This window comes from Dasypus novemcinctus, chromosome 13 (genome assembly GCF_030445035.2).
Source record: "Dasypus novemcinctus isolate mDasNov1 chromosome 13, mDasNov1.1.hap2, whole genome shotgun sequence".
Lineage (NCBI taxonomy): Eukaryota > Metazoa > Chordata > Mammalia > Cingulata > Dasypodidae > Dasypus > Dasypus novemcinctus.
The window spans coordinates 37,777,830-37,922,008 of NC_080685.1; the positions used below are offsets into that span (position 1 = coordinate 37,777,830).

Below are 144,179 nucleotides of genomic sequence, written 5' to 3' on the forward strand. Positions count from 1 at the left end.
TTAGAGGAGCAATGTTCCTCATATGGGGTAGAAGAATGGAATTTGAAATCTTGAACAGAGATAAGGCAGGAACTGATGTGGAGGTGGGTAAGTAGACAGAATACCCTTTGTCATTTCTTATCATGTTGAAGGTTTGTGAGAAGACTCTGTGTGTTCAGGAGAATGTAATTTGATAATAATATTACCAAATTACCAACAACAATGAAGTCTAACATTTATTGAGCTCTTTTTATGTGCTAGGCACTATGATGCTAAAGGCTTCACGTGCAGTCTTAATTAATTCTCAAAAAAACCCATGGTATATTCACTTATTTATTAAAAAATATTTTCTGAATATTTGCTATATGCTACTATTGTGCTGGGTGCTAGGGATACAGTGATAAACAAAACAATCGTGGTCTCTATCCCCCAAAAGCTTACAGTATAATGGCAGAAATAGATATTATACAAATACGCAAAAATAAATATTTAAAACACATGGAAGGTGTGACGGAATGATAGGGGGAGCCGCTTGAGACCAGTGCTCGGGGAAGGTTTCGCTTAGGTGATGTTTAGAGTGAGACCCGAAGAACGTGGAGGAACCAGCCAGGTAGAGGAAGGACCTTGAGGCAAGTGTGAACAGCTCCAGCACAGAGAACTCTTCTTTAGGAGAGGAGCTGAAAGTAGAGCAAGGAGGCTAGGTACAGAGAGTGGGGAGAGAGTGATGCCTGGTGAGACTGGAAATGAGCCACACCAGGCTGGACCATGGAGACTGGATTTAATTTTGCGTGCAATGGGAAATCTTGAAGGGTTTTAAGCAGGCAGGTGTAGGATTTGATTTGCATAAAAACTATTACTCTGGTTGTCTTGTGGAGAATGGGTTAGAGGGAGACAAGAGCAAAGTGGAGAAAGCAGTTTGGAAGATATTGCAGTTTTCCAGGTTAGAGATGGTGATGGTTGGATGTAGCATAGTGGATGAGGAGTTGGAGAGAAGTGGATAGGTCCAAGGTATATTTTAGAGGTAGAATCCGAAGCACCTGGTCATAGAGAAGCTGGAGTCAGGAATGACTTAGGCTCCTGGTTTGAACGATCTGACCGAGAAATTACACCCTTCTCCTTCTTCAGTTGAGAATACCAAAGCCCTGAGGGGTTAGGTAATTTGTCCCAGGACACAGGTGAAGTAAATGGTGTATGATGACATGAGCCTGGGTCTGTCCAAGTCCAGAGACTACACATGTAACTGACACACTGTACTGTCTTCCATCGTGCTGCTTTCTAAAAGAAGAGAAGTCTTTGTCTTTTGAATTATAATTCCTTAGACAACCATAACTCCGTTTGCTTGGTTACCAAAGAGGAAGTCAATATGTAGTTGTGTTATTTGAAGCACATTTTTGTCCTGGCACATATTGGAAATTTTAATTTGGATAACGCACTGGAAATGATGTTATTTCTTAGGCGTTTGAATTAGATTGGCAAATTCAAGTCAGTAGGACTGGAAGTAATAATCCCAGATATCCATATTCTGTTGCCATGCAGAAAACCAAGCTTCCTGCTTTTTGGTCTCTTTTGTGGATCAGGAGATGTGTCATTCCTGAATTCCTTTAAGGAGTTTTAGCAGCTCAGATGATGTTGTCAAGGGCAGTTGCCCTGGAAGAAACGGGGTTCCTCTAAAGAGATAAAAAGGAAAATGAAGTAGGTTAATAGAGACTGGAACATGAGCTTCAGAAAGAGGTCTCTAGAGCACTAACAGGCCAAAAGTAGAGGTACTGATAGCATTAAGGCAGGATTCAATTAAAAACAAATAGGGGGGAATGGATGTAGCTCAGGGTTTGAGCACCTGCTTCCCAAGTATGAGGTCCTGGGTTCAATCCTCAGTACCTCCTTAAAAAAACAACAACAACATTAAAAACCCAGATAGGTTGGAAACTTGTTGTGCATTATGAGATAATTTCTTTGATATGTTTTGATGATGTCCTGAGACTTTGTTTCTTGCTGCTATTTGTGCATGTAGTATGGTCCTTTTACTGTTACTTTACATGCAAAGATCTAGTGAGAGAAGTAAGAATATAAGAACATGGGGCAATTATGGGCTTACCTCTTTGGGCTGCTGAACAGTGAAGTAAATTGTGGCTGAATCATTCTTTTTCTTTGAGATTTCAGTTTTCTGTAAAAATAATTATGTCCATTTGGTTCACAGAGAGAGAGACAAAGAGATACTCATGCATAGATATATTCTTGAGGAAGGCAGTATAACAAAAGAAGGAAGACATCAAAGTTTTTGGGGAGGAAAGCCAGGGAGTATTTAACGAGAGGATTCAGAATCCAAGCGCCATGAGCTCTCAGACCAGAGAAGGTTTCAAGGCACTTCCTGAGCTCCAAACAGAAATGAAACACTCCAGCAAACCAGTGGGGCCTGAGGACCAGCGAGGACCAAAAGGGCAGCCTTGGAGGTGTGTGTGTGTGAAGGGAAGGAAGCGTTCTTGTCCTGCATCCAACTGTGTTCTCCTTCCACTTTAAAGAACTAACTTTAGGACAGATGGTTACTGTATTATAGTTTTTGCTTCAGATGTTTTCTAGCAATAACTAGAGGAGATTACTTGCTCTGCTTCTTCCCTGAAATTCCATCTCCCTGGTCACTATGTCATTGGTCTCCCCAAGCTTGGGGAATTATGAGAATAGGCACATCTGGCCTCAGGAATGGGTCTGCCTGCAATATGCAGTGTAGTGACACTTTTACATTAATGAAACAATACTTACGAGTATTATCAAGACCTCCCAAACTCTCTGAAATACAATGTTTTTTTTTTGCTAAAGAAAAGGTTAACAAATTTGCTGGAGTTTGGTTTCTTGTTTTGTTTGGGATGATTCATTTTGTCTTCAAGAGAAAATCGGAAATGTAATAGAAACATTTGAACAAGTGAGATGAGCCTTTCTGGTTTCTTCTCTTCAAGGGGCCTCCTTTGCAAATATCAGGGGCAGGCAGCATGAGGGAGATCTACTTGGGAATCCTGGAGTTCTAGCTAGACCATTGCTTCCATCAGTTGGATAATACTACGTTTTCTTGGCCTATTTTTCAGAACCTGGTTTCCCAGGATGTAGAGTGCTATTTAGAAATGTGCCACCCACAGGTGCTTTATTTTGGGGTGGTGGGGAATTGCTGCTGCATGGCAGAGGAGTACTTAATGCTTGATGGGGCGATCCTGTTAGTCACTAGAAGGGAGCGGAGGATTGGGGGTTACTCATGGCTTTGGTATCCTCTACTGTGGAGAGGCTGCAAGTTTTTGCCATTAGTCTGATTCTGGGCTTTCCTACTTCTCTTACATTCAAAAGAAGCCCCTGATACAGAACTATGTCCCTAACTCCCAAACTCCATTCAGCAAGTATTTACTGAACATCATGCTAATATATAGGGGAGGAGAGGAGGACATAACTTGCATTTTTAGGCTGTTTGCAATTGAGCTGAAGGGATAAGTCTTACTGATGCACCGAACGTTAGAGAACAGTGTAAAGCAGGGTTTAAGGAAACATCCCATTAAGGGTGAAAGCAGTGGAGGGCTAGGATGGTCCCACTTAGAACTTGGCAGCTCCGGCAGCCTTCTCCTCCCCTCACTGGTTTATGTCATATGGATGAGTCAGACGACTGTGGAGATAAGTTTGTAAATAATGACTGGAAAAAGCCAAAAGAACTCACCTTGTTTGGGTGATTGATCTGAGCGTACACGGTGTTCCCTGGAGACGCTGAAGCACACTCTATGGTCCCTGTGGGCTCTGCTGTTAACACGGGAAGGCACAGTCAGTGGCAGAAGGACTCTGGACTGCTCCCCCAGGGCATTGCTGGCAGGAAGTTGTTTGCGGCATTGCCCTTCCATAAGGTTCATTCAATTTTGAGTCTTTGGAGTTACTGGTTGAATCGGAACCTTCTCAGGTATGTGGCCTGGTTCTGAGCTTACCTCTTGGGGGCTAGTCTCAAGGTACCCTTCAGAGTCTTCCTTAGGCTTCATTTGTGGATCAGAACACTCCAGGGATGAAAGAGCACTGCCTACACAACAGCTAGAGGCATCTTATTGTCTAATATACTGGGGCCAGATTATTTCACATATATGAGCTTTTTATACTTTCCAAAGGTCCTTGAAGGTAGATTTGACTATTACACATTTTAAAGATGAGAAATGTGTGGCTCAGAAAGTCTTGTGCAAAGTTACATAGGAAGTAATCAGACAGGAACATGAATGTATGTCTTCTGACTCCAAATTTCATGTCCTTTCCTCTGACATTGACACTATCTTTCACTCATGGAATCAGAATCAAAGCCAACCTGATCTCAGGGCCTGTGTTTGTATCTCTATACCATATTTTTCTTTTGACTGTATCCAGTGCCCAAACCCTGGCTGAACAGTAGTGATGGAGTCAGGCAGTTTGGTTTGGGAACTTTGATGCCCTGTCCTTGCTGGAAGGTAATGGATAGGCATGAGCCCTTTACTGCACTTAGTTTCTCCATCAAGAGGGTGGGGGAAAAAAAAAGAGGGTAGAGATTGACCCTGCTTCTGCTTGGAGAAACTGTGTGGGTGACTGGTTTGCATCCTTGAGAGCCTTGTAGGTCTCACAAGGGATAGACATGCATAGCTATACATCATCTCCCCTAGCACTATGTAGTCTGCCTGAGTAATGACACTCTGAACCCCTCCTCTCTCACTATCCAGCCCGCTGGCCAGCCCCCTTCCTCTTCCATTCAGTTCCACCCATATGTTTTATGATTGGGGGTTAAGAGTCTGGAAGCTCACCAGGATACTGGGTTGGCTGAGTAGAGAAACGAAAGACACCTGGAAAATAAAATCAGGAGACTGACATCTGTGATCACAATTGCGGAAGGCCTTCCACCTCCAATCCAATGGATGTCTCGGTAGAGGATGTGGTGAGAGGGACCTGGAAAGGAAGGGCAGCCAGGCCCTGAGGCTGGGTCCAGATATCCCCATAGCACACCTCCAACAGGATATTAGCAGGTGTATGCTCATATCCCAGGGGTCATTCCAGGGGAATAGCCAAGGCAGAGTTTGCGTTCTTTCTCCCTTCACCTGTCCTCCACAAGAGATCCTTGGGATCAAAGGCCCCAGACTGTGAATCCCTGGAACCTTGAAGAGAAGTAAGAATAAAGAAAACCTGCCTATTCTTTTCTTCCAAAGAGGCCACCACACACAGATGACTATACATATCACAGGAACCACAATCATAATCCACATGGTAGCCAGGTATTGATTTTCCTCTTTCAAAGAACCTGAAAGGAGAAAAAAGTGGCATTTGAGGCACATCGAGATGAGGCCCAGAGTGTCTTTGCAAAGCCTCTGCAGAGCCTCTTTGGAGGTTGAGTGGGTTCATCTACACCCTGGGGCTCTGGGGCTCTGGGCAGGCTTTCTGGGCAATGGGAGTCCTGTGTGGCAGACAGTACAAGTGAGGCCTGAAACAGTCAAGGGAAGAAAGCAATTCTGCTTTCCCAAGGCCTTTGCGCCTGAGCTCTGAGAAGGCGGGATGGGGAGGGGTTGGGAGAAGGAAAAGAGAGGAAGCCTCTGGGGACAGTGAGCGGCTTCCTCCCACTGGGCCACTGTTTTGGGCATCACATAGGCATGATGCCACACCCTGCAGCTGCTCTGAAAGAAGCCAGATGCATACTGTTACCTTTGCAGTACCCCTGGGTAGAGACGGAGATGGATAAATTGCTGACAGGATTCTCAGCCATGCAGGTGTAGTTCTGTTCACCGGGATTCTTAGAGTTCAAGGAGATGGTGATGTTTAGTTCCCCGGATGATGATGTTTGTTTTCCTAAGTGATGCCATGTGAAGGAGACAGAGTCATTTGGATTCTCCACAGAACAGGTCAGGTGGATCTCACAGGTCCTGTTCTCAGATAGTACATAATGACTGTCAACTTGTAAGTTCCTCAGTCGTCCTGTATGTAGACAAAAAACCTGGATTAAGGGCAAATGACTTTTCTCAGCCTCTTGTGAAAAATATCCTTCACCTCAACATTGCTGTATTCTGCCTAACACTCTGCTGCGTGCTATGGTCTTTATACTCTGTAAATAACTCTGCTTGTCTTGTCTAATTAATAGGTGCAATCTCTGGGGTGACTAAATGACGAGGGATATCAGTGTGAGACAGAATAGTCAGTGGCAGAAGTGAGAAGGGAGAAATTGGGGTTGCCACTAACTAGTTGGGTAATTTTGGGCTTGTCACTTTACCTTTCTGGCCTCAGTTTTCTTAGATTAGTTTCCCTGGTTCTAAGTGAAGAAACTGAGAGGACACGTAGACAGTTCAGAGGAGCAAAGAAGTACAATATATTCAGACATTTCAAAAGACCTGTGCTGCAGAAATTTCTCTGAGCAGAGACCAGAAAATATTGCCTGGTTGGATATCAGTAGCTATGAACCAACGGGGACATGAAAGCAAACAGAAAAGGCCTCTGGTCCAGCTTTGGCCTGAGGGTTGATGTATAGGTGATCCAACAAAGAACAGAATGACTGTCTGCTTAGAAGGGTCTGAGTAATGCTTTAAATCTGTTAACTGTGTAGAAGGAGTAGAACACATGTAGTTATACCTTGCAAGAATGGAGCTTTCATATAATGGAAAGAATGTTGGATTTAGAGTCAGTAAGATCTGGGTTAGAATCATAGCTTTGCCATTTACTGGTTTTGTTACCATGGACAGACTCTTAATGTCTCCCAGCTTTAGTTTCCTCATCTGTAAAACTGGGCAATAATACCTACTTAGGTAATTATGAGACTAAATAAGACAATGAGATGATAAATATTTGGCATCCATGTCATCTCTTCCTCATCCCATGTTCATGGCTGACCTCAAAAATCTATTATGGGGACTTCAGGGAAGATGGCAGACTAGGAAGACATGGGTCTCTCTCCTCTCCCAGAAAAATAGCTAAAGGACAGGTAGAAATGGACTGCAAAAAAAATGTTCTAAGGTTTAGAACACCAGGGAAGGCTGGATGACACGCAGAAGAGAGAGAGAATAAGGAAAAGAAACACAAAGGCAAAACTGTGAATTAAAGCTGCACCTGTAGCTGCCATTGTCCTCCCCCAATCTATAGACAATTTTGAATTCCCACGCCTTAGGGCCATTAGCTATAGACAAAGGAGCTGGAAGGACCCATCTACCCAGGAAATGGGAGAGAGATGGACACAGCCTGAGGCTGACAGCTTTTGACCACATATTTGGCCTGCTGTGTTCCATGAGCCCTTCCAGACTGGGTGAGGCCATGCCATTGTTTGCCTTGGGAGCCACATGGGACTAAAGAGATCTGACCCTCTCAGTCACCTCTCTACTGCCTGGGACTGGTTGTTGAGGACACAGAGGGGAGTGGAATTATTTCCCCCCTGGGAAAAAGGAGGGGACAGCCAGCAAATGTTGTAGAATAATCTCTGAGAAAGTTTGAATTACGAGGCTCTTAGCATCCCTATAGGATCATCTATCACATTGATCCAGTCTAAGTTGCAGCAAACACACTCCAAACAGGCTTTGAACTGAGCAGGCAGTGGAAGAGGGTCATCGGCTGGCCAACCAAGGGGGTGCATGTGAGGAAACTAAAAGTAAATAAATGAGAGACTTCTTTCTGGCCTTTACAGCCTCCTTCCCCAAGGCCCTTGAAAGCTGGTTTGCAAGGTCTGCATTACTGGATCCAGGCCCAGATTTGAATGACTAACATGGACAGTCCTAAAGACTTCAAACAGGTTGAACCAAGAATCAAAGAACTGCAGTAGCACACAGCCTTCTGCCACTAAATCCCTACAAAATGAGAGAAATTGAATATTTGAGTAAACTCGCCATCATAATCCGATGCCTAGACATCAGCAAAAAATTATAAGCCATACTAAGGAAATGGAAGAAATGGCCTAAGCAAAGGAAGATATCAAAACCCTTGATGAGACTCAGGATTTGAGACAACTGATCAACATGAGTTATACAAATTTCCAAAATCAAATTAATGAGTTGAAAGGCAATATGGCTAAAGAGATAAAGAACATCATGAAGATATAGGAAAGCAGTCGTGGTTAAACTGATAGAGCTAAGGCCTACCATATGGAGGGTCCAGTGTTCAACACCCAGGGCCTCCTGACCTGTGTGGTGAGCTGGCCCATGCGTAGTGCTGCTGTGCTTAAGGAGTGCCATGCCACACAGGGTTGTCCCCCGCCTAGGGGTGCCTCACGTGAGCAGAGTGTGCCCTGCATGAAAACAGCACAGCCCGCCCAGGAGCGGCACCACACACATGGAAAACTGATGCAGCAAGATGACACAACAACAACAAAAAAAGTGACACAGTTTCCTGGTGCAACATGACAAGAATGCAAGCAGACACAGAAGAACACACAGTGAATGGACACAGAGAGCAGACAACAGAGGGGAAGGGGAGAGAAATAAATAAAGTAAATAACTCTTAAAAAAAAAAAAAGAAGATACAGAGGAAGCATAAAGAAGAATTTGAAAACCTGAATAGAAAAGTAATAGAACTCATGGAAATGAAAGACACAATACATAATAGGTGAGATTAAAAAAAAACCAAACATTAGAGGCATAGAACAGCAGACTCAAAATGATAGAAGAAAGCATAAGAGATACAGACTATAGAACAGCTAAAATTGAAGAGAGAGAAGAACAGAGAGAAAAGAATGGAAAAAATTGAGTAGGGGTTCAGGGAGTTGAAAGATAATATGAAATGCAATAAGATGCATATCATGGGAGTTCCAGAAGGAGAAGAGAAGGGAAAAGGAGCAGAAAGAATAGTTGAGGAAATAACAGCTAAAAATTTCCCAACTCTCATGAAAGCAATGAATTTACATGTCCAAGAAGTACAGAGTACCCCAATTAGAATAAATCCAAATAGACCTACTCCAAGACACATACCACTCAGAATGTCAGATGTCAAAGATAAAGACAAAAATTCTGAGAGAAGCAAAGGAGAAGCAAACCATCACATACATGGGATGTTCAGTAAGACTTAGTGAAGATATCTTATCAGAAACCATGGAGGTGAGAAGACATTGGTTTGATACCATTTGGAACTGAAAGAGAAAACTTGTCAGCCAAGAATTCTTTATCCAGCATAACTGTCCTTCAAATATGAAGGTGAGTTTAAAATATTCACAAACAAACAGACACTAAGAGAGTTTGTAAAAAAGAATCCACCTTTGCAGGTTAATATTAAAGGGGGCCTTACAGCCTGAAAGAAAAGACAGGAGAGATTTGGAGGAGAGTATAAAAGGCAAGACTAACAAGAAGGAAAACCAAAAGAAGAAAAAGATAGATTAAAATAAGGCACAACATATGAAAACCAAAGAATAAAATGGTGGAAGTAAATAATGCATTTTTACAGAATATCATAGAATGTGAATGAATTAAACCCTCCAGTCAAAGAATATAGGCTGATAGATTGGATAAAAAAAAAAAAACATGAGCCATCCCTATGCTGCCTACAAAAGAGTTCTTACACCCAAAAACACAAACCAGCTGAAAGTGAAAGGATGGAAAAAGATATTCCACACAGACTACAACAAAAAATGATACTAATATTGGACAAAACAGACTTTAAATGCAAAGAAGTTATAAGGGATACATAATGCCATCATATATTACTAAAAGCGACAATCCCCAGGAAGAAATAACAGCCACAAATATCTATGCACCTAACCAGGGTGTCCCAAAATACATGAGGCAAACTCTGGCAAAACTGAAGGGTGAAATAGACATCTTTACAATAATAGATGGAGACATCAACACACCACTCACATCTTATATAGAACAGCTAGACAGAAGATCAACAAGAAAACAGAACTTCAACAATATGATAAGCAGGCTAGATCTAAGAGACATAAACCCACTATTGCACCCAAAGTCAGTGGGTTATACATACTTCTCAAGTGCTCATGGACCTTTCTTCAGGATAGACCACATTCAGGTCACACAGCAGATCTCAATAAATATAAAAATATTGAAATTATACAAAGCGTCTGTTCAGATCATAATGAAATCAATAATAGACAGGAAAGTGGAAAATTCGCAAAAGAGTGGAGGCTGAACAAGACACTCCTAAACAATCAGTTGGTCAAAGAAGAAATTATAAGTGAAATTAGTAAATATATTGAAATGAATGAAAATTAGAACACATTTTATCAAAACTCATGGGATACAGCGAAGACACTGATGAGAGGGAAATTTATAGCCTGAAATGCCTATATAAAAAAGAAGAACTAAAATCAAAGATCTAACTGAATAGCTGGAGAAACTAGAAAAAAAAAAAACCAGCAAACTATTCCTAAAACAAACAGAAAGAAAAAAAAATAAAGATTAGAGCAGAAATAAGTGAAATAAAGAACAAAAAACAATAGAGAAAATTAAAAAAAAAACCCAAAAACTGTTTCTTTGAGAAGATCATTAAAATTGACAAATTCTTAGCTATACTAACAAAGAAAAAAAGAGAGAAGATGCAAATAAATAAAATCAGAAATGAAAGGAGGGAAGTTACAACTGACTCCACAAAAATAAAAAGTATCATAAGAGGATATTATGAGAAACTGTATGCCAACAAACTAGACAACCTAGATGAAATGGACAAATTCCTAGAAATGCTTGAACAACCTACACTGATGCTATAAGAAATACAAGAACTCAAGCCAGTCGTATTTAAAGAGATTGAATTAGTCATCAAAAATATTCCAGTAAAGAAAAGTCCAGGATCAGATGGCTTCACAGATGAATTCCACTAAGAATTTTGAGAAGAATTAACACCAATCCTGCTTAAAGTCTTCCAGAATATTGAAGAGGAGGGAAAATTATCCAACACATTTTATGAAGCCAACAACACCCTAACACCAAAACCAGATAAAGATACTACCAAAAAAAGAAAAAAGAAAATTACAGACCAATCTCTCTAATGAACATAGATGTAAAAATTCTCAAAAAATACTTGCAAAAACAATCCAAAAGCTTATCAAAAGACTCACACATCACGAACAAGTGGAAATTATTCCTGGTATGCAAGGGTAGTTCAACACAAGAAAATCAATTAATGTAATACACCATATTAACAAATTGAAGGGAAAAAAACACACATGAAGATCTTGACAGATGCAGAAAAGGCATTTGACAAAATCCAGCATCCTTTCTTGATAAAAACACTTTGAAAGGTAAGAATAGTAGGAAAATTCCTCAATATAATAAAGGGCATACATGAAAAAACCCACAGCCAATATCCTACTGATGGGGAAAGGTAAAACGTTTTCCCTCTAAGATCAAGAACAAGACAAGAATGCCCACTGTCACCACTGTTATTCAACATTGTGCTAGAAGTTCTAGCTAGAGCAGTTAGACAAGAAACAATAAAAATAAAAGGCATCCAAATAGGAAAAGAAGACATAAAATCTTCACTATTTGTAGATCATATGATCTTATATTTAGAAAATGGTGAAATGTCTACAACAAAGCTACTCGAACTAATAAATGAATTCAGCAAAGTGGCAGGATACAAGATCATCACACAAAAATCAGTAATGTTTCTGTACACTAATATTGGACCACCTGAGGAGAAAATCAGGGGAAAAATTCCATTTACAAAAGCAACAATAAGACTCAAATACCTAGGAATCAACTTAACCAAAGATGTACAGGCCCTATATTCAGAAAACTACAAAACAATGCTTAAAGATATCAAAGAAGACCTAAACAAATGGAAAGACATTCCATGTTCATGGATTGGATGACTAAATATCATGAAGATGTCACTTCTACCCAAACTGATTTATAGATTCAATGCAATACCAATGAAAATCCCAACAGCCTACTTTCCAGGAATAGAAAAGGCAATTACCAAATTTATTTGGAAGGGAAAATGCACCCAAATAGCCAAAAGCATTTTAAAAAAGAAGAGCAAAGTGTGAGGAATTTCACTGCCTGACCTTGAAACATACTACAAAGCTACAGTGGTCAAAACAGCATGGTGGAAGATGGCATTGGATCAGGTGAGCAAGGCTCATCTCTCCCACAAAAACAGCAGAGAAAGGCCAAAAGCTGCAAGGTACCTGCAGACCAGGACAAAGTTTTACAACTCCCAGGAGGGTGAGGGACAGAGAGACAAAGAGGCTGAAACTACAAGCCTGGGTTACTATGCCCCTGCAGCAACTGGAAGGGATCCCCAACCCCACCCCCAAGATATTAAGCAGTGATAAAACCCCTGGCTCATTGCAGCTGACTGAGGGGGGAGTGGATGTCTTCCTCTCTGTTAGCTGTTACAAGGGAAAAAGGAGGGGAAGTCAGGGCGGTGTTTCTTCAGTGAATTCAACCAATGGAGCCTGCTTTAAATCTCAGCTCTGGCCAGACCAAAACAAAGAAAAACATAGAGAGGTACACCTTTGTGGGCAAGTGCACCAATGGGTGCCATTTGCTGGCCAGTCTGGAAATTGCATGGACCAAAACTGTACTTGGGTCTCTCTGTTCTCTATCTTCTAAGAGAAAACATGTGCCCCATTAGTGAGTCCCTGGCACAATTTTGAATAATTTAAGCTGGGCAATTTTAAAGAATTGGGATAAGTTGAACAAAATACCAAAGAAGAGCTGTGAAAAATAATAACGATAGGCAAGAGAGAGAAATTGGCCATCAGAGTAAATTCACCAATATGTTCAAATGCCTAGACATCAATAAAAAATTACAAGCCATACTAGGAAATAGGAAGAGATGGCTCAGCCAAAGGAACAAACCAAGTATCCTGAAGAGATACAGGATTTAAGTCAATCAATGATAATCAAACAGCAATCCTAAATCAACTTAAAGAACTGAGAGAAAATATGACTAAAGAGATAAAGGATATTCAGAAGACACTGGGTGAGCATAAAGAACAATTCGAAAGTCTGCAAAGACAAGTAACAGACCTTATGGAATGAAAGACATGATGGATGAGATTAAAAATGCATCAGAGGGAAGTGGATGTGGCTCAACCAGTTGGGCACCTGCCTACCACATGCGAGGTCCTGGGTTTGGATCTTGGTGCTTTCTAAAGAAGATGAGCAGATGCTGCATCCACCATAATGAGCTAGATGCCACACTTGCTGCAAGAAGCAGATGCCAAAAGCAAGCAGATGCTGCAGCCCATGGTGAGTGGATATGGGAGGTCCTGGGTTCAGGTCCAGGTGCCTCCTGGAGAAGGCAAACAAGCAGTGAGTAGACAGATGAGAGAACCATCTGCGGGGAGGGGGATGTAAAAAATAGATTAGAGGTACATAAGAGCATATTTGAATTGATCAAAGACAGAATTAGTGATTTTGAAGACAGAACATCTGAACTGGAAAAGACAGAAGAAGAGAAAGAGAAGAGAGTGGAAAAATGGAACAGGGTCTCAGGGAATTAAATGACTACATAAAATGCAAAGACATGCATTATTAGTGTCCCAGGAGAACAAGAAAATGGACAAGGGGCAGAAAGAATATTTGAGGAAATAATGACTGAAAACTTTCCAACACTTATGAAAGACATAAATATCAATATCCAAGGACAATGAGCCCCAAACAGAATAAATTCAAATAGACCTACCCCAAGATACCTACTATTCAGAATGACAAATATCAGAGATAAAGAGAAGATTCTGAAAGGAGCAAGAGAGAAGCAAAGCTTCTCATACAAGGAAATGTCAATAAGATTAAGTGCTGACCTCTCATCAGAAACTGAGGAGAAAAGAAAGTAGCATGATGTATTTAAGGTACTGAAAGAGAAAAACTGCCAGCCAAGAATTCTGTATCCAGCAAAGTTGTCCTTCAAAAATGAAGGGGAGTTCAAAGTCTTCACAGGCAAACAAAAACTGACAGAATATGTAACCAAAAGACCAGAATTACAAAAGATAATAAAGGAAGTTCTGCAGCCTTCAAGGAAAAAATAAGGACTAGAGACATGGAGTAGAGTGTAGAAATGAAGATTAGTAGAAAGCATAAATTAAAGAATAAAAGGATAGACAATAGTACAATTTGACAACAGAAAGCCAAAGGTCAAAATGGATGAAGTAAGCAATGCCTTTACAGTAATACTATTGAATGTTAATGGCTTGAACTCCCCAATCAAAAGACATAGACTGATAGAGTGGATAAAAAAAAATATGAGCCATCTATATGTTGTCTGCAAAAGGCTGACCTCAGATGCAAGGATACAACCAGGTTTAAAGTGAAAGGTTGGAAAAACATACTCCATGAAATAGTAACCAAAAGAGAACTGAAGTAGCAATATTAATGTCAGACAAAATAGATTTTAAATTCAAAACTGTTATAAGGGGAGAAGAATGTCATTATATATTAGTAAAAGGGGCAATTGAGCAAGAAGAAATAACTATACTAAATATTTGTGCACCTAACCTCAGTGCTCTAAGATACATGAAGTACACACTGGCAAAGCTAAAGGGAGAAATAGATGTCTCTACAATAATAGTTGAAGACTTTAACACATCACTGTCAGTATTGGGTAGAACATCTGGATAGAGGATAAATAAAGAAATAGAAAATTTGAATAATATGATAAGTGAACTCAACCTAACAGATGTCTATAGATTATTGCACCCCAACACAGCAGGATATACATTCTTTTCAAGTGCTCATGGCTCCTTCTCTAAGATAGACCATATGTTGGGTCCCAAGACAAGTCTCAATAAATTTAAAAAGATTGAAATTATTCAAAATACTTTCTCTGTTCATAACAGAAAGAAGCTGGAAATCAATAATGGACAGAAAATTCATAAATATATGGCGATTAAACAACATACTGTTGTTTTTTTTTTCAGTTTATATCTATGGTATATTTTTTTTCTTAATTTATTTTTTAAAATTTTTTCTTTTTCTCTCTTTCTTTTTTAAAATGTTACATTAAAAAAAATGAGGTCCCCATATATCCCCCACCCCCTTCACCCCACTCCTCCCATATTAACGACCTGTTCCATAATCAAAAATAACATACTCTTAAATAATCAGTGAGTCAAAGAAGAAATTGCAGGAGAATTCAGCAAATATCTTGAGATAAATGAAATAAATGACAGAGAACAAAAAACCAATAGCAAGAATCAACAAAACCAAAAGTTGGTTCTTTGAGAAGATCAACAAAATCAACAAATCCTTAGCTAGACTGACAAAGAAAAAAAGAGAGAAGACACAAATATTAATAAATAAAATCAGAAATGAGAGGGAGGGACATTACTACTGACCCCGCAGAAATAAGAGCAGCCATAAGAGGATACTATGAACAACTCTATGCCAAAAGACTAGAAAATGTAGATGAGATGGACAAATTCCTAGAAACACACGAATCACCTACACTGACCCTAGAAGAAATAGAAGACCTCGACAAACCAATAACAAGCAAAGAGATTGAAGCAGTCATCAAAAACCTCCCAAAGATGAAAAGCCTAGTACAAGATGGCTTCACTGGTCAATTTTACCAATCGTTCAAAGTTGATCTAATACCAATCTTGCTCAAGCTCTTCCAAAAAATTGAACAGAAGAGAATGCTACCAAACTCATTCTATGAAGCCAACATCACCTTAATACCAAAACCAGATGAAGATACTTAAAAAAAAGAAATTTACAGACCAATATCTCTAATGAATATAGATATATAAACCTTCAACAAAATACTTGCAAAAAGAATCCAAAAGCACAATAAAAGAATTATACACCACAATCAAGTGGGTTTTATCTCAGGAATGAAATAGCTAAAAATGTCTTTAACAAGAACAAAGTTTGAAGACTCTCACTTCCTAACTTTAAAGCGTACTACTTAGCTACATTGACCAGTGGAACCAAATAGAGAATTCAGAAATCGACCCTTACATCTACAGTCAAGTGGGTTTTGACAAGGCTGTTAAGCCCACTCAGCTGGGCCAGAACAGTCTATTCAATAAATGGTGCTGGGAGAACTAGATAGCCACATCCAAGAGAAAGAAAGAAGACCCCTATCCCACACCTTATACAAAAATTAACTCAAAATGGATCAAGGATCTAAATATAAAAATAACCACCACAAAACTCCTAGAACAAAATGTAGGAAAACATCTTCCAGATCTTGTGATAGGTGGTAGTTTCTTAAACCTTACACCAAAAGCACAAGCAACAAAAGAAAAATTAGATAAATGGGACCTTCTCAAAATTCAACACTTTTCACCTCAAAGAACTTTGTCAAAAGGGTGAAAATGCAGCTGACTCAAAGGGAGAAAATATTTGGAAATCACATATCTGATAAGGGTTTAATATCTATGCTATATAAGGAGATCATACAACTCAACAATAAAAAGGCAAACTATCTGATTAAAAAATTGGCAAAAGACTTGAAAAGACAACTATCCAAAGAAGAAATACAAAAGGCGAAAAACACATGAAAGAATGTTCAACATCACTAGCTATTAGGGAAACGCAAATCAAAACTTCAATGAGATATCATTTTACACCTATAAGAATGGCCACTATTAAAAAGACAGAAAACTACAAGGGTTGGAGAGGATGTGGAGATAAGAATTTTTATTCACTGTTGGTAGAAATGTAGACTGGTACAATCACTTTGGAGGACTATTTGGCAGTTCCTAAAGAAGTGGAATAGATTTGCCACATGACCCGGCAATACCACTGCTAGGTATATACCCTAAAGAACTGAGAGCAGTGACATGAACAGACATCTGCCCACCAATGTTCATAGTGGCATTGTTCAGAATTGCCAAAAAATGGAAGCAACCGAGGAGTCCATTAACAGGTGAATTGATAAACTATGGTGTATATACATGATGGATTATGCAGCTGTAAGCAGAAATGAAGTCTTGAAGCATATGACAAAATGAATGAACCTGGAAGACATTATGCTGAGTGAAGCAAGCCAGACATAAAAGGACAAATACTGTATGATTGTTCTAATACGAACTAAATATATTGTGTAATCTCACGGGGTTAATATCCATAGTATGGGTCACCAGAAAAGAGAATGAGGTTAGAGAATGGAAAGATGAGTTTTAACTTGCGTAGAATTGGTAAAAAAGAATGTGTGTTAATCTTTGGAAATGGATAGGAAAAGTGAAAGCACAACATAAAGTTTGTAACTAGCAGGGCTATTATATGGATATGACAATGGTTGAAAGGGAAGGTCTAAAGTCATGTATATTATTAAAAGGAAAGCTAAAAAATGTAACATGGGACTGTATAGGATAGTAAAACCTCATGTGAAATATGAATATGGGTAATATTGTATACATAAGACTTTTTCTTTGAAACTTAACAAATGTATGATAATATTACAAGATGTTAATATCAGATGTGGGAACCTCTTGTATTTTTTAATGTAACAATTTTTGTGATCTATGTATCTTCAAAAAAAACAATAAAAAAAGACTTCAAATACAAAATACTACATGTTGTATGATTCCGTTTATAGAAAATGAAAGTATAAATCAATTTATAAAGATAAAATTAGATGAGTGGTTCTGTAGGGTTGGGGAAGGATAGAGGGATTGAGAGGTGACTGCTAAGGGGTGTGGAGTTTTTCTTTTTGGAGTAATGAAATTGTTCTAAAATTTTTGTGATGATGAATGCACAACATTGTGATTATACTAAAAGTCATTGAGTATACACTTTGTATAGATTGTATGGTGTGTGAATATATCTCAATAAATTAGAAGGTGGCTTTACTTTCAAAATATATCCAGAATCCAACCACATCACCTCCATTACTACCACACTGGTCCAAACCACCATCATCTGTTGCTTGGATTTTTGCAATTGCCTTTTAATTGGTGCTTTGGCTCCCACCCTTGTCCCTTACAGTCTATTCTCAGTAGAGCAGCCAGAGGGATCCTTTAAAAGTAGAAGTCAAATCATATTACTTCTCTACAAAGTCCTCTGGTGGCTCTCAATGTCATTGAGAGTAGAAGTTGAAGTCCTTATGATGGCTCTCAGCACCTTCCATGATTTGGTCCCCTATTTCCTCTCTGGATTATCCAGGTGGGCCTTAAGTCCAATGACAAGTGTGCTTATAAGAGAAAGGCAGGACAGATAGAGGAGAAGTCACAAAGAAGAGGAGGAGACAATATGACCATAGAGAAGACATGGAGTGATGTGCCCAAAGAACGCCAAAGAATGTGCACAGACTAGAAGTTAGAAGAGGCAAGATTCTTCCCTAGGTCCTCCAGAGGGAGTGAAGCCCTGCTGATACTTTGATTTCAGGCTACTGGCTTCCTGATCAGTGAGAGAGTAAGTTTCTCTTGTTTTAAGCCACCAGAGTGATTATGCCTCAATTTGCTTTCACCCTCCTATTCAGAGCATTCCCAGATTTGGTCTCTTTCTCATTACATTTACCTGCTGTGTCCTATTCTTTCAGAAACATGACTTTAACTAATCTAACATGGTAAACCTGCCAATTATTCAGGGAATCCTAAAGGTTAACATATAACCTATTTGTGGAGACATTTTTAACATATTTTGGGGGGTACCATGTCTTAACCCAAGGAACTCTGAGTGAATTTTAAACCCCATAAGTTCTCTAGCTAATAAGAATTACAGAATCTCAGGGGCTTTTAAAGTGATCTAGTCTGATTACCAATTTAATGTTTGAGTCGCATGTGAAATGTCCCTGCTAAGTGCTCTTCTGAGGTTATTCATGACATCTCCAAACAATACTGATTGCTAGAAAGATTTTTTTCCTGATATTTGTTCATAAATGGTCCCATTATAGCTTCTATAATTTTATGTGAGGATATTTTTATCCTCTAACTTTGGAGACGCAGTTTGGACTACTGATCAACATAAGCTATCTGGGGAAAATATTGTTAGAAATTAAATAACTCTTGACAGAAAAGACTTTTTCTATTTATTGGCTTATGCTTACAGAGTACTTTCTAAGTTTTGGTACACTGACCACTCCATCACGTCAGACTAGCCTTTGTATAGAGTGAAGTATTGTAGCAGCGTAGTTACATGCGAAACCTCTGAAGACAGAGTTCATGGGTTCAAGTCCTAGCTCTACCACTTACTACCTTTGTGACTGTAAGGAAGTTACTTAGCTTCTCTATGCCTTAGGGGTAAGGATAGTATCTACTTCATGGACCTTTCTTGAGGAATAAATGAGCAGATATATGCAATGAACATAGTACCATATATTTTACTTCCATTACTTCTGCTACATTTTAGGTAGAAAGGGACTCTTTTATTGGGTGAGGGGAAGGGAGGTGATTCTGGGCTAGGAATCTCAAGACTTAGGTTTTAACTCAGCTCTGTCACTAACTGGCTGTGCAATGACATTGAGTTGCTTTTCTGCTGGGCTTTAATCTGACTTCAAATGCCATATTCTTTACCACTAGGATATAGTGCATACTTGCAGTCACATTGGATTGAAATACCCAATTTTTTTAGTCCATTCATTATTCATCATTAAACCCTACACTTGGACTCACTGAAGATCTTCAGAGTGTAATAAGATATAGTACTTGAGGTCTCTGAGTTTATCTGGCCACCATAAGATCCTATATCGGTCATCTTCAGGTTGGTGAGCTGCAAGGAGTAGGACTGGGTGAAGTAAATTCGCCCTCTTCGTTCAGGATTCGTCACCTCTATTAGTGGACTTCCTGTTTCACTTGGCTTTATGAAGGCGAGAGATGTTCCATTGTAAAGCCATGTGATGGACTTGACCTCTCCTGCAGGAGACTTCAGGGGAAGCGTTACTGACTCCCCCAGAATCCCGTTCACCATCAATGGGGTTGAACTGCTTTGTGAACCTGCATTCCCTGAAAACACAAAAGGGTAACTGTATTAGTCAGCCAAAGAGGTGCTCATGCAAAGTACCAGAAATCTGTTGGTTTTTATAAAGGGTATTTTTCTGGGGTAAAAGTTTACAGTTACAAAGCCCTAAAGAGTCCAGCTCAAGGTGCTAGAAGAGGTACTTTCTCACCCAAATCAGTTGTCCCGTGTTGAAGTAAGATGGCATGCCTTGTTTCCCCTTTTTCCTTCCTTTTAAGGCTCCATGGACCCAGCTTCTACTGATCTCAGCTGCAGGCTGGCATGGGGTTTCTTTCTTTTCAGGCTTCCCCAGGTCAGCTGCTCTGTTTTCTTCAGCTACAAACTATCAGGCAAACGGCTCATTTCTCTTCCCAGGGTTGCAGGATCAGTTCTCTTCTCTGCCATGTCAACGGAGCTCTCTTTCTTCCTGTGCCTTTTTCTGTGTCTCCTTTTCTTTTTTTAAGATTTATTTTACTTATTTGTCTCCCCCTCCCCCCCCAACCCCCGTTGTCTGCTCTCTGTGTCCATTTGCTGTGTGTTCTTCTGTGTCTGCTTGCATTCTTGTCATGCAGCACTGGGAAACTGTGTTGCTTTTTCGTTGGGTCATCTTGCTGTGTCAGCTCTCTGTGTGTGCAGTGCCACTCCTGGGTGGAATGTACTTTTTTCGTATGGGGAGGCTCTCCTTGCGGGGTGCACTCCTTGTGTGTGGGGCACCCCTATGCAGGGATATCCCTGCATGGCACTCCTTGCACACGGCAGCACTGCACATGGGCCAGCTCTCCACATGGGTCAGGAGGCCCTGGGTTTGAAGCCTGGACCTCCCATGTGGTAGGCAGATGCTCTATCAGTTGAGCCACAACTGCTTCCCCTGTGTGTCTTCTGTCGGAGTCTTGTTCGGTGACCCGAGGTATCGGGAATGAAAGACAAAGAAAGATTGGGTTCAGGGGATCTGAGAGCATTGATTTCTCAAGCTCATCAGACAACTTTATTGAGTCGAGGGGCTAGTATATATACCCCTAACATATGTGACATTCAGCACACAATCAAGTTACCTATTACCCTTACCTCATACTATATTAACTAGTGATTGATGAAAACCCAACAAACTTTACTGGAACTATTATTATGAAAATCAGTAACTATACTCATAAATCCTGTTACCCGGGTTGTTCTGTTCTAGGTATTGTTCTGCCTGCAGGTGTGCTGACCCAGCCAAGATTGTGCTCCGCACCAATAATCATAAGGGACAGCTTGACTCACTGGTCAAAGAAGTAACTTGCTTCCATGGAAACAACATGCCTTTGTATCCCACATCTTCTTGAGTGAATGTCTGTTTATATAGCCCACCAAGGAGGTGGGGACTTAAACTGAGTTACACCCTACTGACTTGGTCGAATCAAAGCCCTACTTTTAATATAGAGATCTTAACAAAGACATCTCAGCTGAATCTGATACAATCAAAGTGTATCCGAGGAACAGATCAGTTTACAAACATAATCAATATATATTTTTAATTCATAAATAATATAAAACAGCTACAGTAACTGCTACGGTCCCCCTGCCAACATCCTGCCCCCCTCCCCCCCGGATCTTCCCATGTCCCCCACACTTTGCTAGTTTATTAGAGCCCTCTGATACTGAAATCCAGAGATAAGATAGCAAGGGAAAGAGATAGGAAAAGTTTTGAAATGGATAATCACAGAAGTACCATCCCCAATAACATGTCTGGCACTTTTGGTTAATGGGCTGTTCTTCCAGATGATCCTGGCTCAGTTTACTTTCCCATACTGGTGGTTACTCCTAGGTTATCGGTCATACTATCTGATCCTAGCCTCCAAGTTCTTTGGGCATGAAATGGAGGGAAACAGGGAACTACTTCAACTCCCAAAACTGCACAAACTCCAAAAAACTGCAAATCTTTGCTGGTGAAGTATAATTAAAGCCTAATACATACTGATTATCTTCTGTGGGTGCAACATATTAGAGAACTAATAACAGGGATTTACAGAATGCACATCTCTCTACTTTAAATTATTTTATTTGCTGCTAACAACAATCCTGCAAGGTAGGAATGGTAGATAAGATTATCTTCAGTTATAGATAAGAAACAGAGACACAGAGAGGTTAACTAATTTTTTCAGGGTCACACAGCTAAAAAGTAGCAGAGTCAGAATTCAAACTCATATATTCTGATTCCAAGTACTTTGTGCTTTTTTCATGATACAAGAAGATATCTTTTCTGCTTTCAAAGAGATTATAGTCTGGTTGCTGAGACAAAACTGAAACATATAAAACAAAGAAATATAATTGCAAAGTAACATATAATGGCTACATTCTTGTGAGCCAATCTCGGAGCCAACAAACTTTGAACAAAAAAGTGAAATGGTCACAATGATTTTTACAGATGCTTTCTTAGCATCCTTTGCCAAATTCTTAGCACTTGTCACATTGTGTTGTAGCATTCTTGTTAATTGACTGTCTAATTAACCATGCTTTAATCATCCTTCTCTCTCAGCGCTGTGCCTGAAATATAGTAGCAACTCTGGAAATGTTTGTGTGAATCAATGGATAAATAACCATGACCTCATCTTTCTCAAGATCTCATTTCTTGGGAAAGGAGTTGGGTAGGGTAAGAAAGTCGGCTTGCACTTCCTCTCTCTTTCCTTATGGGCATTGGATTTCAGGCATGTGAATGCTGCCATCATCAAATTCCCCTCTGTATTACATCTTTCCCATCAGCATTTTAACATGTTGTTATTTGTTATCTTGATGCCTCTTTTCTCTCAAAACCAAATGGGTGACTATCACCAGCAAAATGTTTAGTGAAAAAAATTCTAGATACAAAAAGAATACAACTGTATAATTCCCTTTGTTTAAGCTAAAAACAGGCAAAACTAATCTACGTTATTAAAAGTCAGGATGGGGCTTACCCCTGAGGAAGAGGAAGGGGTAGTGAGTAGAGAGGGGAAGAGGGGGAATTCTGGGTTTCTGGTAATGTTTTATTTCTTGGCCTATGCTTGACTCACAGATATATTCATTTTATGATAATTAATTGAGCTGACAGTTTTCTATTTGTATGTTATTGTTTAGGAAAAGTTAAAACAATGACAACAAAAAGCAAAACAAAACAAAATCATTACAATGACCTCCAAGGACCATTTTAATTGCTTTGAACTCTTCCCTGTTGCTCTTCCCCGAGTTCACTTTGCTCCAAAGCCATTCCTTAACAGGCCAGAGCTTTTGCACTTGGAAGTTTCTCTGCCTGGAATGTGTTTCTCCCGGGTATCCATGTGACTCATTCCTTCCTCTCCTTAAGGTCTTTAACACAAACCTTCCCTCTCAGGGACATCTTCTGTGACCACTCCTTCTTCATCACCAATCTCCACCCCAGGCCCCCAGCTACCACTGGATTTATTTTTCTTCATAGTACTTACCATCTAGCATGCTTTGTAATTCACATTCTTATTTATTCTCTCTCCCCTCTACTAGGAGGTAAGGGATTTTGTCTGTTGTTCACTTTTTTTTAAAGAATTTATTTTATCTATCCACCCCCCACCCTCATTGTTTGCAGTCACTGTCTGATCACTGTATCACCCGAGCCAACCCAGCTCCCTGGTCCTTGTGTCTCTTATTGTCTCTAATTCCCATGTCTCTTTTGTTGTGCCATCTTGTTGTGTCAGCTTGCTGCACCTGCCCACCATGCCAGCTTGCCTTCTCCAGGAGGAACTGGGAACTGAACCCTGGACCTCCCATGTAGTAGGCAGAAGCCCAATTGCTTGAGCCACATTTGCTTCCCAATTTTGTGAACACTCCTGAATTGTGCCTGGCACGTCATAGGCATCCAATGAATAGTTGCTGAAAGAATTGACACGTCTCCATCTCTTGTCCTGGAGGTATCCGCCCAGGATGCTAAGGCTAGATTCCTCTTTGTGAGGAGTCTGGGCATAACCTGTGGCTCAAGGACTCCTGAGGAACTGTTTCTCCCTTGCCAGTGCACTCCTTTAAGAAACATTGCTTTTATAGATTACAATTATTAGTTTATTTAATAAGTCATTTATTTTACTATTTTTATGCTAATTCAGTTTTATGCTAATTCAGTGAGTAAAACCTAAGCAATCTTGCCATTCAGACAATATTTATTACATCCCTTTGATGTAAAAGTTTTTGGGCCTTTGAGACTGGGAATACAAATAAGAATAAGACATTATTGAGCCTCTGATTCATCATCTGGTGGAGGATCAAGACAGGAAATGAGCTGGTGTGTTATGGTAAGTTAGGTGCTAACCCAGGCAAGGGGCTCACATCCTCCTTGCCTTTGCATCACGATCGCACCCTGTGCACTCTATATCAGTTACTTTTTTCTCTTTCTTTTGAGATGGTTTTCCTCTCTTTTCCATAATCTTGAAGACAGAGATTAAGTTTATTGTCTCTCTATTCCTAGCACCTAGCATGATTTCTAGTTCAACAAGTGTTGAATTAATAAAGGTCTGTTCAAAGGTCTGTGGGACCCAAGAGTGGGTCTGATTAAAGGAGGAATCAGGGGTAGTCAGGGAAGGCTTCACAGAGAAGACAACAAAGAAATTTTAGTTTTCATTCAAAAATTTTCCTTCAAATTAATTGAATGAAAACTAAAGTTTCTTTGTTGTCTTCTCTGTGACAAAGAAATTCTAGTTTTCATTCAAAAATTTTCCTTCAAATTAATTGAATGAAAACTAGAATTTCTTTGTTCCTCAATTATTTGTAATTCCTCCAGAATGCCCAGCTCTTCCTTTGTACCACTGTTTCCACAGCCTGAAGTGTCTTTTCCTACATTTTCTACCTGGTGAGCTCTTACTTGTCCTTCAAAGCTGAATTTAAATATCTGATTTTCTCAGTTTATATTTGTGAGGGTTTTGGTTGGGTACAGGGGGAAGAGAAAGGAGTTTATGGTAGAGGATGGGGAGAATGAACAGAGGATAGAAGGGATGGTAGGAATTGTTCCTTGAAGGTATGTGCTCCTTCAGGGAGCAGGAAGACAACAACAACAGGATTTCAGCCACTAAAAATAGGGAAAGTAAAGATCAGAAGCTACTGAAATGGGACCAAGATGGTGGCATAAGACATTTCAGTATGCCATTCCCCCGTAGAATCTTTGAACAACCAGCAAAAACTGGCAGAATGATCTTCCTCAAAATCCCAGAAAAACAATTAAATGGTTGTAAAGATTAGGCCAGGGCTGACCAAGAAAACACAGCTTTAAAAATGGTAGCAGGAAAAAAACTAGGTAGCAGGAACATGTAGCATCCTTTCTGGCCCTCTGCCAATCCCACCCATGTTTAGTGTGGAGCCAGCCCATGCTCATGTTGTAGGTCACTGGCCCAGATCTAGAGGGAGAAGAATAACCCCTATGCACATACTAGGATGCCTGTATGTCAAAGCCAATTTATGATGCAGCATCCTGAAAAAGTGGACTAGCAAACATGACCCAAGCTTGTCCTCTCAGAAATTGCCCTGCAGGCAGAAGCAGTTTGCAGACAGCTAATGCAATGTAAGAAACAATAGGAAGGAAGAGGATGTGGCTCAAATGATAGAGCTTCTACCTACCATATGGGAGGACCTGGGTTCGATCCCTGGGGTCTCCTGGTGAAAAAGAAGAGAAAGTGTGCCCCGTGTGGTGAGCCAGTGCCTGCGTGAATGCCTGCACGGTAAGCCAGTGAACAGCAAGTGCTGCATGGTGAGCTAGTGCCTGTGCAAGTGCCTGTGAGGTGACCCAGCGTCCATACAAGTGAGTCATGCAGCAAGATGATGATATAACAAAAGAGAGACAAGGGGATAGTCAAGGTGATGCACAACAGAAACCAGGAACTATGGTGGCACAACTGACAGGGAAACTCTCTCCACATCAAAAGTCTCTAGGATCAAATCCTGGTGAATCCTAGAGGAGAGAAAATGAGAAGACAACACAGACAGCAAAAAACAGCAGTGTGGGAGGGGAAGTGGGAAAAATAAAATTTAAAAAATCTTAAAAAAAAAAAACAGGCGTAGAAAACTCTTTTGGTGCCATTCCTGCATTAATGCAACTTTAGCTCAATAAACTTGCTCTGCACCTCTTTAAAAAAACCAATGAAGTCAAACCAGTCTGAGGCAAAGGATTACCTGCTTTAAGTCATACAATAAAGCACCCAGAGGGGGTAAATTTTATTCTATAGGGAATAGAGGGAGCCTTTGAATTCTTCTAAACAGAGGAACTCCAAAGGCAATTAATGCAAGCTAAGGACAAGACAGGAACTCAGAAAAGACTGAGAGGACCTAGAACGTCACATTCACCTCAAGCTGACTTCTTGATAGGAGGGCTAAACTCTGAAAGGGAGTACCAACCATGGCAGGACCAATTTGCAAAGACTGTGGAAGTTTTGTTTGTTTGTTTTTTGGTTTTTGTTTTTGCCTGTTTGTTTTTGTTAGCCCCTGGCACTCAAGGAAATCTGTTGTCATATCACTATCTGGATGCCAATGTAAGGAACAGACAGCTCAGGGATGAAATCCTATAGTTAACACAGTGGGATTTTAAACTTTAAAATATTAAAATGTACAGTGTACAACAAAAGGTTGTAAGACAAACAAATAAACAGGAAATGATGGCCCATCCAAAGGAATAAGATTAAAATTCAGAAATCATCAACAAAGAAGACCAGATTTTGGACATACAGGACAAAGACTTAAAAAAAAAGGGGGGGGGGAAACAGACTTGGCCCAATGGATAGGGTGTCTGCCTACCACATGGGAGGTCCACGGTTCAAATCCCAGGCCTCCTTGACCCGTGTGGAGCTGGCCCATGCACAGTGCTGATGCACGCAAGGAGTGCCGTGCCACGCAGGGTTGTCCCCTGCTATGGGAGCCCCACACGCAAGGAGTGCACCCCTTAAGGAGAGCCACCCAGTGCGAAAGAAAGTGCAGCCTGCCCAAGAATGGTGCCACACACAAGGAGAGCTGACACAACAAGATGACGCAACTAAAAGAAACACAGATTCCCAGTACCACTGATAAGGATAGAAGAACACGCAGTGAATGGACACAGAAAGCAGACAACTTGGGGAGAAGGGGAGAGAAATAAATAAAAAATAATCTTAAAAAAAATCCTCATTATGCTCAAAGACATAAAGGAAAACACAAGGAAGAACTAAAGGATATGAATAAAATAATAAATGAACAATATGAGAATTTCAATAAGGAGACAGAAATTTTCAAAAGGAACCAAATAGAAACACTAGATTGAGAGTTGGAATAAATAAACCTTAGAGGGTTCCAAGAGCATATTGGATCTGGCAGAAGAAAGAATCATTGAACTTGAAAACAAGACAATTGAAACGGTTCAAGCTGAGGAGCTGAACGAATAAAGAATTTTGAAAAAGTGAAGAATGTAAAGGACACCATCAAGTGTACCAATATACCCATTATGGGATTCCCGGGGTGGGGGTGGGGGCATGGAGAGAAACGGGCAGAAGGAATAGTCAAAGAAATAATGGCAGAAAACTTTCCAAGTATAACTAAAGATGTGGATATGTGCATTCAAGAAGCACAATGAACCCCAATAGGATAACTGGAATTGAACCATGCCCAGAAACATAACAGTCAAACTATTGAATGCCAAAGGCAAGGAGAGAGTTCTGAGAGCTTCAAGAGAAAAGCCACGTGTTATGTACAAGGGAGTCCCAATTAGATTAAGTGCCAATTTCTAATCCTTGTTGTCATGGATGCCACAAGGCAATGGGACAAAATATTCAGAAGTTGGAACAAAAAAAATTGCCAACAAGAGTTTTATACCAAGTGAGACTATCTTTCAAAAATGAGGAAGATATTAAGACATTTTCTGATAAACAAAAGTTGAGGGAGTCCGTCACCACTTGACCTGCCCTACAAGCAATGATAAAGTGAGTTCTTCTATCTGAAAAGAAAGGACATTAGATAGTAGATTGAAGTGACATAAAGCATTGAAAAACTCTGGAAAATGTAATCCAGTGGATAATTATAGATGCCAGTACTATTGCATTGCATTTTTTGGCATGTAACTCCACCTTTACATATTTTAAAATGTAAATGAATGAAATTCATGATAAAACTGTGTTTTGGGACTTACAATGTATAAAGATATAATTTGTAACAAGTACAACAAAAAGGTGAGGGGGCAGAAGAGTTTTGGAACAGTGAATGAGTATACTATTGAAGTTAAGTTGCTATCAATTCAAATGTGATTGTTATTGATTTAGGATGTTAAATTTTAGCCCAAGATAACCACAAAGAAAGTATATGAAAAATGTATACAGAGAGATGGGAAAGGACTCCAAATGGTACAATATTGAAAAATAAAACAAATATGAAAGTAGGCATTAATGAAGAATTGAGGAAATAAACATGTAAGACTTTAAAAGACCAAATAGAAAAATGCCAGAAGAAAGTTATGCATTATCAGTAGTTTTTTAGACATAAATGTATTAAACTCTCCAGTCAAAAGTCAGAGATTGGCAGAATAGATTAAAAAGAAAAACAACACAAAACTATATGCTGTATATAAAAGATTTACCTTCAAGTCAAAGAAACAAGTAGATTGGAAGTGAAAGGATGGAAAAAATATATACTATGAAAATAGTAACCAAAAGAGATCTGGACTGATTTATTGGACTTACCACACTCAGCTAAGATGGAGTTGAAGAAGGACAATCACCACACCATGGAGCCTAGAGTGATTACAACTGAAAATGGGAGGATGGCAGCCAGCATCCATGTGGAATCTGAGTCTCCTCTTGACATAGAGGTGCAATGGACACAACCAATCCAATGTCCACATAGAAGAGGTGGCATTGGATTGGGAAAAGTGGACATGGTGGATGATGGGTATGGGGAAGGGCAGGAAGAGATGAGAGGTGGGGGCGTATTTGGGACGTGGAGCTGCCCTGGATGGCGCCTTGGGGGTGATCACCGGACATCGTGGATCCTCACAGGGCCCACTGGATGGAATGGAGGAGAGTATGGGCCATGATGTGGACCATTGTCTATGAGGTGCAGAGGTGCCCAAAGATGTACTTACCAAATCCAATGGATGTGTCATGATGATGGGAACGAGTGTTGTTGGGGGGGGGAGAGGGGGGGGTGGGGGGGGTGGGGTTGAATGGGACCTCACATATATATTTTTAATGTAATATTATTACAAAGTCAATAAAAAAAACAAAAAAAACAAAAGAGATCTGGAACAGCTATACTAATATCAGATAAAATAGACTTCAAGTCAAAAACTTTTATAAGGGACAAAGAAGGTCATTATATATTGATAAGGGGGGTCAATTCAATGAGTCATAACAATTGTAAATATATATATGCACCTAATAGCAGAGCCCCCAATATATGAAGCATATATTGACAGATTTGAATAGAGAAATAGATGATTTTTCAGTAATAGCAGGAGACTTCAAAACACCACATTCATTAATGGACCAAACATTAAACAGAAAATCAGTAAGGAAATAGAACATATGAAAGACACTACAAAACAGCTAGACCTAATAGATATATATAGAACATTTACTCAACAGCAACAGAATACACATTCTTCTTGAGTGCACATGGGTCATTCTCCAGGATAGACAATATGTAATGCCACAGAACAAGTCTCAATAAATTAAAAAAAAAAAAAAGAAATAATACTATGTATCTTCTCTGACTACAATGAAATGAAGATAGAAATCAATAACAGAAATGGAAAATTCACAAATATGTGGAAATTAAAGAACATACTCTTAAAAATCCAATGGGTCAAAGAAGAAATCATAAGGAAATTAGAAGCTATTTTGGGGTAAATGAAAATGAAAGCACAGCATAACAGAACTTATGGGATGGAGCAAACACAGTACTGAGAAGGAATTTGAAGCTTTAAAGGCTTACATTAAAAAAGAATGCCTCAAATCAAGAGAAAGAATCTCACAACTGGAGGATCTTAAAAAGAAGAGCAAACTATAATCAAAACAAGCAGAAGAGGGAAGCAGATTTGGCTCAATGGATAGAGCATCTGCCTACCACATGGGATGTCCAGGGTTCAAACCCAGGGCCTCCTGATCTGTGTGGTGACCTGGCCCATGAGCAGTTCTGATGTGTGCAAGGAGTACTGTGCCACGTAGGGGTGCCCCCATGTAGGGGAGCCCCACGTGCAAGGAGCACGCCCTGTAAGGAGAGCTGCTCAGCGTGAAAAAAGTGCAGCCTGCCCAGGAGTGGTGCTACACACATGGAGAACTGATAGAGCAAGATGATGCAACAGATTCCCAGTTCCACTGACAAGAATACAAGCGGACACAGAAGAGCAGACAGCGAATGGACACAGAGAGCAGACAACTGGGGGGGCGGGGGGGGGGGGGAGAAAAAAACTAAAAAAAAAAAACAACCCAACAAAAACAAGCAGAAAGAAGGAAATTAAGATTAGAGTGGTAATAAATGAAATAGAGAATAAGAAATCAATGGAAAGATCAATGCAACCAAAAGCTAGTTCTTTGAAAATATTAACAAAATTAAAAAATTTAGCTAGACTGATAAAAAAGAATGAAAATAACTAAAATAAAAAATGAAAGAGTATATTACTAATGATCCCAGAAAAAAATGATTATGAGGATATTATGAACAACTGTAGATCAAGACATTTGATAACCTAGATGAAATGGATAGATTCCTAGAAACATACTAACTGCCTACATTGACTCTAGAAGAAACAGAAGTTCTCAATAGAACCATAACTAGGAAAGAGATTGACTCAGTCATCAAAAACGTCCCAATAGGGGAGTGGATGTGGCTCAACCAGTTGGGCTCCTGCCTAGCATATGTGAGGTCCTGGGTTCGGGTATCTGTGCCTTCTGGAGAAGGTGAACAAACAATGAATAGACAGATGAAAGAACCATTTGGGGGTGGGGGATAAATAATATAAACAAACAAACAAACAAAGTAAATAAACCAATCTTTTAAAAAACCCCAAAAAACAAAAAACAAAAAACAAACATCTCCCAACAAAGAAAAATCTAGGACCAGATGGGTTCACAGAGGAATTTTATCAGATATTCTAAGAAGAATTGGCACCAATCCTGCTAAACTCCAAAAAACTGAAGAGGAAGGAATACTCCCTCACTTATTCTATGAGGCTAATATCACCTTTATACCAAAGCCACATAAAAATACAAGAAAGGAAATTACAGACCATTATCCTTATGAATATAGATGTGAAAATTCTCAAATAAATATTAGCAAACTGAATCAGACAGTACATTAACATAATTATATACCACAATTAAGTGGCATTTATTGCAGGAATGCAGAGAAACAGGAAAATCAATTAATGTAATATACCCTATTAATAGAATGAAGGAAGAAATACACACTATCATCTCAATTGATGTAGAAATGGCAATTAACAAAATACAGCACTCCTTCTTGATAAAAACACTTAGAAAACTAAGACTAGAAGCACATTTCCTCAACATGCTGGAGGGCATATATGAAAACCCACAGTTGACATTGTACTCAGTAGTGAAAGATGAAAAGTTTTCCCTCAAATAGCAGGTAGAAGACAAGGATGCCCTCTGTCACTACTGTTATTCAACATGGCATTGGAAGTTTTAGCCTGAGCCATTAGGCAAGAAAAACATAAAAAGAAAGTTGGAAAGGAAGAAATAAAACTTTCTCTATTTGCAGATGACTGATCCTATTTATAGAATACCCTGAAAACTACAATGAAGCTATTAGAGTTAATAAACAAATTCAGCAAAGTTACAGATACATGACTATGCAAAAATTGATAGTGTTTCTATACACTAGTAATGACCAATCTGAAGAGGAAGTCAAGGAAAAAATCGATTTACAATAACAATTAAACGAATAAAATATCTAGGAATAAATTTAACCAAGGATGTAAAGGACTTATACATGGAAAACTACAAAACATAGACAAAAAAAATCAAACAAGATTTAAATAAAAGAAGGGACATTCCAAGTTTATGGGTTTGAAGACTAAATATTAAGATATCAACTCTACTCAGAACAATTTACAGATTCATGAAATCCCAATCAAAAATCCAGCAGCCTTCTTTGCAGAAATGGAAAAGACAATCACTAAGTGTATGTGGAAGGGTAAGGAACTCCAAATGGCCAAAATTATCTTGAAAAAAAAAAAAGAACAAAGTTGGAGGACTCACCCTTCCTGTGTTTAAAACTTGCAAAGCTACAGGTATAAAACAGCTTTTACTGAACCTGGGCCCCACCCAGATCAAGATGGCAGAGTGAGCTGTATCAGGGCTCTGTCCTCCCACAGAACCTTTGAAATACAGGCAAGAGTTGACAGAAACAGAGACTTTTTTCTCAGGGTTTTGGAAAAATGTTTAAAGGATGCAGTGACAGAGTGAACACTGAATCAACCAAAGTGCTTCTTGAAAGCAGTAGGATCTCATGGTACCCTGGCTGGCCCCTTCCCCACCCCTCAGACTGGTACAGAGCCAGTCTGGGATCCCAGTGTGGATTCCTGATTCCAGCTCTAGAGAGAGCTGTTGCCTTGTATGAATGCTGGGAACATACATGTTGCCCCAATCTGTGTTTGGTGGTCAGAGGGATTTGTCATCCCATAACTTGTCCTGCATATAGTAGGTATCTTGGAGCGCTCCCCTACAGAGTAGAACTGTGGGAAGCAGTCAAATTGTATTGCCTGGGGTAAGGGAATTTTGGTCGTAGGACATACAGTGCCCAGAATCATTAGGAAACTGTTTTCCAAGGGAACAGGGGGACATTTGTAACCATGTTGGGGAATTTCTAGGACCACACATGAACCCTCCTAGACAACAATCATGGGCAGAACGGATCAGGGAGGCTTTGGTCTGGAGCTCTTTTCTTACAGCCCATTTTATGGATAAGCCCTGAAAGAGAGCAGTTGCACAGATCAATCCACCAAGACCAGGGAAGGTATTTCTTTTTTTTTCCCTTCCCTTCCCTTCCCTTCCCTTCCCTTCCCTTCCCTTCCCTTCCCTTCCCTTCCCTTCCCTTCCCTTCCCTTCCCTTCCCTTCCCTTCCCTTCCCTTCCCTTCCCTTCCCTTCCCTTCCCTTCCCTTCCCTTCCCTTCCCTTCCCTTCCCTTCCCTTCCCTTCCCTTCCCTCTCTTGTCTTGGCATTCAAGGAAAACTCAGTCATAACATTAGCTGGGTGAAAGTGTATGGAACAGATGCGGCAGAGTCAAAATTGCAGTGATATGACATTAAAATATCAAAATGCCCAGGTTTCAATAAAAGTTTACCAAACATACAAAACAACAGGAAGTGATGACCCAGGCAAAGGAGAAGACTAAAGTATTAGAAACCATCAATGAAGAAGACCAGACCTGGGATATACCAGACAAAGATTAAAAAAAAAAATGGTTCTAAATATGCTCAAAGAGCTAATGGAAAACATGGACAAAGAACTTAAGAAAATCAGAAAAACAATAAATGAATACAAACAGAATATCAATAGAAAAATGGAAGTTATGAAAAGGAACCAAATAGAGCCAATGTCCAAAGTAATAGAATTAAAAATTCCCTGGAGGTATTCAACAGCATATCGGAGCTGTCAGAAGAAAGAATCAGTATCTTGAAGATAAGACAATTGAAACCATTCACTCTAAGGAGCAGGAAAAAGGAAGAATGAAGAAAAGAGAACAGAGCCTGAGGAACCTGTGGGACATCATCAAGCTACCAATATCTGCAATGTGGAGATATTGCACATTATGGAGTCCCAGAAGAGAAGAAAGAGTGAAGGGGACAGAGAGAATAAGCAAAGAAATAATGGCTGAGAACTTCCCAACTTTAAAGAAAGACATGCGTACACACATTTAATATGCTCAACAAACTCCAAACAGGAGAAACCCAAACAGACCCATGTTGTGACATAATCAGACTGTCAAATGTCAAAGATAAGGACAGAATTCTGAAAGTCACAAGAGAGGAGCAATGTGCCACATACAAGGGAACCTTAGTAAGATTAAGTGCGGATTTCTCATCAGAAACCATGGAGGTGAGAAGGCAGTGGGAAGATACATTTAAAGTCCTGAATGCAAAAATATGCCAAACAACAATTCTATATCTGGCAAAAATGTCTTTCAAAAATGAGGAAGAGATGAAGACATTCCCAGGTTAACAAAAGTTGAGAGAGTTCATCACCACTAGAATGGTCCTACAAGGGATACTAAAGCAAGTTCTGCGTGTGAAAGCAAAAGACAATACATAAAAGATTGAAGCTTCATGAAATTGTAGCTGGTGAGGGTAAGGACTTGGATAAAAATAAATATAAATGTACAATTGTACTTTTGGTTTGTAACTTCAGTTTTTACTTCCTACAGGATGCAAAAGGCAAATTCAAGAAATGTAATGCTATATTAGAGGTTTGGAAATCAATGTAAATTTCTTATTGTTGCAAATTTTTAAATCAATTTTATTGATACATATTAAAAAAACATGCAATCCATTCAAAGTGTACAATTAATGGTAATTGATATAATCACATAGTTGTGTATTCATCACTTCAATCATTATTAGAGCATTTTCATTATTCCAATAATAATAATAACAATTAAAAAAACAATCCAGAAAAGCTCTACTCCTTAGTAATCACCTGTCAATAGGACAATGCTTCCCCTGCTGTACATAGCTGCTATTCTATTTCTGTCTTTCTAATTTATTTATATTTATACTTCACTATAGATGGAGTCAAACAATAAAAAGATGTAATTTTTTCTTTTTCTTTTAGGAGGTACCAGGGATTGAATCTGGGACCTTGTACATAGGAGGCAGGTGCTCAACCACTGAGCTACATCCATTCCCCAAACACGTAATTTTTTCTTATTTCTCCCCCCTCCCTGCCCCTGTTGTCTGCTCTCTGTGTCCATTCATTGTGTGTTCTTCTGTGTCTATTGTATTCTCATTAGGCAGCTCCAGGAACCCATTCTGGGACCTTCTGGAGAGGCGACCATTCTCTTGCTCCACTTCAGCTCCTTAGTTTGCTGCACCTCATATTGTCTCTTCTCTATGTCTCTCTTTTGTCATCGTGCTGCATCAGCTTCTCCATGTGGGCGGCACCTACTCCTGAGTGGTCTGCCCTCCTGTGCGGAGCAGCACTCCATGTGCAGGGGCCACCCCTGTGTGGGGTGACACTCCTTGTGTGTGGCAGCACTCCACACGGGCCAGCTCACCATATGGGCCAGGAGGCCCTGGGTATCAAACCCTGGAACTCCTATATGGTAGGTGGAAGCTCTATACATTGAGCCATATCTGCTTCCCTGTAATTTTTATATGTAAAACTAAGTGGATGAAAGTTATAGTAACATAGTTTGTGTGTATTATTGTATACTATTGAATATAAGTTGGTATCAAAGCAAACAAGATTGGTATGGATTTAAATTAATGTCATGGTAACATTTAAATTAAATGTCATGGTAACTACAAAGAAAATATCAAAGAATTTATAAACTTGTATTGATATAAATTAGAGTACAGGTTGCCAAGGGTAGGGGACAGGAGGAGTGGGGTACCAATGCATAATGGGTATAAGGTTCTTGTTTAGGGAGTTGGAAAAGTGTTAGTAATGAAAGATAATGAAGGTATCACAATATTTTGAATGTGATTAATCACATTGACTCACATGTTTTCAATTGGTTGAATTATGAAAAATATATATTGTGTATGTATTCGCCTAATTTATAAAAAGAAAAGGAAGGTAAAGAGACATGACAATTAAATGGAATACATGGGAAGCAAATTTGGTTCAATGGATAGAGTGCATGCCAACCACATGGGAGGTCCAGGGTTCAAACCCAGGGTCTCCTGACCTGTGTGGTGAGCTGACCCACATGCAGTGCTGATGCATGTAAGGAATGCCGTGCCACACAGGGGTGTCTCCCGTGTAGGAGAGCCCCACATGCAAGGAGTATGCCCCGTAAGGAGAGCCACCCTTGAAAAAAGTGCAGTCTGCCCAGGAGTGGCGCTGCACACATGGAGAGCTGATGCAGTAAGATGACACAACCAAAAGAAACACAGATTCCCGGTGCCACTGACAAGAATACAAGCAGACACAGAAGAACACAAAGTGAATGGGCACAGAGAGCAGACAACTGGGGGGGGGGGGGGAGAGGGAGAGAAATAAATGAAAAATAAATCTTAAAAAAAAAAGTGCAATACATGCTCCTTGATGGGATCTAGCAAAGAAGGAGTAAAGGCTCAAAGGCACATTATTGAGACATATGGAAACATTGCAATATTGACTTTAAGTTTTATATCAATGTTAAATTGCTTGAACTTGGTAACTGCGCTTAAGGTGGTTACATAAGTCAATAATCTTGTTCTTAGGTAATATATAGAACTTACACACAGTGTTTAAATAATGCATTGAAAAATAGGTAGATAGATATTTAGACAGACAGATGGATAATTATATAGAATAATGTGAAAATGGGGTAAAAACTAAAATAGGGGTACATTGGAGTTCTCTGTATGGGGTATGTATTATTTTTATAAGTGTTCTATAAGTTTGAATTTACTTTAAAAAAAAAACAGCATGGTTTTGGCACAAGGAAATAAATGCTCACATCTAAGGCCAATTGATTTATGGAAAGGGTGCCAAGTCTCTCAATGGGAAAAGAATAGTCTCTTCAAAAAACAGTGCTGGAAAAACTGGATATACTTATGCAAAAGAATGAATGTGGACCCCTATATCACACTATATACAAAAATGAAATCAAAATAGATAAAAAACCTCAATATAAGAATCAAAACTATAAAACTCCTAGAAGAAAACATAAGGAAGCATCTTTAGGACCTTGTGTTAGACAATAGTTTCTTAAACTTTACACCAAAAGTATGAGCAATAGAGGAAAAAAAAATAGATAAATGGGACTTCACCAAAATTAAAAATTTTTGTGCACCAAAGACTTCATCATAAAAGTAAAAAGACAAGCTATAGGATGGGAAAAATATTTGGAAACCACATATTCAATAAAGGTTTAATATCTAGAATATAAAGAAATCCTACAACTCAATGACAAAAAGGCAAATAACCCAAGTAAAATACAGGCAAAAGATTTGAATAGACATTTCTCCAAAGAAGATAAAAAAAGGACATGAAAAGATGCTCATCATTTCCCACTAGAAAAATACAAAACAAAACCACAATGAGATATTTTCCTCACCTACAAGAATAACTGCTATTAAAAAATAAAAAAATAAGCAAAGTTGGAGAGGCTGTAGAGAAGTCGGAACACTTGTGCATTTTTGCTAGCAATGTAAAATAGAACAGTTGTGGGAAACAGTTTGGCAGTTCTTCAAAAAGTTAAGTATAGAATTACCATATAACCTAGCAATCCTACTTCTAGGTATATAGCCAAAAGAACTGAGGGCAGGGACTTGAACTGAAATTTACACACCAGTGTTCATAGTGACATTATTCATAATTGCCAAAAGATGGAAGCAACCCAAGTGTCCATCAACTGATTAATGGATATGAAAAATGTGTATACACACAATGGATATTATTCAACCCTAAAAAGGAATGAGGTTCTACATATTTAACAAGAGGATGAACCTCAAAGACATCATGTTTAGTGAAATAAACCAGACATAAAAGGACAAATATGATAATATTGTGTGATATCACTGATACAAAATAATTAAAATAAGCAAATATGTAGAGTCAGAAACTAGAATACGGGTTACCAGGGGTTGGGATGGTGAAGGGAATTGGGAGTCAATGCTTAACTGGTTCAGAGTTTCTGTTTAAGGTGATGGGGAAGTTTTGGTAACAGATGGTGGTGATAGTAGTGCAATATTGTGAATGTAATTAACAGCATTGAATTATATATTTGAATATGGTTAAAACAGCACATTTTACTAGAATAAATTTTTTAAAAGTTACAGAAACAATCAAAAGATCCTTTATGAGACTTTGACACAAGCAGAGCTGCTTTTTTTGGTCCTAGTGATGTTTGGAGCATCATGGGCTAGCATCCTTGCTATGAATATTGATGTTCTTGGGATAGGCAAGGAAGATGTGTCAAGTGGCTCTGCTGGTAGCAGATTTGGAGGACTGTTACCAGATGAGGAGATTAAGAATTTGGAAGATGCACCATAGTGGATGGGGCTTACTGGTTGCTTTTGGGGCCTGTGGGAAGCATCCCTTTGGGGACCATTATAAATCACTGGGGGCCACTTGGGTCTCGGGGGTGGTGCTGATGTCCTGCCCATCCACTGTGGAGTATAGAATCAGTGGACAATTGGGGTACATTTGTTTACAGGTTTCTTTCACCCACTGGACTGTAAGTTTTTGGGGGGATACGAAAAATGTGCTTAGATAGTTATTCATTCATCCAGAATCTGACCCAGGAAAACCAATGGGTGCAAAATAGATTGGAATTAGAATGTCAAAACTCTTGAATGACTGCATGAAAAACTGAGATTTTATTTTGGATGGTGTCAATAAACATGGAACTTTTTTGTCATGAGAAGAAGGGAGGACAAAGAAAGTAACATTTTAGGAATGAGAGGAGAAAGGTAAGACTGAGCTGATTCTTAAAAAGGGATAAGTCAAAGGAAACTTAGGGGTTTCTTACCTGGGGGACTGGTTGAAGCCCATCTATAGGAAAGAGAATATAGCTGGCTTCTTCAGCTCAACATGAAACAAGGTCAGTGTGAAGGACTAAAAGAAAAGAACAAAAGCTGCACTACCTGTAGATTTAGAGGATGTCCCACATCCCAGACCACAATTAGCTCTGTTGAGACCTGTCTTGACAAGGGAAAGTTGTAGGTTGCTAGTTACCATGCTAATAATTGAGTTGGGCCATTTTTCTGGACCTAAGAAAATACCAGGTAGAACATCTCCAGTAAGGAATAAACTTATACAACTCTGAGTGATTTAGCAAGCATTTACCAAGCACCTGCTATGTGCCAGGCATAAGGTTTAGATATTTCCTTTGAGGAGATCAGAGTCCAGATGAGGAAGTCAAATAATTACCTTACAACATAACAAGGAGCACTGAGAAAATGCACAAACAGACACAAAAGAATGTGCAATTAATGCTTCCTCAGAGAAAGCCATAAAGAGGAGGCAACATGAATTGGGCCTTTAAGGAAGATAAGGACATCCTGGGAAGTGGGGCAAATGTGAACAAGGCAGAGAGACATGGAAGTATACAAAAAGCAATGAATCTGTTGAGACTAAGTATATGAAAGATTTGAAAATGAGAATCCTAAGATTTCCTAATCTTTTGAGGCTTCTAGATTACAAGATAGCAGGTGTAATAATTAGGTTATAACTTGTAAGTAAATTTTCACATTAATTTATTGTTCCTCTGTAAAACTATCAGTTTTTCAGAGGATCTAATTTTTAGGTGCTTGGAAAGAAAGTCACCAGTAACATCAAAATATCTTAACCATGCCTTTTTGGATCATATTGCATTGCTCAATGCTAAATAAAAAAATAAAATGGAAATAATTATATTAAGGAAAATATTTCAATCTCATTTAGAATGATTATTTTTATGAGAAAAAGTTCTTGATATTGACAGTTGGGAGATAGTTTGTGTGGTGGTTTGGGGCTGTTTATGTACCTCAGGGAAACATGTTCAAGATAGTTGGTGTGTTGGGAAGTGGATGTGGCTCAAGTGATAGAGCTTCCACCTACCATATGGGACAACACAGGTTCAATCCCTGGGGCCAATGGTGAAAAAGAAGAGAATACATGCCTGCATGGTGAGCCAGTGCCTGTGCAAGTGCCTGTGTGGTGAGCCAGTGCCTGCACAAGTGAGTCACACAGAAGATGATGACTCATCAAAAAGAGACAGGGGGACAGTCAAGGTGAAGCACAGCAGAAACCATGAACTGAGGTGGCACAATTGACAGGGAACCTCTCTCTACATCAGGGATCTCCAGGATAGAATCCTGGTGAATCCTAGAGGAGAGAAAATGAGAAGAGAAGGCAACACAGACAGCAAAAAAAAAGAAAGAAGCACACACACACACAAAAACAGCAGGGCAGGAGGAGAAGAAGGGGGAAAAATAAGTGAATAAATAAGTCTTAAAAAAAAAGGGAGGCAGACTTGGCCCAATGGATAGGGCATCTCCCTACCACATGGGAGGTCCATGGTTCAAACCCTGGGCCTCCTTGACCTGTGTGGAGCTGGCCCATGCGCAGTGCTGATACACACAAGGAGTGCCATGCCATGCAGGGGTGTCCCCTGCATAGGGGAGCCCCATGCGCAAGGAGTGCACCCTGTAAGGAGAGCCACCCAGTGCGAAAGAAAGTGCACCCTGCCCAGGAATGGTGCCGCACACACGGAGAGCTGACACAGCAAGATGATGCAACAAAAAGAAAGACAGATTCCCAGTGCCGCTGATGAGTATAGAAGCGGTCACAGAAGAACACACAGTGAATGGACACAGAGCAGACAACGGGGAGGAGGGGCGGGGGGGGGGGGGGGAGAAGGGGAGAGAAATAAATTCTCAAAAAAAAAAAAGATAGCTGGTGTGGTGGGTTGGGGTTGTATGTACCTCAAAGGAACATGTCCTTAAATTTAATCCATTCTGGCGGATGTGAACCCATTTATAAGTAGGATTTTTAATGATGTTACTTCAGTTAAGGTGTGATGGGTCTTAATCTCTCATAAGCAGAATGAAATTCAGACAGAGGGACAAAGCCATGGGAAGTAAGAAGTTGAAGGTCAACAGAACACAGAAGTTGAGAAAGGAGAGACTAGGAGAAGCTGCCATGTGCATTGCCATATGACAGAGAAGCCCAGAATGAAGGATCATTGCAGAACACCAATCTTTGGGAAGAAAGCATTGTCCCAATAATGCTGTGATTTAGACTTTTTCCTAGCTTCAAAAATAGGATAAAGGTCTCATGACATTTGGAGGTAAAAGGTAGAGAGGTTGAGATGATTCACATTGGCTGGCCTCAATTTTGTTCTCAGAGAAGTAGATCTGATAAGAGTTAATAAATTTCCATTGTTTGAGTCAACACATTGCATGGTATTTGCTTGAGCAGTCAAGGAAACTAAAACAGTCGATAACTTCTAAAATAGCAGTTTCCGTTGTAAGGATTGTGGAAATCAGATTTTGAGAGCTGAGAAGTGAGTGGGTGGTGAGGTTCTAAGAGCAGAATGTAGAGGCTAATTTCTCTAACTATTTAATAAAGAAGAAGGAAAAACACAGGGTGAGGTAGTGTGGGATTTATTCTTTAGGGTGATAAAGTCCTGAGTAAATTTGGAATAGAGGGAAGATATCAGGTTTGGAGAGGGAAAGACTAAAGATATGGTGAAAGTACTATTTGAAATAGAGTGTCATCTCTGAGGAAGTAGTCAGGGTGGAACTTTGAACACAAGCGGAGTAGTTAATTTGGATAGAGGTGGGTCCCTTTCTTAGAGACCCAAAGAATGAGCATAAAGCTCTCAAGAGATTTGGATGAAAAATGTGGAGAGGTTGAGGTGGTTCAAATTGGTTGGCCTCAATTTTATTCCCAGAGAAGTAGATCTGCTAGGGGCCAGGAGGGTTATGCATGAGAAGTGTAACAACTACTGTGGGCTATTAGTTACTAAACTGACAAGTGATCAATAAATAAGTGTAAGAGCAGTGAAGGTACTTGTCCAAGGTTAGCTGGCAGGCATCACTGGTGGGGTCAGTGTGGTTTTGTGACTTTCTCCAATGATGCTCAGCATGTGTAACCCAGTAACAGAAAAAGAAGGTGCTGAGGATTATTCAGTACCATTAATGGGCATGGTGGGGGTAGATTTAGCATCAAAGAGATGAGGGATTTCAGGGGCATAGTGACTGCTTTGTTGAAATTGCTGGCCAAAAATCTAAGGAAGGGTGACAGTGAAAATGGGAGAGTAGGTAATTTCAATGTACTGTCCCTATGCAGAAACACTGAAAAAAAAATGAGCAAAAATGGTCAGGATAAATTTTGTTGGAACTTTGGAAAATTGTGTAAGGTCCACAGCAACCAAGCAAATGTTGAATCAAAAAAGAGGCATCTAAAAATTGGGTAGTACTTTGCAGTGTTATTGTTTGCACTTGATCTGCCACCCTCTCTGACTTGGCAGCAGTCTTGAAAATGGCAGCTTGTGTTCCTAGTATGGGACCCTAGTTCTTGATCTGAAGTATCTAAGCAGACGTTGGTCTTAAGGATTTGTCTGTCTTGACCTGGCTGGGGCTGCCTGTAGGACTAATTCAAAGCACTTGTTGTTTTTCCTGACTTGGAACTCTGTCAAGGTAGAAATGTGGTTGCACAGAGGGCATTCCTTGAATACACTGAGAAATGACAAATGAACAACCACTGCTACTTGATGCAAAAAATTATAGCTGAGGCAAATGGTAGATATACCAGAATCCTGAAAGGAAAAGCTGTGGAGAGAGATTCTTCGGAGAATGAAGGCATTGAAAATTGCCTAATATCCTGGGGGAATTTAGAATAGGTCAGGTCAGGACACATGTCCAGAAAAAAATTGAGAAGACCCTAAACTTTCACTTACAGCTGTGAAAGTGAAATGATCTTTAAGTAGGAAGTGAAGGCCAAGGCAGAGTGGTAGGCAGCCTGGCCAAGTGTTGATGGAGTGCTTTAACACAGAGCTAATCTACAAAGACTGGGAGAGATTTAATTTTCTCCAGGCATTTAAAGAAATCTCTGTTAAAACATTAACTGGAGGAGTGAATGTGGTTCAAGCAATTGGGCACCCACTTCCCACATGGGAGTTCCTGGACTCGGTTCCCAGTGCCTCCTAAAGATGAGCAGACACAGTGCAGACACAGAGAGCATACAACGAGCAGATACAGTGAGCAGACACAGTGAGCCAACACAGAAAGCAGACAAAGAGTGCAAACAGTGAGCAGACAGACGAGGGAGCCATATTGGGAAGGGAGAAGAAAAAATAAACCTTAAAATAAATTAGCTGATCATAGACTAAAAGAGCAGACTCCAGAGGGTACACATGACAAAGAATACAGTCTTTACAAAATCATTTGTAAAGAATAAACAAAAAAGCCTCTACAACCCAGAATAAGCAAAACAAACAAACAAAACCCCAACACAGACACACACACATACACACAAAGTAAAAAAAAAAAATCCTGGTAAGGGGAAGAATCTGACTTCCAGAGTTACCACATTATAATATTCAAAATATCTAGTTTTCAACAAAAATTACAAAGAATGCAAATAAGAAAGTGTGGCCCATTAATAGGAGAAACTAACAGAAACTGTCACCAAGGAAGCACAGACAGTAGACTTATGAGAAAAATACTTTGTATCAACTATCTTAAATATGATCAAATTGCTAATGGAAATGATAGATAAATAATTAAAGGAAACCAGGAGAACAAATTTCAACAAAATAGAGAAAATGAATAAAAAGATGGAAATTATAAAAAGAAACCAAATTCTAGAGCTGAAAAGTACAATAATTAAATGAAAAAATTAACTAGAGCAAATCTGAGCAGGCAGGTGGAACAATCAGTTAACTTGAAGAGAAACAATTGGAATGATCTAGTCTAAGGAGTAGAAAGTAAAGAGAATGAAGAAAAATGAACACAGCTTAAGAGATTTGTGGGACACCATTAATTGGACCAACATATACATGTTGAAATTCCATAAGGAGAGGAGAGTGAGAAAGGGGAAGAAAAAAAAAAAAAAGGTTATTTGAAACAGTAATGGCCAAAAACTTTAAAAATTTGATAAAAAGCATGACTATACACATTCAAAAATCTCAGTGAACTCCAAGAAGGATAAGCACAAAGAAGTCCACATTGAGATACAGTTTAAGGAAACTGTTGAATGACAAAGACAAAGACAGAATCTCCAAGGCAGCAAGGGTGTGGCCACTCATCATGTATAAGGGGTCCTCAGTAAGAATAAACAGTGACTTCACATCAGAACCATGGAGGCCAGAAGATAGTGAGATTACATATTTTAAATACTGAAAGAAAAAAGTGTCAACTAAAAATTTACATCTGGTAAAACATTTTGAAGCAAAACTTAAGACATTCCCAGATAATATGAAGCAGAAGGAGTTAATTGTTAGTGGTCAGGCCCTACAAGAAATGCCACAGGGAATTCCTCAGGTAAAAATGACAGGACACTAGACACTAACTCAAAGGCGTACAAATAAATAAAGATAAATATAACACAGATAAATACAAAATCCAGTATTATCATATTTTATATTATATTTTTGGTGTGCAGCTTCTATTTTTTCCCTATATCATTTAAAAGACAAAGGCATGAAACAATAATATATGTTTTAGTCAGTCAAAGGGGTGCTGATGCAAAGTGCCAGAAATCTGTTGGCTTTTATAAAGGGTATTTATGTGGGGAAGAAGCTTACAGTCACAAGGTCATAAAGCATATGTTACTTCTCTCACCAGATTTTGTTGCAGTGTTTTGGAGCAAGATGACTGCTGGTCTCTATGAGGTTTCAGCCTTCCTCTTCTTCCTAAGACTCCATGGTCCCAGCTCCTTCCGCTCTCAGCTGTAGGCTAGCATAAGTCTTGTCTCTCTTCCTGGGGCTCATCTCTTTCCAGGCTCAGCTGCTTTGGTCTCTTCACAAGGTCAACTGTAAACTATCAGGCTCATCTCTTTTTCCAGGGCCTCTGCTTTGTCTAATGGGCTGTCTCTCTTCTTCTGTGTTCTTCTTCTCTGTGTGTTTACTTCTGTGTGAGATCTGTTTTATCCCCAAGGGGGCTGGGACTCAATGCTAAGTAGCACTCTGATGTAGTTGTATCAAAGCCCTAATATTAATTTGATCAGACATCTCAGCTGAATCTAATACAATCAAAGGGTTATCACACCAGAAGAACAAAGCAGTTTACAAAAATAATCTATATTTCTTTTTGGAATTCATAAATAAGAAGAAACTGCCACAACATAAATCTATATTATTGGGCACACAATATATTAAGATGTACTCTGTGAAAACAGCATCATAAAGGAGGTGGGGCAGAGTTGTACAGGTGTAGTTTTTGTAAACTATTGATGCTTAGGTGATATTGATTCAAAACAGATTGTTAAAAGAGGTTGTTTATAACACCAGGGTAACCATTAAGGAAATAGCTATTATAATCAATATACAGAAAAGAAAATATGAAAGGAATAAAAAAGATACACTACAAAAAATTGTTTAAACACTAAAAAGGGAAGTAATGGAGGAACTGAAGAAAAAAAATGACATGAAGAAAAAATAAAATAGCAGAAATAATCTTTCCCTGTCAATAATTATATTTAATGTAGAAGGATTAAGCCCTCCAACTAAAAGGCAGAGAGTGGCAGAATTGATAACAAAAACTGTGATCCAACTATATAATATCTATAAGAGACTCAACTTAGATCCAAATTAAAAATAGGTTGAAAATGAAAGGATGGAAAATATTTTACATGCAAATAATGACTAAAAGAGAGCTGAGGTGGCTATACTAATATCAGACAAAAACATTTGTCACAGGGAAGAGGGTGTGGTTTAGTTGTTGGACACCTGCTTCCTATGTATGTAATCCTGCATTCAATCCCCAGTACCTCCTTAAAAAAAAGTTGCCATAAACTGTTACAAAAGACAGAAAAAGACATTATATATTGATAAAAGAGTCAATTCATCAAGAATATATAACAATTATTAACACATATGCACCTAAGAATAGAGCCATAAAATTATGAAGCAAAAATGGACAGAACCGAAGGGAGGAATAGATAGTTTTACAATGATAAGTGGAGACTTAAATACCTCACTTTCAATAACGGATAGAACAATTAGAAGATCAATAAGAAAATAGAGAACTAGAACAAATTATAAACCAATTAGACCATGTAGAGCACTCCATCCCAACACAGCAGAATATACTTTTTTTCCTTCAAGAGCGTATAGAACATTCTTTGGGATAGACCATAAGTTAGCCACAAAACAAATCCCAATAAATTTTAGAAGGTTAAAATCATAAGCTTCTTGCAACAGAAATGCAACTGATTTTATGCTAAATTAATGTTGTATACCAAAATTTTAACTCTCAGCCTCCTAAACTCAGATATAATTATTATATGCAATGTCTGTCTCCCTTATTTCATTTACTGGGCTACATGATGATTACCTTATTCACAAGTATGTGGAAATTAAACAACATAATCTTAAATAACTCATGGTAAAAAAAATCACAAGGGAAATTAAAAAATACTTTGAGATGAATAAAAACAAAACAATTTACAAAAATTTATCAGTTGCAGCAAAAGCAGTACTCAGAGGGAAAATTTTTTAGTTTTCTTAATTTTTAAATAATCTTAAATTACATAAATGTTACATAAAAATATAGGGGATTCCCGTATTCCCCACCTCCTCCCCTTCCCATAGTTTCCCACATTAATATCTTTCATTAGTTTGGTACATTTGCTGCAATTGATAAAACACATATTGAAGCATTGCTACTAACTGTGAACTACAGTTTGGGGGGGGGGGGGAAATGTATAGATGGAAATTTCTACATTACAAAAGAAGAAAGATCTCAGATTGATAACCTAACTGTATACATAAGGGGATTAGAAAAATAAGAGCCCACTAAACCCAAAGCTAGCAGAAGAAAGGAAATAATAAAGATTACAGCGGAGATATATGAAATAAACACTAGAGAAACAATAGAGAAAATCAACATAACCAAAAGTTAGCTCTTTTGAAATATTAACACAATTCATAAACCTTTAGCATGATTGACTAAGATTAAAAGAGAGAAGACTCAAATTGATAAAATGAGAAATGACAGTGGGGAAATTACTACTGACCTTACTGAAATGAAAGGCTTATAAGAGAATACGAGGACTAACTGTATGCCAACAAAATAGATAACCTAGTTGAAATGAACAAATTCCTGGAAAGACAAATTCCTAGGAAACTATCAAAACTGACTCAATAAGAAATAGAAAATATGAATGGGCCTATAAACAAGAGACTGAATTAGTAATCAAAACCCTACCAAAAGAGCACTGAATCTCAGCAGAGTTACACCTACTCTCCAGTTCACTGGACTCACCCAGGACAACTAATAAGGAGATAGTGATGGACAAGGTCCATCCCAAGGAACAGAGAATGTCTGCAACTTCAAGCAAGATAGTTCCATCCATCGGCTCCGTGGGATCTAAGCCCCCTGTCAATTAGAAAAAGAGAGTACATCACCATCCCCAAATCCTCAAGACTGGGGAATGAACAATGGACTTACTATTATTCGTTATAGACTTACTATTCTTGCAATGGAAGAACTTTTATCAATGATGTAAAGGCAGTGGCCACCAGAGGTTCTAAGGAGAGGGAGAGGGAAGAATAGGTGTAATATGGGGGAATTTTCAGGATATTGGAATTGTCCTGTATGACATTACAATGACGATAAAGGCCATTATATATTTTGCCATAACCTACAAAATTGTGCAGGACAGAGTGTAAACTGTAATGAAAACTATATTCCACAGTTAGTAGCAATGCTTCAATATGTGTTCATCAATTGTAACAAAGTACTATATTAATGAAGGATATTGTTAATGTGGGAAAGTGTGAGAGGGTGAAGGAGTGGGGCATATGGGAATGCCCTATATTTTTATGTAACATTTATGTAATCTAAAGCTTCTTTTTTTTTTTTGTACTACAATTTTTCTTTTCATTTTTTTGTATTTTAAAATTTATTTTAAATTGTATTTTTTTAAAGATCACAAAAAATGTTACATTAAAAAAAATATAAGAGGTTCCCATATACCCCATACCCCACCTCACCCACTCCTCCCATATCAACAACCTCTTTCATCAGTGTGGCACATTCATTGCATTTGATTAATACATTTTGGTGCACAGTTGCACCACATGAATTATAGTTTACATTGTAGTTTACACTCTCCCCCAGTCCATTCAGTGGGTTATGGCAGGATATATAATGTCCAGCATTTGACCCTGCGATATCATTTAGGACAACTCCAAGTCCAGAAAATGCCCCCCACATCAGATCTCTTCTTCCCTCAACAACAACAACAACAAAACACCTAACAATAAAGAAAATCTCAGGGCACGATAGCTTCACTGGTATATTCTACCAATCATTTAAAGAGCAATCCTTCTCAAACTCTTCCAAAAATAGAAAAGGAAGGGCCATTTTTGTTTCTTTTCTTTTTTTCACTTCTTATGGTATCTTTTTTTAAAAAAACTTTATTTTTAAAGAAGTTTTAGATTACAGAAAAGTTACATAAAAATATAAGGGATTCCTATATATCCCTCCTCTGCCTCTAACATTTCCCTTTATTAATAACGTCTTACATTATTGTGGTACATTTGTTATAATTGATGGACAAATATTGAAACATTGCTACTAACCATGGTCTATAGCAGGGGTTCTTATTCTTTTTGTTCCATAGACCCCCTTGCCAGTCAGGAGAAAACCACAGACCCTTAGTATGTCCATATTATACTGTGTATTATTTAATAATTATATCGCACCCACACCAACATATCCCCACAAGAATAATGTTTTTTTTAACTTAAATTCAAGCTCACAGACTCCTTTTTAAAAACCCCTGGTCTATATTTACATTATGGTTTACACTTTGCACCAAACAATTTTATAAGTTTTGACAAGATGTATAATGGCTTATACCCATCATTGTGATATCATGCAAAACAATTCCAGTGCCCCAAAATTGCCCTGTGTACTACCTATTCTTCCCTTCCCCTCCCCTCAGAATCTCTGGTAACTGCTATCTTTATATCCACGTTACAAGTTCTTTCATTACTTGAATGATAATAGGTCTACTTTAGTCCATGTTTGCATACAGCCCCCCCCCCACCCTCTTATGTTTGCTTATTTTTCAGTCTTGAGGATTTGGGAATGGTAAAGCCCACTCTGCTTCAGATGGGGAGGGAACTTAGATTTTATGGGGCAGAGGGAAGGAAGTGTTTTGCTTGTAGTTGTAGATAATTGTTGCTTTTTGGGATAGGGGTGTGCATCATCATGGGAACACTTTCTAACTCACTCTATGAGGCATTATCTTGATACCAAAGTCAGACAAATACGTCACAAGGAATGAAATCTACAGATCAATATACCTTATGAATATAAATTAAAAGTCCTTAAAAATATACTTACAAACTGAATCCTGGAGCATATTAAAGGGGTATTATACCATGGCCAAGAGGGATTTATCCCAGGGACCTAAGTGTGACTTCACATATGAAAATCAGTCTATTTAATATAACAAATTAATAGAATTGAGGAAAATATAACCCACATGATCATCTCAATTGATGCAGAAAAAGCATTTTAAAAAATCCTTGATAAAAAACATTTAATAAACTGAAAATAAATCCATAATAAAAAACATTTAATAAACCTGATGGAATGGCATTTATGAAACATGCACAGCTAATATCATAGTCGGTGGTGAAAGACTGAAAAATTTTTCCCATAAGGTTAGAAACAAGACAAGAATACACACTTTGGCCACTTCTATGCAACATTGTAACTGGAAGATCAAGCCAGAGAAATTAGGCAAGAAAAAGAAATGTAAAGCTTACAAACTGGAAAGGAAGAAGACAAACTATCCCTATTCACAGACAACATGATCTTTTATATAGAAATTCCTAAAAATCCACACAACAGCTATTAGAGCCAATAAACAAATTCAGTAAAATTGCAGGATAAAAAATCAACAAGCAAAGTTAGTTGTATTTCTATACACTAGCAATGAATTATCTGGAAAAGAAATTAAGAAAAACAACTTCATTTACAATAGCATCCAAAAGAATAAAACACCTAGGACTAAATTTAACCAAGAATGTGAAAGTCTTGTATGTGGATAACAACAAAACACTGCTGAAAGAAATGAAATGAAAGACCTAAATAAATGGTAAGATACCTTGTGTTCACGAATTGGACTGCTTAATATTGTTAAGATATCAATACTACCCAAAGTGATCTACAGGTTCAATGTAATCCCTATCAAAATGCTAGCAGTCTTTTCAGCAGAAATGAAAAAGCAGAACTTCAAATTCATATATTGATAGAATTTAAAGAGGCTCTCAGTAGCAAATACCATCTTGAGAAGAAAAATAAAGGTGGAGGTCTCACACTTTCCAATATCAAAACTTACCTACAAAGTCACAGTAATCAAAACAGTGTGGTATGGCATAAAGATAGACCTATAGATTAATGGAAAAGAAGTGAGAGTACAGAAATGAATCTTCATGTTCTAGGCCAATTGATTTTCAAAAAAGTTGCCAATACCGTTGAATGGAGAAAGAATAGTCTCTAACAAATGGTACTGAGAAAACAGGATATCCATGTGCAAAAGAATGAAGTTGGACCCCTACCTCTCACCATATAAAAAAAACCTGACTCACATTGGATTAATGACCTAAAAATATGAGCCCAAACCATAAAAATCTTAGAAAAAACATGACCTTGTCTTAGAAAAGCTCATTTCCCCTGCCCCAGCAAATATTCCTCTTAAATGCAGGCATAACTGAAGTTGTTCACACTGAATGATCTCAGGTCTTTAGCATTCAAGGTTGAGTGGAGGCTTCAGTTTGTCAGACACCACTGTAAGCCTACCTGGTCCATTGGCAGACAGACGGACAGACAAACAACTGCAGAGAGGTGATTTAGATTGAGCACACTGCACAAAACTGGGTAGACATAATAATTGGATGGGTCTGCATAGATATTTACCTGGGCCAAGGCAGAAGACAAGTATGAGAGACTGGAGCAGCCACATCATGCTCTCAGCAGTAGAGACAGGCCCTGGTAACTTCTTTACACTTCTGTGTAAACTGAAAGTGCCTTCTACTTCCTCTCAGACAGTAAGCCCTCCCCTTCCCTCATTCTAGCCTTTTCTTCTCCCACCCTAACAAGCTGTGATGGTTAGGCTAATGTGTGGACTTGGCCAGGTAATGGTGCCTGGTTGTCTGGTCAAGCAAACCCTGGGCTAATTGTAATACAAAATGTATTTCATGAACTTTAATAATCAGTGAGTTGATTGCATAGATGGCTGATTACATCTACAATAAACTGAGGAGATTGCCTTCAGTAAAGAGTGTTGTCTCACCCAATCAGTTGAAGGGGAAGTGATTTCAGCATTCAGAGGGAAAATTCCCATCTCAACTTCAGACAGCCAGCATCTCCTGGGAACTCATCAAGGATCTTCATCAGAGCCCTGGTTTGCAGCCTGCCTTGCAGAATTTGGACTTATGTATGTATCCCCACAGTTGCACAAGAAAATTTCATGAAATCTCATGCTATTTACAGATATCTCCTTTTGGTTCTGTTTACCTTTTTCTGAGTAAAGTGAAAAAATCTTAAGTGTGTAATGTGAATCAGAATTTTCACTTATCTATATCTTTTATATTTTTATAAAATTAACTTTTAAAATAATATGTATTCACATATTGTTTTCTGTTTCAACTTTTTATTTTGAAGTACATTCAAACTTACAGAAAAATTTACAAATCCCATAGAGAACTCCAACATACTTACCCTCCCAGATACCCATATCTACTAAATTAATTTTTTGTGTCTCTATCTATCTATCTATCTATCTATCTATCTATCTATCTATCTATCTATCTATCATTGTCTATATATTATCTATCTATCATCTATCTATAATTTACCATCAATCCATTTTCTGAACATTTGGATATAGGCTGTATATATCATGCTCTTTGAACTGCCTTGTACATTTCTTGAAAACAAGGATATCCACTTATGTAACCACCTTAAGTGAAATTTTTAAGTTCAGGCAATTTAACGTTGTTATAAAGCTTACAGTCTATATTCTAATTTTTTAAAAGCTTTTTTTATGTAATTTTAAAAAATTAATTAATTAATTTATTTCTCTCCCCTCCCCCCCACCCTGGTTGTCTGTTCTATGTGTCTATTTTGCTGCGTCTTCTTTGTCCGCTTCTGTTGTTGTCAGCAGAACGGGAATCTGTGTTTCTTTTTGTTGCGTCATCATGCTGCGTCAGCTCTCCGTGTGTGCAGCGCCATTCCTGGGCAGGTTGCACTTTCTTTCGCACTGGGTGGCTCTCCTTACAGGGCATACTCCTTGAGCATGGGGCTCCCCTACGCGGGGGACACCCCTGCGTGGCATGGCACTCCTTGTGCGCATCAGCACTGTGCATGGACCAGCTCCACAGGGGTCAAGGAGGCCCGGGGTTTAAACTGCAGACCTCCCATGTGGTAGATGGACGCCCTAACCACTGGGCCAAGTCCACCGCCTCTGGTACTTACTTTAATAGAAGTACTTCTAATAGTTCTGTTAAATGTTTAGTACATGTACTGTATCAAGATAAAAAATTTAACCTGAGCTGGTCATTTGCCTATTTTCTATCTGTTCTCTTTACTCCTTTTGTGCTTTTCTCCCTTTGTCAGAGTTCTGGAAACCTTAAAACTACATTTATCTTCTCCTTTGCTTGATGGCTTCTGGTTAGTTTTTTTTTCTCCCCCCACCACCTTGTTGTTTGCGTTTGCTGTGTCTGTTCATTGTGTGTTTATCTTCTTTTTAGGAGGCACTGGGAACTAAACCTGTACCTCCCATGTGGGAGGGAGGTGCCTAATCACTTGAGCCAGCTCCACTTCTTTCTTTGTTGTATCTCTCATTATGATTTCTTCCTTATGTTTCTGTTACATCATCTTGTTGCATCAGCTCTTTGCATCAGGTCTCTGTTTTGCTTGTCTTCTTTAGGAAGCACTAGGAACCAAACCTGGGGCTTCCCATGCGATAGAGGAGAGCTCGATTGCTTGAGTCGCATCCAGTTTCCTGGTTAGGTTTTATTAATGGGAGATACTGATGAAAGACTGGAAGGTGAGAAGAAAGGAGAAAGGATGTTTTTTCTTAATTCTTGCTTTCTGGTGCTATCTCCAGCAATGGCAGTGATAGTGGCAGATGAACAGAACAACTCATTGTTGGTCCAGCAACACAGTTCCAGCAAGTATTCCAGAAGTCTTGACAATGTGGTATTTGTGGTTTGTGATTGTCACAGCTGCAGTGATGGGTGAGTTCAGGCTTACAGGCTCTTGTAGTTTTGGTGGGAGTGTAAGACTCCTGACCTCTTGCAAAGTGGCAGCAGTGGTTCTAAAGGGAAATTTTCTGAGAAGCGGACGTGACTCAAATGATAGAGCATCCATCTACCATATGGAGCATCTGGGGTTCAATCTCCAGGGCCTCCTGACCTGCGTGGTAAACTGGCCCATGCACAGTGCTGCCACACACAAGGAGTGCTGTGCCACACAGAGTTGTCCGCCACGTAGGGGAGCCCCACACACAAGGAGCGCGCCCCGCAAGGAGAGCCACCCCACCTGAAAAAAGCGCAGCCTGCCCAGGAGTGGCTCCACACACATGGAGAGCTGATGCAGCAAGATGATGCAACAAAAAAGAGATGCGATTTCCCAGTGCCATAGGATAATGCAAGCGGATGCAGAAGAACACACAGGGAATGGACACAGAGAGCAGACAACAGGGGGAAGGGGAGAGAAATAAATAAATCTTAAAAAAAAAGTTAAAAAAAAAATAAAGGGAAATTTTCCCTAGGAATGATAACACCTTCTTAGAATTACTAATTCTGTTTTATTCCTCAAGTCCTTCTGTCACTTTTATAAAAAATTTTGCATATTAAATTTGTTGATTTGCAATATCTAACATGGTTTCAGTTTGTTTGATTGGGCATTGATGGGAACACCTTCTATTTTTAGCTTGCTAAGATTTTTAAAATTTTATTAAATTCATAATGGGTGTTGGATTTTATCACATGTATTTTTGGAATTGGTCATGATTTTCTTCTCCTTTAATCTGTTTAAACTATCAATTACAATAGAAGATTTTTTAGAGAGAAATTATCCTTGCATTGTTGAAACAAATCCCACTTATTTGCTTTGTTCTCTTTTAATGAATTGCTTGGTTCAATTTGTCAAGATTTAAATTAAGATTTTTAACATTTATAAGTGAGGTTGATCTGTATAAGGAGTTGACAAACTTTTTCTGTGAAGATCTACGTAGTAAATAGTTTAGACTGTGTGGGTCATTCAGTCTCCATTGCAATTACTCAACTCTGCTGTTGTAGTATGTGAGTAGCCATACTCAATCAATACATTTGTGTTCAAATAAAACTTTAATTATGGACACTGAATTTTGAATTAAATTTAATTTTCATGTCAAAAAACATTATTTTTCTTTTGTTGTTTTCAAACATTAAAAAATGTAAAAAAACATTCTTAGCCCATAAGCCATATAAAAATAGACAATGGGTCAGATTATATCCACTACTATACCTTGCTGTCCCTTGGTCTATATATATTTTTTGGAATCATCCTCATCTGGTTTTGGAATCGGTGTTACATTAATAGTGCTCAATGAATTGGGAGGTTTTCCACTGTTTTCTATGGTTTGAAACCATTAAAATTACATTGGAATTATCTTTTCATTGAAGCTGGTATAACTCGTCCATCAGAGACTGTCTAGGCTTGAGGCATTTTTGAGAATTAGATAGCAGAATATCTTTTCAGTTTTTTCTCTGATTATTCTTCTATTTAAAAACTTCCAACTTATGAACTATATTATATGAACATGCCACACACAAGAGAAAATCCATTGGTTCTTCTTGCCACCAGATAGCATTAGGCATTAGGGCAACATATCCATACTTAGGTTTTGGGAAGATAACTCTGACTGTAGTGTACAGAATGGATTGAACTGTGGCAAGTATGATTGCAGGAAGTTAAGTGCTATTGTCCAGTAAGAGACGATTAGTGTGTCTAGTGGTGGATGAAAGAAGAGAAGTAGATTTGTGCTGCTTGTAGAATCATTAGGGAGGTGTGTTGAGGGTTTTCAGGACCACTCCCAAGGTCAGTGATTTGCTAGGAGTGCTCTGGATTCCTGCATACCGTCATACTTTTGGCTATGATTTATTACAGTAAAGAGAAACAAAGCAAAATCAGCAAAGGGAAAAATTGTGCATGAGGCAAAGTCCAAAGGAAACCTAGTGCAAGCTTCCAAGAATACTCTCCCATTAATCACACAGGAAGTGATTAATTTCTCCAGCAATGCTTTGTGACAAATGTATGAAATGTTGTCTACCAAGGAAGCATACCTGAGCCTACGAGTCCATGGTTTGTTTAGGAGTCAGTCATGTAGGCACATTTTCCTAGTATATACCAAAATTCCAAATTTCCAAAGGAAAGTAGGTGTTCAGCATAAATAAAATAGTGGAGGCACAGTGAGCCACTCTTTTCAGAGAATGGTGGGAAGCCTCCTAAAATTCAAGTTCCCAAACACCAGCCAAGGGCTAATTGTGTGAGCATGGCTTTCAAATGATAACAGTCTCAAGAGTGCTGTTAGCTTTTTTCTGCACAAGAGGTAAAATCAATAATATTTCCCTACTGTATTTCTAGTCAAGGGTTTTTTAGAATATTAAAGGTATATACTTAGAAATAAATAGAATGATGTTTTGCTTTGTCATTGAGACATGTGCCAAAGGATTGTCACATTCCAGGCAAGGCAGTTAAAGTCTGCACAAACTTTTGCATCTCCATTAATTCATCAAAATAATATAGATCGACAATTTTCTCAATCTATAGGGGCACTAGACATAGTCTGGAGGCTCATGAAGGCTTTCCTCAGGAAGGGATATTTGAACTGACCACAGAAGGATGAGTGGATATTTACTAGGGGCAGGTGTGTACTGGAGGTAGTAGGGGTTGGGGGGTGGGGCGGGTAAAGGATTTTAGGAAGAGGGAGAGTCCCAGGGTGAATGTGTAGATTAAATGAAATGAAATGTGCCAGGATCTCAGGGGGTACTGCATAAACACCACCAAAATTTTTGTGAATATTAAATTGGTATGTAAATGAAATGTTGTTACTATCTTTTCAAATGGTAGCTGTGTCTGCTTTCAGAGTTACCACACAGGTGCTCTGAGATTCTTCGGATAGCAGTTCAATTTCAGTTCCATAAAAAGAGGTTGAAGAGCTGTAGCTGAAGGAGCTGGAGACCAAGCACATCTGCAAAGAGTGGTTAGAATAGAGCATCTGGGGCATCTTTGATAAGCAAGGAGTAAAGGAAGTGGTTTCCTTTCAGAACTAGTAGCTTCCATATTCTAAACAGAGCATCTCTTAGTGAGTCTTTTCCCCTGCAGAGTTTTGTAAAACATCCTGAGGCCCTTCATCCATGGTTCTGAGGCACTCACAGCCCCCTTTGCCTCATTTACAAGCCCAGTTGTTTTATGCTTTTCCTCAAAGTGGCTCTATAGGTGACCCAGACAATCTCTACTCTCCCATTCTCTAGACCCAGACTCACAAATTTGTTTCCAGCCAGTGCCCTTTTTTCTTCTCCTGATAGTCTGACACCCAATATGAGCTCAGTTCAACAAGTATTTATGAAGCTCTACTAGACATTGTTTCCTCTGACAGAATACTGTGAATGAAAGATGAATAAGTCCCTGTCTTGGAGGGACTTACAGTCTTGTGAGGTAGATGGGCTCCCAAACCTGTGATTTTTTTTTTAAAGGACTTTTTATTTTTATTTTTTTTCTTTCTTTCTTTTTTAAATATTACATTCAAAAAATATGAGGTCTCCATATAAACCCAACCCCCTCCCCCCCTCCTCCCCCCATAACAACCATCTCCTCCATCATCATGAGACATTCATTGCATTTGGTGAATACATCTCTGAGCACCACTGCACCTCATGGTCAATGGTCCACATCATAGCCCACACTCTCCCACATTCCACCCAGTAGGCCATGGGAGGACATACAATGTGCAGTAACTGTCCCTGCAGCACCACCCAGGACAACTCCAAGTCCCAAAAACGCCCACATCTCATCTCTTCCTCCCACTCCCTACCCCCAGCAGCCACCATGGCCACTTTCTCCACACCAATGCCACATTTTCTTCGATTACTAATCACAATAGTTCATGAATAGAATATCAGTAAGACCACTCTAATCCATACTCTATTCCTCCATCCTGTGGACCTTAGAATGGTTGTGTCCATTCCACATCTATATCAAGAGGGGGCCTAGATTCCAGATGGGCGCTGGATGCAATTCTCCTGCTTTCAGCTGCAGGCAGTCTTGCTCCCTGGTGTGGTTGATGTTCTTCACCTCCATGTTAGATGAGTGGGGTAAGTCCAATAAACCAGAGTGTAGGAGTTGCAAGTCTGTTGAGGCTCAGGACCTGGCTATCACATGGTCAGTCCAGAGATTCAGGTCCCCTGGGTACACATTAAACCCCAGCACCAACTACAGTTCCGGTAAAAGTAACAGGAGAGACTTGTGGACAAAGATCACATCTAAGTCCAGCTCCATCACACAGAAACACAAACTCCAAAGTAGGGCCAAATGACATGGCGCTGAACTCCATCTGCCATGACCATAGAACCTGTGGGTCTCTGTAGCCCTCAGGAGAACCAATACCTGGGGTTGTATCTACTTTATCTGTCCCTGGGACTCTGCTGAGGTGTGCATAAGGGCAACCCCTCTGATAACCTTCCGGCTCTTTTTGGAGACTCATAGCCATATAAACTCATTTGTCCTTTACATTTCCCCCTTTTATTCAGGTCAAAAAGCATTTTTAACTCCTGGTATTATATGTAGACTGAGATATTCTGTTGGTCCGAGTTGACCCTTTTATTTAAGGTCATTTTCTAGTTACATCGTCAGCTGGTACTTGGTAGTAATCCCTTGGCACCAGAGAGGCTCATCCCTGGGAGTCATGTCCCACACTGGGGGGAAGGCAACACATTAACATGCTGAGTTTCGCTTCAAGACTGGCCACATTTGAGCAACACGGAGGCTCTCAGGAGGTAAATCTTAGGCACCCTGCAGCTCTAGGCCTTGTTCTTATTTAGGTGCACAGGCTCACAAGCATAGTCATTAGTATCAAGGGCTCATTGTTGGAACTTCCTTCTTTTTTGGTCTTTGCCATTGTACTTGGGGGATTGTTGCTGTTCCTTCAGGGACTGTGATAGAGCTCCCCTGGCTAGGAACTCAGCACTCCCTCAGTTGTTGTTTTTAATTGTAACCACTATGAAAATATCTAAACATTTTTAAGTACCCTACATATATGCCCTGTAGAACTCCCTGCCAACCATGTGTCCCCTGTCAATAACATCCCACACCAGTATTCCTTCCCTGCCATTGTTGAACCTCTCTGTGATCCAAAACTTCTTCAAAAGTGAAGCCCAATATATTGCCAGGTTCCATTAATAGTAAAATGTAATATAGTGATGAGTTTAAAGGTTAGATATAGAATACATATTAATTTAGAAAAATTAAGGTAAAAATAAATTGGGGTATCAAAAAATTTAAAATGCAAAAGCTTTGTTTTTGATATTTTGCCTTCCATCACTGTAATAAATATTGCCCTGTATGCAAATAGGCAAGGCAACTACTTCCGTCTTTTCCTCAGTGTCTACCTATCTTTTTGTTTTTCTTTTTTCCTAATTATTAAGCTTATATTCATGAAAATTTTAGATCACAGTAATTCATATATACAATATACAGTACTCCCACAATCCAACATAAAACCCTTTTCCCTTCCACAGCAATAATCTTTTCACATATTCATATTATATTTACTGAAATTGATGTACAGAGATTGAGACAATAGCTTTCAAATAAGGTAACATTTGGGTTTACATTGTGGTTTATATTTTAGACTATACAATTTTCTAAATTTTTAGTTATCTTATGTTTTACATTATGATTAACATTTTAGCCTATCAGCCCCTATATATTTTTGGTGTTATTTAACATCTCTTATATCCATCCTTGCATACTCTTGTGGAACACTTCTATTGCCCACACAGTTACATTGGTTCCATCTATTCAATACCTCTTTCCCCCTGCTCTTAGGGCCCACAGTGACAGTCAATCTTCATTGCTTGAAGGGGCATGTTCAGAGATACTTGCAATAGTGTTGACGGCCTGACATGCTCAACTGCCCTAATGCACTGGGAGCCACCATTTTTCTCGAGAGATACAATTCCCTCTATTTGAGAACATCAGTCCTCCCCAGGATGGGGGTATACCTTCACTCTCATTATATGGGTCTCTTTCCAATGATATACCCCACTATGGCAAAATGAGCATTCACATACTCCCTAGGAGCCTGTCCTGCATTGGATTATCCCCTTTAAGCATCTTAAATAGGTAACCTTCCTTATCATATTTTTGAAAAAGTTTTCTTAGCATTATACTCTCAACCAAATACCTGACAATCTCCTATGTTCGTATGTTGCCCCATCCTTCCCCAATTTCTTGGGCAATATTACCCATCCTCCCATCCCTAGCCCCCCTCAAGCCTGCAAAGCCCCACCCAAAGGTAACCCTATTCCCCCATTTCATCCCTTTCTTGTACAAATATTTACCTCCAGCTTATCATAGATTTCACCCATGTAGGTGTCAGCTTACATCCTTCCTCTACCCCCCATTTTCCTTTAAGCCTATCATCCAGTCTCTAGCTCTCTGAGGCAGCTTAGTTTATTTATTTCATATCATTGAGGTCATGTAGTATTTGTCCTTCAATGCCTGGGTTGCTTCACTCAACATAAGGTTCTCAAGATTCATCCATGTTATCACGTGTGTTTGTAGTGTATTCGTTCTTAAAGCTGAGTAGTATTCTATTGTATGTATATACCACATTTTATTTATCCATTCATCTGTTGATGGGCATTTGGATTGATTCCAACTTTTGGCAATAGTGAACAATGCTGCTAGGAACAATGGTGTGCAGGAGACTTCCGGCAAGATGGTGGCTGAGTGAGCTTGCCTTGCCGTCTCTCCTGGGAAGAGGCAGCTGGGCACCGCTGGAGGTTCTCCGGGACCAGGCTTTTTCAGGATTTTTTCAGGGCAGGAAGTGTCTGGACATCGATTTGGTGGGAAGGTAACGGAAAGGACTGGTCTATAAGATATAAATTGAGACTTTTCAGGAGGGGGAGGCAAGATGGCGGCTGAGTGAACTTCCCGGTTACTAGCTCCTGGGGGGAATCGGCTGGGAGGCGTCGGAGACTCTTTGGGACCGGCTGTTTCGGGATTTTTCCTGGTCCGGAGGTGTCTGGACATCGATTTGGAGGGAAGGTAACAGAGAGGATCCATCTGTGAAATATACACGGAGATCCCAGCTACGTGTGGAGGATTCCCTCCTTGGGTAGGTGGAGCCGAGGCAGCTAGCACCGCGCGGAGCCCCGGCGGGCGGCGGCCAGGGTAGCCGAGTCCGGCCGAGCCCAGCTGAGCCGCGGCGGGTGGAGGGGCGGAGCCCAGCTGAGCTCAGCCGAGCCCAGCCGCGCCGCGCCGGGCGGCAAGCGGGAGAGCGGAGCTGCGCTGCGCTGCGCCGGGCGGCAGGCGGGAAAGCCGAGCCCAGCCGAGCCCAGCCGAGCTGCGGCGGGCGGCAGGCGGCAGGCGGGGGACCGGAGCCCAGCTGAGCCCAGCCGAGCCTGGCGGCGGGGTTTCTGTTCTTTGGTTGTTGTTTTTTTTTGTCGTTGTTCTTTTTTTTTTTTTCAATCCTCTCTTTCTTGTCCCCAATATCCTTCTTATACTATTTTACCTTAACAATACAATAGGTCCTACAGGAAATACCTCACATTTGCTGGGTTTCCTCACCCTCCACTGCCTCATTTCTCTGTGAATAGATTTAGCCTATCTACACTATCCCCTTTCCCCTACAACTTGTTATCCTCCACCATCTGCTATCTCTCCTATATTCCATCTCCCTTTCTTTGATCCATGAAGTGTCTAACTCTTAATTTCTAATACCTTTGTTTAGTTTTCCATCTGGTATTCGTCCCTGAAACTATTACCTTTCTTTTCTCTTTCCCTCTCTCACGAAAACAATAGCCTCTTAGTACGTACCACATTCCTCCCATATTCAGTCGTCTACCTCATTATAGGTACTTTCCTACTACTATAACTCTACACAATTTACATGATCTAACCTCCATCCTCCCAGAACTCATATTATTGCTTTGTAAACATATATCACCAATACTACTTCACACTTTTTCCTTCCTTACACAATTGACTTTCCCCAGCACTAATACTTTCCTTTAAAGTGAGCTTAACTAGCAATAAGGAATTGGAATAAGAAGAACAAAGTGACAAAGAGAAGATATAACACTTACGCAAAAACAACAGCTAATTAATCTCCAAGACTAGACAAAGAAGCTAAGGAACTGATTAAACCCGTCAAGAAAAAATGCTGACAAGACAGCAACAAAAATCTACAAACCAAACCAGTAATCAGGAAAACATGGCTGAATCCAATCAACAAACTGAAAATCAGGAAGGGGGGCAGGATTTCGCACAAGCAATGAAAGATCTAAGAACATTTATCACCGACAAATTTGATGAAGTAATGAAAGAGGTTAACAGCGTGAAGACAACACTTGGAGGGGAAATTGCAGACATGCGCAAAAAAATAACAGATATGATGGAAATGAACACCACAATTCAAGAAATCAAAAATACACTTGCAGCAAATATCAGCAGACTAGAAGACGCAGAGCAGAGAATTAGTGATGTGGAAGACAGTGCATTGGAAATCAAACAGATAGTAGAAGTGGTCAATAAAAAGGTAGAAAAAATCCAGATAGGACTTAGGGACCTGAATGATAATGCAAAACGCTCAAACATACGTATTATAGGCATTCCAGAAGGAGAAGAGAAGGGAAAGGGGTCAGAAGGAGTGTTGCAGGAAATAATGAATGAAAACTTCCCAAATCTACTGAAAGAGACAGATGTACATATCCAAGAAGCACAGCGCACTCCACTGGTCATAAACCCCAACAGGCCCACCCCAAGACATATACTTGTCAAATTATCCAATGCTCAAGACAAAGAAAAAATTCTAAAAGCAGCAAGAGAAAAGAAAACCATCACATACAAGGGAAATTCCATAAGATTAAGTGCTGATTTCTCATCTGAAACGATGGAGGCAAGAAGGCAGTGGTATGATATAGTCAAGGTACTAAAGGAAAAAAATTTCCAACCAAGAATACTCTATCCAGCTAAACTAGCATTCAAAAATGATGGAGAGTTCAAAATATTCACAGATAAACAGAAACTGAAAGAGTATATCAACAAGAAACCTCCCCTTCAAGAAATTCTTAAGGGAATTCTGCAGGAAGAAAGGAAAAAACAGGACAGTCAGAGATGGAGGAGAGTGTAAAAGCAACAAGAAAGACAAAAATAGAAGGGGAAAATAAAATGATACAAACAAAGTATAACAAACACAAATCCAACCAAAATATGGCTACCATAAATAACTTTCTAAACGTAATAACACTGAATGTCAACGGATTAAACTCACCTATCAAAAGATTCAGACTGGGACACTGGATAAGGAAATACGACCCATCTATATGCTGCCTACAAGAGACACATCTTAGACCCAGAGACTCATGGAGGTTGAAAGTGAATGGCTGGAAAACAATCATACAAGCAAACAACAACCAAAAAAAGGCAGGAGTAGCTATATTAATATCAGACAAAATAGACTTTAAATGCGAAACAATTGTGAGAGACAAAGAAGGATACTATATTTTAGTGAAAGGGACAATTTGTCAAGAAGATCGAACAATCATAAATATTTATGCTCCTAACAAGGGCGCCTCTAAATATGTGAGGCAAACACTGGAAAAACTAAGTGAAAGAATAGATGCATCTACAATTATAGTGGGGGATTTTAATACACCACTATCAACTCTGGACAGAACATCTCAAAAGAGAATCACTAAAGAAACAAAACATTTGAACAGTATATTAGAAGAGCTGGATCTAATAGACATATATAGATCATTACACCCAAACACAGCAGGATATACATTTTTCTCAAACGCACATGGAACATTCTCCAAGATTGACCATATGCTAGGCCACAAAGAAAGGCTTAATGAATTCAGAAAGATCGAAATCATACAAAACAATATCTCTGACCACAGTGGAGTCAAGCTGGAAATTTGCAAGGGACAGAGACCCAGACTTCACACGACAATTTGGAAATTAAACAGCACACTCTTAGAAAAACAGTGGGTCAAAGAGGAAATCTCAAAAGAAATCAATGACTACCTTGAAACAAATGATAATGATAACACAACATACCAAAATTTATGGGATGCAGCAAAAGCGGTACTGAGAGGGAAATTTATAGCCATAAATTCATATATCAAAAAAGAAGAAAGAGCAGAAATTGAAGAATTAACTGCACATTTGAAGGAATTAGAAAAACAACAACAAAGTAACCCAACAGGAAGAAGAAGGAAGGAAATAACAAAGATAAGAGCAGAACTAAATGAAATAGAAAATAAGAAAGCACTTGAAAAAATAAACAAGACCAAGAGCTGGTTTTTTGAGAAGATCAACAAAATTGACAAACCTTTAGCGAGACTAACAAAGAAAAAAAGAGAAAAGATGCAAATACACAAAATAAGAAATGAGAAAGGTGATATCACCACTGACCCCACAGAAATAAAGACTATCATAAGAGGATACTTTGAAAAACTATATTCCAACAAAAATGACAATTTAGAGGAAATGGACAAATTCCTAGAAATACATAAGCAGCCCATACTGACGAAAGAAGAAATTGATGATCTTAACAAACCAATCACAAGCAAAGAGATAGAAACAGTCATTAAAAATCTCCCAACTAAGAAGAGCCCAGGGCCAGACGGCTTCACAGGGGAATTCTACAAAACATTCCGGAAAGAACTAACACCAATCCTGTTGAAACTATTCCAAAAAATTGAAACAGAAGGAACACTGCCTAATTCCTTCTATGATGCCAACATTACCCTAGTACCAAAGCCAAACAAAGACACCACAAGAAAGGAAAATTACAGACCAATTTCTCTAATGAACCTAGACGCAAAAATACTTAACAAAATACTTGCTAATCGTATTCAACAACACATTAAACGAATTACACACCATGACCAAGTGGGATTTATCCCAGGTATGCAAGGATGGTTCAACATAAGAAAATCAATCAATGTAATACACCACATAAACAGATTGAGAGAAAAAAACCACATGATTATATCTATAGATGCAGAAAAGGCATTTGACAAAATACAGCACCCCTTCCTGATAAAAACACTCCAAAAGATCGGAATACAAGGAAACTTTTTGAACATGATAAAGAGTATATATGAAAATCCTAAAGCCAACATTGTTTACAATGGCGAAATCCTGAAATCCTTCCCTCCAAACTCAGGAACAAGACAAGGATGCCCATTGTCTCCGCTCCTATTTAACATTGTCTTGGAAGTACTGGCTCGAGCACTGAGACAAGAACCAGATATAAAAGGCATTCAAATTGGAAGGGAAGAAGTCAAAATTTCATTATTTGCAGATGACATGATCCTATATATAGAAAACCCTGCGAGATCTACAACAAAGCTCCTAGAACTCATAAATGAGTTTAGCAAAGTCGCAGGTTATAAGATCAATGCGCAAAAATCAGTAGCATTTCTATACACCAATAATGAGCAAGATCAGGAGGAAATCAAGAAACAAATACCATTCACAATAGTAAATAAAAAAATCAAATACTTAGGAATAAACTTAACTAAAGAGGTAAAAAACTTATACATCGAGAACTATACAAGATTGTTCAAGGAAATCAAAGAAGACCTAAATAAATGGAAGAATATTCCCTGTTCATGGATAGGAAGACTGAATATTATTAAGATGTCTATCCTACCAAAACTGATCTACACATTCAACGCAATCCCAATAAAAATCAACACAGCCTTCTTTAAGGAACTAGAAAAACTAACTATGAAATTTATTTGGAATAAAAAGAGGCCCCGAATAGCCAAAGACATATTGAAAAAGAAAAACGAAATAGGAGGAATCACACTTCCTGACTTCAAAACATACTACAAAGCTACAGTAGTGAAAACAGCATGGTACTGGCATAAGGAGAGACACACAGACCAATGGAATCGAATTGAAAGTTCAGATATAGAACCTCATGTATATAGCCATATAATATTCGATAAAGCCACCAAACCCTCACAACTGGGAGAGAATGGCCTATTCAACAAATGGTGCCTGGAGAACTGGATAGCTATATGTAGAAGAATGAAAGAGGATTACCATCTCACACCTTATACAAAGATCAACTCAAGATGGATCAAAGACCTAAATATAAGAGCCAAGACCATAAAGACCTTAGAAAGCAGTGTAGGGAAACATCTACAGGACCTTGTAATAGGAAATGGCTTCATGAATATCACACCAAAAGCACGAGCAGCAAAAGAACAAATAGATAAATGGGACTACCTCAAAATTAAAGCCTTCTGCACCTCAAAGGAGTTTGTCAAGAAAGTAAAAAGGGAACCCACACAATGGGAGAAAATATTTGGCAACCATATATCTGATAAGAGACTTATAACTTGCATATATAAAGAACTCATAGATCTCGAAAACAAAAAGATAAACAACCCATTTAAAAAATGGGAAAAAGACTTAAACAGACACTTCTCCAAAGAAGAAATACAAATGGCTAAAAAGCACATGAAAAAATGCTCCAAATCCCTAGCTATCAGGGAAATGCAAATCAAAACTACAATGAGATACCATCTTACTCCCATAAGATTGGCAGCCATGAAAAAAACAGTAGAATACAAATGCTGGAGAGGATGTGAAGAAAGGGGAACACTCATCCATTGCTGGTGGGAATGCAGAAGGATCCAACCATTCTGGAGGACAGTTTGGCAGTTTCTCAAAAAATTATCCATAGATTTGCCATATGACCCAGCAATACCACTGCTGGGTATATACCCATCAGATCTGAAAACAAGGACACAAACCGATATATGTACACCAATGTTCATAGCAGCATTGTTCACCATCGCCAAAAGTTGGAATCAATCCAAAAGTCCATCAACAGATGAGTGGATCAATAAAATGTGGTATATACACACAATGGAATACTACTCAGCTGTAAGAACCAATACCCTACAATCGCACGTGATAACATGGATGAACCTTGAGAATCTTATGTTGAGTGAAGCAACCCAGGCATTGAAGGACAAATACTATATGACCTCAATGATATGAAATAAGTTAACTGCCTCAGAGAGCTAGAGTCTGGAAAAGTGGCTTACTGGAAATCGGGGGGTGGAGGAAGGCTGTGAGTTAATGTCTGTAGGGGTGGAATCTGTGATGAGCTGGGGGTAAGAATGAGCACAAAGAAGGGACAAAATGGGGGCAAGGGGTTACCTTCGGGTGGGGTTTTCTGGGTTTGAGGGGGGCTGGGGATGGGAAGAGGGGTAATATGGTCCAAGAAATAGGTGGGAGGGAGGGGCAACATACAAACATGGGAGAGTGCCAGAAGTTCATTGAGAACTAAATGTTGAGTAAAACGTATCAAAGTATAAGTAGGAGGGTTACCTGGTTAGGACGCTCAGGGGGTAGGGTCTGATGCGGGACGGACTCCGGAGGGAATAGCTGAAGGCTCATTTTGCCAAGGTGGGTTCTACCATCGGGTGGGGTGGACCTATATCCTGGGGAAGACTAATGCCGTCGAATAGAGAGAACTGTATCTCTCGTGAGAAAGGACGGCTCCCAGGGCATTAGATTGGCAGGCGTTGTGGGCCCTAAGGGGAGGGGAAAATAGACGTGCAATGGATGGAACAAAGGTAAATAAGGGGGCAAAAGAGGAGTTATGTGAGAGTACACGAGGATGAATATAAAACAGCTAATATTACACCAAAAACATATAGGGGACGACAGACTAATAATGAAAACCATAAGACAAAACATAGGATAACTAAAAAATTTAGAAAACTGTACAACCTAAAGTATGGACCACATAGTAAGCACAAATGTTACCTTGTTTGAAAACTATAGTTTCGGAATCTGTACATCAGTTTCAGGAAATATGATATGAATAAGTTAAAAGATTATTGCTGTGGAAGGGAAAAGGTTTTATGGTGGATCTGGGGAAATACTGTATATTGTATATATGAATTTTGGTGATCTAAGACTCTTCTGAAACTGACATTATGTTGGGATTCACTTTACGGGAAGTTTTGGATCACAGAGTGGTTCAACAATGGCAGCGGAGGAATACTGATATGGGATGTTATTGACAGGATATATATGGTTGACAGGGAGTTATACAGGGCATATGCCCAGGGTATATTGTAATGTCTATATAGACTCATAGTGGAAACAATTAATAACAACAGCTAGGGGGGTACTGGGCTCCTGGCCGGGGGGTCACTGTTGTGGGCCCTGGGAGAGCAGCGGCAATCCTCCAGGTGCAACGGCAAGAACCAGGAAGGAAGGAGGGCCCAAACAGTGGGCTCTTGATACTAATGGCTACACTTTTGAGCCTATGCACCTGCAATAAGAACAAGGCCTAGAGTAGCATTGTGCCTGGGGGTTTCCTCCTGACAGCCTGCATGTTACTCAAATGTGGCCACTCTCACAGCCAAACTCAGCGTGTAGATGCGATGCATTCCCCCCAGCGTGGGACACGACACCCGGGGATGAGCCTCCCTGGCACCGAGGGATCACTACCACATACCAGCTGAAGAAGCAACTAGAAAATGACCTTGAATTAAAGATTCAATGCGGAACAGCAGAATATACCTGTCTACATATAATAACATGACTTCGGGAAGCGGTTTGACCTAATGTAAGGGGGAAATGGAAAGGAGAAATGAGATTATAAGGCTGTGAGTCTCTAAAAAAGAGTCTGGAGGTTGTCAGAAGGAATACCCCTATGTACAACTGAACAGAGTCTAAGAGACAGATAAGGTAGATACAACCCCAGGTATTGGTTCTTTTGAGGGATAAAGAGACCCACGGGTTCTATGGTCATGGCAGAAGGGGTTCACTGCCATGACAGATGGCCCTTCTTTGGAGCTGGTGTTTCTGCGTGATGGAAATGGACTCAGAGGGGATCTCTTTTCACAAGACTTGCATGCTACTTTATTGGAATTGTAGTTGGTGCTGGGTTTAAGATATATGTAGGGGATTTGAATCTCTGGACTGATAATATGACACCCAGGCCCAGAGCCTCAACAGACTTCAGCTCCTACACTTTGACTTATTGGACTTACTCCACGCAGCTAACATCGAGTTGAAGAAGGTCAACCACCACAACATGGAGCCTAAAGTGTCTACAACTAGAAGTGGGAAGAGTGCATCCAGTACCCATGTGCAATCTAAGCCATCACTTGACATAGGTGTGCAATGGACACAACCAATCCAATGTCCACAGAGAAAATGTGGAATGGGTGTGGGAACGGTAGCCATAGGGGCTGCTGGGTGTGGGGAACGGGAGGAAGAGATGAGATGTGGAGGCGTTTTCGGGACATGGAGTCGTCCTGGATAGTGCTTCACGGACAATTACGGGACACTGTAGATCCCCCCAGGGCCCACTGGATGGAACGTGAGAGAGTCTGGGCTATGATGTGGACCATTGACTATGGGGTGCAGTGATGCTCAGAGATGAACTTACCAGGTGCAATGGATGTATCACGATGATGGGAGAGAGTGTTGCTGTGGGGGGAGTGGGGGGCGGGGGCGGTGGGGTTGAATGGGACCTCATATATTTTTTTAATTGTAATTAAAAAAAAATAATAAATAAATATTAAAAAAAAAAAAATGGTGTGCATATATCAGTTTGTGTTCTTGTTTTCAGTTCTACTGGGTATATACCCAGCAGTGGAATTGCTGGGTCATATGGCAAATCTATAGCTAGTTTTTTGAGAAACCACCAAACTGTCCTCCAGAATGGCTGGATCCTTCTGCATTCCCACATGCAGTGGATGAGTGTTTCCATTCCTCCACATCCTCTCTAGCATTTGTAGTCTTCTGTTTTTTTCATAGCTGCCAATCTTTTGGGAGTAAGATGGTATCTCATTGTAGTTTTGATTTGCATTTCCCTGATAGCTAGAGATTTGGAGCATTTTTTCATGTGCTTTTTAGCCATTTTTATTTCTTCTTTGGAGAATTGTCTGTTTAAATCTTTTTCCCATTTTTAAAATGGGTTGTTTGTCTTTTTATTTTCAAGATATAGGAGTTCTTTATATATGCAGGATATAAGTCTTCTATCAGATATATGGTTACCAAATATTTTCTCCCATTGTGTAGGCTCTCTTTTCACTTTCTTGACAAACTCCTTTGAGGTGCAGAAGGCTTTAATTTTGAGGAAGTCTCATGTATCTATTTGTTCTTTTGCTGCTCGTGCTTTTGGTGTGAAGTTCATGAAGCCATTTCCTGTTACAAGATCTAGTATAGGCTTCCCTACACTGCTTTCCAAAGTCTTCTTTGTGGTCTAGCATGTGGTCTATCTTGGAGAATGATCCATGTGCACTTGAGAAAAATTTATATCCTGCTGTATTCGGGTGTAATGATCTGTATATGTCTATTAGATCCAGCTCCTTTAATATACTGTTCAAAGTTTTTGTTTTTTTATTGATTCTCTTTTGAGATGTTCTGTCCAAAGTTGATAGTGGTGTATTAAAGTCTCCCACTATAATTGTAGAGGCATCTATTCTTTCACTTAGTTTTTCCAGTGTTTGCCTCACATATTTGGAGGCACCCTTGTTAGGAGCATAAATATTTATGATTGTTCATTCTTCTTGAAAGATTATCCCTTTCACTAATATGTAGTATCCATCTTTGTCTCTCACATTGTTTCGCATTTAAAGTCTATTTTGTCTGATATTAATATATCTACTCCTGGCTTTTTTTGGTTATTGTTTGCTTGTAAGATTGTTTTCCAGCCATTCACTTTCAACCTCCATGAATCCCTGGGTCTAAGATGTGTTTCTTGTAGACAGCATATAGATGGGTCATATTTCCTTATCCAATCTTTCAGTCTGAATCTTTCGACAGGTGAGTTTAATCCATTTACATTCAGCGTTATTATTTTCAAGGAATTATTTATGTTAGCCATATTTTGTTTTTTTTTTTTTTTTTTTTTTTTTTTTTTTTAATTTTTTTATTTTTTATTGACTTTGTAATAATATTACATTAAAAATATATATGTGAGGTCCCATTCAACCCCACCCCCCCCACCCCCCCTCTCCCCCCCCCCAACAACACTCGTTCCCATCATCATGACACATCCATTGGATTTGGTAAGTACATCTTTGGGCACCTCTGCACCTCATATACATTGGTTCACATCATGTCCCATACTCTCCTCTATTCCATCATGTAGGCCCTGTGAGGATTTACAATGTCCGGTGATTACCTCTGAAGCACCATCCAGGGTAGCTCCATGTCCCGAAGATGCCTCCACCTCTCATCTCTTCCTGCCTTTCCCCATACCCTTTGTCCATTATGTCCACTTTTCCCAATCCAATGCCACCTCTTCTATGTGGACACTGGATTGGTTGTGTCCATTGCACCTTTATGTCAAGAGGAGGCTCAGATTCCACCTGGATGCTGGATGCAATCCTCCCATTTTCAGTTGTAATCACTCTATGTTAGCCATATTTTGTTTGGACTTCTGTTTGTCATATTTTGTTTGTTTGTTTTTTCCTTTTCTTTTTGTCTTTTTTGTTGCCCTTACACTCTCCTCCAACTCTGCCTCTCCTGTTTTTTTTCTCTCTTCCTGCAGTACTCCCTTTAGTATTTCTTGAAGGGCAGGGTTCTTGTTGGCATACTCTTCTAATTTCTGTTTATCTGTGAATATTTTGAGCTCTCCAGCATTTTTGAATGCTAGTTTAGCTGGGTAGAGTATTCTTGGTTGGACATCTTTTTCTTTTAGTACCTTGACTATATCATACCATTGCCTTCTTGCCTCCATGGTTTCAGATGAGAAATCAGCACTTAATCTTATGGAGCCTCCCTTGTATGTGATGGTTCTCTTTCCTCTTGCTCCTTTTAGAATTTCTCTTTGTCTTGAGCATTGGATAATTTGACAAGTATATGTCTTGGGGTGGGCCTGTTGGGATTTATGGTGTTTGGGGTGTGTTATGCTTCCTGGACATGTATATCCATCTCTTTCAGTAGATTTGGGATATTTTCAGCCATTATTTCCTCCAACACCTCTTCTGTCCCCTTTCCTTTCTCTTCTCCTTCTGGGGCACCTATAATACGTATGTTTGTGAGTTTTGCATTGTCATTCAGGTCTCTAAGTCCTAGCTGGATTTTTTCTATCTTTTTATCAATCAGTTCTACTATCTGTTTGATTTCAGATGTACTGTCTTCCACATCACTAATTCTCTACTTTGCCTCTTCTAATCTGCTGCTATTTGCTGAGAGTGTATTTTTGATTTCTTGAATTGTGGTGTTCATCACCATCATATCTGTTATCTTTTTGCATATGTCTGCAATTTCCTTTCCAAGTGTTTTCTTCATATTTTCAATCTCTTCCTTTACTTCATTAAGTTGGTCTCTAATATATGTTTTGAGATCTTTAATTACTTGTCCGATGTTCTGCTCCCCTTCCTGGTTTTTAGTTTGTTGATTGGATTCGGCCATGTTTTCCTGATTATTGGTTTGGTTTGTAGTTTTTGTTGCTGTCTGGTCATCATTTTATCTTAATGGGTTTAATCAGTTCCTTAGCTTCTTTGTCTAGTCTTGGGGATTAATTAGTTGTTGTTTGTGCATAAGTGTTATGTCTTCTCTTTGTCACTTTGTTCTTCTTACTCTATTTTCTTATTGCTGGCTAAGTTCAATTTGAAGGAAAATATTAGGGCCAGGGAAAGCAAAATGAGTAAGAAAAGAAAATGTATAAAGTAGTATTGGTAATAAATGTTAACAGGGCAACAATGTGAAATCTGGGAGAATGGATATTAGACTCATGTAAGAGGTGTAGAGTTATAGCAGTAAGTAAAGTACTGATAATGAGATAGTCAACTGAATATGGGGAGGAATATAGTATGAATTAAAGGGCCAGTGTTTTCATGAGAGAAGGAAAGAGAAAAGAAAGACAATAATATCAAGAGTGGATAAGAGACAGAAAACAGAACAAAGGTATTAGAAATAAAAAGTCAGATGGGGGCCAAAGAAAGGGAGGTAGAATGTAAGAGAAACAGCAGATGATGGAGGATAGAAAGATGTGGGGGAAAGGGGTAGTGTAGGTGGCCAAAATCAATACACACAGAAAAGAGGAAATGGAGGATGAGGAAACACAGCAAGTGTGAAGTGCTCCCTGCAGCACCTATTATATAAAGAAAATAAAATTTAAAAAGAAGAAAAAGAGAGAAAAGAAAAAAAAGAGGAAAAGGGGGAGGCAAAGAAAAAGGAGGGGAAATAAGCAAGAAAAAGAAAAAGAGAAGAAAACCTAAATAAATGAAAAAGGACCTTGGGGGATACAATGGGAGAAAAGACCAGGAGACAATGCAATATTAGCAACCACGCCAAAAAAAAAAAAAAAAAAAAAAAAAATCCCAACGTTTCAAGCTAGGAAACCTCTTTGCAGTTAAATAATACACTTAGGGATCTGACCTTCCCCCTTTCTCCTTTCCTCACTTCTCTCTCTCCCAGGGCAGCATGAAATCTGCCTGACAGATCCTGTAGGAGATTCAAGTAGGTCCTTGTTGAACCAACTCAGCACAGAAGACTATAACTCTTTATTTCCAGCGCGAGATCACCTACACCTCACCAGAAACCCCAAATATGCTACTGGAAGCTTGGATAGTACCTCCTACAGTCCCTCCCCTTTAGGTGTGCTAGGAGAGGTCTAATTGGTTTTCTGACTCCACCTTCTCCCAGACCAAGTTTTCTATCCCAGGATGTTTAGGTAAATTGGGCTTTCTCAGCAGATTCGCCTCTCCTTTCTTCCTAGACTTTCCCCAAGACAGCTGGTACACTCCTCCAAGTTCAAGGAGAGAGAGAGAGAGAAAAAAACAAAAACCACAAACTTCAAGCGCTAGGTAATCAAGGACCTCAGATGAACCTCAGGGCGTGGTGAATTCAGGGATGGGAAGTCTGTGATATTGCAGACTCTAGATGTGTGAGTCTCTGGAGCATGAGCCACCAGGGTTTAGGAGACACAGACCTGGGAACCACACATCCGGTTAACAGGGGGCCTGGGAGCACTGCAGCACAACACAACCTTCAGGGATCCCCGCAGCTGGGCGTCAGCCCTAGGGGGAGGGGTCCCGCCCGCAACCTCTGATCTCCACGTCAGAAACCCAAAATTCCACCTCTCATAAGAATCTCTTCTGTCACTGTCTCACCAAATCTACATCCAGACACCTCCTGTCCTGCAAGCCCCCGAAACAGCCCGCTCAGGGTTTGGGAGTGCCACTGCACAACAACAATTTCAGGGACCACCATGGATGGGCTGCCAGCCTTAGGTGGAGGGGTTCCACCTAGAACTTCTGACCTCCATGTCAGAAACTGAAAGTCCCACCTCTTGCAAGAATCTCTTCTGTCACTGTCTCACCAAATCAACATCCAGACACTTCCTGCCCTGCAAGTCCCCAAAACAGCCCGCTCAGGGTTTGCGAACTCCCCAGCACAGCAAAGCCTTCAGGAATCGCCGCCGCCGGGCCACCAGCCCCAGGGGGAAGGGTCCTGCCCACAACCCCGACTCCGTGAAAGAGACCCAAAATTCTACCTCTTGCAAGAATCTCCTCTGTCACTGTCCCACTAAATCGACGTCCAGACACTTCCTGCCCTGCAAGCTACCGAAACAGCCCGGTCCAGCAGGACTCCGACCCTACTCAGCTGCTTCTTTGCAGGAGAGATTATGAGGTGCACTCACTCAGACGCCATCTTGCCCTGCCTCCCAAACCTGTGATTTTAGTGCCCAATTTCCTTCTCTTCAGGAACATCAAGGCAGAACTCTCTCCTCTGTCTCTAGCCACATGCCTCTGCTCTGTTCTGGTTTCCCACTGTTTCTGGCATTGTTCCTTCCCATTGTGGTTCCTCAGCTTTCTCAGGGCTCCAATCTCATGGCAGACTTCCTTTCCCTCTTTCCTCTCTCTTTCTACCCTCAATCTGTTGGTCTCCTTGTGTTTACACAAGGACTGGGTTTTCAGACTGTGCAGAACCTTTATCATGCCAACTTTTCCTTTGCCGTGGCTTCTTTTCTTGAAAAACAAAACACAGCAAAACATAAAAACAATATATGTGTTATAAAATAATATTTATGCTTTTGATCTGCTGAAATGGAACTTGTAGTCCCATTTCTTAGTTACTTATAAGATAAAAATATGGGTAATAATTTATTAAAGAAAATTTATAAAGGTATGAAATAAAAGGTGACTCGTAGAAAGAATAAGATACCCTGTTACAAACGTTACACTTGGCTTCTGAAATAGGTTTAGTGACATTCACTATTAGTGAATGTAATCTTCACATACATACTAATTAACTCATGCAATAATCATTTTTGAGGACATGAGATTTACCAGACACTGGGGACACAGCAAAGTCTCTGTCCCCAAAACAACTCATTGGCCAGTTGGGGAGATAGTTAAGAAAATACCACAAATACATAATCACCCTACAATGTAAGAAGTGCTATTATAGTACATTTATGTACTAAATGCAATAGGAGCATAAATAGGGAGCTACATATTTAGCTTTGGGCGGGAAGTCTTGGAAAGTTACACAGAAGGAATGCTTGATCTGGATCTTGAAGTACAAAAGAACTGGAGATGAGGGAGAGGAGGACATTCCAGATGAAGATACAATATGGGCTAAAGCTTTGGGGGAAATGATTTGGTGGGTTCATGGACTCGTGATAGCTCCTTGGGCCAGGAGCCTAGGGAGCAGGCAGGAGAGGGGTCTGGAAATCTGATAGGTCCTTATTGCTTGGGAATATGGTCCTACAGGAAAAAATTTTCCGTAGGGGATTGAAATGATAAGAATTGTGTTTTCAAGAGAGTGCTCTTTGAATGATAGCAGCCCGGGTAACATATGATAAAGGAATGACCCAAGGAAGTGGGCATGGAGAGAAAAAGTATATTTTGAGGGGATATGGTTGAGAGTAACCCTACAGAGGAGCTGGAATTCATAGGACCTAAAGACTGATTGGATGACAGATAAAAAAGGGAAGGAGTCAAGGATAAACCTGGTTTCTTCCTTGGTAGCTGCTGACTGGTGAGGCAGTGTAGAATAGCGGGTGTGCACAGCCCTGGAGATGGATGGACTGAGGCTGAATCCTGGCTTTTCCGTTTTACTTAGAGGAGTTGCTTAGCCTTTCTGTGATTCAGTTTCTTAATACATAAAGTGGAGAATGACTGCATCTACTTCAAAGAGTGGATGAGTTTTCATGTTTGTGGGTTTTAAGTGAGCTGGTACATGTGACAGATTAGGTCATAATAAGTACTCAACAAATGTGAGCTATTAGTATTATGGGGGGTCATAACTAACATGAAGAAACAGAAGGAAAGCAAGTTATGGAGGGGCAGGGAGAAACCCATGATTTCAATTTTGGACACATTGAGTTTGAGATGACTTCCAACATCCACACAGAAATGACCTATCAACAGTTGGAAATACAGGCTATAAATGAAATGGCTGAAACTTTATTTTTTAAATTCCCTGACAGATAACTTATGCAACTATATGCCTACAATAAGACTGCATGAGGAAAGTCTCTATATCTTATTGCAAAGGTATGGCCATTTTCAGGTCAGAGTTAGTGTAGCCAAAACCTGGGGATTTGTTTAGGGCTATTTGGAACCGTCTGGGCAATGAGTTGTGACTTGACCAGCAAAACATAATAATTATTATCCAAAGCTGGGTTAGTTCTGTTCTTTATGAGTTCTCAAAGTAAATATCTCAAAGTCCATGTGTCTCTAGAAAATATACTTACCATTATTTCATTTTGCTTCCTCAAATCAGAGTTCAGGACTCTTACTAATGGCCCTTTGTCAAATATATTAACACTTTAGTATGTTTTGAACAACCATGAAGGGCTCTTCACAATTAGACAGGGGCCCTTTAAAATTGAAATGTACACATCAAAAATAGTATAGCAAGGGAACTGGATGTGGCTCAAGCAGTTAGGTACCCACCTACTACATGAGAGGTCCCAGGTTTGGTCCAGGTGCCTCCTAAAGAAAATGAGCAGGCACCTTCTCCCACTGCAAGAAGCTTTACGCTGCCTCACATGGCAGTGAGCTAGACTCTGCCCCTGCCACAACAAGCAGATGCCACAAGCCAGCAGATGCTGCAGCCTGCAGGGAGCAGATGCGGCTCAGGCCATTGGGCACTATGTGGGGGACCCTTGTTTCAATTGGTGGTGCCTCCAAGCAGACAGATGAAAGAACTATCGGGGCGGGGGCAGGGGGGCGGAGTAAATAAAGAAAATCTTAAAAAAAATAGTATAGCAGAATTCTCCAAACTCATACCTCTTCTTCTGCTCCTGTTATTTCTGTGATATTAATAGCGGGTATTTACCCTGTTATTTCTCTCCTTTTGTAACAACTCACCATGAATTCTTATGAAGTGAATCCATTGTTTGCTCTGAAATGATCTCTACCTAAAATGCAGACAGAGAGCTTTATCCAAGGATACGTAATGGGACATTTCCAACAGAAAATTGAGTGGTTACCCAGATAACAACAGAATTAATATATGAATAGATTTACCTTGAGTTGATTTTAGTGCCTTTAAAATATTATTATATGCAGCCTTCATTCAAAAAACATTTGTGACCTAGGTATTATGTGTCGAGCAAAGTGTCAGGTGAGTGCTATACAGCTGGGGCAAAGTGCTGGGTGCTGGGAATCCATAGCAGGTAAAGGGAGGTAGCATGGCAGGGCTCAGGTGCATAGCCCTTGGTGACAAGAAGTCTTGAATTCAAAGTCTATCTTATCAACGTCCTGGCTTTGCTAAGTAAGGTATTTATCACCTTAATCTTGACATAGACTAGGAGAATTAATTTCTACCTTTCAAGGTTGTTATGGGTATTGACAATAATGTCTAGAGCATCTAGTGTAGTATTTGACATACAGAGTCCTCAATTAATTATTATTACAGGTCTTTTTGCTGTTAATGAGCTCTCCATTTCAATTTTCTTTTTATTCAGACTATTGTTTCAATCTAGTTGAGAAAACAGGGAATAAGGTAATCAGAGTATAGTGCAGTAGATGAAAAAATATATTATTATAATATAATAATATAATATAATATATAATAAGCTATACCTGAGTTTAGGAGGACTGAGAGTTTAAAGTTTAGTATACAACATTAATTTAGGGTAATAACAGTTGCATTTGTTTCAAGAATCTTCTTTTGTAAATTCAGATTAGCATCTCCTGAAGGTTTCAGGTCTATAAGAACAGCTTGACTGAGGGCCATATATTGTGTAGGCATATTCTTACAGGAACACTTCATTTAATCCTCAAACCAATCTACAAGGTAGAACTATTAATTAACACTATTTTACAGGTGGGAAAACTGAGCCATGGAGGTATTAAAGTAACTTGTCCAACATCACATAACCAACAAACAGGAATTCAGATCCAGGCATGCTAACGTCAGAGCCCGTATTTGTGTGTGTTTCCTCCTACAGCCTTTAGTTGCACTTTACAACCAGATGGGATTGTCACTTATTCTTGAAAAAAATTCTACAAATCAAGGGAAATTCAGGGAAGTCAAACAGAAGAAATGCAATAGATCTGGAAGAAAATATAGCCCCACCATTTATTTTCTCTGGGTATAATCTAAGAGTTGTTCTTTGTAGACACAGCCCAAATGAGAGAAGCTCCTTTGTACCTACGCCCAGTTTCCAGAGATAGCCTGGCCAAGCTATTCTCTTGTGGTCTGTGTAATTTGGAATGTTTTATGGATCTTTGAAAAAAAATCATATTTCAAACCGGCCTTGCTTTCTTCTTTTTGATGGGCATTACCTGCAACACGTCTCATTTTCTAAGTTCCCCCCTAAAGAAGCACCGAGAGGTTAAATGACTTGTCTGAAGCCCATGTGACTTATAGGCAGAAAAATTTTCCTGACTTACAGGCACCATTCCATTAGAGGGCCCTGCTCCTGGGATTTCTATTTCATTTTCCATTTTAAAACCTGGAATAGCTTTGTCTGACATGAGAACTTGTTTCATTGAAAGAAAACTTTGATTTTATGGACCTGGTGGGCACAGTCTAATTCATCTGGAAAACTGAGCCCAGGGAGTGGAGTGAGTAGCTTAGGTCTTCATAAATCAGAAGTTCCATAAGAAAGGAGCAGTGAGGAACAAGACAGGATGGTTGACCCTGAGCCCTCAAGGCCAAATTAAGAATTCCTGTGCACTGGTCTGACTTCAGGTTTGCTCTCTTGGAAGACCAAAGGAACTCTTGCCTGCTCTTGCCTGTGATTCACTTGGGGTGTGTGTGTGTGTGTGTGTGTGTGTTACACACTGGGGCTTTAGAACACTAGGAGTGAGCACATGAGAGGGAGGTGGAGCAGGCTAGATAACAAGGATGTTCAAAAATGATCCTTCAATTCATGTACAGAATGAGGAGTGATTTTATATTAGGAGAAACTCAGCTGTTTGGTGTCACTTTGGAACTTTTCTATCCTTTATGTTCAAGTCTCTTTATTCCTTCCTTCATGTCCCTCCCCAGGGTGACTGACCTTCCCCTCCTCACACTGGGTTTGTTGCTTCAGCTGACTTCTTAGATGGTCTGTCTCACTCAGGAAGTTTTTCCCTCCAATACACACACTGGGAAGAGCCTCTGAAGTCTGTGTCCTGATATTTTTTTTTTTAAGATTTATTTATTTATTTATTTCTCCTCCCTCCGTCCATTGTCTGCTCTCTGTGTCCATTTACTGTGTGTTCTTTTGTGTCTCCTTATATTCTTATTAGGCAGTTCCCGGAACCGATCCTGGGACCTTCCGGAGTGGGAGAGAAGTGATCATTTTCTTAAGCCATCTCAGCTTCCTGATCTGGTACATCTCTTATTCTCTCTCCTCTGTGTTTTTTTTTTTTTGTTGTTGCATCATCTTGCTGCGCCAGGTTTCCTCGTGGGCCAGCATTCCTGTGTGGGGCAGCACTCCACGTGGACCAGCCTGCCTCACGGGCCAGCTTGCCTTCACCAGGAGGCCCTGGGTATCAAACCCTGGACCTCCTTTATGGTAGACGGGAGCCCAATTGCTTGAGCCACATTTGCTTCACATGTGTCCTGATATTTAACGCTTGCTATAATTTGACTCTGCTACACTTACTGGCTTCCATCTATTTCTATTTCCAACAAATACCTTCTATTTGAGTTGGCTGGTCACTTTCAATTCTATTCAACAATATTTCTTGCTCACACACACAGGTTACAAGGTACTGTCTTAGATGGTGGTGGCTTCTGAGGTGAATGAAGCTAGAATACATCATGGATCTTGCTTTCTAGTAATTTACAATGTAGTAAGTGAATCAAATAATTACCCACACAGTAAGGCAGGATGAAATTGGTTAGAGCAATATAAGGAATGAAAACAAAACAAAACAGGAGTGCAAACAGAACCATGACTCATTTTGACTGTTGATACCAGGAAACACTTCATAGAGGAGGTGCCATTTGAACTGGGCATTGAAGGATGCATTAAAGGGTGGAAGTGAGGGGTGCACATTCCAGCAGAGAAATTATATCATGTGTAGGCAAGGGACTGTGCACACTCCTAGGTAGGGCTACATATTCTGTGGGTGCCCTGAATACAGCACACAGATCCAGGCCTCGGCTAGTTTCTTATGCTTCTCTCACTTGGATGCCATCTGCCTTCCTCATCTATACTTTAGGGCTCCCTCCTCCATGAGTTTTTTGCTCTAGCTCATGCCCCTCCTTGCAGCGTGGAGTTCAGTTTTTAATTGTAGTGTTTGTGCTGGGATTGCTTCCTCAGCTAGACTGGAAACATCTTAAGGGTAAACATTATGTTCACCTTATACTTTGGGACCTTGCAGCCTCTAACACAATGATAGTGGTAGTCAGTGCTAGATGGTTCTATGGACCTATTCCCTGGACTGACACCTTCATTCTGCCTAAATGCAGCTTATTTCTGCCCTCCAGCCTGGGTCTATAACAGAGATTTAGGATTTAGCTGGTTATATTTGCTAACACATAGGAAAACAATTCCTGGAATGATCACATGAATGTTCTGCTCAGCTGTAGGTGACTTTCCCCCAGTGCTGACAGTGGGGAGTTAATGCCACCTGTGTGAGCTGGCTGGCTGTGTGTTTGTTGGGGGGTGGGGGTGGGACGTTCAGCCTTAGCTTGACTCTCACGCTCTTTGGGCTGATCCTCAGGGACTAGGATGAATCCTGGTAGTTTGATTGTTTCCCAAGTTCTCTCTGGAGAATGACTCTGCTTCCTTCAAGGTCTCATGTTTTGATAGTTGGGTTCTGAAGTGTCAGAATTACCCTTCAGTGCTGGTCAATTCCCTATGAAATATGGGGGTCCTGAATTTTGGTGCTGCTTCTTGCTGGGGCTGTTTGGAAGAAAGTCTTGGCCAGAAAGAAAACCCTATGAGACTTTGAAGGAGAGCCCAAAGTAAAAGGCCCCAACCAGCTAGTCCCTATACAAAGAGACACTGTCTAACCTTGATTTGTAGAGTGTTTCTGCACAGCCAGGATCCACAACCCCAACAACCTCCCCAACAGCACCATCATGTAGAGTTGGGCTATCTAAGCCAGCTGTACCTTGTACAAAAGTTCCCTGGCAAAGGGATGGGTGGGGGCTGAAATGCAGCCCCCATACTGCTCACCAAGCCATGCACTCAGGTGAGGGGTTGCTGCCTCAAGGAATGGGTGCCTTTTCCTAAGTTGCTCAAGGTGCTGTGTGTCCTGTTGACCAGACCCCACAGATTCTTGCATATATTGAGCGTGCACAGAGCTTCCCAGCTGGTATGTCACAGCATATTGCGGGTGTACAGTATATTGGTCACCTCCATCTATGGGGTTGCTGGGCAAGACTGCCACCTCCAACGATGGACAGTCTCCAACCACATGCAGTCTCCAGACATGAGCAATCTTCATCGTTTACCCCAGTGTGCCATAGCAATATTATTATTTTCTACATGTGTCGTTAAGGGGAAAAGGTAGGGAAACACAGTGCTTGGGAACCTGCCTTATCATACATCCAGAAGAGAGCCATTTCAGAAAGGGCATGTGTCCATTTGTCTATCTAGGCACATGCTGTGCCCAGCAACAGAGGATTTCCCACTTGGGTTGTGGGGATTTGCAGTCTTCTGGTAAGATCTGGGCAGAGAGAGTCTGAGTCCAGTGCACCTGCCCGTGGTGGTGGTTGTAACCCAGTTTCTGGAGGAGAATGCTGCCTGAGAGCCTAGATCACGGTTTCATAGCCTGAGGTCCCAAGAGACTTGCTGTCATGTGAGCTGGTCTTCCCCACCTGCGCAGGAGTGAGAGATGTGATGACATGTTAACTGAAAGGTGCTGCTGGGAAGGGCAGCAAAGAAAATGACCTAGCAGGGTGCCTTAGATTTCCCTGGTGCTGGGAACATCTGGGGAAACAGGGCTTTGTCCCCTGTGGCGTCCCACACCACTGCTCTTGCCACTCCATTTGGGAGCTCTTGGGCAATCAACTTCTTAGCTCAGAAAAGAGCAGCAGGAGGTAATACTGGGCATTGATTTTGATTATGGGTTGGAGGCAAAATCCAGGCTCAAGCTTCCTGCCTTCCATGCTCCTAGCTGAGCCCTTCTTCCTTCTGAACTCTGATAACGCCACCTTTGCCTAAACACAGTGGTGATTCACTGGTAGACCACTACAAATGGTTTTGTAGGTTGTGTACTGTAAAAGAGCAGCTGAGGGAGCCCAGGGAAACTGAAATTCAGCCTATGTGTGCACCTGGTATAGGGTTGGGTCTGCCCAAATTTCACACTGAGCCAGCAGTAGCCCCGAGTGTCACAGAGTCTAGACTTCTTACATGGTACTTCACAGTCCTAGGGTTTCCTGCCCTTGAAGGGAAGGATCTGCATCTCACACAGACTAATTTATGGATGGACCATGGGCCTGGGGTACAGGGCACTGTGCATGAATGGAAGGACCTGTAGACCCAGCCCTGTGCAGCTGCTCCTGAGAGGAAGAGAGAAGAGTACTAGGGAACCAGTTGCCCCCTGGTTAGATAGATGGAGCACACTGATTAGCTGGAAAAGATAAAATAGCAAGGATAAAAAGCCAAAAAGGATTTACTTTATCAGAGTACTGCACCGTGGAGTAAATCATATTCACCCGCTCTTCCTTAGAAGAGAGCACCTATAAAACACCCATCTTCTCCTAAGTGCGGGAGCCCAGATTTTATGAGTCCCCCTTCCCACTTTTGCCCTTGCCCATCACTGAACCCTTTGGCCCCACTTTTTTTACTAGGCAACCTCCCCACCCAGCCTCAGCCAACTTTGGAGGGGATCAGGATCAGGTAGGGGGCCAGGATGGGAGTGGGTAGCAGCTGGGCAGGGCCTTAGGGCAAAAACCTCAGGAGCTGAGAGGAGGGGTCTGTGTGGTTCAGGCTGAGTCTTGCTCAGTTGAGATCTTAGCTGCTCTTGGGCTCTGTTGTCTCAGTGCTATCAGTCCAGGTGATATATTGTAGAAGCCCGATCCAGGCTGAGGTGGGGGTGGGGAGGGCAGATAGAAGGCAGGTGGGAAGAGAGAGTACAGGACAGAATGACTCTGAGTCTGAGGGATGTGAGCTGCTGCTGTTACTCGACCAGGAAGCCAAGTTTGAGGGGACCTCTGTGTCAGTTCTGGCCCCACCCTTGACAAACTGCTCACACATCAGTGGCCACAAAACAGTTCTCACCTCACATCAGGGCTCGCTTGTGTCCGGTCCTTGTAGGAGCTGTTTCAGTCCTAGTCATAACTCTCAACTAGCCTGGAAGCAGGGCCCCAGGTGGGAACAGCAGGGCCTTCCTACCTGGAGGCTGTCACTGGGTGACAACTGACCTCATTTCCATTCTAACAGAGGGACTCGGGGCATTATTTCTTTGACCTAGTATTTTCTCTTTGGACCATCCAGACTCTTGGCCATGGCTGCTGACTAAGCAACAGCAAGCAGAGCACAGTGGCTGCCCTTGACGCCCTCTCCTGAAGCGGGAGGTCCAGAAGTAGCATCGGCTCACCTTGGGCTGGGAGATTTCATCATAGATTCTTGTCTCTGCTGACTGGGCATCTCTGGAAACTGTGATGTACTCATACACTATTTTCTTCGAGACAGCATCTGTGTCACAGAAAGCCAGAACCACAGTGTGTGAAAGGAGGATGCCTTTTTAGAGATTATCTATTCCAATGTTCTGTTTAAGATAAAGACATATCTTAAAGGACCTAAGAGGTTAAACAGTTCCCACGGCTTCTTGACTCTGAATCCAGAACTTTTTCCCAACATACTATGCTGCAGAGATATGTCCCTATCTCCTACCATGTCCGCACCCAAGGTAGACTGGCTTTGACCTCATCTAGATTGAGTCCTAGTACTATACCCATATGTCAGCCTGGTGCCCACATCCGAGGCCTTATTCCTTTTGATATGATTCTTGGACCTCTCCCTTTTCTAAGGATTGTATGTGGTAGAGGAGGCACCTGACTCAGGTCTCACCCAAAATTCAGTGGGACTTCTCTTCTGCTCTGGAGTCCAGAATAGCTTCTGTGAGAGCAGTCAAAGGTGGCTGGTGGGGTCCCAGTGCATTTAGCATCTCTGGCCTTTAGTATCGACTGCCTTGTACAGCTTGTCAACTCTTTATGTGAGTGTCATAGTTTCTTTTTTCAAATATTTATTTATTTATTTATTTCTCTCCCTTCCTCCCCCACCCCAGTTGTCTGTTCTCTGTGTCTATTTGCTGCATCTTGTTTTTTTGTCCGCTTCTGTTGTTGTCAGCGGCACAGGAATCTGTGTCTCTTTTTGTTGCGTCATCTTGTTGTGTCAGCTCTCCGTGTGGGTGGTGCCATTCTTAGGCAGGCAGCACTTCCTTTAGCGCTGGGCGGCTCTCCTTACGGAGTGCACTCCTTGCGCATGGGGCTCCCCTACGTGGAGGACACCCCTGCGTGGCAGGGCACTCCTTGCGCACATCAGCACTGCGCATGGGCCAGCTTCACACAGGTCAAGGAGGCCCGGAGTTTGAGCCGTGGACCTCCCATGTGGTAGATGGACGCCCTAACCACTGGGCCAAGTTCGCTTCCCAGAGTCTCTTAGTTTCTCAACAAAATCGATTATCTCTAGTTATACATTGTGTTGTATTCTTCTGGTGCATACTTTACTGTTACCATCTCAAGGTTGAGCATATAGTGACTGCTCCATACATGTGTTTTGCTTGATGGACCAATTCATATAGTCAGTAAATATTTATTACTTCCTTCTATGTTCTGGTCTCTATGTGACACTTTAGAGAAGCAAATACAGGAGAGATAAGGCCCTACCTTTAGGAATTTATGGATGGTAGAGGCCTTCATAGTTGTTTACTCCTTTTCTTTGCTATTGACATGGGACATTTTAGGTGCAAGTTGAAAAGTATTGACTAGAATTTTGTGCATTCATTTTCCAGGGCATCTTAATTTATCCACAAATAACAGGTTCAGTGAGCTGAACAGTATCACAGGGTTCCAATGTTTTACAGTTTAGTCCTGTCCTAGGCCCTGCCCCAGACTAGGTCAGTAATCCTTCCTTATCTCATTTGTAGGTGCAAAGGATAGCCTTTCTTTTTCCCAGGGAGGCTGTGAGGAACTGAAGAACGGTATCTCTCTGAGAGACCTGCATGTCATCCATGGCCTAAGCAGGCTGTGTGATATCTTCCCATCATGAGGGCATTTAAGTTCATGTCACAAACTCTCCTCCCCTAGAGTGCCTCTTTCTGTACCATGCCCAGGTCCTTCTTGTATAAGCATAGTAGCTAATATTTATTGAGTACTGTGTACTATGCACTGAGCCAAGTATTTTAAATATAATCCATTTAATCAATATAATCCACTTAATCCACTTAATAAGTATATTCAGCAAGCCTTTTTATTATGCATATTTTACAACCAAAGAAACCGAGTCAGTGATAAAAATAACTGGCCTGAGAACCCACAACTGATAAATAATGAAACTGGAACCTTCACCCTAGACCAAATGCAAAGCACATGTTTAGTCTTAACTACTAAACTGTGACCACCCCAGCCCTCCCACCACTTATCCAGGGAACCTGATAGCTGAGAACTTACCAGAGCTCTTACTGAAGGTGTCCAAGAGGGAACCTGAGGAATTGGAAACACAGGAGAGTCAAAAACATGGAAGCAGAGAAAGAGCCTTTCTATATCCATGCTTTAATTGGGATTGGTAAGAAAAGAAAAGCTTAGGTGGACAAGGGGGTAGGGAATACTGGAGGTTGTAATGATCCCCAGGGGCCCAAGACCAGGTTTACGAAATTGAGAATGGTACAATTACAGAAAGATTCAGAGGGTCCCGAGTGATCTAGTGACAACCATGGAATACAAAATTAGTATATAAGCCTCAATGGCTCTCCAAAGGTCATAGTCAGAATACGTTAGAATTGGAAGTGACCCTGAAGACCCTCTAGTCCAAATTTCACACTGAGCCTGAGAGGTGAAGACACGTGACTCATGAAGCACAGCTTGTTAATGGCAGGGCTAAAACAGGACCCAAGTTCTGGGCCCACCACACTGGTGATCCTGGGAACAGATTCTGGAGACTATTCAGGGTAATGTCATGCAAGGAGGTGGCCATCATTCTGGGAGGTGGTGAGGCGGTGGGTTGGTGGGGTGGGGTAGGGTTGCATAAGGGCTGATTCCCTAGAACAAAGGACCTCTCCACACCACCTTACATAAATGACTTCAGTCCCAGGAAGAAACAAGGAGCATTTCCGTATTTTACCTTCTGAGAAAATCCTACCTTGTCTTTTCTTGTAAAAACGAAACAAAAGCACTGAAGATAGAATGAGAACCACCAGTAAGAGTACAATCAGGACACTCAGCAACCCAGGGTGGTGAGTGCGGTGGCCCATCACCAGGTCTGGAAATAGAAGACAGTGCATCTTGACTCCCCAGGAACTAGACCCACGAGACTGGGCAGTCTTGTCCATGCCCAGGGGCACTATTGAAATTGGGTGACCTCCAGGGGAGTGCCAAAGCTCCTAGGGAAGGTGCAAATTCTGCTCTCAAAAGTCAGGTTAGGAACTGAATCAGAGAGTTGATCAGGGCTGCACCAGAACACCCAGAAATGCCTGGCTTTTTCAGCAGGCTTTGGGTTCTTTCCCAATGGGCCTCCCAAGCATGCGGCACAAAGATAGCACATTTTCCCAGAGAATGAGGCACAAGTTTAAGACTCACAGCTCTTCAGAGTGATTTCTGAGGCCCTGAGAGCCCTGGACAGAGCTGGTTACCTGCACAGAGCTGCCTGGAAGAGATGGAGTTAGAGTTGTTGCTGACAGGGTTCCAGGCTGTGCAAGTATAAGTTAACTCTTGGTCCTCAGAGGTCTGGAAGATTCTAAGGAGATTACTCTCTTCACCCAGGGGACTCCAACTGTATGTCACATCCTTTTCTTCCTTTTCTTCAGAGCATGTAAGTGTGACATTACAGGTGTTGTTCACAAATGTCATTAAACTCTGTGTAATTTTTGGCTTCCCAAGCCGACCTGTGAGGAAATGACAAGCCAACCGTGAGACAGAATTGACTTATAATAGCTTGTCAGAGCTGATTTTTACATTTTCAAGAAATTTGCAAGATAATTTTTAAATACAACATCATTAAAAATTAAATTACCAAAATATAATTAAATAAGTGATTTTAAAAATGGAGGTAATAAGTACCCAAAACTCATCATTTCCTAATTATTTTTGGGCATTTTACTTTTATAGATACTGTTTAAATTTTTTAATTTTTATTAGATAAATTGTATGTTTACAGAAAACTTGCATAAAATACAGAGGTTTCATATACCACTCTTATTAACACCTTGCATTAGTGTGGTACGTTTGTTATAACTGATAAAAAATTACTATAATTGTACTCTTAACTATGGTCCATGGTTTACATTAGGGTTTACTGTATTGTACAGGCCTGTTTTTTTAAAAAATTTTATTCTAGTAACATATATACAAGCTAAAATTTCTCCTTTTAAACATATTAAAATACTCTTGGGGTTATTTACATCTATTGGCTCTGTGAGGCATGTTTCCTCAACTTTGCATGGCTTAAAATAAGCAATTGTAGGAGTTTTTATACCACAGAAATTGGAAAATGCTACAAACTGGGGTTTGATTTGCTGTTTTATTGGTTGTTACTCTAGACTTAAGAAGGCAATGGAGAAAATGTAACTAATGCAGGTAATATTTAAAAACAAGTCATGTCTATAGTCATTATATTATGAATAGCAAATGCACAAAAATGAAAAATATTCTTCCAGTATTAAAAAACCATTATCCAATTTAGCAAACAAGTCACTCAAGTCATTGATGGATGAATGACATTCTTATATGTACATCTTTGTTGAATCACTTTTTTCTTATAGCTAACTTAAATGAAAATATCAACCAACATTCATACCAGCACTACGCTTTCATCAGTTGCAACTATAGGGATATAAGTGTTAGAAAAAATCAATGAAAGTATTCTGTGAGAATTTATTGGTTATAAGGAATTTACAATAAAAAGTGTTGCATATTTTATTATCACTCATGAAATGATTAGCTATAACAGTGACTGGTACAGATATGGATTAGTGAAAATGAACCAAATTGTGTACATATGTGTGTGGACATATTTATGTATATTTGTTTTTCTCTAGTAACTAGCTTTATAAGAATGTCTATATAATTTTGTATTTATGTATTTTTAGAAAGACTCTTTTTGGTGGGTATTGAGAGGGGGGATAGTAGTGAAGAATAGGGTTTCCATCTCATTTTTCTCAGCAGGGACAGAGATGTTACTTGCATAAAGTTGTTGGGCCGGAGTCAGCGTCATGGCTGACAGGTTTTCATCCTCCCAAGCCAAAAAGTGTAGAAGTCACTGGGGACCTGATTTGGAATCCAGATTCTACTACTTTTTATCTGTAGAATGCTGAAGAAGATATACACCTTCACTGAGCTTCCGTTTCCTCATTTAATAACATAAGGAAACAATTTCCTCTTGTTAGAGTTTTTGTCAGGATTAAATGAGTTATCATATATAAAGAACAGTCTAATTATCTATCTATCTATCATCATCATCTATGCTTGTATGTATATCAATTATCTATGGAAATTGATGAAAAAATATATGACAACAGTGATTTCCTCTGAAAAGGGAACATTAGTTTTGACTGTATAACTTTTTTGCTCTGCTTATGCATATGTTGCTTAAGTAGATATCTAATCTTTATATATATTTTTAATCAAGTAGTAGACTGCCAGGCCCATAAATGGTGTTCAATGAATTAGTTCCCTTCTCTTTATCTTCTCAGGTAACCATTCATTAGATACAGATTTTGTTGTATGAACAGTATGACTCTCTTTAATAATTTACTGTAGTCTGCTCTAATTGCAGGTGGTATAGCACCTCCCTAAGGCTAAACTAAGCATTTAAGGGGAAGAAAGCAAATATCTTAAAATTGAATACCTTCTTTATCAACCAAAGTCTTTGAATGAGTCAAATATTTTCTAAGTGTCCACACATGGGCATAGTTCTTTGACTAAGACACTCAAGCCCAACTCAGAGGCTTCTTCCTCTAGGAAGTCCTTCATAGCTAGAATTTTTAAAGGGCTAATGATTTAAAAATTAATAATGACTGCTAGTTATTGAGCAACTATTTCACGGTATACACCATACTAGGTTTCTCAACCAATATTACCTCAATAATCCCACCTATTATGACCATCTCCATTGTGTGGATGAGGGACTTTAGAACCAGAGAGATTAAACAACTTATCCAAGGCTACTCAGCTGACTGGCAAAAGGTCTGTTTGATTGCAATGCTAATGCTCTTAATACCACACCTTCCATCCAGATACAACCTGATTCAAATATCCTACATTAAGTGGGCACTTATAGTTGCCAGACACTGTGTTAGGATCTAGGAGTATTATGATTCATTTATTCTTTCTTTCATTCAACAAATATTTTCAGAGAAATCACTATGTGTCTGTCAGTATAAGTGCTAGAGATACAATGATGAATTGAATATAATAAGTCTGTGCTGCTATGGAACTTGCAGTTTAATGGATGAAATATATGCTTGAATTGTATCTTTAATGACATAAATTAACCATAGTTATTTGTTTTTCTGTTGTGGGGGAGATGGATGGTAAGATCCTTGAGATATGGCCCAAATGCTCTCTATACTACAGACCAGTACTACCCAAAAGAAATATAATGTGAGTTAAATTTTTAACTTGAAATGTTCTAATAGCCACGTTAAAGAAATGGAAAGAAAGAAGTGTTACTCATTTCAATAATATATTATTTTATTAAACCCAATATACCCAAAATATTATTCAAAATGTAATCAGTTTACAAATTATTAATAATATATTTTATATTCTTTTGCGTGTGTGCTAAGACTATGAAATCTAGTGCATATTTTACACTTACAGCACATCTCAGTTTGGAATAACCATGTTTCAAGTTCTCAGAGACACATGAGGCTAGTGGCCACAGTACTGTAAAGCACAGTTCTAGACTAGTGCTCATCAAACATTAGCACAGATAGGAATACTGCAGAGAAAGTGTTAAACAGATTGCTGGGCTTTATTCCCAAAGATCAGGGGTGGGGCCTGAGAATTTGCATTTCCAACAAGCTCCCAGTTGATGTTAATGCAATGGGTCTACAGATCACATTTTAAATAGGACTGAATACACACCACTCACATCTCCCACTGCATTGTAACAATTATACTGACAGCGAATGTTTCTAACATTTTACCTTAAAAGAGCACTTGGCATTCACTACTATACATATGCAAAATAAAACCAAAATAAGCTATCCCTACACAGCTATCAGAATGACCTCACTAAAATAGTGATAACACCAAATACTGGTGAGGATGCAGAGAAAATGGATTACTCACATATTGCTGGTGAGAATGTAAAATGGTCTAGTCAGTCTAAAAAATATTTGGCAGCTCCTTTAAAAACTAATAATGACTTACCATAGGATTGCATTCTTGGGCATTTATCCCAAAGAAATGAAAATTTATTTCATGCAGAAACTTGTACATGAATATTCATAACAGCTTTATTTGTATTAGCCCCAAAATTGGGGCTAATTGTCCCTCGATATATAAATTGTCTCTCAATATATAAATGGTTAAAAGAACTCTAGGACATCCATACCATGAGATACTATTTAGCAATAAAAAAGGAACAATTTATTGATACACACAATAACTTTGATGAATCTGAAGGAAATTAAGTTGGATTCTCAATCTCAAAAGGACATATAGAGCATGATTACATTTAGTTTCATTTAGATAACATTTGTGAAATAACAATACAAGGTGGAGAACAGATTAGTGGCTGCTAGAGATTAGGGATGGTGAAGAGTAGGTGTGTCTATAACGGTGCAGTGTTAGGGAATTTTTTGTTGATGGTTTAGTGAAAAATCTTGATTGTGGTAATGACATGTGATTAAATTGCATAGTGCTATGCAAACATACAAATGAGTACATGTGAAAACAAAATAAGCTCTGTGGATTGTACCCAGTGTTAATCAAAGTGGTTTTGATATTGTACTATAAATATGCAAGATGTTTACATTTGAAAGAGGCTGGTGAAAGGTGGACAGGACTTCCATGTACATTTATTTGTACCTTCCTGTGAATACATACTTATTTCAAAATAAAAAGCTTTTTAAAAGCATTTTGCATATACTATCTCACTTGATCCCCACATCAACTCTGGGAAATGAGTAATGCAATTATTCCCATTTTACAGAAAAGAAAAACAAAGCCCAGGGAACAAACTGCCAAAGGAAGATGACATATCTAAAAACTGACAAATCCAGGACTAAATTAATGCCACATTATGTTTATAAATATTGATGACAGAAAAAAGATTTGGGAACCAACTGTTAGAAATACAGGTGCTCTTTAAATAGCAAACGTGCAAAGTTAAAAACAAAAACAAGCTCTCTGTATTCTCCCAACTTACGGTAGACTTGGAGGTCATAGCCCTTGGTGATGGTGTTGGTCATGGAGGCAGTGATCTGTATATTTATGTTTGCTTGATAGACTCCTGCATCTTCCATTCTCAGACTGCTGATCACCAGGTTGTAGTTATTGGCTGAGACATTCAATCGACCAAAATAATTCTGGTGGGTCACAGTAACTGTGGGTGCTCTTCCTGCGTCTTTTGGTACTACAAAGGCAACAGATGTTTTGGAACTCCAAGCAATGTTGATAACTTGCTGTGGTTCTTGGATACTTACAGGGAAAGTGACCGACTCTCCTAGAATCCCATTTACCTTGAAGAAGTTAGAATCTTTTCCAGTTGCTTCTAGACCTAAAGACACAAATAGAAAATGGTAGCCAGCCGACCATTGCACTTTTATTTTTAATTAATTAATTAATTAATTTTTTAGGAGCCTTTGAGCCCTTAAAGGGACAGATTTTATAGCAAAGGGAAGAAAAAGTCATGCAGATGTGGTTACCAGTGAAAGAAAAACAAAGCAAAGATGGTATTGGAAGGAACAAATTATGAGAGAGATTGAAAGAAAAAACCAGCCCGTAGAAAAGGGTGATGAGAAGGGGAAAGTATTGTAGGACTGACTAAAAAGTTAAATGCACTTTTTTAGAGTTTCCTATCTTTCCAGCATTGAAAATCCTTGAGAATTTGTTTTTTGCATTCTACTCTAAGTATGTTTAATATGTTGTGATTACTAAATTTTCTGAAAGATTCTCATTCAAAAACTAAACTTCCTAGTGAATTTCAATGGGTTAGTTTTCACTGAAAACATGCTTACCTAGACTTACAGGCTCTGAGAGCAGGATGGGATTTGAGAGATAAAGACATATACCTCCATGAGATACAAGATATTAAGTCTTTCCCAAGGTCATACTGCTTAGTGGTGGAAGACCTGGTACCAGAACCTGGGATATGTGGGCTACTGGACTCCCAGGTAATTGTTTTTTCTTCTATTGTGGCCTTTGCAAAAAGCAAGTTATAGTTGTGTTTCTATACCTGAAACATATAGGAAAAGAATGCTTTGGAGGTTCTGGAGTAAATATTCCCCAAGTTGGTGATTTTTTGGAATCTTTTTGTTCACAGCTATATCGCCAGTCTCTAGAAAAGTACTGACATTTAATGAGTGATTAATAAATATTTGTGGAATGAATTAATAAGTGGAATTTCTTATGTGTTGCCTAGATCCTCTTGGAACAATCTCTGAAGCAGCAAAGTTTATTTTTTCATTTATATGTTTATCTGTAAATGCATGTATTTATTCAGGATCAGCTTTGTGCCAGATACTATAGCACATATTTATTAATTTAATTTAATTTATAATATAATATAATATAATGTGCAGCAACTGTTTTAATCATGATGCAAGGAGCTAGGGATACAATGGTGAATAAAAGTAGATAAAGTTTCTGCTCTCTGGAACTTACAGTTAAAGGAGGATATCAATGTTGAATAGCTACCACACAAATAAGTGGTTAGATACAAAATACGTACATAAGGTGCTTTGGGAGAGAATAACGGGGGTACTTGATGTATTCTGGAAGTCTAGAAAACACTTCCCAGTGAAAGGATGAATTCGAGTTAATCCGGCAAAGACCAGGGAGATGGTTTTCCAGATAGAGAGAACAGTATGTGCAGAGGTCCTGAGGTGAGCAGGTGCATGGCACTTCATAACAGTCTATGAAAACATAAGCTGTGTTTGCCTTGCTCATTGCCATATTACTAGTGTCTAGCATAGTGTTTGGTCCAGAGGAGAATCTTAAATATGAATCAATGAACGATGGAACAGAGTGAGTTTATTGCAGCAATACTCTTGAGAATTGATGAAGGCCATAACTAAATCCTGAATAATAGAGCCAAGAGAAGGCAATGAACTCAAAACGTTTAAGACGTAAAATGACTAGGACTTGGTGAATGCCCAGTGGGTATGGAAATATTAAGGAAGAGGTAAGACTGGATATTAATTTCCTAATTTTGAATATTGCCAACTGAGATCAAGAATCAAGGAGGATCAAAAAGAAGTGAGAAAAGAAAAATAAAGAAAACAAATACAAACAAGCAAACAAACAAAAAATCAAGGAGATAGAGCAGGTTAGTGGAAATGATGAGCTGAGTGTGAAACACATTAAGTTTGAAGTACTTGTAGGGCATCTATATGTCCACCATGTGATTAATTAAATGAGTTTAAAGCCTGGAGGAGAAGAATTCTGTTGATAGTATATAGAATTATAAGAGCAGTGAGCCAAGAACAGAACCTTGGGAAAAACCACCTTTTTTTTTTTAAAGATACATAGATCACAAAAAAATGTTACATTAAAAAGTATAAGAGGTTCCTGTATACCCCACACCCCACCCCATCCCTCTCCTCCCACATCAACAATCTCTCTCATCATTGTGGCACATTTATTGCATTTGGTGAATGCATTTTGGAGCACTGCTGCACAGCATGGATTATAGTTTACATTGTAAACACCACCATTTAAAGGAGGGACATCAGGACACATTTCCCTGAGGAAATAATAAAAGGGAGAATGAGCAGATGTAAGAGAACAAAGGGATTGTGATATCCAAAAATTCAGAGGGGTAGAGATGTTCAAGAAGGAGGAAGGTTATGCTATGTACAGCAGAGAGGTGTCAAAAATAATACCTGAAAAAATATTCATTTGATTATTTGGACTTTTTTTCTGGTTATTTGGCTGGTTAGGTTATCTGAACCTAGCCATCCCACTGAAAACAATGCAAATGCATGATAAAATATGAAAAAAACAATCTTCATATAAACATCAAAGAACTAACACTGCAGTGAGGATTTCCTAGGCTAAAATCTATGTGAAAGTGAGAACACACTGGGACCCAAAGCGCTATGTGTTTATGGTAGGGAATTATCCTCCACACCAGGTTTCTGCAAAGAAAGTCACCTTGAGGCTGAACAGAACTAAGGAAGATGTGATGGTTAGGCTAATGTGTCAGCTCGGCCAGGTAATGCTGCCCAGTTGTTTGATCAGGCAAGCACTGGGCTAATTGTAAAATAAGGGTATTTCATGGATTTTAATCATCAGTGAGCTGACTACATAGAAGATTGATTTACATCTATAATCAACTAAGGAGATTGCCATCAGCAATGAGTGACATCTCATCCAATCAGTGGAAGGCCTTAAAAGGGGAGCTGACTTCAGTAAATTCAGAGAAAGAATTACAGTCTCTATTCAGACAGACAACATTTCCTGGGAACTCATCTCGGACCTTCGTCAGAGCCCTTGGTTTGCAGCCTGCCTTGCAGAATTTGGACTAGTGTATCCCCATTGTTATGTGAGAGAATTTTATAAAATCTCATACTATTTACAGAAAGCGCCGGTCCATTCTGCTTCCCTAGAGAACCCCGACTAATAAAGAAGGAAACCATCTATATCTGAGAAATTGTAGTCTAAACTATACTGTCATTATGAATTTGTAGTCTAAATTCATATCATCTCAAGACATTACAGAATTCCCACAAATAACATTCATTGTAGCTCACAGTAAAAATTAACCAACACAAAGAAACAAGCTACCACAAACAAGAATCAAAGAAGGAACAGATGGTAGAAATATCTGAGACTTTAGAAATTGAAATTATCAGACAACTATGTAAACAGCTATGTGTAATATATTTAAAGAAAAAAAATTCAAGATATATCCATGCTCCAGAAAACCATAAGAATTACCTAGCAGATTTATAGCATTTCTAGGTATAAAAAAATATATATAAAAAAATTTTTGGGTGGATTCAGCAGCTGTTTTGAAATAGTTGAAGAATTAGTAAACTAGAAGGTGGAGCAGAAAAAGCATTCAAAATCAATTAGGAGAGATAGAGTTGGGAAATAGAAAATGTTTTAAGAAATGTGGAATATAGAATGGGTGGGAAAATAAACATCTAATTGGAGTTCCAAGAATAGAGAAGAGAAAGAATGGGGCAGGGGCAATAACTGAAAAGACAATGACTTAAAATTTTCTAGAACTGATGATAGAAATCAAGTCCCAGATTCTAGAAACTCCAATTAATCTCAAGTAGGAAAAATACAATTTTCTAAACCTAACTACACCAGAATGAAATGATAGAACACCAAAGACAAAGACAATATTTTAAAGCATTCAGGGAAAGAACACAGATTAATTTCAAATGAGCTACAGGTGGATAGATAGCTGATTTCTCAATTATAACCAAGGAAGGTAGACAACGATAGGATATATCTTCAATGTGCTGAAAGAAATTAAATGCAAACCTAGAATTACACACCCCCCAAAACACCTTTCAAGAATGAGGATGAAATAAAGTTATTTTCAAACAAAGTCAGAAAGGTTACCATCAGTAGGCATGTGCTAAAATTTAAAAAAATTTATGCCTTGAGTAGAAGGAAAGAATTCTTTCAGTAGGATCATCTGAGATGAAGAGTAAAGAAAGGTGTAAATATGTGGTAAAACCTAAATTAACACTGGTGGTATAAAAATGCTTTCTGGGGAACAGATATAGCTCAGTGGTTGAGTGCCTGCTTCCCATGTACAAGGTCCTAAATTCAATCCCTTGTACCTACTTAAAAAAATGCTTTCCAAGGTAAAAAAAAAAACTAGATAGAATTAAAATACCCAATGGTAATGACAAATAAGTTAGGAGGTAAATAATTGGATTTCAGATGTTCTAAGATCCTTGTTTAAAAAAACCTAAGTATAAGCTATTTAAAACATAAGGATGCAAAAAGTTTGAGAATAAAAAAATGGCAAAATATATTCCATGCAAACATTAACCAAAACAATATATTAATATATTAATTAATATAAAATATATTAATATGACTGGTATATTCATATTAAATTAAATAGATTTTAAGGCAAAAAGCATCACTGAAGATAATGAGGAATGCTTCATGTTGATATAAGTATTACTCCATCAAGAAAAGATAAGAAGTGTTCTAACTATGCTATTTAATAACAGTCTCAAAATATTTAAAGCAAAAATTTACAGATGTACTGGGAAAATAGATAAGTCCCTAAACACAGTGACAAATCTTAACTTATTTTCAATAATTGATAAAACAGACAAACACACTCACAAACCCACACGCCCAATTTTTCAGTTTTAAACACATCCTTCTCTGCAAACTGTATTGCTCTTTTAACAGTGGTCCCTGTTAGTCTCTGTCAATAGATGGAGCTAGAGGGAGACTGCAAGCCTGGAGGGGAAAGAAGGGACGTTTCCTGTTTGTTTTCTTGTGTCTGTCAATGTCAGTCCAGAAATGTACTTTTCTCCCAGCAGAGAGAGCTTATTCCAGTAGCAACAGTTTGCAGTGTGCAGTCTTCCAGAGCTCCCAGAACCAGCCTCCTTGCCCCTCCTTAGAAACCCCTCTGAGTACTGATGCCTCTTCCTCAGAAGCCTGGGTCCCAGCGCAACTGGGTCCCTCCTCTGAACTCCTCAGTCCCCAGTACCAGCTCTATGAGGTCCCTCCTCGAGATGTCTATGTTTTAATAATTCCAGTGTTTCCCCCTTTGTTCCTCCAGTTCTAGGGATGGTAGTTACTTCCTGCAGTTTTGCCACCTTCATGTTAACCTTTTTTGCCTTTTCAGTTCTCCAATACTTAGTTTTTAATTCTTTACAAATGCTCTCTCTCCTGATTAGATCTGGACTGATCCAATGTCCAAAATGGGTTTTTCCTCGGAATACAAGATTGTTTTAAAATGAGAAAACCAATGTCTTAACCTGATGGTGTGGACTCCCTGAGGTGACCCTTGCCCTTCAGCTCATTAAGTAATGAAAGAGCCCCAGGACTGTTAAGATATATCTGTTTTCTTTCAGACCAACTGAGATTTTCCTTAGGAGGAAGTTCCCAGGCAAAGCCTGACAACTTAGTTGGGGTGGGTTAAGCACCCCAGAGGTGTGCTTAGAGGCCAGAGAATACAATGCAATAGGGCCCCAGGTTGGTAGGGGAGACAAGGGACATTTGTCCACAAACATTTATTAAGTGCCAGATGCTATGCTGGGGACCTGGGAGTGCATAAGACTGTGGTTGCAGCCCCAGAGGAGCTCACAGCTTAGAGAAGAAGATGATGTGTACGCCAAGTGAAAGATAATACAATATGATGAAAAGTCAGGTCCTAACCTCTAATCACCATTGCACTCTTTAGATTCAGGTTAGGTATGAGATGGGCAGAATAGGAGCTCTGCATATTTGTGATTCTGGTAGGTTCTTATCAAAGTCCAGGAAATGTGTGGGCAATTTGCTAAGGCTGAGTGCTTTCCTAGTATTAGGCAGTCACATGCAGTGGTAATGCACAGAGCATTTCTGAAGCACCTTTGATCTCCCACAACTAGTTCATCACGGAAGTGATGCTAGGGGAGCTAAGGACAACGTAGGGTGTGGTAAGTAGGTGAAGCTGAGGGAAATCCTCCTATGGTGTTGTTGCTGAGGAGCCTGTGCTTGCTGAGAAAAGGCAAAAAGTTTGCACAGGCACGAGATGAAGGCTTTGCCACATTCAAATAGTCTAGTTGAGGTCTGCTTTTATCTTCTCATGTTTGCGGTGGAAAGATAGCGAGGCGGGAGATGTAGGTGCTAGTGCTTCTACTTATGAGCTGAACAACCTTTAGAAAATTGTAAAACCTTACTGAGTCACAATTTCTTCATGCATAAAATGGAAATAAAAAAGGTATTTGCCCATTCTCTTTAATGAGCATCAAATGATGTAATATAAGTGAAAGCATTAACCGTCAAGGCAAAATAAATGTTAAGTTATTTTTGAGGTTGATGATGCTGAGGATGAGGACCATCCTCTTCATCATCTTCATTTATATCCTAAAATTGACACATACCCTTTAGGGCTTTCCTAGTCCATTCTTTAAGATGATTCCAGGGCCATAGTAGAGCACATATAAAGATCCACATTTAGGGAAGCCAACTTGGCCCAGTGGTTATGGCTTCCTTCTACCACATGGGAGGTCTGCGGTTAAAACCCCAGGCGCCCTTGACCCGTGTGGAGCTGGCCCATGCGCAGTGCTGCTGTGCGAAAGGAGTGCCCTGCCACACAGGGGTGACCCCCGCGCAGGGATGCCCCCCCATAGGGGAGCCCCACGTGCAAGGAGTGTGCCCTGTAAGGAGAGCCGCCCAGCAAGAAAGAAAGTGCAGCCTGCCCAGGAATGGTGCCACACACACGGAGAGCTGACACAACAAGATGACGCAACAAAAAGAGACAGATTCCCATGCTGCTGACAACAACAGAAGCGGACAAAGAAGAACATGCAGCAAATAGACACAGAGAACAGAAAACCGGGAGAGGGGAGAGATATAAATAAAATAAATAAATCTTTAAAAAAAAAAAAAAAAGAGCCACATTTAAAGCTTAATTCAAGTGAAGCCTGGAAGGATGGTTTTACATATTCTTGGTGAACTTTATTCTATCATAAAGGGCTTCAGATTTTTAAAAAAGAATCTCCATATCAATCAATCCCCATATTTATTTTTCTCAGTGCTGACGGGACTCAAACATTATGTTTACCCTGGAAACGACCTTAGGAAATGCCAATTTCAGAGAGAACTTGTGGTCCAAAAATGTCGTGAGGACTTACTATGAAATGTACTATGTTAGTCTATGATCAAGATAGGTTTCCTCCTCTTTCTAGGAATTTAATATCTGGTTAGGGAAATAAGATGTGCACTTACACATACTGACTGACCTTTGCAAAAGGAGATAGTAAATGGTAAATTCCAGTTAATAGTAGAGACAGCAATTGGAGTAGGAGTTCACATAATGGAGAGATTACTTTGAGCTGCAGTGGTTAGAGAAAACTTGAAAAAAGTAGAATTTGAGGAGAATATTTAAGGGTTAATAGGATTTTACTGGATGGAAAAGGAAAGGCAAGATGTCTCCGTCCCTAATAAAACTTTCAGAGCAGAACTTGTGATGTAGATTAGATGAAAATAGAATTACATAACAGAATAGAGAGCAATAAGAGTGGGGTATAAATTGGGACTAGACATGGGGCAGTCCTGTGCTTGAGGTTTATACCACAGGCAGAGGGAAGTTAATACAGTTTTTGAGGATGAAGAGTAAAATAATGTTTTAATATGGTACTGATGTGTAGGAAGAATAAGAGAAGAGAAGCTAAGGATAGAGAGAATTTATAAGGCTATTATAGTAGTCTGGGCATGAATCAGGGGAACAATAGCAATAGGAAAGAAGGGCTTACCTTGAGAGATAGTATAAAGGAAGGTGTGGTAGTTTGGAGCTATATGTACCCCAGAAAAACATTCTTAAACCTAATCCAAGGAGTGGGATGTGGCTAAGCAGTTGAGCCCCAGCCTCCCAAAATGTTAGGTCCCAGGTTCAGTTCCTGGTGTCATCTGAAAAAAAAAAAAAACAAGCAAAAACAAAAGAAAAAACCAACTCAGGGAATTTCATGTGGCTCGGTGGTTGAGCACCATCTTCCCATATATGAAGTCCTGGGTTCAATCCCCATCCCTGGTACTTCAAAAAAACAAAAAACAAAAAACAAAAAGCCTAATCCATTCCTGTGTGTGTGAATCCATTGTAAGTGTCCACTTCAATCATTTTAATCCTATTACTGGAGTCCTTTATACAAGAATGAAATTCAGACAGAAAAAGAGAAAGCCACAGAGAGAGCAACCAGAAGCAGAATATCAATGAAACATGGAAAAGAAAGGACAGACCAGGAGACAATGCCATTTGCCTTGCCATGTGACAAGCTAAGGGCCAAAGATCACCAGCAGCCAGGCCCCAAATGACAGTCTTTGGGGAGAAAACACTGCCTTGATGATGCCTCAATTTGTATTTTTATCCCTATCCTCAAAACCATGAGCCATTAAATGCCCATTGTTTAAGGCCATCCCTTTGCATGGCATTTGTTTGAGCAGCCTAGGAAACTAACACAGAAGCCAAGGAGAGGCATCTGATAGAATTCGAGTGTTCAATAATATTTTTTGAGTGCCTAATTTGTATCAGATCCTGCTCTGATTAAAAATTTCTTTACTAGAAAACTGATAGAATAGAAATAAGTCAAAAGAGAAAGAGAAATTTCATGTTAGAAGTATTGAATTGTGGGTGATGGTGGACAATCTAAGTTGTCAGTTGGAAGGATGGAAGATAAGTAGAGAGAATGGAACTTGATTTTTGTTTAGGGGATGTGGCAAAATTTTCCACTCAATAGCTAACCTTTCCTTCCTTCTTAGTAATGGAATCACTGATTTTTAGCAGGGCATATGGCCACTTGTATGTAAAGACTACATTGCTCAGCTTTCTTTTAGGAAAGTCTTGTCAGATGTCTTAGTTCAGGCCAATGGAATGTAAGTAGAAGGGTTATATGTTGTTAGAAAGAGGAAGTTTCTTTTCTTCATCTCTTACCTACATCTTTCAGATTGGAATGCCATGACAGCTGGAACTCAGATAGACTTTTTTTTTACTATGAGGAGAAAGCCAAGTACTGTGGATAGTGGAGCAGGAAGGTAGAATAAGTCTAGCTCCCTGATGACCTTGTGAACTATTCCACCAACTGTGAATGGCCAGTTCCAGACTTTTTTACATGAGTGAGAAAGAAACTTCTTTCTTGTTTAAGGCATCCTTATTTATTTCAAGCTGGTATCCATGTGATTTAAGAAAAGTCCAGAGAGAAGAAGTAATTAAAGGAGAGAGGGTTACTCTGGAAGAGCAGAGCGAAGTATAAGGCTCAACTTTGTGAGCAGTGCTCATATTTATAGAAGAGGCTCTGTCAAAATAAACCAAACAGACCAATGGTAACAGGCACAAGAGAGGCACCAGTAGTGGACCATATCACGGAACAGGAGAAGATAGTCTCAAGAAGGGGGTTATCCCTGATGTCTAATGACTCGGAGTGTTTGACTGTGGTAGAGGTTGAAAAAGGCCCTGGAATTAGTCTCTTAGGAAGTTTTTGGTGACCTTTGAGAATATAGTACAAGTAAAATGATTCCAGTAGAGGCCAGAGAATAGAAGACTGAGGAAAGAATAGGTGAGGAAGTGGAGGAGAAATCTGACAGTGAAAGAAAGGTGGTAAAATAGAATAGTAGCTATGAGGTCAAACAAATTCAGTTATTTTATTTTGTTTGAAGACAGAAAAGATTGATGGGGCAGGAGTGAAAGGGAGGGAAAGCAGAGAGATTTCTCTGATACACCCTGCTCTGGGTTGGGGTTCCTATTCGTGGGCTCTCTTAAGTTCTGTGTTTTCTTATCATAATACCTGCCACATTGCTGTGTAGTCATGAATCCCCTTCTCTCTTTCTAGACACTGTGAACTCTTTAAGTCCAGGGACCTTACCTTCAAATCCCCAGCTCCCAGCACAGTGCAGGACGCACATGCCACACATGTCTGATATGGAATAAAAGGTGGAAAGGAAAGTGGGAATAGGGGAAGGTATAGCTTTTCAAACAGAGGGGGTTAATTTGAAGTGGAAGATAAAAAGGAAAGGATGAGTGAGAAGAAAAAGGTATTTGAAGGTGCTGTTGGTGGAGATAGGAGGATACAAGTGAGGCTGCTTGGTAAGGTGGAGGTGGCTCAGGTATGAGACAGGTGGGCCTGTGTTCAAGTTCTAACCTGACATTTACTTATCTTACATTACTACAAGATGGGATATACTAATATCTGCCTCATATAGTTTTTGTGTTTACTATGTAGCGGGCATTTTGGAATAGAGAGGGTAGAATGGAAGAAGTCCATGCTTAATGGCCTTCCTCTCTTTGGTAATGAAGGAGGTAAGCCCACCTGCTGAGAGTGAGAAGGCAAGAGTGAGACTGGGTAGGAAGTATGAACATGAGGGGCACATGTTTTGAATCCAGGTAAATTTGAATATGACTGTTACCTTGAACAAATTTTTGAAACTTACTGAAACTCAGGTTCCTTTTCTCTAAAATGTGGATAATTATTAGAGGCAATTCTGAAGACAAAACACTTAATACAATGCCTGCCACATATAGATGGCAATTGCTATTATTATTATCTTGATAAATAGAAAAAGTTTTGGAAAATGCTACTATTAGGAACACCATGGGAAGTCAACAAGAGATGGAGGAAAGGATCAAGGGGTTGCAGGCCTTGGGAGCCCAGTGGAAGAAGAGGTGACTTGCACTTATAATATCTCTGAGTGGGATTTCCTGACTTCCATATACCAGACCATGGAGTGTGAAAGGCAGGAAAAAAGCAACAGTGCTAGAGGAGAAACAAAGGTTAAAAATACTCTGGAACTCTGGGGTGTGGCTTGGATGGAAAAATCTATGTCCTGTGACCCTTATATAGCTATTAACCTGGAATTCCAGGAGCAGGATAATACCAGCTTGGTTAGAGAACACTGTGAGCAAACTGTTTCTTGGAGGTGGCCCTTCCCTCTTCTTTTGAGCTGGGGTATCTATCTTGACTCTGTGAATAGCCTGGTAATTCCTATGTTCCCTGGATGATCCCATAAATATTGATGAATCTACAAATGTACATTTCATGATTAAGCAGTTGCCAGCAATTGCTAACTGGAGGAAAAGAAAGGTATTTGTAAAATAATCATTAAGTTTATATGGGTTAGAAAGATGGATGGGGTAGAAGGCACATAAGTGGATATAGAGAAATTTTTCAGGGCTAGGGGAGAGAAACTTACTTTAAAAAGTGCTGGGTGGAACCAAAGAGATTTAAAAAAATATATCCTGGCTATTTGTTTTTAATTAGAGAAGTTGTGGGTTTACAGAACAATCATGCATAAAATACAGGATTCCTATATACCACCATATTACTAACACCTTTGTAGTAAATTTGTCGTAGTTGATGAAAACACGTTTTTATAACACTTGGGTTGCTTCTGTCTTTTGATCATTGTCAATAACGCTGCTATGAGCATCAGTGTGCAAATATCTGTTTGAATCCCTGGTTTCAATTCTTTTCTTTACATACATAGAAGAGGGATTGCCAGGTCATATGGTATTTTTATACTTAACTTTCTGAGAAACTGCCAAATGGCTGTGCACAGCACCTGCATCATTTTATATTCCTACCAGCAATGAAATATTTATAATTTTTAAAAAAGTAGCCAGGCTAGTGGGTGGCAAATGGTATTCTCATTGTGGTTTTATTTGCATTTCCCTAATGGATAATGATGCTGCATTTTTTCATGTGCTTTTTGGCCATTTATATAGCTTTTTGGAAAAATGTCTATTCAAGTCTTTTGCCCATTTTAAAATTGGGTTGCTTGACTTTTTGTTGTTGAGTTGAGGGATTTATTTGTAATTTCTGGATATTAAACCCTTATCATGTATGTGGTTTCCAAATATGTTCTCCCATTATGTAGGTTGTCATTTTAATTTCATGATCAAGTCCTTTGAGGTGCAAGGTTTCTAATTTTGATGAAACCCCATTTATCTATTTTTTCTTTTGTTGCGTGTGCTTTGGTATAAAATCTAAGAAACCATTGCCTAACACAAGGTCCTGAAGATGCTTCCCTATGTTTTCTTGTAGGAGTTTTATATTTCTGGTTCTTATAGTGAACTTTGTGTATAGTGTGAGGTAGGAGGTCCACCTTCATTTTTTAAAAAATTAATTAATTAATTTTTAAAATTTTTAATTTATTTCTCTCTCCTTCCCCCTCCCCCCACCCAGTGTCTGCTCTCTGTGTCCATTCGCTGTGTGTTCTTCTGTGACTGCTTCTATCCTTATTAGTGGCTCCTGGAATCTGTGTTTCTTTTTGTTGCGTCATCTTGTTGTGTCAGTTCTCCGCGTGTGCGGTGCCATTCTTGGGCAGGCTGCACTTTCTTTTGTGCTGGGCAGCTCTCCTTACGGGGTGCACACCTTGCACGTGGGCTCCCCTACGTGGGGGATGCCACTGCGAGGCATGGAACTCCTTGCGTGCATCAGCACTGCGCATGTGCCAGCTCCACACAGGTCAAGGAGGCCTGGGGTTAGAACCGGGGACATCCCATGTGGCAGGCAGATGCCCTATCCATTGGGCCAAGTCCGCTTTCCCACCTTCATTCTTTTGCTAATGAAGATCCATATTTCTCAGCTCCATTTGTTGAAGAGATTATTCTTTCCCAATTGAGTGGATTTTGCCCCCTTGTCAAAAAACCAGGTGAACAAAAATGTGAGGGTTGATTTCTGAGCTCACAATTCAATTACATTGGTCTTTATGTCTGTCCTTGTTCCAGTACCTGCTATTTTTTAAATTATTACTGAGGCTTTGTAATAAGTTTTAGTATTGGGAAGTGTGAGTCTTCCAACTTTGTTCCTTTTCAAGATGGCTTTGGCTATTTGGAGCCCCTTACCATTCCATATAAATTTGATGATAGGCGTTTCCATTTCTGCAAAGAAGGTTGCTGGAATTTTTTTTTTTTTTTTGGTTGCTGGAATTTTGATTGGGATTGCATTGAATCTGGAAATCACTTTGGATAGAATTGACATCTTAACAATATTTCATCTTCCAATCCATGAACACAGAATGTCCTTCCACACATTTAGGTCTTCTTTGATTTATTTTAGCAAAGTTTTGTCGTCTCCTGTGTACAAGTCCTGTACATTCTTGATTAGATTTTTTTCTAAGATATCTGATTCTTTTAGTTGTTATCGTAAATGGAATTTTCTTCTTGATTTCTTCTTGAATTGTTCATTCCTAGTATATAGAAAACTACTGATTTTGGGATATTGATCTTGTACCCTGTCACTTTTCTGAATTCATTTCTTAGCTCTAAAAAATTTGTTATGGATTTTTCAGGATTTTCTGTATATAGGATCAAGTCATCTGCAAATAGGGAAAGTTTAACTTCTTTCTTTCCAACTTGCCTTCCATGTCTTTTATTTTTTTTTACCTCTTTTCTTATTGTCTTTTTAAAAAAAGATAAATAGATCACATAAAATGTTACATTAAAAAGCATAAGAGGTTCCCATATACCCCACCCCACCCCCATCCCACCCTCACTCCTCCCACATCAACATCCCCTTTCATCAGTAAGGCACATTCATTGCATTTGGTGAATACACCCTAGAGCACTGCTACATGCATGGACCACAGTTTACATTGTAGTTCACATTCTTCCCCAGTCCATCCAGTGGGTTATGGCAGGATATACAATGTCCTGCATCAGTCCTTGCAATATGATTGGACAGATGCAGGACATTTTTGGGATACCTCTTCCTCCCTCTACCTGCCCTCAGCAACGCCCGTGGCCACCATCTGTATATCAATGATACGATTTCTTCCATTGCTAGAGACACAACAGTTCTATAGTAGAATACCAGCAAGTCCACTCCAATCCATATTATATTCCTCCATCCTGTGGACCCTGAGATGGTGATGTTCACTCCACCTCTAAATTGATGCGATTCTCCTGCTTGTAGTCATGTCTTTTTTTCTTTCTTTCTTTCTTTCTTTCTTTCTTTCTTTCTTTCTTTCTTTCTTTCTTTCTTTCTTTCTTTCTTTCTTTCTTTCTTTCTTTCTTTCTTTCTTTCTTTCTTTCTTTCTTTCTCTCTTTCTCTCTTTCTCTCTTTCTCTCTCTCTCTCTCTCTCTCTCTCTCTCTCTCTCTCTTCCTTCCTTCCTTCCTTCCTTCCTTCCTTCCTTCCTTCCTTCCTTCCTTCCTTCTTTTCCTTTCTTTCCTTTCTTTCTTTCTTCATTCTCATTTTCAAAATTTTCTTAACAACTAGAGGATGCTTATTAAACGTTTGTTAAAGAATGAATAGAGAATGAATGGATACTTTCTTGCTACTGACCCAACTATATTTTTCCAGCAATGAAAAGAAAACAAGGTAGAAGAATCTAGGCAAGAGAAAAGGTGAGGGCCAGAGAGAACTCTTTATTGGTATCTGTGTCTTTGTATGGTAGGTGAAGGGTACAAACTGATAAGGAGAAGGAGTAATTGGTTAACTGTAGCTTCTTTCCACTCCAATATTCTTATAAGTTTGCAAAGAAAACTTATAGATGGTCAGAGTTGAGGTCCACACCATGGTTAGTAAAAATGTCCTGAACTAGGGATAAAAAAGAACATGGTTAACCAGGTGGCAGCAGAAGGTATTCCAGGGGGCTGTTCTCCCACAGAATCTTTGATAAACTAGAAAAACATGGCAGAGACATCTTCCTCAAAACTCTGAAAAACAGTTAAATGGTTGCAGTAATGGGGCAAATGCTGAATTAAGAAGAGGCAGCTTTTAAAAATGGTAGGACTGGGAGAGAGTGTAAACTACAACATAAACTATAATCTATGCTGTGTAGTAATGCTCCAAAATGTGTTCATCAATTGCAATGAATGTACCACACCAATGAAAGAAGTTGTCGATGTGGGAGGAGTGAGCAGTGTGGGGAGTGGGGTATATGCAAACATCTTATATTTTTTAATTTAACATTTTGTGTGATCTATGTATCTTTAAAAAAAGATATTAAAGAAATTTTTTAAAGGGTGGGAGACAGATATTTGCACAAGAATATTCATTTTGGCATTATTCACAATTGCCAAAATATAGATGCAACCCAAGTGTCTCTAAGCAGATGAATGGATGAAAAAAATGTGGTATATACATTCAATGGAATATTATTCAGCAATGAAAAGAAAAGAAGTTCTGATACATGTGACAATATAGATGAACCTTGAAGTCATAATGTTGAGTGAAATAAGCCAGGCACAAAAACCAAATATTGTATGATCTCAGTTATGTGCAATAATTATACTAAGCAAAATCATAGAGCCAGAAACTATAATACAGGTTACCAGGGATAGGGTCGGGGTAGAGAATGGGGAGTTAATGCTTAATTGGTACAGAATTTCTATTTGGTCTGATGGAAAAGTTTTGGTAATGGATGATCATGTTGGTAGCACAACATCGTAAGTGTATTTAACAGCTCTGAATTATGTATTTGAATGTGGCTAAAAGGGGAATTTTTAGGTTGTATTTATGTTGCTGGAATAAAACATTAAAAAAAAACCATGTAGATCTGTACAACACAAACATAGGACCCTAACGTACACTATGGACTACAGTTAAGAGTACAATTATAATAATGTTCTTCCATTATCTGTAACACGTTTCTACACCAATGCAAAATGTTAATAATAGGGAATACTATAATTGTGAGGACAGGCTTATGGGAAGACTATATTTCCTGCCTAAATTTTCTATTACTAAATCACTAAATTTTCTACAGCTTCTCAAATATAAGAAAATGAAAAAAGGAAACACGGTCTAGTCTAGTCAAGATTCTGATGCCAACTAATAAATGACCAAAAATAAGTCACTTACTTGTTATGTCTCAGGTCCTAGTCGGTAAATAAAATAAAAAGATCTTCTCCACCACCTTGAGGAATTATGGTATTTAGAATAATGAGGCTGCTCTAAATTGTGTATACTACTGGAGAAGAATCAAGAGACCCTAAGGGGTGTCCTGCTATGAGGCACATTCTCTGCCCACTCCCAATAACTTACTGATTAAGAGCCAGTCTGCCTGGACCTGGATCCTGGCTCTGCCAGTTACTAGCAACCTCTCTGTGCCTCAATTTCTTAAACTTTAAAATGAAGCTAATAGCACTTACCTCATAGCAGTGCTATGAGATTTAAATGACTTAATATTTGTAAACTTCTTACAACAGTGCTTGGCATATGTTAAGTGTTATATGTATTTATTATGTAAAGCAAATAAGCATTTTTTTTAAGATTTTTATTTTTATTTATTTCTCTCCTCTTCCTACCTCCCCCCCCCCCCCCCCCCCGTTGTCTGCTCTCTGCTCTCTGTGTTGTCCATTCACTGTGTATTCTTCTGAGCTTCTTTTTGTTGCTTCATCTTATTGTGTCAGCTCTCCGTGTGGGCGGCGCCATTCTTAGGCAGGCTGCACTTTTTTTCGCGCTGGGCAGCTCTCCTTATGGGGCGCACTCCTTGCACGTGGGGCTCCCCTACGTGGGGGACACCCCTGCATGGCATAGCACACCTTGCGCGCATCAGCACTGCACATGGGCCAGCTCATCACGGGTCAGGGAGGCCTAGGGTTTGAACCGCGGACCTCACATATGGTAGGCGGATGCCCTAACCACTGGGCCTATCCATTGGGCCAAGTCTGCATAAGCATTTTTATAGAGATTAAAATAACACTGCAGGTAACTCAGAATGGAAAAATAAAGATTGGGGTATTAGGACTATTAAGGAGATGTTAGAGAAGTCAACATGTAGCTATTAAGAATGGAAATGGGGAAGATTGTATTGTTGCTTAACAACCACCACCCACACCCCTTGCATCTTTAGGAAACTTTAAATAAACATTTCTGGTTCTTTTTTTTTTTTTTTTGGCACTAACCAACTGTCCCCCCACTGTTTCACAGAGTCAGTATGTGCTTTATTTAAGTAGGCACATGTGGGCACTGCATGGTATAAAGCTTGAGGTCATCTCAACTTTCTGAACTCAAGGGCATGACTCTCCCCTGGGGTGGCAAGAGTCATAAGGCCCAAAGAGGAAAATATGCTTTGCTACTGCCTGTGATTGGTGTGTGTTATGTGCCATGTATGCTGATTCAGACATAGGCCTTTACTTCTTGGATCAATCCATGATAAGATAGGAGCAACTTCCTGATAACCACCTCTATGAAGCAGAAACAAAATAAAACTTGATAAATTCCAGAACAGCATCTTGGTCACAGGGAATCCCAATGACAGATTAGAAATATTGCACATTTAGTATCCTAGGAACCCAGGTAGGGGGTAGCACTGATGGCCCAGCAAGACTCCTAAGGGTCAGGGAGCAGCTTCAGAGAGCTCTGCCAGCCAGAAGGTTGTGGATTGGGAAAAGAATTAATCAAGATCATCTCAGACCTTTGTCAAGCAAGTATCTCAAGGGCACCTTCTAGAAGAGCCAAAGAAAGGGGAGCTTTGGTCTAATTCTTTGTAGGGAGGTTAAGAATGGCACTGATGATGGTTACTCAGGGGCTCTTTGATACTTCAAAAGTACGGTCAACTTAACCTATTCAGGAAAGTAAATTAGACATATGTAGGAGAATTTGATGCACAGAAAAGGTCTGAGGCTGAGGGAATCAACAGTCATCTCCATTTCTTTCTCTAAAATCAATCTTGTTTCTGGTCTGTGAATCTCCTATCTTCCTAGAAACACTAAATTACTATGGCATCTTTGGCCAAAAGTAAATACTAGTTACTTTCATAAAGTACAGACATAGTTGTTCATTCAGCAAACTACTGAAAACCTACCTGCTCCTGCCAGGCACTGGCTAGGGTATGTGTGGGAAGCAAAACAAGGAAAACCACAAAATGTGGGTCTCCATTTTAGCTTCAGTTATTGAGTGGCTGCTTCAAATGATTCTTCAGTTTCAATACCTTTTTCAAAACCATCATAAGAATTAGACTGTGCAGACATTTATAAAATTGCCATTTGATGCAACTGTAAGCTTCAGCTAATATACAGGGTACACCCTACCCTAAATCTTTGCTACTCCAAATAAGGATTGAGAAAGGGGAAGAAGAAGTGGCAGTAGAGCATCTTTCATTATTGTAGGCCTGGGAGGTTGACCAGAAGGGATGGGATGCACCTTGTGGTAGAAAGCAAAGAGGAAGCAAGTTGCTAAGCAGCCAGAAATTTTGTGTTACTCTCCAGACAGACGGAAAATTCTTGGTTATTAGGTTTTAAGAAAAAAGAACCTATGACCCCTGAACAATAGTAAACTATTTCCCCCTGGAACTTGTACTTTTATCTTTATTGAGATTTGGGTTCATTTGAATCAGCTTCTTCAAAACACACAGACAAATGAGTAAACACACACATTCTTAAAACAGAGATGAAGTAGAAGCCATCCATTTTTTAAAATTACTGCAGGAAGCGGACTTGGTTCAATGGATAGAGTGTCTGTCTACCACGTGGGAGGTCCAGGGTTCAAACCCCAGGCCTCCTTGACCTGTGTGGAGCTGGCCCACATGCAGTGCTGATGTGTGCAAGGAGTGCCTTGCCATGCAGGGGTGTCCCCCATGTAAGGGAGTCCCACAGGCAAGGATAGTGCCCCGTAAGGAGAGCCACCCAGTGCGAAAAAAAGTGCAGCCAGCCCTGGAGTGGTGCCACACACATGGAGAGCTGACACAGCAAGATGATACAACAAAACAAGACACAGATTCTGGGTGCCACTGACAATAGAAGTGGACACAGAAGAACACACAGCGAATGGACACAGAGAATAGACAACTGGGGCGGGGGGGTGGGTGGCGTGGAGAGAACTAAATAAATAAAAATAAATCTTAAAAAAAATCACTGCTTCCCTCTATTAGTGTACAATCAAAAATTGAGTATAACAAAAGAAATGTGGGTAGGTAGACAGCTCCACTGACAGCCCCCGCACTGATTGCTCATACCTTTCTTTTTAAGCATCCACATAGATGAACCTAGTTATTCCCAAACTTGCAGATTCATTTCTCTCCAAGGTCCAAGAGAGAAAGACTAACAGGAAAAACTTGAACCTAAATGGCCTAGCACTGACCTTTGGACCCCTGTTGTGATGGCATTCTTGATGCTTCATTTGTCACCCTCTTGATTTCCAGGACTGCTTCAACAGATCGCCTTAATGAGATATTTTTCTAATCCCTCCCATCAGGGTCCCATGTTATCACAAAGATGCAGCTTCCCAGCTTTTATTTGGAAACTGGGCTTTTGAATTGATGTCTTAATATCCAGTTTTCCCTAAAATTAATATGTCTTCATTTCTATAACTAGGTTTCTGCTTTTCAGCCCATTCTGAATGTTTGTGGTAGTGGCTGCTCAAATCTTTTTCCAGAAGAGAAACCTTGTCTTATTCCTGAAGGCCCTTCTGTACCAGGACTTCAGACAAAGGGCAGGTGACTCTTTCCAGGTCCTTCCCCAGACATGAAATCCTGACATGATCCCCAGGATGACGGCTGGGATCTAATCATCCATGGACAGATATCCAGATGGGCCTATTCAACTCCTGGACTTCTAAGAATGCACTTTTGGAATGCCTCATGACTGCATTCTACATCCAACAGAACAGCAGCTGTATTGGACCCTTGTTTATTTTGAAGAAGCTAATTCAAGTTAGCCCAGTTCATACTGTAGTGAATGGTCTTGAACTTGGGTACCTGGAGTTGGTTATTTCCTTGGATATCCTACTCTACTGGCCTTCCTAAGATTCTACTGTTGGCAAGGGTCTTCCCAACAGCCACATCCCTCTGTGGGAGGGTAGATACAGAGCCAGCCTCTGCCTGAACAACCCTGCTTGCTGAGAATAAATAAATCTCCACTCTTGATTGACAAATTGCAAAATGCAATAGCCATTAATAGTGGAGATAGTGTTTTGCTCCACTTCATCAGCAAAGTGGATGTGGGCAGCATTGCTCAGTGGTTAAGTCTATGGACACTGGAAAAGTTCAAATCCTATGTCCTACACTTTTTTTTTCCCATATTAGATCAATTGTATTGACTATGGTTTTACAACATATGAAATAACTATCCAGTCAGTTCCTGCCAGACTTACTCTTCCCTTTGGGGACATATTACCTTCCCAAATAAACTGATAAAGGATGAGAATTGATAATGGGTAGAGAGATTTTCTGCATCTGCCTCTAGGCCTGAGGTTGGGGGCTGGGGTGTGGGAATAGCCAGTTTAGTTTATGGAGTTGACAACAAAAGCTCACCAAACAATGTGCAGTATAAACTAAGATCTTTTCAAAGTAACCTGAATTTAAAACATGCTTGTGTGTTTCTAAAGATTGGTCATTTCTTATTGACAGAAATTAGGATGCTTATCAAGAGACCTGAAAGAAAATCCAGGCCCTCAAAATTGCCCTTGCATTTTCAAGTAGGTAATTCATTTTTATGCTCTTGGTCTTGAGCCATGGTTCCTGCAGATGCCCAACTGTTGGTGGCTGAACTTTCCCACAAAGGTGACCTCACAGAAGAAGTGAAGTGATGATTCCAGAACACTCTTGAGAAATCAAAAGGGACATCAGTTTTCTTTATAGGGACTCTTCAGACTAGAGATGAAAGTATTTCTTTCTATACGGTTTGGCTAACTGACCTCCAACTTTCTGTGTCTCAACATTTTCAACTGTAAAATGGGGATATTAATAGTGCCCATGTCATAGAATATGGTGAAGATTAAACAAAATAATAAATGCAGACTACTTAGAGTAATGCCAGACATGTAGTGATGGATCCATAAATTGTTATCACTACTAGTGATGGGAGATAGGAGAAGGGAGCAAGAGGAGGGGTCAAAGAAACTGGAGCAAGGAAGGACTGGAGAAAAGGAGGATGTAAAAGAGTGTGAGAGAAAACATGTTGAGGGAAAGGGATATACATAGTCAATACATAGTCAATACAATTGGGATATGGGGGGCTTTTTTGTCCTTTATTCCAGAGGATGAGTGGTTAGTAAGATATAGGAAGACAATCAGAGTCATGATGTTGTTAAAGCCATGATGAGAAAGTTGAAATCAGAGCATGAGACTGTGAGTCCTGATTCTTAGAGAAAATATTTCCAACACGGGACATTCACGAGTTTGTACTCAGAGTTCTGTAATTTCAGGGGAAAACGGGGATTTCTAATTTCATCTTTCCACTGCTTCTTGGTTGCTTCAACCACACACTATCAGTGTTGACCCTAAGCCCAAATGACTATCAGGGGCCACCTACACCAGGAATGGCAGCGGAGGCATGTGGGGTAGATTTCTACATTTAGGAAATGTTTGCAGAATAATCTTTAAGAGGCAAACAGATCCACTCAGTCAAGATGAAAGCTTTACCATGAAAACAAGTCCCCACCCTCCCATTTCATGTGCTCCTGAATATCTCATCCCTGATTTCCTGTTCCAGAGTCCTGACAGCCCACACCTAAGCTAAAACTCCCAGCCCCTCTCTCCTGCTCATGTTCCTTGCACCATCCTAAACAGAGGAGACCTGCCCAGGATCGCTGCAATAAAGCCCTTGTGCTTTCTAATTCTATGTTGCAAGCAAGTATGAAACACAACAGCAGCATTAGCTAATATTTGTAGAGCACTTACTATGTTCCAGCTATTGTATCAAGTGTTGTACACGCACTATCATTTTGATTCTTAAAGCAACACTACTGGATAGGTACCAATAATTTCCCTATTTTGAAATCAAAGACACAGGTTGAAAGAGGTTATATAACTTGTCTAGAGTCACAGAACTAGTGGATGAGTATTTACTATTTTACTAGCTGATTTGACCACTTTGATTTCAGATTCAGTAGCGGAGACAAGTATATACAAGAGCTGCCATTTACTTTAGTATGTGTTAGCCCTTTGAAGCACCTTTTTTTTTTCTTTCCAAATTCTACTCAATTTATTCATTTTTTAAAAAGATATTACATTAAAAAAAATGAGGTCCCCATTCATCCCCACTGTCCCCACCCCACCACTCCCCCCACAGTAACACTCTCCCCCATCATCATGTCACATCCATTGCATCTGGTGAGTACATCTCTGGGCATCACTGCACCCCATGTCCCGTGTTCCACACCATAGCCCACACTTTCCCACGTTCCATCCAGTGGGCCATGGGAGGACATACAACATCTGGCAATTGTCCCTGGAGCACCACCCAGGACAACTCCAAGTCCCGAGAATGCCATCAAGAATTTGAAACCTTAATGACTGAGGAGGTCAGTTGGAGCAAAAAGACCTCTCAGCTTGAACTCAGAACGGATGTCCATTTCCAACTCTATCAACTTCTTGTTGTGAAACTTCAAGTGAATTGCCTAACCTCTAAATTTTATTTTACTTTTATTTTGCATAATGGGATTAATAATATTGTCTTGCCTATTTCAATGGTTTTAGTATGGATCACATAAGAATATAGGCATAAAAATGGTGGAATACTTTACAAATTAATTGGTATTAAAGGTCTCCTTGTCAGTCCTTCTCTGGAAGATTGAAGATATCCCTAGATTTCTACTTAGGTTCTAGTCAACTCTTTCCCCCCTCTACTTGCATGTTCTGTCTGCCATGCAAGCCTGACCACATAGGTTCCCAAATCTAGGTCTGTCAGGTGATTGCAACCTCCATGGAGCTCAAATTAAAGGTGCCAGAGCTTTAAGTGATCAAAGGAACCAGAGAGACCAAGGTGTACATTAATTCTATGTTTTAAGGAAGTCCTAACCTACTAGGCTCCCTGGGCTCTAACTCATGCCAGGAATTTACTAATACATTTCCAGGGTTGGTAAAAGATACTAGAAACAAAGATTTAGATATGCCAAATATAGTGAAGTTTTATATAAAAGCACAATTGTTTGGATTTTTGAGATAATGTATGTGGAGTGACAAAGCACTTTCAGACCTATGTTAATGTTACATAGTTTTCTTTGTAATAACAACCTATATTTGTTTTGTCCTTTATAGTTTACCATTAAGCCATAAGTGAGAAAGACAGGGTTTTTTGTTCAAGTTCCCCACCTTTTTCCTGAGACCTAATTTATTATAAAATAGAAATAATAATCTTTTCCCCATTAATTTGTTTAGAAATTTTAAAAGAAAAAAGCAGAGTAATTGCTCTGAACATGCTTTGAAAATAAAGGGAGCTTATAGAAATGAGGTTTTAAAATAATGAATCATGCATTCACTCTAATCTTTAGAGCAATGAAATGTAATTCAGAGGGCATATCTTTGTCAAAATTCATATAACTCATATAATTGTAATGTCAAAGAGAAATTGCTTTCAAATTATTCAAAGTTTTGAATTATTTATGTGTTTTCTGGACTTTGTGGATGGATCTACCAAGAGTTGGCTCTCCTGAGCAAAGGGATTTGTCTCAAACCATTAAAGACTGTGCAAGGGAAAATTCAGAAATATTAACTTTAAAGCTGAAAACCATTTAGGTTTTGATCTTAAGTCTTTCCCCAGTCAGCTGGTTCACTTTTCAGTATAGAAGTTACTGAGCTACGTTGTTTCTGTTGAAACTACATACCAAAAGGGTACTTCAATATTTTACTTAAGAGCAATTTCTAAAGCTTTGTGGAAAGCTAGGAGGGAGTTAACAAAGAACAAAACTCACAGGTTTGCAGGCAAACGAGCAATATCCATAGGCAGTGCTGAGCCATATTCTTCCAAAGTCTAATCTTCTGTGTAAAAGTCAGTTTCACTTGAGTTTTCTTGCTCCTTTTTATAGCCATACTTCAGGAAGGAAGTGTAAGCTAACTGATTTGGGAAGTGCTGGTCTTTGTTTAATGACACTAGTTTTTTCCTATTATAACTTCAGTGTCTAGCATGAATTAATGATTAATTCAACAAATATATGAGTGCCTACTATATACCAGACACTCTTCTGTGTGCTAGCAATTTAAAAATCAACAAAGCAATTGATCTCCCTCTTTTCATGGAGCTTATACTTCTACTGGGGAGAATAGCAATTAAACAGGCAATTCCAACTTACTGTGATATGTGTTTCAATAAGGGAAATATAGGGAACTAGGAGAATAGCAGGGGTTTGAGAAAGCTTCAGCTGAAGGAACTAAAAAATCAATCTGAAAAAGACCTGAAGAACCTTCTTAGGTGAAAAGTAGTGGGGCATGGGGAAGAGGAAGAGTGATGTGGTTTTTTTTTTAAGAAAAAAAATTATATTCAATTACCTTGGTATTTGTCCAGGAGACACAACGAATACCAAAAATGATGAGTACCAGACAAATTTTTTTCGGTAAGCAATAATGTAGATAAATTTAACGTGTTCCCAAACCAAAGACAATGCACATTTTTAAGGCAATATGTAAAAGGTAGTATTGTATATCATTACTTTACATGAGAAATAAACCAAAAAATTAATAAATATTTAGATTATGTAAAATAAAAACTTCACTTTACCTGTACTGAGGAGAGTCCATGGCCTAATGGGACGGTGGGAGAAGAGTGGTGAAGAGGAGAGGTCACATGGAATGTTGCTTGGAAGGAGAGTCCCCCTCTAATAGAAACTGGGCACTTGCACTTCAGGTGTTCTCTTTTCTGCCATTTTTTCAACTTGCACCACAGGCTCTGACACACTTTTTGTGAACTTCACTAAAAAATTACCCAAAAGGGACCGTTTCTGTCTTCTTTTCAGAATTCCTCTAAAGTGTGAAATTGCTTAGTTATTCAATAAATTCACATTTCTGCTGGTCAGAGCTTTGTCCAAATGGTACCTCTCCACAGCATTGTGAACTTCTGCCCATTTTGCAAACATTTCTTTTATCAAGGAACTGGGGACATCCTCCCTTATCTCTTCCTCACCTGAAGAAATTTCTTCAGCCACCTCTTGTTGCTCCTTCTATAGTTCCTGCAGCTCCTCAGTGCTGAGCTCTTCATGATGTTCCTGCACTAGCTCCTCAACATCAGCAGTTTTGACCTTCAGACCCATGGATGGGCCCAAAGATACAATACCCTACACAACTGTACCCTCTGTACCTGCAGGTGGGGTCAGCCTCAGACCTTTCAAAGTCTCTCTGAGTCACAGCTTCTCATCACAAATTCTGGCCTGTTAATGCTGTCTCCTCTTTTGTGATGTAGGTTCTACTTGGCACTTCCCCCCAAAAAAACTCTGGTATTATCACAGTTAAAAACTTGGGGAATAAAACCCTCAGCCTCTACGTCATGTTAAAATTCACTGATAAATTCATCAGCAGCCATTTTATTAGCACTTGTTGCCTCCCCATACTTCATAATACTATGGATGACAGTCCTCTTTTAAAAATTATCAAAACAGCCGTGACTGGCCTTAAAAACTTCAACACTCTTAGTACTCAGTTCCGGTTTTTTTTCAAAAGTTTGGCATGCAACACTCACTTTTTCACATATCATGGCTGCAGATACACCGTCACCCTCTAACTGCTTCACCATTACCCAAATTAATAACAGCTTTCAACTATGAGTGTTTGGGAACACTACTTTGTTACTGCTTTAACTCCTTTCACAACATCAGCCTTTTTTAAAATGACTTCTTTATTCTTAATGATGAAGGAGACTGTTGTTCTAGACATACTGTATTCCCTAGCAAGATCCATAATATGAATGCTGTGCTCATATTTACCTATTATTTCTTTTTTTGTTGTTCAATGGTGGTGCGAAGTAATTTTCTTTTCTGTTCAGCACTCACAGTTCATTTTCTTAGAACCAATAATGAGAAAAAAAACTGCGAAAATACACAAAATGACCACAGAAGCTAAGACTGCAATGAGATGTGCACAGGGCAAGAGCTACCATGTGACAAACACATGACCCTTTGTTTTGGCTGGAGAAGATACCGACTACACAAAGTTCTAGCTTGCATGTTGAGTACCAAAAAAACAACGTGTACTGAGACAAAATTTTTGTGTCAAAATGTGAGTACCAAGTTTGATGAGTTTCAAAGCAATCCAGTACCAAGGTATGACTGTGACTGAACTGCATATGCAAACTAACATTATATAATCAATCCTGAACTCAGTCTTATTTTAAAAATTAATGTTAAAATACCTCTTCCTTTTTTTTCAATTTGATTTTCTCTTTGTTTTGTGTTTTTTTTTTTTCTTTTTCTTCTCCTCTTCTTCATTTACTCTTTTTTTTTCTTGTAATGCCTGCAACTTACTCAATTCTTCATTCTTTTCATCATTAGCTTCACTGCTTATGCTGCCTACATGCAAAACTATGTACCCTTTGGGGTCTACTCAGAGAAATTTGTGACATTGAAAAGTCAGATGACCAGGGTAGTCACATTTTTTTGCACCCTCCTCTGACACTGTCCTTGTTGCAACCTGGGATTGCCATGGCGCTTGCAGAGGGGTTGCTGGAGCCCTTGGCTTTCCAGAGTGCCCTGGCTTACCGCTGGCTGTGAGGACAGCGCACTGCTGAGGAGCCTCTCCCTCCCAGCCGTGCTGCACAACCTCCATGAGAGTCTGAGAGGGCCTTTTGAAGAATGTTTTGATACACAATCGGAGCTAAATAAATGGTAGTAATTAATATAATTAATAATTAAGATCACACATTACTAAAGACGCAATGAGGATCTGATAGATTTGAAAGAGATCTTGAGACTATCTAGTCTATTTTGCAGATGGGAAACTGAGGCTCAGAATGTAAGGAAGTGATTTTTCCCAAGATCACACAGGGAATTAGTTAATTCAGGTAAACACCAGCAAGTGTCACTAGGGAAACACTCACAGGCACGAAAGACAGCAGGTGCAGAGAGGCATGCTTAGGCTGAGTTCAGCTGGCTGTAACACAGGACTGCTCTCCAGGAGAGGGCTTCCACCACCATTGGAAGAATAAGAGTGGCTTTGAGGCATAGTGGGATTGGTGATGAAAATAAACATTTGGGTTCTCAAGTCAAGCAGTATGAATATGGACCCAATTGTTTGGGGGGAGTGCTGGGAAGGCTAGGGGAAGTTAGATTGTGTACAGTCTTTCCCACTGAGAGGAAGAGTTCTCATGCCAGCTAGCTTATTTCTAGGCAACCTAACCTGACTGGATCATTCACTGGACAATCCTGCTTATCATTCTCCACATAAGCTTGTTTACCATCGAGCAGTTGAGTACCTTTATGTAGATAAAATAAACTGGGAAGCTGTTTGGGACCAAAAAAGGATCAAAAATAAAAATAGGATTTCCCAAATTCTTAATATTTCACTTTACAAGATTAAGCCATGTTACTTTCACCTTTTTAGCAAACACATCTTCCTGAAATACTACATGTGCAAAAACACACATTTAGCATGTATTATTAATTGTACAGAGAAGGAAGAAGGAAGAAAGAGAAGATGAAGTTGCCAAGAGTTGACCACTTCACTTCATATTCTCTTTTTAGGAATGTTAATTCTTCCCTTAGCATTTAAATGCTTACCTGGTCACATGTCCTTAGAAATTCTAGGTTGGTATCTTGCCCAAGGTCTTATTTCCTCTTGTGCCTGCACCAGTGTCCTGTCTTTGTCTTTCAATTTCAGATTGCCAGACAACTAGTAGATATTAGTCAAGAATATACTGGCATTTGAGATATCTTCTCTTGATAAGAATGCAGGATATGAAAGATCTTCAATTCCATGGTAACACCAAGAAAACCGGATGAAATAAAATAATAATTTTCTATGGGGATAGCAAAGTATAGTGTATACAAGAAATCCTTGATGGACTGAATTCCTGAGAGAAGTGTGCCCTTTATGGATGAGCGGAGAGACTAGTAGCTGATTCTAAAATTTATATGATTCCAAAGGACTTAGACTAGGAAAATAACTTTGAAGAAGAAAACCAAGTTGGAGCTAAAACTATGTGATTTCAAGGTATCTATATGCAAAACAAACAAAAAATCAACTTTGATCCATCTCATACCATATGTAAAAGTTCATTCAAAATATATCATAAACCTAAATGTAAAACCTAAATTTATAAAACTTCCAGAAGAAAAAAGGAGAAAATATTTGCAAATTTGGGTAGCCAACCATTTCTAAGATACAACACCAGAAACAGAATTCATAAAATAATTGATAAATTAGATTTCAAAAAATTAATAACTTATGCTGTTTGAAAGATACTGTTAAGAGAATGAAAAGATAAAACAAATATGTCTGATAAAGGACTTGTATCCAGAATATATAAAAATCTCTTGAAACTCAACAATAAGAAAAAAAATAACTCAATAAAATAAATGGGCAAGAGATTTGAATAGGCACTCCAAAGAAGATAAAAGGTTGGGAAATAAACACATGAAAAGGTGCCCAAAATCATTAGTTATTAGGGAAACATAAAGTAAAACCATAAAGATACACTACTACATACCTATGAAAATATCTAAATGTAAAAAGACTGACCATACCAAATGTTGGCAGGAATGTGGAGGAATTGGAACTCTCGTACACTGCTGGTGGAAATGTAAAATGGCATCATCACTTCAGAAAGCAGTATTGCAATTTCTTAAAAAGTTAAACTACATTTACCATTTAATTCAGCTATTGCATTCATAAGTATTTACTAAAGAGAAATGAAAGCATAAGTTTATACAAAGACTTGTACACAATTGTTCATTAAAACTTTGTAATAACCAAAAAAACCTGGAAACAACCCAAATGTGTATATTAACAGGTGAATGGATAAATAAACTGTGTTATTTCCATAATTATGAAATACTACACAGCAATAAAGAGGCGTGAACACATAACAACATGGATGAATAGCAACATAATTCTGAGTGAAAGAAGTCAGATGCAAGGGAAATGGTTGTGGCTCAACTGATAGAGCATCCGCCTACCCTATGGAGGGTCTAGGGTGCGATACCCAGGGCCTCGTGACCTGTGTGGTGAGCTGGCCCATGCACAGTGCTGCCGTGCACAGGAGTGCCGCGCACAAGGAGTGCCATGCAATGCAAGGGTGCCCTCCGCGTAAGGGTGCATCACGCTCAAGGAGTGCACCCGGCAAGGAGAGCTGCCCTGCTCTAAAAAAGTGCAGCCCTGCCCAGGAGTCGCACTGCACACACGGAGAGGTGATGCAGCAAGATGGTGCAACAAAAAAAGCAACACAATTTCCTGGTGCCACATGACAAGAATGCAAGCGGACACAAAGGAACACACAGTGAATGCACACAGAGAGCAGACAATGGGGGGGAAGGGGAGAGAAATAAATAAAATAAATCTTTAAAAAAAAAAGAAGTCAGATGCAAAATGTTCTATTTACTAAAAAATCTCGGAAATGCAAACATCTATAGGAATAGAAAACACATCATTGGTTGCTTGGAGGCAGGAAAGGGTGGGAGGATAGAAATACAAATGGCACAAGGAAACTTTTGGAAGTGATGAATATGCTCATTATCTTGATTGTGTTAATTGTTTGGTGATACATACATATGCCAATACATATCTATACATATATTTCAACTAAGAGCCTTTGGAGTCACTTATGCCTGTTCTCTTTTTTATTTTTATTTGTTTTTATTTTTTGCCTGTTCTCTTATGTAGAGAGGAAACTTGGGTACCTGAAACTCAATTTACACCATATTGTTTAATTTTTGCTGCAAGTATACAGATTTGATTGAATCTCCATAAATATCATACTCCCAACATTAGTGTTAGACATTTTAAACTATTGGTTTCATCTTTCCTCTGGAAAGTGGTGAGTGGTGCATCCTGTCTTCTTTGTCAAATCATTTCTGGATCAAATTTAGTATTCAGGTGCTATTATCATTGCTGTCTCATGACTTTGTGATAGAGATTAAATTTCTATGATGACTCTAGTGTGAGTCTGTGCAGTGACTTCAAAACCTCAAATTTATGTCAAATAGTCAAGACGCTTGGAGTTTATCTTGGTGCTACCAAGTCTCAAACATAATGCCTAATTCTCACTTTTATCCTTCTTATGTGTGCTTTGTGCAATAAGCACATAGTAGTGTGAGAAAATGCACAAAGGCGAAATAAATAATAAAATACCATTTGAGTAACATCAATGACCTGGAAAAATGTCCATCAGAGGGCTACTGTTAGTAAAAGATTGAGCATTGATAACAATAAGAAAGACAAAATTATTTATTGAGTGCCAAATTTGTTTCCAGAACTACATTAAACACTTCCATATGAGAAACATTTGAAGGAATTGGGGATGGTTACCCTGGAAAAGAGACAAGTTGGTGAGGGGGCTGGGATTAAGGCAGTGTGATCATGGCCGGGTATTTGAAACACTGTCATTTGGACAATGGAAGGAAAGTGTCTCCATAAGGCAGAGCTAGTCACCATGGATGTTGTTCCAGTGAAGCAAACTGCAGTTCAAATAAGGATTTCCCTCCCCTCTAACAATTGGAGTCATCCCACAACAGAGAGAAGTGTTCAGGCTAAAATTGGATGAACCCTTGGTATGGAGGTTGTGGGAATTTCTGCATTGTGTGATTGGTTTTGTATGAACCCAAACAAAAAGTTTTTAAGTCCTACATTTCCTTCTTAAGAAATCCTCCCAGCTTCCTAGTGTGTAGGGTGATAAACTTAGTGGTTGCTTATCTAATAGATTTTGTTTTTCTAGCTAGTACCAAAGTACCTGCAGCAACAGTATGTGATAACCTAACATGATAAATATCAGTAGGGGGAAGGGATAAATTCTGCCCCAACTTTAATGCATAGTATGGAGTATGCATACTTCAACAAAAGGAACTAATTGCTTCTGATATCAACATTTGGAAACCTGATTTTGGGTTATAAAAAACAAAGAAGCTTGTGTTTAACTGTTAAATCAGAAAGAAAAAGAAAAAACAAATGGGGCTCACTAGCACTTTCTACAATTACTTGGATAAACTACAAGGAGAACAGCCCCACTCACACAAGTGCATACACGCTCCTTAGGTTATATGGTCAGAGTCAACTATTGGCATTTAATACTTATCTTCAATACCTAGGGAGAGGTTTAGGTCTTAAATTAAAACTATTTTTTTCTTCTTCCTTCCTCCTCTCCCTCTTTTCCTTTCTTAAAAATATTTTTAAAAAAAGGATTCGAAGTGGCTTACGAAAAAGACAAAAATTATATTCTATAATTGTACCTCCATTCAGAGTACCAATTCTTTCTCAAATATTTTTATTATGAGACAAAATTTGTTAAATAATTTATATTTAATTATGGTTCTTCTTTGTTATCTTGCCAAATTTAAGTAGTACAAAATTGTAGACATTATAAATTTCATTCAAGTCCTGTACAGAATAAAATGTAGCCAACTGAAAATCAGAAATTCTTTTTTTGTTACAATTTTTTTCTTCTTTATTTTCTTTTAAATATTACATTAAAAATATATGAGGTCCCCATGTACCCCCTACTCCCTATACCCCACTCCTCCCATATCAACAACCTCTTCCATCATCATGGCACATTCACTGCACCTGGTGAATACATTTTGGAGCACTACTGCACCACATGGACAGTGGTCTACATTGTAGCCTACACTCTCCTCCAGTCCACCCAGTGGGCCATGGCAGGACACACAATGCCCAGCATCTGTCCCTGCAGCACCACCCAGGACAACTCCAAATCCTGAAAATGCACCCACATCATATCTCTTCTTCCCTCTTCCTACCATCAGCAGCTACCGTGGCCACTTTCTCCACATCAATACTAAAATTTCTTCCTTTACTAATCGCAATAGTTCCTCAGCAGGACACCAGTAAGTCCACTCTAATCTATACTCTATTCCTCCATCCTGTGGACCCTGGGATGGTTAAGTCCAGTCCCCCTCTACATCAAGAGGGGACTTAGATTCCACATGGATGATGGATGCAATTCTGCTTCCAGTTGTAGGCACTCTTAGCTCCCTGGTGTGGTGGTTGGTCTTCTTCACCTCCCTGTTAGCTGGCCAAGGTAGTCCAATAAAGCAGAGTGTAGGAGTTGCAAGTCTGCTGAGATTCAGGGCCTCGTTGTCACATGGACAGTCCAGAGATTCAGGTCTCCTGAGTATACACCAACCCAAATGCCAGCCACAGGTCCGGTAAAAGTAACAGAAGAGGCATGTGTAGAAAGGTCATATCTGAGTCCAACTCCATCACACTCAGGAACACAAATTTCAAAGTAGGGCCAACTGACATGGCCTTGAACTCCAGAGCCATCTGCCATGACCATAGAACTTGTGGGTCTCTGAAGCCCTCAGGAGAACCAGTACCTGGGTTTCTATCTACTTTGACTGTCTCTGGTACCCTGCTGAGGCATGCGTAAGTATCACCCCTCTGATGACCACCTGACTCTTTTTTGGAGACTCATAGCCATATAAACTCATTTGTCATTTCCATTTCCTTTTATCCAAGGTCAAAAAGCAGTTTTTAACACCTGATATTACATGTAGGTTGAGATATTCTGCTGGTCTGAGCTGACCCTTTTATTCAAGGTTTTTTTCTAGTTAATTGTCAGCTGGTGCTTGGTAGTAATCCCTCAGCACCAGGGAGGCTCATCCTCGGGAGTCATGTCCCATGTTGGGGGAAAGGTAATGCATTTACATGCTGAGTTTGGCTTAGAGAGTGGCCACATTTGAGCAACATGGAGGCTCTCAGGAGGTAACTCTTAGGCACCCTGCAGTTCTAGGCCTAGTTCATATTTCAGGCACACAGGTTCATAAGCATAGCCATCAGTATCAAGGGCTCATTGTTGGACCATCCGTCTTTATTGGACTTTGCCATTACACTTGGAGGATTGTTGCTATTCCATTGGGGAATGTGATAGAGCTCCCCTGGCTAGGAACTCAGCATTCTCTCAGTTGTCATTTTTAACTGAAACCACTATGAAAATATCCAAACATTTTTATATACCCTGTATACATGCCCTGGAGAACTCCCTCCCAACCATGTGCCCCCTATCAATAGCACTCCACATCAGTGTTCCTCCTTGCCATAGCTGAATCAGAGATTCTTTGTACAAGTCAAGTCAGGCCTTCTACTTCCAAGTGGGAGATCATAGCTTGTGGCAGGTCAATGCTCCTGTTGCAACAAATAAAAAAGGCAAAATGAATTAAAAAGTCTTATTTTTAAAAGCATCAAGGAATTGTGGAAATAAGACAAGATGACCTAAAATTCAGAAAGGCACAACATTTCTGTGGTGAGCTGATGTTCACCAGCCATCTCTTCCCTTGGGGGCATTTGCTAATTCTAGACATGAGCTGAATATTGAGCTTGTTCCAGGCAACAGGGGAAAAGAGCAAAGATTTTATTGATTGCTGTGCAAGTCTAGAGGGAAAAATTAGAAACCTGAGAGGGTCTCAGACACATGGCTGATTTTCCCAACAGTATATTTGGTGAGTTCCCAGAGTACCTGGGAAGCTAAGGAATAAGACTCACATCTTATAAAAGCAACATGAACTCCCCCATGGGTGAAAGACTCCCACCGTGGTCTTTCCCTTAATTCATTTGCCAGATTTTGAAGTGTGAAATGGGAGGCAGAGGGACTGAGGTAGGAAACTCTGAAAAGAAGAACTACATCTCCCATAGTCTTTCAGATCTGAGCAGCTGGATGCCTGACAGTCTCTTAATCAAAGATCCATGAGGGTCCCAACAAATGAACAGGGTGATGCAGGCATAGATTGTCTTATATAAATTGTCTCTAATTGCACTGAGCTGATCAGCCTCACAATCTATCTGCTTAACAGAGAAGAAGAGAGAACCCTCTCTGGTGGAAGATAATATAATACGAAGCCTCTCTGGTCTTTTATATAAAATATACAACATTAAATTTAAAACCAAACAAACAACAAACAAAACACCAGGATAGGATTGTGAGAAGATGGTAGAGTAGAAAGTTCCAGGAAACAGTTTCTCCACCAATACAACTATTAACCAGGCAGGAATTGTCTGTATGAACTATTTTGAAACCCCAGCTGGCAGGGAAGACCAGGAGGAAAAGGCTGGTAAATTGTGGTAAATGCCAATGAATTGCACTCTCTGGACAGCAGCTACTGTCATCTATTCCCCAGCCTCTCATCCAGCAGCAGTGAGGGACTAAACCCCTACCCCAAGTGCAGCTTGCTATTGCCAGGGTGGGATATAAAGACTTAGTTGCCAAAGATCTGGGAGTGTGTAGTCAGATATCTGATCGTTGCTTTTGATTAGCTGCTTCAGACTGCTGGGGTGTCCAGCTGCCTCAGGCAAAAACAGCAGAAAAACCTTAAAGACTCTTTCTCAAATCTAAGGAAAACAGTTGAAGGGTTGCATTTACTGGGCAAGTGCCAAATCAAGAAAATGAAGTTTCAAAGAGACATAGGAGAAGCTTCTGGCATCCTTACTGGCTCTCCCTCAGCCCCTCCTCAGGGCAGTGTGGAGATGACCAGCCATCCCTTTGTGGGTCCCTGGCCTCCTTCTGGCTGGGAAACACTATTTGGGAAACTTCTCTCCTGCCTTCCAAGAATTTGCCTTCCAGGCAAAAGAAGCTTGAGACAGCAGAAGAAGGGTAAGAAACAATTGTGTTGGGCATCCTAGGGCAAAGGCTTACTTGCTTTAAGTCCTGGGGTTGAGGGCCTGGGAGAGGGAGAATTCTGGAGAATTCAGCATACATTCAAATTCCTGTAAACAGGAGAACTCCTAAGGCCACAGACAAGTACAAGCCCAGGATAAGATAAAGACCCAGAAAAGACAGGGAGGACTCTGCACTTTGCATTCACCTTGGGCTGACCTTATAGGTCTGATAGAAGGGCTGAATACTGAAGCAGAGGCATCAGACAACATAAAATGAATTTTCAAAGACTGTGAAAAGTGTGAGTTTTTTTGCATAAATTTGTTTGGTTTTGTTAGCTCCTGGCACTCAAGAAAATCTCTGTCATATCACTAGATAGGTACAAACTCAAAAAATAGAAATCTCAGGAGCTAAGTCCCAGAGTTAACATTTTAAAATATTAACATGTACAGTGTGCAACAAAAAATTACAAGACAGACAAAGAAATAGGAAATGATAACTCACCAAAGAAAAAGGATAAAAATCCAAGAAAACATCAATAAGGAAGACCAGACTGTGGATATACCAGATGAGACTTAGAAAAAATAAAATAAAAGATCTTCAATATCCTCAAGGAGATGAAGAAAAATACAAGAAAGAGCTAAAGGATGTGAGGAAAACAATGAGTGAACTATATGATAATATCAATAAAGAGACAGAAAATTTCAATATCAACAAAGGACAAAACAGAACTACTGGAGTTGAAGACCACAATAATTGAAATGAAAAATTCCAAGGAGAGTTTCAACAGCAGTTTGGAGGTGGCAGAAGAAGGAATCAGTGAACTTGAAGACAAAATAATTGAAATGAGGCAGGCTGGGGAACAGAAAGAAAAAAGAATTAGAAGAAGTGAAAATGCGTAAGAGTTCTGTGGGACACCGTCAAGTGTACCAATACATGCATTATGGTAGTATCAGAGGGCGAATAAGGAAAGAAGCAGAAAGACTGTTAAAAGAAATAATGGCAGAAAACTTTCCAAACTTGGCAAAAGAATGAAAATGCACATCCAAGAAACCCATAAAATACCAAACAGGATAGGGAAGCAGATTTGGCTCAACAGATAGAACATCTGCCTATCACCTGGGAGGTCCAGGGTTTAAACCCAGGGCCTCCTGAGCTGTGTGATAAGCTGCCCCATGCACAGTGCTGCTGAGCCCAAAGAGTGCCATGCCACACAGGGGTGTCCCCCACATAGGGGATCCCCACCTGCAAGGAGTGCACCCTGTAAGGAGAGTCACCCAGCGTGAAAAAGGTGCAGCCTGCCCAGGAGTGGCACTACACACATGAAGAGCTGATGCAGCAAGATGATGCAACAAAAAGAGACACAGATTCCTGGTGCCACCTGACAAGAATGCAGGTGGACTCAGAAGAACACACAGTGAATGGACACAGAGAGCAGACAACTGGGGGTGGGGAGGGGGGAAGGGGAGAGAAATAAATAAAACATAAATCTTTTTAAAAAACCCAGTCAGGATAAAGTCAAAGAGAAATATGCCCAGACACAAAATGTCAAATGCCAAGGACAAGGAGAGAGTTCTGAAAGCTTCAAAAGAAAAGCAACTTAATTTGGACAAGGGAGTCCAAATTAAATTAAATATGATTTCTCATCAAAAACTATAGAGGCAAAGAGAAGGGGCAAGATGGTGGCAGAGTAAGGGGCTCAAACTGTTGCTCATCCTACAGGACAGTTAGTAACCAGTCAAAGCAATCTATATCACCAGTTTGGGGGCCAAGAAGACGAGAGAAGCATCCTGCAACATCCTTGGAACATCAGAAAGAGGAGAATGCCCATCTGCGATGAAGATTCATGAGTAGAGCACTCCACATTGTGGAGACTGGTGCCCATCCCCCACTGGTGGTGCATGCCAACTTGGGAGCTATTATCTAGCTGGAGTTGGAAGCTCCATTTCCAAAGAGCAGGGAAGGAAGAGACTGTGAGGCACTGATTTCAGCTACTGATCAGTAAATTTGTCTGGCTAAAGTCCAATCCTAAGAACAGCTGAAGTTTGAACCTGTTCAAGTCAGAAAGAGGCCAGTAACAGCCATTTTAATTCCACCCCCAGCACATGCAGCCAAGACGGACTGATCGAAAATCACAGTGAAGGTAAAGACTGGCTTCTTTCCACCCAGGTCAGATTTCAGCCCTAGCCTAGGCACCAGTCCCACCTCCATCTGGGAAACTGCAGTTGCTTTTGGCCCACACAGACTAGATTGGTGGGCAAACCTGTGGATACATCTCCACCCTTAAGAGGATATGAGGGTGGTGGTGTTTCCTCAACCTCTGTGAGCAACTGCAGGCACTTTTGGCATGCATGAACTAGAGTGTTTGTCACTTCTCTGTATCCATCCCTGAACAGGGCAGAAGGAACAATGCTCCCTCAGCTTCTCTGGGCAATTGCAGTCACTTATAGCCTGCATAGAATAAATTTTTGGACCATCTGTGGCTCCAATCACTTCCTGACAGAGCAGGAGAAGGGACAGAGCTCTCCCACCTTCTCCAGGCAACTGCATTTACTTTTGGCCTGCATGGACTAACTAAATTGCTGGGCACACCAGAGGCTCCATTCCTGCCCCTGGCAGGGGAGGAGAGGGGCCAGTGCTTCATTAGTCTACCTGGGAAACAGTGGTCAATTTTGATTTGCATAGCTTAGTTTGCTGCCCACACCTGTGGTTCCATCCCTACCCCAGTCAGGGGAGAAATAAGTGTGGAGCATCATCAGTCTCTCCAAGAAACTAAAGATAGTATTGACCTGCATGGCTTGGATTATTGCACACAGCTGTGGCTCCTTTCCCACCCCTGGCAGAAGAGAAAGGTGAGAGAAGTTTCATTTGTTCCTGGGGCAAAATAGGCAGCTTCAGCCTCTATAATGTACAGTACAATGCACCCTCAGCTCTTATTCTGCAACCAGCAAGGGAGAAAGGGCAAGAAACAGATGAAAAGGAGCTTTAAAAAATTTAGATTGGCTAAACAAGAGCCACTATAAAGTTCCAAAGTAAGTTGAACCAAGTGTCCAAGAGGGGCTGTAGCGCAAAGCCAATCAAACAGAAAGCCCTAGACTAAGGGGAGAAAAGGGACCAAGAATAAATATATCTAGTAAATCAGATGCCAAGATACCAACAAAAAATTACAGTTCATACTAAGAATCAGGAAGACATGGCCCAGTTAAAGGAAGAAACAAGCCTCCAGATGACACAAATGAGTTGAGACAACTAATCATAGATGTTCAAACAAATCTTCTTAGTGAATTCAATGAGATGGCTAAAGAGATTGAGGATATCTAGAAGACCCTGCGTGAGTACAAGGAAGTACAAGGAAGAATTTTAAGGCATACATAGTCTTATGGGAATTAAAGGCACAATAAACAAAAATTAAAACACACTGGAGGCATGTAATACCAGACTTGAATAGGCAGAAGAAAGGATCAGTAAGCTGGAAGCAGAATCTCTGAAAACAAACATACAAAAAAAGAAACAGATAAAAGCATGGAAAAAATGGAACATGGTCTCATGATGGCAAAAGACATGCAAACATATCTGCCATGGTTGTCCCAGAAGGAAAAGAGAAAGGAAAAGGGGCAAAAGGAATATTTGAGGAAATAATGCTAGAAAATTTACCAACCCTACTGAAGGACATAGATATCCATGTCAAGAAGCACAACATACTCCAATCCAAATAGATTTACTCCATGACACATCCTAATCAAAATGTTAAATGCCAAAGATAAAGAGAGAGTCCTGAGAGCAGCAAGAGAAAAGTGATTCATTACATACAAGGGATGCCCAATAAGATTAATTGCTGATTTCTCATTTAAAAAACCATGGAGGCAAGAAAGGAGTGCTATGATATATTTAATATACTGAAAGATAAAAATTGCCAGCCAAGAATCTTATATGGCAAGACAGTCTTTAAAAAATGAGAATGAGTTTAGAATATTCACAGATAAATAGACATTGAGAGAGTTTTTAGCCAAGAGGCAGGTTTTGCAGGACATATTAAAGGGAGTGCTACATCATGAAAAGAAAAGACAGGATAGTCTTGTAAGAGAGTCTAGAAATGAAGATTATATCACTAAAAGTAACTACAAATGTGAAAAAGAGTGGTGAAAATAAGATATGACAGATAAAACCCAAAAATCAAGATGGGTGAAGTATGAACTGCCTTTACAGTAATAACATTGAATGTTAATGGATTACACCCTCTAATCAAAAGACTGGCAGAATGGATAAGAAAATATAAGTCATCTATATGCTCATTACAAGAGACTCACCTTGGACCCTGGGATACAAATAGATTGAAAGTGAAGAGCCAGAAAAAGTTATTTCACACATGCAGTAACATGCCCCCACCCCCAAAGCTGGAGTAGCTATACTTATATAAGATAAAATAAACATATATTTAATATAAAATAAGTTTATTATATTGTAATAAAAGGGGCAATTCACCAGGAGGAAATAGCAATCGTAAAATGCATATGTAACTAATCAGGATGTTGCAAATTACATGAAACAAAAACTGGCAAAACTGAAGGGACCAATAGATGTCTCTAATAATAGTTGGAGTCTTCAACACACCACTCTCATCATTGGATAGATCATCTGGGCAGATGATCAATAAACAGAGAGCTTGGATAATATAATAAATGGACTAAACCTAATAGACATATACAGAACATCGCACCCCAAAACATCAGGATATACATTCTTCTCAAGTACTCATGGATCTTCCTTCAGGACAGACCATATGTAGAGTCACAGAGTAGATCTCAATAAATTTTAAAATATTGAATTATACAAAGCACTTTCTCTGAATGGAATAAAACTAGAAATCAATGACAGTCAGAAAAAGGGAAAATGTGTAGATTAATCAACACAATATTAAATAATTTGTGTGTCAAAGAATAAATTGCAAGAGAAATTAATACATATTAGTCTATCAAGATGAATGAAAATGAAAACACAAAATATTGGAAACTATGAGATGCAACAAAAACAGTGCTGAAAGGGAAATTTATAGCCCTCAATGATTACATTAAAAAAGAAGAGAGCACTAAAATCAATGACCTGGAGGGGGAGGCAAGATGGTGGCTGAGTGAACTTCCCGGTTACTAGCTCCTGGGGGGAATCGGCTGGGAGGCGTCGGAGACTCTTTGGGACCGGCTGTTTCGGGATTTTTCCTGGTCCGGAGGTGTCTGGACACCGATTTGGAGGGAAGGTAACAGAGAGGATCCATCTGTGAAATATACACGGAGATCCCAGCTACGTGTGGAGGACTCCCTCCTTGGGTAGGCAGAGCTGAGGCAGCTAGCACCACGCGGAGCCCCGGCGGGCGGCGGCCAGGGTAGCCTAGCTGGGCCGAGGTGGGCAGCGGGCGGGGGATATGAGCCACGCCACGGCGGGTGGCGGGCGGGAGAGCCGAGCCGCGCTGTGCCCCGGCAGGCGGCGGGCAAGGGAGCCAAGCCCAGCCGAGCCTAGCCGCGCCGCGGCGGGTGGCGGGCGGGAGAGCCGAGCTGCGCTGTGCCGCAGCGGGCGGTGGGCGAAGGAGCCGAGCCCAGCCGAGCCTAGCCGCGCCGCGGCGGGCGGTGGGCGGGAGAGCCGAGCTGCGCTGCGCCACGGCGGCGGGCGGTGGGCGGGGAAGCCGAGTCCGGCCGAGCCCGGCTGAGCCACGCCGCACCGGGCGGCGAGTGGGAGAGCCAAGCCACGCTGTGCCGCGCCGGGCGGTGGGCGGGAAAGCCGAGCCCGGCCGAGCCCAGCTGAGCCGCGGCGGGAGGGGAAGCCGAGCCCAGCCGAGCCGCGGTGGGCGGCGGGCGGGGGACCAGAGCCCAGCTGAGCCCAGCCGAGCCTGGCGGCGGGGTTTCTGTTCTTTGTTTTTTGTTTTTTTTTATTTTTTATTTTTTGTTGTTGTTGTTGTTCTTGTTCTTTTTTTTTTTCAATCCTCTCTTTCTTGTCCCCAATATTCTTCTTATACTATTTTACCTTAACAATACAATAGGTCCTACAGGAAATACCTCACATTTGCTGGGTTTCCTCACCCTCCACTGCCTCATTTCTCTGTGAATAGATTTAGCCTGTCTACACTATCCCCTTTCCCCTACAACTTGATATCCTCCACCATCTGCTATCTCTCCTATATTCCATCTCCCTTTCTTTTATCCACAAAGTGTCTAACACTTAATTTCTAATACCTTTGTTTAGTTTTCCATCTGGTATTCGTCCCTGAAACTATTACCTCTCTTTTCTCTTTCCCTCTCTCACGAAAACAATAGCCTCTTAGTACGTACCACATTCCTCCCATATTCAGTCGTCTACCTCATTATAGGTACTTTCCTACTACTATAACTCTACACAATTTACATGATCTAACCTCCATCCTCCCAGAACTCATATTATTGCTTTGTAAACATATATCACCAATACTACTTCACACCTTTTCCTTCCTTACACAATTGACTTTCCCCAGCACTAATACTTTCCTTTAAAGTGAGCTTAACTAGCAATAAGAAATTGGAATAAGAAGAACAAAGTGACAAAGAGAAGATATAACACTTACGCAAAAACAACAGCTAATTAATCTCCAAGACTAGACAAAGAAGCTAAGGAACTGATTAAACCCGTCAAGAAAAAATGTTGACAAGACAGCAACAAAAATCTACAAACCAAACCAGTAATCAGGAAAACATGGCTGAATCCAATCAACAAACTGAAAATCAGGAAGGGGGGCAGGACTTCGCACAAGCAATGAAAGATCTCAGAACATTTATCACCGACAAATTTGATGAAGTAATGAAAGAGGTTAACAGCGTGAAGACAACACTTGGAGGGGAAATTGCAGACATGCGCAAAAAAATAACAGATATGATGGAAATGAACACCACAATTCAAGAAATCAAAAATACACTTGCAGCAAATATCAGCAGACTAGAAGACGCAGAGCAGAGAATTAGTGATGTGGAAGACAGTGCATTGGAAATCAAACAGATAGTAGAAGTGGTCAATAAAAAGGTAGAAAAAATCCAGATAGGACTTAGGGACCTGAATGATAACGCAAAACGCTCAAACATACGTATTATAGGCATTCCAGAAGGAGAAGAGAAGGGAAAGGGGTCAGAAGGAGTGTTGCAGGAAATAATGAATGAAAACTTCCCAAATCTACTGAAAGAGACAGATGTACATATCCAAGAAGCACAGCGCACTCCACTGGTCATAAACCCCAACAGGCCCACCCCAAGACATATACTTGTCAAATTATCCAATGCTCAAGACAAAGAAAAAATTCTAAAAGCAGCAAGAGAAAAGAAAACCATCACATACAAGGGAAATTCCATAAGATTAAGTGCTGATTTCTCATCTGAAACGATGGAGGCAAGAAGGCAGTGGTATGATATAGTCAAGGTACTAAAGGAAAAAAATTTCCAACCAAGAATACTCTATCCAGCTAAACTAGCATTCAAAAATGATGGAGAGTTCAAAATATTCACAGATAAACAGAAACTGAAAGAGTATATCAACAAGAAACCTCCCCTTCAAGAAATTCTTAAGGGAGTTCTGCAGGAAGAAAGGAAAAAACAGGACAGTCAGAGATGGAGGAGAGTGTAAAAGCAACAAGAAAGACAAAAATAGAAGGGGAAAATAAAATAATACAAACAAAATATAACAAACACAAATCCAACCAAAATATGGCTACCATAAATAACTCTCTAAACGTAATAACACTGAATGTCAACGGATTAAACTCACCTATCAAAAGATTCAGACTGGGACACTGGATAAGGAAATATGACCCATCTATATGCTGCCTAAAAGAGACACATCTTAGACCCAGAGACTCATGGAGGTTGAAAGTGAATGGCTGGAAAACAATCATACAAGCAAACAACAACCAAAAAAAGGCAGGAGTAGCTATATTAATATCAGACAAAATAGACTTTAAATGCGAAACAATTGTGAGAGACAAAGAAGGATACTATATTTTAGTGAAAGGGACAATTTGTCAAGAAGATCGAACAATCATAAATATTTATGCTCCTAACAAGGGCGCCTCTAAATATGTGAGGCAAACGCTGGAAAAACTAAGTGAAAGAATAGATGCATCTACAATTATAGTGGGGGATTTTAATACACCACTATCAACTCTGGACAGAACATCTCAAAAGAGAATCACTAAAGAAACAAAACATTTGAACAGTATATTAGAAGAGCTGGATCTCATAGACATATATAGATCATTACACCCAAACACAGCAGGATATACATTTTTCTCAAGCGCACATGGAATATTCTCCAAGATTGACCATATGCTAGGCCACAAAGAAAGGCTTAATGAATTCAGAAAGATCGAAATCATACAAAACAATATCTCTGACCACAGTGGAGTCAAGCTGGAAATTTGCAAGGGACAGAGACCCAGACTTCACACGACAATTTGGAAATTAAACAGCACACTCTTAGAAAAACAGTGGGTCAAAGAGGAAATCTCAAAAGAAATCAATGACTACCTTGAAACAAATGATAATGATAACACAACATACCAAAATTTATGGGATGCAGCAAAAGCGGTACTGAGAGGGAAATTTATAGCCATAAATTCATATATCAAAAAAGAAGAAAGAGCAGAAATTGAAGAATTAACTGCACATTTGAAGGAATTAGAAAAACAACAACAAAGTTACCCAACAGGAAGAAGAAGGAAGGAAATAACAAAGATAAGAGCAGAACTAAATGAAATAGAAAATAAAGCACTTGAAAAAATAAACAAGACCAAGAGCTGGTTTTTTGAGAAGATCAACAAAATTGACAAACCTTTAGCGAGACTAACAAAGAAAAAAAGAGAAAAGATGCAAATACACAAAATAAGAAATGAGAAAGGTGATATCACCACTGACCCCACAGAAATAAAGACTATCATAAGAGGATACTTTGAAAAACTATATTCCAACAAAAATGACAATTTAGAGGAAATGGACAAATTCCTAGAAATACATAAGCAGCCCATACTGACGAAAGAAGAAATTGATGATCTTAACAAACCAATCACAAGCAAAGAGATAGAATCAGTCATTAAAAATCTCCCAACTAAGAAGAGCCCAGGGCCAGACGGCTTCACAGGTGAATTCTACAAAACATTCCAGAAAGAACTAACACCAATCCTGTTGAAACTATTCCAAAAAATTGAAACAGAAAGAACACTGCCTAATTCCTTCTATGATGCCAACATTACCCTAGTACCAAAGCCAAACAAAGACACCACAAGAAAGGAAAATTACAGACCAATTTCTCTAATGAACCTAGACGCAAAAATACTTAACAAAATACTTGCTAATCGTATTCAACAACACATTAAACGAATTATACACCACGACCAAGTGGGATTTATTCCAGGTATGCAAGGATGGTTCAACATAAGAAAATCAATCAATGTAATACACCATATAAACAGATTGAGAGAAAAAAACCACATGATTATATCTATAGATGCAGAAAAGGCATTTGACAAAATACAGCACCCCTTCCTGATAAAAACACTCCAAAAGATCGGAATACAAGGAAACTTTTTGAACATGATAAAGAGTATATATGAAAAACCTAAAGCCAACATTGTTTACAATGGCGAAATCCTGAAATCCTTCCCTCTAAAATCAGGAACAAGACAAGGATGCCCATTGTCTCCGCTCCTATTTAACATTGTCTTGGAAGTACTGGCTCAAGCACTGAGACAAGAACCAGATATAAAAGGCATTCAAATTGGAAGGGAAGAAGTCAAAATTTCATTATTTGCAGATGACATGATCCTATATATAGAAAACCCTGAGAGATCTACAACAAAGCTCCTAGAACTCATAAATGAGTTTAGCAAAGTTGCAGGTTATAAGATCAATGCGCAAAAATCAGTAGCATTTCTATACACCAATAATGAGCAAGATCAGGAGGAAATCAAGAAACAAATACCATTCACAATAGTAAATAAAAAAATCAAATACTTAGGAATAAACTTAACTAAAGAGGTAAAAAACTTATACATCGAGAACTATACAAGATTGTTCAAGGAAATCAAAGAAGACCTAAATAAATGGAAGAATATTCCCTGTTCATGGATAGGAAGACTGAATATTATTAAGATGTCTATCCTACCAAAACTGATCTACACATTCAATGCAATCCCAATAAAAATCAACACAGCCTTCTTTAAGGAACTAGAAAAACTAACTATGAAATTTATTTGGAATAAAAAGAGTCCCCGAATAGCCAAAGACATATTGAAAAAGAAAAACGAAATAGGAGGAATCACACTTCCTGACTTCAAAACATACTACAAAGCTACAGTAGTGAAAACAGCATGGTACTGGCATAAGGAGAGACACACAGACCAATGGAATCGAATTGAAAGTTCAGATATAGAACCTCATGTATATAGCCATATAATATTCGATAAAGCCACCAAACCCTCTCAACTGGGAGAGAATGGCCTATTCAACAAATGGTGTCTGGAGAACTGGATAGCCATATGTAGAAGAATGAAAGAGGATTACCATCTCACACCTTATACAAAGATCAACTCAAGATGGATCAAAGACCTAAATATAAGAGCCAAGACCATAAAGACCTTAGAAAGCAGTGTAGGGAAACATCTACAGGACCTTGTAATAGGAAATGGCTTCATGAATATCACACCAAAAGCATGAGCAGCAAAAGAACAAATAGATAAATGGTACTACCTCAAAATTAAAGCCTTCTGCACCTCAAAGGAGTTTGTCAAGAAAGTAAAAAGGGAACCCACACAATGGGAGAAAATATTTGGCAACCATATATCTGATAAGAGACTTATAACTTGCATATATAAAGAACTCATATATCTTGAAAACAAAAAGATAAACAACCCATTTAAAAAATGGGAAAAAGATTTAAACAGACACTTCTCCAAAGAAGAAATACAAATGGCTAAAAAGCACATGAAAAAATGCTCCAAATCCCTAGCTATCAGGGAAATGCAAATCAAAACTACAATGAGATACCATCTTACTCCCATAAGATTGGCAGCCATGAAAAAAACAGTAGAATACAAATGCTGAAGAGGATGTGAAGAAAGGGGAACACTCATCCATTGCTGGTGGGAATGCAGAAGGATCCAACCATTCTGGAGGACAGTTTGGCAGTTTCTCAAAAAATTATCCATAGATTTGCCATATGACCCAGCAATACCACTGCTGGGTATATACCCATCAGATCTGAAAACACGGACACAAACCGATATATGTACACCAATGTTCATAGCAGCATTGTTCACCATCGCCAAAAGTTGGAATCAATCCAAAAGTCCATCAACAGATGAGTGGATCAATAAAATGTGGTATATACACACAATGGAATACTACTCAGCTGTAAGAACCAATACCCTACAATCGCACGTGATAACATGGATGAACCTTGAGAATCTTATGTTGAGTGAAGCAACCCAGGCATTGAAGGACAAATACTATATGACCTCAATGATATGAAATAAGTTAACTGCCTCAGAGAGCTAGAGTCTGGAAAAGTGGCTTACTGGAAATCGGGGGGTGGAGGAAGGATGTGAGTTAATGTCTGTAGGGGTGGAATCTGTGATGAGCTGGGGGTAAGTATGAGCACAAAGAAGGGACAAAATGGGGGCAAGGGGTTACCTTTGGGTGGGGTTTTCTGGGTTTGAGGGGGGCTGGGGATGGGAAGAGGGGTAATATGGTCCAAGAAATAGGTGGGAGGGAGGGGCAGCATACAAACATGGGAGAGTGCCAGAAGTTCGTTGAGAACTAAATGTTGAGTAAAACGTATCAAAGTATAAGTAGGAGGGTTACCTGGTTAGGACGCTCAGGGGGTATGGTCTGATGCGGGACGGACTCCGGAGGGAATAGCTGAAGGCTCATTTTGCCAAGGTGGGTTCTACCATTGGGTGGGGTGGACCCATGTCCTGGGGAAGACTAATGCCGTCGAATAGAGAGAACTGTATCTCTCGTGAGAAAGGACGGCTCCCAGGGCATTAGATTGGCAGGCGTTGTGGGCCCTAAGGGGAGGGGAAAATGGACGTGCAATGGATGGAACAAAGGTAAATAAGGGGGCAAAAGAGGAGTTATGTGAGAGTACACGAGGATGAATATAAAACAGCTAATATTACACCAAAAACATATAGGGGACGACAGACTAATAATGAAAACCATAAGACAAAACATAGGATAACTAAAAAATTTAGAAAACTGTACAACCTAAAGTATGGACCACATAGTAAGCACAAATGTTACCTTGTTTGAAAACTATAGTTTCGGAATCTGTACATCAGTTTCAGGAAATATGATATGAATAAGTTAAAAGATTATTGCTGTGGAAGGGAAAAGGTTTTTTGGTGGATCTGGGGAAATACTGTATATTGTATATATGAATTTTGGTGATCTAAGGCTCTTCTGAAGCTGACATTATGTTGGGATTCACTTTACGGGAAGTTTTGGATCACAGAGTGGTTCAACAATGGCAGCGGAGGAATACTGATATGGGATATTATTGACAGGATATATATGGTTGACAGGAGTTATACAGGGCATATGCCCAGGGTATATGGTAATGTCTATATATACTCATAGTGGAAACAATTAAAAACAACAGCTGGGGGGGTACTGGGCTCCTGGCCGGGGGCTCACTGTTGTGGGCCCTGGGAGAGTAGCGGCAATCCTCCAGGTGCAACGGCAAGAACCAGGAAGGAAGGAGGGCCCAACAGTGGGCTCTTGATACTAATGGCTACACTTTTGAGCCTATGCACCTGCAATAAGAACAAGGCCTAGAGTAGCATTGTGCCTGGGGGTTTCCTCCTGACAGCCTTCATGTTACTCAAATGTGGCCACTCTCACAGCCAAACTCAGCGTGTAGATGTGATGCATTCCCCCCAGCGTGGGACACGACACCCGGGGATGAGCCTCCCTGGCACCGAGGGATCACTACCACATACCAGCTGAAGAAGCAACTAGAAAATGACCTTGAATTAAAGATTCAATGTGGAACAGCAGAATATACCTGTCTACATATAATAACATGACTTCGGGAAGCGGTTTGACCTAATGTAAGGGGGAAATGGAAAGGAGAAATGAGATTATAAGGCTGTGAGTCTCTAAAAAAGAGTCTGGAGGTTGTCAGGAGGAATAGCCCTATGTACAACTGAACAGAGTCTAAGAGACAGATAAGGTAGATACAACCCCAGGTATTGGTTCTTTTGAGGGATAAAGAGACCCACGGGTTCTATGGTCATGGCAGAAGGGGTTCACTGCCATGACAGATGGCCCTTCTTTGGAGCTGGCGTCTCTGCGTGATGGAAATGGACTCAGAGGGGATCTCTTTTCACAAGACTTGCATGCTACTTTATTGGAATTGTAGTTGGTGCTGGGTTTAAGATATATGTAGGGGATTTGAATCTCTGGACTGATAATATGACACCCAGGCCCAAAGCCTCAACAGACTTCAGCTTCTACACTTTGACTTATTGGACTTACTCCACTCAGCTAACATGGAGTTGAAGAAGGTCAACCACCACAACATGGAGCCTAGAGTGTCTACAACTAGAAGTGGGAAGAGTGCATCCAGTACCCATGTGGAATCTAAGCCCTCACTTGACATAGGTGTGTAATGGACACAACCAATCCAATGTCCACAGAGAAAATGTGGAATGGGTGTGGGAACAGTAGCCATGGGGGCTGCTGGGTGTGGGGAACGGGAGGAAGAGATGAGATGTGGAGGCATTTTCGGGACGTGGAGTTGTCCTGGATAGTGCTTCACGGACAATTACGGGACACTGTAGATCCCCCCAGGGCCCACTGGATGGAACGTGAGAGAGTCTGGGCTATGATGTGGACCATTGACTATGGGGTGCAGTGATGCTCAGAGATGAACTTACCAGGTGCAATGGATGTATCACGATGATGGGAGAGAGTGTTGCTGTGGGGGGAGTGGGGGGCAGGGGTGGTGGGGTTGAATGGGACCTCATATATTTTTTTTAATGTAATTAAAAAAATAATAATAAATATTAAAAAATAAATAAATAAAAATAAAAAATAAAAAATAAAATCAATGTCCTAACTACAGAACTAAAGGAACTAGAAAAAGAAGAGCAAACTATGTTCAAAGCAAGCAGAAGGAATGAAGTAAGAAAGATCAGAGCAGAAACAAATTAAATTGAAGACAAAAAACAAAAAACAAAAAAAGTAGAATTAACAAAACCAAAAGCTGGTTCTTCAAGAAGATCAACTAAATTGACAAACCCTTAGCTAGACCAACAAAGAAAAAGAGAGAGAAGTGGCAAATTAATAAAATCAGAAATGAAAATGGGGACATTATTACCTCACAGAAATAAAAAAGATCATAAGAGGACACTATGAACTATGAACAATTATATGCCAAAAACTAGACAATATTGATGAAATGGAAAAATTCCTAGGAACATACAAACAACCTACATTGACCCTAAAAAAATAGAAACAACAAACCAATCACAAGCAAAGAGATTGAAACAGTCATCAAACAACTTCCCAAAATGAAAAGCCCCTGAACAGATGGCTTACAGGTGAATTCTATCAAACATTCAAAGAAGATTTAATACCAGTCTTACTCAAACTCTTCCAAAAATTTGAACAGGAAGGAATGCTACCAAACTCATTCTGTGAAGCCAATATCACCCTAATATCAAAGCCAGATAAAGATTTTATGAAAAAAGAAAATTACAGACCCATTTCCCTTATGAATATGGATGCAAAAATCCTCAAAAAAAATTCTTGCAAATTGAATCCAACAACACATTAATAAAAGAATTATTCATCATGATTAAATGGGTTTTATCCCAGGCATGCAAGGGTGGTTCAACACAAGAAAATCAATCAGCATCATACAACTCATTAATAAATCAATGAATGGATAAGCAAAATGTGGTATATACATACAATGGAATATTACTCATCTGTAAGAAGGAATGAAGTATTGATAAATGTGACAACATGGATGCATCTTGATAAGACCTAAGCATATTGAGCAGACTCAAAGAGTTAGAGTCTGGAAGATAGGTTATCAGGTGACTGGAAGTAGAATGGGGTAAGCCAATGCTCAATATGGGCAAAACCCATGATTAGGTGGAATGAGGTGGTTTGGCAGTGGAGGGGGGGTGATGGTGATGGAGGGGCATAAGTGGGGTCAATGGTGCTGGAATGTGAAGTTGAGAAGTGTGGGGGTGGGTTTGGAATGGACTATCCATGGAACTGAGGGAGGACTGGAGGAAGGAACAGGTGAACTCTGGGGATTTATAGGTCTGTGGCTGAAACTACAATGGTGGGAATGGTTTTTTTGGCAAATATGGAAGGGGAGAGTCACTGGTGCAGGGCGTTGGTGGTGGTGGGATATGCAGGAAAGTGTGCACCTGGAGCATGCCTTTATGGAATATGAATGTATTCATCTTGGCATAGGATATTATCTCAGTGGATGGAGAACCACACAATAAGCAAGAAAATATTAAACTCCCATCCTAGGGAGTCCTGCTACATTCTCAAACAAGGGGCAAGAACCTCTCAAGTACATAGGCAGCACCTAATAAAAGAAAACAGACCAGTATGTCAAGCCCTCAATATTAATGCATGTAACTATGAACCTTATTGTTTAAACATGAAAACTTAGTAGTTGCCATAGGTTCTGAGGGGAAGGGGAGGGAGGAATGGGTGGAACATGTACATCTTGGGGTACTGGAGTTGTTCTGTGTGATTTTCCAATGAAGGACACAGGGCATTATACATTTTGTCAGAACCTGTAAAAGTACATGGTACAAAAAGTAAACCATAATATAAAAAACTGATCATGTTTAGTAGTAATGCTTCAAGTTTTGTTCATTGATTGTAACAAATGTAACATACTCACGTAGGATGTTATTGGTAAGGGAGGATGTGTGTGTGTGTGGGAAGACAGGAGTGGGGTATACGGGAATCCCCAGTATTTTTTTTCTCCTTTATTTTCTTTTAAATGTTACCCCCTGTGTTTTCTATGTGATTTTTCTGTAATCTAAAGCTTCTTGGAAAATAAAGTATGGGGAAAATATACAGAAGAAATTTTCAATGCACAAAAAAGAAAAGAGATTTTAAGTTGACGAAAGGCACAGTGCAAAATTAAATTTAATTTAAAAAATTTTATTTTATTTTTGTTAGCTTTGTTTTGGGGGAGATTTTGGGTTGCAGAGGGATTGCAGTGGTGGTAAGGAGGATCACTGGTTTGGAGTGTTGGTGGTGGAGGGGTGTGTGTATGGGTATACCCGGGACATGCCTCTTTGTGGAGTGTGAGTGTGTTCATGTGCTCATGGGGTGTTGTCTCACTGGGTGGGAGAACCACAGAATAACCAGCTGATTACTGAATTCTCATTCTGGTGAGTTCTGCTACATTCTCTCATAGAGTGGTGAGAATCTCTGAAGTACATGGGCAGTGCCTAGCAAAGGATGATACACAGGCCCTTAATATTAATGCTCATACTTATGAACCTTGTTCTTGTGAAATTGAAACTTGTCCTGATAATATATATATCGCCTAAGAGTTGCCTCCTGAGGGCCTCCTTGTTGCTCAAATGTAGGCTCTCTCTAAGTCAAACCTAGCATTCACTGCCTTCCCTACAACATGGGACATGACTCCTGGGGATAAGCCTCCCTGGCACCAAGGGAATAATAGTAATGATGTATTTGGAGAAAGACCTAGACCAAAAGGGGGAAATATTAAATGCAAATGTGTTTAAGTATAAGAGATTTCAAAGTAAGTAAGGAGGTCATTCCAGAGGTTGCAATTATGCACATCTCAAGAAAATTTCAGTGTCTGCCACAGTAAACAGTGCCTCAAGTAGGAATGCTCATGAGGGTTCTAGAGACATGTGGACTCTAGGGGCAGAGCAGACAACCCCAGGAAATCAGCACCCTGTCAGTGGGCTTTACCTTGGGATATATGATAACCCATCTCCCCTAGTGTATCAGAGTTAGACTCATATATAGTTTTCCTACACATGGCTTTTCTACTCCATTTATCTGGGCCTATATTTAACACTACATCTATTGAATATATGTTCCAGAGACTTAAATCTTGGGGCTGTTCATATGCTGGATGAGCCCTGAATCTCAGAATTGCAGCCAATAGCTACTCTTCTGTTCATCAGATTCACCCAGGACAACTAACAAAAAGATGATGATGGACAAGGCCCATAACAAGAAGCAGAGCATATCTGCAACTGCAAGCAACACAGTTCCATCCATCTGCCCCATGGGATCTAAGCCCCCTCTCAATCTGACATAGAGTAGGCATCATCAAGATAGAGGAATGAACAAACAAACAAAAGGGGGGAATGCAACTATGGACTAAAGTAGACATTAGTATTCTAGTAATGGAAGCATTTGTAACATTGATATAAAGACAGTCGTCACTAGAGGTTCTGAGGAGAGGGAGAGTGAAGAATAGGTGTAACAGGGCATTTTTGACACATTGGAGTTGTTCTGTATGATATTGCAATGACAGATATAAACTATTATACATTTCGTCAAAACTTATAAAATTGTGCTGTGCAAAGTGTAAAACAAAATATAAGCTATAGACCAGTCTTAGTAGCAATGCTTTAATATATATTTATCATTTGTAACAAATGTACCACACTGATGAAAGATGTTAATGGGGGAAAGTGTGTATGGGGATGGGGTATATGGGAATACCCTATATTTTTGATGTAACATTTATGTAATCTAAAGCTCCTTTAAAAATAAAGAAAAAAATTTAAAAATATATCAAAGAAGAAAAATCACATGATCATCTCGATTAATGCAGAAGAAGCATTTGACAAAATCTAGCATTCTTTCTTCATAAAAACAGCCTAAAAGATAAGAACTGAAAGAAAATTTCTCAACATAATAAAGGGCATATATGAAAAACCCACAGTTAACATTGCATTCAATCCTGAATGACTGAAAGCTTTCCTGCTAAGATTGGGAACAAGACAAGGATGGTCACTGTCAACACTGTTGTTCAGTGTATTAGTCAGCCAAAGGGGTGCTGATGTAAAATACCAGAAATTGGTTGGTTTTTATAAATGGTATTTATTTGGGGTAGGAGCTTACAGATACCAGGCCATAAAGCATAAGTTACTTCCCTCACCAATATCTATTTTCATGTGTTGGTGCAAGATGGCTGCTGACATCTGTGAGGGTTCAGGTTTCCTGGGTTCCTCCCTTCCAGGGTCTTGCTTCTGTCTGGGTTCAGGGTTTCTCTCTTCTCAGGGCTTACTTCTTCCTGGGCTCAGGGTTCCTCTCTTCCTGGGGCTTGCTTCTCTTTCCTCTGTGAGCTTACTTCCTGAAAAGCCAAAAACATCTAAAAAAGAAAGAACAAAGGACTCTTAATTCCAGATTTTTTTACCTAGGTACAGTGGTAAAAACAGAATGGTACCAGTGTTAGGCC

General features: G+C 39.8%; 3 protein-coding genes across 5 annotated transcripts in view; all 3 read right to left on the bottom strand.

Moving 5' to 3' along the window:
* Positions 1–298: 298 nt before the first annotated feature.
* Positions 299–50,556, bottom strand: SLAMF6 (SLAM family member 6). Of its 3 annotated transcripts, none has more exons than XM_004448405.3 (8): positions 50,491–50,556; positions 19,433–19,762; positions 5,650–5,919; positions 5,141–5,251; positions 4,761–4,799; positions 3,671–3,747; positions 2,075–2,143; positions 299–1,646 (listed from the first exon to the last, which is right to left on the bottom strand). In XM_004448405.3, exons 1-8 carry the CDS (start codon positions 50,537–50,539, stop codon positions 1,599–1,601), a joined length of 993 nt encoding a protein of 330 aa, XP_004448462.1. In that variant the 5' UTR covers positions 50,540–50,556; the 3' UTR covers positions 299–1,598. The 3 variants fall into 3 exon arrangements, with proteins under 3 accessions (XP_004448462.1, XP_004448461.1, XP_012384335.1); XM_004448404.3 differs by having other exon boundaries at positions 3,671–3,750; XM_012528881.4 differs by lacking the exon at positions 50,491–50,556 and adding an exon at positions 44,176–44,509 and having other exon boundaries at positions 3,671–3,750.
* A 26,515-nt stretch (positions 50,557–77,071) lies between these two features.
* On the bottom strand, positions 77,072–114,958 carry CD84 (CD84 molecule). Its single transcript, XM_004448407.4, has 7 exons — positions 114,853–114,958; positions 90,800–91,150; positions 86,058–86,309; positions 85,568–85,687; positions 84,880–84,912; positions 82,806–82,903; positions 77,072–81,081 (listed from the first exon to the last, which is right to left on the bottom strand). The coding sequence occupies exons 1-7, from the start codon at positions 114,896–114,898 to the stop codon at positions 81,016–81,018; spliced, it is 966 nt and encodes a 321-aa protein (XP_004448464.2). The 5' UTR covers positions 114,899–114,958; the 3' UTR covers positions 77,072–81,015.
* A 15,834-nt stretch (positions 114,959–130,792) lies between these two features.
* The window catches only part of LOC101428943 (intelectin-2), a 399,980-nt gene continuing 386,593 nt past the window's right edge, over positions 130,793–144,179 (bottom strand). Inside the window, exon 7 of the mRNA XM_071207525.1 lies at positions 130,793–130,953. Within this exon, the coding sequence (XP_071063626.1) occupies positions 130,829–130,953 (125 nt within the window). The 3' untranslated portion in view covers positions 130,793–130,828. The remainder of the gene's footprint in view (positions 130,954–144,179) is intronic.

Coding starts and splice junctions, on each gene's coding strand:
- CD84 (XM_004448407.4), bottom strand. CDS start 114,898: ATGGCTCAGCACTGCCTATGGATATTGCTCGTTTGCCTGCAAACCT. Junction 86,310..90,799: donor CTATGACCTCCAAGTCTACC/GTAAGTTGGGAG, acceptor ATTTCCTCACAG/GTCGGCTTGGGAAGCCAAAA. Junction 82,904..84,879: donor CACCTTCAGTAAGAGCTCTG/GTAAGTTCTCAG, acceptor TCTGTGACACAG/ATGCTGTCTCGAAGAAAATA.
- SLAMF6 (XM_004448404.3), bottom strand. CDS start 50,539: ATGATGTGGCTGCTCCAGTCTCTCATACTTGTCTTCTGCCTTGGCCCA. Junction 5,920..19,432: donor TTACACTCTGAAGATCTTCA/GTGAGTCCAAGT, acceptor GTCTACATACAG/GACGACTGAGGAACTTACAA. Junction 3,751..4,760: donor TCAGCCAACCCAGTATCCTG/GTGAGCTTCCAG, acceptor CCGTGTTAACAG/CAGAGCCCACAGGGACCATA.